This window comes from Sander lucioperca, chromosome 7 (assembly GCF_008315115.2).
Source record: "Sander lucioperca isolate FBNREF2018 chromosome 7, SLUC_FBN_1.2, whole genome shotgun sequence".
Classification (NCBI taxonomy): Eukaryota; Metazoa; Chordata; class Actinopteri; order Perciformes; family Percidae; genus Sander; species Sander lucioperca.
In genome coordinates, this window is record NC_050179.1 from 491857 (window position 1) to 636035 (window position 144179).

The 144179-nt window shown below is 39.8% G+C and overlaps 4 protein-coding genes across 12 annotated transcripts; 1 reads left to right on the plus strand and 3 right to left on the minus strand.

Annotated features, from left to right (window-relative positions):
- Positions 1 to 1593: 1593 nt before the first annotated feature.
- LOC116038827 (interleukin-17F-like) lies at positions 1594 to 4859 on the minus strand. Its single transcript, XM_031283513.2, has 3 exons — positions 4747 to 4859; positions 4412 to 4638; positions 1594 to 2556 (listed from the first exon to the last, which is right to left on the minus strand). The coding sequence occupies exons 1-3, from the start codon at positions 4759 to 4761 to the stop codon at positions 2307 to 2309; spliced, it is 492 nt and encodes a 163-aa protein (XP_031139373.1). The 5' UTR covers positions 4762 to 4859; the 3' UTR covers positions 1594 to 2306.
- A 4738-nt stretch (positions 4860 to 9597) lies between these two features.
- LOC116038589 lies at positions 9598 to 17474 on the plus strand. Its single transcript, XM_036003141.1, has 3 exons — positions 9598 to 9807; positions 9938 to 10497; positions 17345 to 17474. Exons 1-3 carry the CDS (start codon positions 9598 to 9600, stop codon positions 17472 to 17474), a joined length of 900 nt encoding a protein of 299 aa, XP_035859034.1.
- Positions 17475 to 20564: 3090 nt separating this feature from the next.
- LOC116038649 (interleukin-17F-like) lies at positions 20565 to 23847 on the minus strand. Its single transcript, XM_031283200.2, has 3 exons — positions 23641 to 23847; positions 23312 to 23532; positions 20565 to 21386 (listed from the first exon to the last, which is right to left on the minus strand). The coding sequence occupies exons 1-3, from the start codon at positions 23653 to 23655 to the stop codon at positions 21137 to 21139; spliced, it is 486 nt and encodes a 161-aa protein (XP_031139060.1). The 5' UTR covers positions 23656 to 23847; the 3' UTR covers positions 20565 to 21136.
- A 15830-nt stretch (positions 23848 to 39677) lies between these two features.
- zc3h18 (zinc finger CCCH-type containing 18) lies at positions 39678 to 93138 on the minus strand. 9 transcript variants are annotated; one of them, XM_036002997.1, is made up of 20 exons: positions 93038 to 93138; positions 89929 to 90926; positions 82142 to 82226; positions 79641 to 79789; positions 78966 to 79061; positions 76382 to 76524; positions 73258 to 73287; positions 72728 to 72842; positions 72072 to 72337; positions 64445 to 64627; positions 59145 to 59270; positions 56231 to 56323; positions 55603 to 55881; positions 48077 to 48181; positions 46654 to 46662; positions 46234 to 46445; positions 44774 to 44991; positions 43895 to 43994; positions 43260 to 43356; positions 39678 to 40959 (listed from the first exon to the last, which is right to left on the minus strand). In XM_036002997.1, exons 2-20 carry the CDS (start codon positions 90913 to 90915, stop codon positions 40719 to 40721), a joined length of 3534 nt encoding a protein of 1177 aa, XP_035858890.1. In that variant the 5' UTR covers positions 90916 to 90926; positions 93038 to 93138; the 3' UTR covers positions 39678 to 40718. The 9 variants fall into 9 exon arrangements, with proteins under 9 accessions (XP_035858890.1, XP_035858892.1, XP_035858893.1 ...); XM_036002999.1 differs by having other exon boundaries at positions 64445 to 64624; positions 92873 to 93082; XM_036003000.1 differs by having other exon boundaries at positions 43895 to 43991; positions 44774 to 44988; positions 92873 to 93082.
- Between the last annotated feature and the right edge of the window lie 51041 nt (positions 93139 to 144179).

The window sequence follows — 144179 nt, forward strand, 5'->3', positions numbered from 1 at the left end:
CTTTGATTGTTGATTTAAACCACCTCGTGACAACCCTTGGTTTGCGTTTCTTTTCTATACTACAAGACAGACCCCCCAACACAAGCCAACAATGCAGGACCTGTCTGAAAAGGAGCGGGATGAAGCCGAAGGTTGTTATTTTTCCCACCACTCATTCCACTTTAAATAGTTCCTATATATTTTAAATAATTTGTACATGTATGTATCATATATTTTGTATTATATATTCATAGCAAGACAACAAATATACAGTATCCAGTATAATCAGTATAATAACCCACCCTCACAGTCATCTCTCTTCATCCTCATATGCTTTCAATAAGGTGTTATTTTTTTTAAACTTTTTTATCAGTAGCGGACACACACAGATCGCGATGCACATACTTTTTGGAGTTGTTCTTATTTTGAGCTTTTTAAACTTAAGTTTTTCTCTCAGATAACACCCACTCTGCCTTTCCATAAAAACATTTAGTTCTTGCTTTGAACATGGTTTGTGCTGTCTTAAACTTAACCAGATCAATGAACTTCAGAATATGTGACTTTAAGAATAATGGGTATGTCTGTTCCAGGTATCCAACTTTATTGATGATTCTGATTGCTCTCTTTTGTAATGTGCATGACGATGCAGTGATTTATTTTCTAAAAATATAGATCTTGATTTATTCAATATTGCTATGGCCTTGACATGGTTTATGTGAAGCTTCAAACACTGTTTCTATTTTTCACAGCTAGTGTTATTTAGAGGGGTGGTATCTTTATAAGCCGTTTCTTGGCTCCTAACCTCCCCTGCACAATGTTTTACAAGCCATATTGCTTTTTTAATAATGTGTGAATAAACTGAACAAGATGCCTCTTCTCAGGAGCAGGCTTGCTTTTGCAAAAAAAGACTTGTATTTAGTGAGCTATTGGCTGACTAATGCTGTTACTGTACCTGCAGAGTTTGTTATTCTTGAAGATGATTAATCGTGATTAGTATATTATATATTATAGTCTCTACTTTATCGTGTATTTACAGTGTGACTTACACATTGTGGTTGTAAAATAACAAGTACCCACCACAAATTAAAATAAGGTCAAATTATAATTTATGGGGAAATTTAGGGATGTAAACTGTATGTTTTTTTTTTTTTTGTATGTTTTTTTTTATGGATTTTTGACTTTGATTTTATTGAGGAAAACATACTGTAGGATGGTGTCTGCTAGCCACCTAGACTTCTACATCTTTGGAAGCTTTACTGTAAGTCAAGGACCACAATAGAAATGTCTTGGACTTTGTTATGTAATCTGTCATTTTCATGGTGTGTGACTAGATGATGTCCTTTTTGTAATGTTAAACTACAACTTAACTAAAATGTAGTGTATGAGGTTACTGGACAATTCTACCTGGAACCTACAAATCCTGAATACATATGTCTCACCCCACAGAGAAAGTCATGCTTCCCTAATCAGCTCCCAACCTAAGATAATTTTAAATAATCAAATTACCAAAACTCACTGACCATCAGTAAACCTGTCTTTTGGACCTTTGTCCAGTTGGAAGTGCAGCCTTGCATGTTCCAATATCAAGCTTTGAATATAAAAAACAGAAGAATCTTTCTTTCAAATATTTTTCTTTATTTTGCTTCAAAGAAGCTGAACATTTAGTCTTCATTAGACTTATTAAGTCCCACTGGGACAAAAACCTGCAAGATATCCAACATAAATAAATACAAGGTGTTCCTCATTTACTCATAAGCATTCTAAAGCATTAAAATGTCCAAACATTTCACACACAAAACAAACCAACCAAATAAATAGATAATTATTCAAATATTATTAGTGGTTAAATTATTTTACAAAACTATACAATAGCTATTGACCTCGATGGCAAGGCCATCAACATGAAAAGTAGTAAAATGCCTAGTTTACATAATAGCTGCACTTGGCAGAGCTGTAAACCTGTCAGAGTTAAGAGCAGGCAGCCTATAAAGACCTACAAAACACACATTATAGATCTATCGATTATGATGTCATCCATTATGACAATAAATAAGCCTACAAAAACAGGCTCATGTACCTTTTGACTTTTGAAGCCTCGTAAATTATCCCAGGGGTGTCGGCTGTGTATTAAGGTGTGGCACTGTCATGAGTCCAAGTTAAACTCAGAGAATCAGAGAGCATGCTGGACCATTGTTCCCTCTGCACCGATATATGTAGGACCTGACACCCCCTGAGTTAGACTTTCTAAAGAACTTGATGCATTTTAAAACAAACACAACATGAATTGTAGTGTGCCAATGTGACAGCAGGTCTGGATTGGATCCCTTCTAGGAGAAGGTATTTGCTCTGACACATGTACAGCCCACAGCTACCTTAACAGTAACTGGCTTCAAATGGTATTTCTTCCCACCGTCACAGGGCTCCTTCTTGAGAAACACCCTGGTCTGTTTTACGGGGACTGAGTTGTAGTCGTGGCTCTCCATCGGGGGGCTGTTGTTCTGGATCAGGATGCATCCTGAACACAGGCACTGAGCCTCGGCATAGGTGGAAGGAAAGTGATCCTTCTTTGTTACAAGTCTGAAAAGGAACAGGATGAGGCAGTGAGCAGCTTATCCAAACACAGTGAGGAGATGTGACATCCAATAAGATTTTGCAGCGTTTTCCCCGAGGTTTGTGGAAGACTTAGTATTTAGCGGGGGGTATAGGGGCCTTCTCTCAAGAAAATGTTACATTTTTCAAAGAATTTTAAACCATTATTATTAACATATCTGAGTAAATATGCAATGTTTACATAATTTTGGACCAATATTATTACCATATATGGGTCTAAAACGTTGGAAAAGCTAGAGCAGCTAATAAATAAATGACATTCAGAAAAGTTTTAAGACAAAACTTGCTTAAGAAGTTCACCAACTACAATCAGATCTGAGAAAAGTCTTTTAGTTAGTATTGATGCTCACATTGATTTTACATTATTTTGGCTTAGGTGGTGCCTAACAGCTTGGGTGCTGCGCCTAAGCCTTATAATGGTAGGGAAAACACTGATACGCTTTCATGAAAATGCAACGAATTTTAATGTGAAAATAATTATTTTTCTACACCAAAAAAATAAAAAATAAAAAATAAAACTGAATGTGTTTTTTGGAGATATCGGGTTTTCACAACTGCACGTTGTTTGTTGACACATTTAAAAAGCAGCTGAAGACTCACCTAGTTAAACATGGCTTTTGTCTCGTGTTTGTAATTTTGTTTGTTTTTAATTTTTTTTTAATTTGAATTTTCATTATTTTATCTCTTTTTTTGCTTGTTCATTTTACTCTTATTGGGTCTCATTTTAAAAAAAATTTTCTCTTGTGAAGCACTTTGTGACATTGTATGTAAAAGGCGCTATATTAAATAAATGTATTATTATTATTATTTAATCGAGAGTCCTGCATAAATAGTAGGGGAGACCAGGGACGGTTGTAACACTTTTAGCAATTTCCCCAATAAATCAAGACCATTTACACTGTAATAGCCACTTTGATATTATACACTTCACTGTGTCACCTACTGAAAAAAATGCATTTAAGTTGTTTTATGAAACAACAAACAATATACAGGATGCAAAATTGATTTGAATACAGTTACTCCACTGAGTCACTTGCGCCCCCCTAAAAAGTGTATTAAAATCGCCAATGTTTAATCACAAACTTTGCTAACCTTTATGGTTTCTCATTCAAACAGACAAATCAAACAGTGAGCTCCTAAACGTAAAAAAAATAGAGCTATAGGAGGAGGACTTTACTAGACTATTGGAAACTCTCCAGTCAACTTCAAACAGGCAATTCATAAAGTGCAACAGTGAAGCAATTCACGGTATTCCCAGTGGATAGGCTATGTGGCAACACAGCTGCAGTCATTGGATATAAACGTAGCTACAGGGGACTTTCCCTTTTTCTTTTCTTTTTTTTTAAAGACGGGGTGTGGCGCATATTAGCGAGTCATCAGCGCTCAGAGCCTAGTGACCAAGTGCACCTCATCTTAAAGCCTAATTAATAAGGTGAAAATGATGCATAGACGCAAATATTGTGCAAATATTCATTTTCCCGAGTTACTTCATCATTTCAAAGAAGCTTACGATGCTGAGTGATACCTGATCTGTGGCTGCACCATTCCATCACATGCACTCTTGCTTGAGCCTATCTTCTTAGAAAGGTTTTCTCCTAACCTGACATGATATTTTGGGAGGCCTATGAAAACTTTACGAACGTTTAGGAAATTTCCCAAGACAATCGACTCCTTGTGATAGAGTTTTTTTTTTTTTTTTTTTTTTAGCTTATTCTGAGCGAGTTAAAGTTCTTATCCAGGAAGCAAAATCACGGCAGCATCCAAGGCGATGCCTCGGATTTTTAAATCAAATAACTGTGGAATGCGACAGGATGCTACTTACACGTATCTCCAGGGGGACAGGGACCTGGCGTGGAGGTGCGGAGGCACCTGCTTAGGGAAATGCTCCACGGGGCAAGAGGCAGGTGAGTCAGGGGCCGCGGTAGTCTGAGGCTCCTCAGGCTGCGTGTAGCTGGTCATCAGCTTCCTCTCTGCTGCATCTTGCAGCTCCTGGTCGTCTTCATAGCACCTCGTCCACACGGGCACGAGCAAAAGCCCAAATATGAGAATCTGTGGATGGGGCGGACAGAAAGTCAGAAGGCAGCTATAGTGATGGAGAGATCAAATGAGAAAGCAGCTGGTATCAGCAGCTGTCCTGTCTCTCTGTGTGTCACTTACCTGCTTCATGTCCATCCTCAGTTTCTTCTTTGCGTCTGACTGACTGTTTACGAGGGAATCTCTTGTTGTATTGACTTGTAATCATCCTCACCGGTCTACTATTTATTGAGTCGATGCACCTGGGGAAACCCGTGGCATGAGGAAATGGAAGAGTAAAAGTACAGTAGGTGTGAGGGATACTGCATGTAGGAAGGCATCAGACTGAGGGCAGGCCTGGAATTTTCTGCAGACACGCGCACACACACACACACACACACACACACACACACACACACACACGCACACACACACACACACGCACACGCACACGCACACACACAGAATCAGAGAGTGCAGAGAGGCTGACGTCATACAGGAAATATGCTGTGAAACACACTGTGATGAAACCAGAGACTGTTGCTCACAGTCTACTTTAAGAATGCCCTCTTGACCTGAGAACCAACATGAGGCAATAATCATCATAACATCTCTACAAGTCTTTCATTGGCTGTATCGTATCGTGTATTTCATAAATATAAAAACCAAAATCACTTAATGAAACAATATAGCCTACTTGTGTATACCCGCGTGCCATCAAACTGACTTCAGATCAGCAGTAATTTATTTTATATATACAAACATTTCCACAGAAGATATTGTAGTTACTGTGTGTGATTACCATATTTACTTGAGTGATACAGATCTGAGAATTCTTCAGAAGGACACACATACAGACACAGCAATCTACTTTTAAAAGGACAGTATGGGGCCTTTAAGAGCAGCTTAATCCCTTATGTGAAAAATAAAGATGTGATTTCTTGTAATTTTATGTAGATTCAAACTTTGGAGCTTATGGCTTTAACAAGGTCTGATTCTCTGTTGTTGAGATGTACATGATTCCTAAAAAAACATCCAGAAATGTGATGTTTTGATATGTAGAAAGTCTTAAACTATACAGGAAATAATTAATAAAATGGTTAAATAATAATAATTTCCTTTACATAAATAAAGACATTTGCAGCATACATTGATGCGGAAAGGATTTGTTGCATAAAAATACGCCAGAATGCAGTAAATGAAGTGTTTGACGCAGACCTCCCTGGTTATAACGGCTATGCCATTGATTGTAACGCTCGCAATTCCACCACACGGCTTGCTAGCTAGCTGGATGGACACAGTGGCTGAAGTTTAACTGGCAAACCGTTTTTTATAGTGCGTTCTATTTACCTCGGAACTTGGAAGCCGGAGCTGGGAATGATGTGACCCCCGAGTTGACCGCGTTCCATTAAAACAAGTCGGATTTAATAGTGGGGTTTGCTCTATCCAGGTTAGCCATTGTTAGCAATACCAGTTGATAACAACGCATTAGGCTGTTTTTTGTGCATACAAACAGCGTAACATGGCCACAGAAGATGGACAGTACTGTGTTTAAGACTGATTTAATGATGAAAGAAGTGCTAATAAACTATATATTACTACAGCTTGCACTACTGTTGATGCATCGAGCAGCCATGTTGGATTTTGAGGTCGGTTTGCTCGGGGTACTGTGAGGCTACATTTACATTACTACGTTTTGTTTTTTAAGCGGAGTTTTGAGCCAAAAGCGATCTTTGTGCACACAAGTTTTTTTTAGCTCCAGTAGAAGAACTTATCTGCGTTTAAACTAACACGCCCAAACCGCATATGTCATCAGGCAGCATGTATACTCCCCCCCCTTTGCTGGTAGTTGCCATGGTAACGTTAGTAGCTTTAGTCTCAGAGGACGAGACGTCATGACCAAATCAGGCGGTGAAACATTGGCGTCAGTGTTGGTGTTGCTAAAGGTCTCCGTTTGCGGCCACTGAGACTGCAAGACAAACCAAGAGATTATAAACCAAATTTTCTCCGGTTTAGGGGCTCTGAAATGCCAGAGCAGTGTGAATGCGAAGTGTAAACGTAGCAAAAGATATTCATTTTTAAACCAAATAGTAGCAATATAAATGTAGCCTGAGGTTCAACAACTTCCCAACTCGGAAGTTCAGGGGGCGTGTTTCTGTGTACAATTGGAACACACCATTGTTACCCTAACATACAGGCTAATAAGAGTTGAAAGTGTGCCCAAAACAACAAAAGACTGGTAGCTAAAACTAGCTAGTTAGCTTTTAACTGGGGGTAACATTAACGCCGGGGGTGCCTCTACTCAGTCTTTCCTTTCTCCTACTTTATTCTTTTAACTCTTAATCGCTTCTCTGCCCCTCCCATTCTCTGAACCTGACCTATAAACTGAACTACGGGCAACATATTCCTCCCATGAACTCCCCAAGAGTCTCTCCCATGTTAGTTCTGCAGGGTTGCAATATTATTTATGTGTAGTGCCTGTGTTTTGTATGATATAGGCCCTAGCTGTCGGGTGTATAGTCTCCTCAATTACTGAAGATAGACACAAAGGTTGATGATGTTGTGTGAATCTTTTCAACGTCCTATTTCCAACACTTTCATGTTTCATAAGGTAAAATCATATCTATAGATTGTTTTTTCCATCCACAACAAAGAAGAAATGAACTGACATATTTTGTTTCAGTTCAATTACAAATCATGGAGTCAACATGAACCCTCAAATAGAAGTGGAAGTGAAAAGGATGTCAGTCATCCCACCAGTTTAAAAAATCTTTTGTCAAAACATTTCCCATTGCTGTAACTTTAGCTCAGGATGACAGATTTGTAATACCTGTTTGCAATAATCTAATTTTGTTCATAAGCGAAGGACTGCTTTACAAAAACACGGATGCAAATGAGCATCAGCGCATACTGTGGTTTCATTTTGTTTTGCTAACCTTTTCAAACATGAGTAACTTGTTGGCTATCACATGCCCATGTCCTTATTACCATTAAAAACCTCTACATTGAGGATGTTTCCTGTGGTTGTAAGACAATTTCTTTTACTATTTGTGTATATGTGTGTGTGTGTGTGTGTGTGTGTGTGTGTGTGTGTGTGTGTGTGTGTGTGTGTGTATGCGCGTATGGTGTTTATTTTCAGAACTTTCAGAAATACTCAAAGAAATACAAGAAATACATTTTTAACTTTAGAGGACATGAGTAATTGAAAACACACATACACACACACACGTGCGCACACACACACACACACACACACACACGCACACACACACACACACACACACACACACACACACACACACACACACACGCACACACACACACACACACACACACACACACACACACACACACACAAAACAGCTCCCGGCTGTGTCAGACTATGCCAGTTTTAATGATGTAATACATCTTGTTTAAAATACAGGTTTGTAAATCCCACAGACTGAGATCCAAAAATAGCAGGATTTCTTCATCTTCTTCTTCTTCTTCTTCTTCTTCTTATTATTATTATTATTCATCCTCTCATGGTTTTAGTGCCAGCAGAATTTCCAGCAGAGGTTTGTATAGCTGGCCCCGTAACATTGCCGAGCATCCTTTGTAAGTGATTAGGTGTCAGTTATTATTAGCAAACCTTTGTGGTTATGTCAATGGCACTGAAAGCTTAAGAAAGTCTTTGTTGTCGTCTTTGTATATATTCTGCTGTGACGCGCTTAGTGGTCTCATTGTTTGAGAAGATTGATTAGATTAGATTGTTGACTGTCACCTCACCCATGTGACGACTCCAACAGGATAACAACTCTCTCTCTCTCTCTCTCTCTCTCTCTCTCTTACAGCCACTTGACCTGGATTTGGGTTTCACAATCCTTATTTTATTTTACTTTATTTTATGTAATTCCTTTGATTTTCTCTTTATTTACTTACATGTAATTATTTCAATTTTCCTCCCAGGTCCATTGTCAAGGAATGTTCTGTTGCTTAAAAAAGAAAGAAAAATAAACAGCTAAAAAAAATAAAAAATAAATGTATATAAATGTAAATAGTTATTTGGTCTGGATCAACGGATGTACATTTCCAGGATAATTGTCGGATGTTCCCCACCGTCCACTCTGTCTCTCTGTGTGTTGCCGTTCTCAAACTCTGTTGGCTTCAGGAAACAACAACCTATCAAGCTAGCAAGCTATGTGCTGAAAATGGCAAGTTTTTGAAAAACAAATTGGCTCATGCAACAAGGTAGGCCTGCTTGGTTCTGGAAATGATTGTAAAGATTTACAAAGAATATATTTATGGCATTTACGGCTACACGCCGACCTGTCAATCATGTCATGTCTGCAGGACAGAGGCTTAGCATCGCTAACCATGGCACTGTGTACATTACAGTTTTTCTCAATTGCTTAAACACTATAACCAGGCTTTTGAACTAAAATTTCAAAAACATAGCGCCATTTTTCAAAAAGCACACCCATTTCACTAAACTATAAACACTATTCCCTGGTTTTGACACATGATTTGTTGAACTGTTACTGCAAAACTCTACACACAAATCCCTTAATTGCTCATTGCCTACACCATGTTGTCATTTAGAAAGTACAGCATTCAATATTGCTCACTCAAGTCAGCACAGCTGAAGCTCAATTAGCACACAATTACCCAGGGGGAAACACTATGAGTCAAAATTGATCACACACCAATCAGAACTTTCAATAGATAGATAAAATGGCCAGAGTCAGTTCATTGAGTTATGGAACAATGGATCCACAGAGAAATGACGGTCGAGGAGGGAGAGGGAGAGGGAGAGGGAGAGGGAGAGGAAGAGGAAGGGGGAAAACAGGTAGGTGTACTTACAGTACGACTGCTCTGTACAGTAACTTTTGAGTGCTGTACTCTGTGCTTTGACATCACATGCACTGTTGTACTATGCTTCTGTAATACTATAATAATAATAACTGTAATAATAATAGGCTTTTGTCAGAGGAGCAAGAGAGGAAGCTTGTAAACATGGTCATTGCCAATAATGTAATCCGCCTGCGAGAGATTCAAAGGAGAGTGATTGAGGATAATAATCATTTTCAAGGAATAAATTCCATCAGCCTTTCCACAATTGATCGCATCCTCCGAAAGCATCGGTTCCGGATGAAACCGGTGTACCGCGTCCCTTTTGAACGAAACTCTGACAGGGTAAAAGACCAACGAGTGGAATATGTTCAGGTATGACTTTTGATATTGTATGAAGTATTGTGCACCATCACAGTATAGCAGTTTATGCTGCCATTTGTGCCCTCCTGAACTGTGCTTCAGGGTAGCGATATACTCTATTGTATTTTGATGTGTTTTGCAGAGAATCTTTGAGATTGAAGGCTGGCCTGTTCCACCTGAAATTATCTTTGTGGATGAGGCTGGTTTCAACCTCACCAAAAGAAGGAGAAGGGGGAGGAATATAATCGGCCATCGGGCTATTGTAAATGTCCCTGGTCAGCGTGGAGGGAATGTCACGATGTGCGCAGCCATCAGCCAACGAGGGGTACTCCACCGCCATGCCAGTCTAGGACCCTATAATACTATGCTCCTTCTTGCATTCCTTGACGGTCTAAGAGAGCATATGTTCCAGCTGGACCACAGGGAACCAGCACAACCAGAGCACCCTCACTATGTTGTTGTTTGGGATAACGTCAGCTTCCATCGCGCTGCTCTGGTTCGTGACTGGTTTACCGATAACCCAATATTTTCCAACCTCTTTCTGCCTGCATACTCTCCATATCTTAACCCAATAGAGGAGTTTTTTTCGGCATGGCGGTGGAAAGTGTATGACCGAGAACCTTATATGCGTGTTTACCTCCTTCAGGCCATGGAAGAAGCCTGCCTAGACATATCAGTAGATGCGTGCCAGGGGTGGATCAGGCATGCAAGAGGATTTTACCCCCGCTGCCTGGCTAGGGCCAATATAGCCTGTTATGTGGACGAGATTCTCTGGCCTGACCCAGAGCAAAGACGGGATGCTGATGCAGAATTTTTTTTTTTTTCTTTTTTTACTGTGTAGTACTGTAATACAGTAATGAATAAAATGTGCCAATGTAACCATTGGTTGTGTCTTGTGTTCATCTGAAAAGGTTTGTGGCAACATAATTTAACAGTTTTGGAAATGTTGTTTTGAAGTTATTACACCAGTGTGTAAAACTAAGTTTTAGTGTGTATGTTGTGACGGCTTGTGTGTCCCGTCTGGGGTCAAAGTTTGGTTTTTCAGCAAGAGTTAATGGTTTTGATATAGTGCTTCATTTTGACCTGAAAATAGGATGTTTGGTGAATTGGGTGAGACGTTATGGATTTGTCTTTACTGTTTTGAGAATACGAGGCATAGTTTCAAGAAATGTGTTTAAGCAATCGAGGAAAAAATGTAAAATAGCCATGAACTTGTTTTTGGGTGTTGTCCATGTTTTCGTTTTAAACTTTGACCCTCTCACTACTGTGTGTTTTCAAAAAGGGAAAAATATCCAGTATCCAATCACCTCAACTTCCCCCTGTGGACTCTGTGGCTCTATAACAATGTCCCACTACTTCCTCTTTTGCTTTCGATGGGCAAGAGTCATAAGTCCTAATGTTGCTAGAGGGCTTTGTCATTTGAACATAAATAAATGTCATTTTTGGGCATTTGATGAAGCGACTGATGCTGCCATTTTCTCTGAGAGGACAGTCTTGAACCTTTTTCCTCCTCCTTTCTGAAGCCACATTTTAGCTAATATGCCTAACTCCTCATGTGAAAGCCTTACAAGATTGATTTATTATCATTATTATTTCCAATGGTTTAGTTCTTTTTTTTTCTAACTACAGGTAGTTATAGTTTTTCTGCTTAAATATCCCCCAGTATTAGATGCAATGACACTGTGTGCATGGACACATTTACAATTACTGAAAGCAGCTTCTCCAATCATTAACGGTAATTTCTAATTTAAACGCTCATACATTAATACAATACATAATTTAAAAGGCAACGTAGCCTACAAGGACTGGTAGAGAGGTAGAGGTAGAAATGTCCATGTGGGTCTCTAAATCAGAGAAAGAGAGTGTGTGTGTGTGTGTGTGTGTGTGTGTGTGTGTGTGTGTGTGTGTGTGTGTGTGTGTCTGTCTCACTCACTCACTCACTGTATAAGGGTTTTTACTCCGAATTAATTGAATGTGGAAACATGGTTAAACATAATGGATAACAAAATAACACCAGGAACCGCACACATACATGATACTTGTGTACCTGAATTTATTGCCCCATTCATGCTGGGATGCTTTCCAACACTCATACGCAATCATAACAACTGCCAGTCCTGAATAGTTTCGTCCCTTTGACATTCACTAAATATTTCTACAACTATACCAACAAACTGTGAAATGAAAACTAAACTTAACTTGAATCTCTGTTTGAAATTCATGTGGTCACACATTTAAAAATGTGCATGGGTGTCTTTTCAAAGACTCAAAATAAGTGATCGATAAGTGCAATTTAAATCTTTGAAATTATTTCTGAACATTATTTCACAAGCTGAAAACCATCCGCACCCTTTTGATTACAGTCAGTAGCAGCCCTCTGTGTCTGACACAACTGTGGTTTCCATTTATCTCTGCTACAGCTGCTGTTAAGACAACAGAGAGCACTGTTGAGTCTAATACCATTTCATACCAATCAATCAATCAGACTTGGATATGTGGCTAGTAGAGCTTTTCAGCAGGTGGTGGAGATTGTTGTTACAGTTTTTCTTAATTGCTAAGACACATTACTTGAAACCCTCACCCATTTTCTCAAAACTGTAAACTGAAAACCAAATTCTCAAACTATATTCACAAAACACCTGACTCTGCTGGCAAAATCAAACAATGCTTTCAGATCATACACATAGCCAGTCAATAACTAAACACTACAGGGCATTCATAAGATATTACCTCAAAAATTCTCGAACAGTGGCCAGGGCATGTAGTTACAGAAACATTTTTTAAAATTTCATACAGTAAATACATTTTGCAATGAAAACAATTATAAGTTATTGTTAGTATAACTTGTACAGTGAATATCTTTTACACTGCAAGTACTACAGTTTTGAATGTCTGTATATTTGGCACTTGTAGAACAATACAGTAGCTCAACTGCAAAAGTCCAAAAAACAAAGAAAACGAAATGAAAAGCACATGACACTACACTAAAAAATATTGTGAAACCACAAAATCAGACAACATTAAATGCTCCTGTGCCACCTGTGCACTCTGAACTGGCTTATATTCTCAACATATGGTTTGATCACCTCAGTAGTAACGTGTGTACAATTTTGAGTCGTCGTGTGTAGACAATGACAATTGTGCTGTGGTTGTGTTTAAATTTTGCTGCCCGTGTTGCAACACAAGTGCATCACAGTGTGAAATGTGTTTTAGCGAGTGAGACTGGCCCTCATTTATCAACCTAATGTAGAAACCAGCGCAGATATGAGCGCAGAAATCCTCTTACGACAGGCTTCACGTGTGATTCATGAAACGTTCGTATCACACCAATCAGAGCGTAAGAATGGTCGTACATTGATAAACGCAGCGGCTGGAAACGATCGTAATTTAAATATCACGCCCCAATATATTCTCGGTTTTGAGATTGAAACCCTGATATGTCAGGTTAATTTGCACCAACGTGTGTAGCCTATTTGGCAGCCTGAAAACTGTTATTAAAGGCTGTAGAAAGAATGCGGAATGGAAAGAGATCACTGATGCAGTGTTGCCGTAGTAAATCGGACTCCAGCTGAAGTTTATTTAATTTATATATCCTTGACATATGTATGCTACAGTCCTAATAGTAATATACAGGCTTATATTGCAATATCTTAGGCCTACAGCTACCTATATTTAAATAAACACACAGTAGCGGAGTTTATGCAGTGTCTTTTATTTTACTCGTGTGTTTTTCTTGAGTCAGAGCCAGGCAACAGCTGTGAGGGAGAGCGCGTGTCCTCCGCCCCCCGTGCTGGACCAACACCCCGACCCTGTCTCCTGACAGCAGAGGGGCTGGAAAAACAAGCCGAAATATGTCAATGGCAGAAATAAATGTTGTGCATCGTCGTGTTTCCTGTATTGAATATCATTGCCAAACATAACACTATACCTTTTAAAAGCGAGGAATAATATCCTGTCTCATTCATATACAGTGTTGGGCAAGTTACTTCCAAAATGTAATACATTATAGATTACTAGTTACTGTCATTTGAGAGTAATTAGTTATATTACAATATTACTGTCTCTGAATTGTAATGCGTTACACTACTTTTGCATTACTTTTGAGTTACTTTCACCAAAATAACAGGGGAAGTTTGATTTGGCAGCTAGCTTGTGAATTTCACCACCGGATCAATAAAGTCTCCTCTTTATCCACTTTAATACATCATACATTATTCATATTTTGTATAATTAATATAAATATGCAAAGTAACTAAAGCTATACAAAATAGATAAGTAAAACGTATAATAGGCAAGTAGGAGAAAATGAAAATACTCAATTAAAAGTACGGCATTGTTGTAAAATGTTTGTTTATAGCACTTCAATAAGAAATTCATGTTGTTTAGGTTAAAACACTCTAAAGGAAATGTTCAATTATAGTGTGATTAAAACTCACTATTAACATTATTTACAGTACTTGATTTACAGCTGATTTGTGAAAAGGTAGCCTACACAACCTTATTTAACAGTAATTTAGTTTTACTGCGAACCGTCACAGGAAGTGCTTTTATTTTGAAGTAGGCTACACGGAAGTTGTCTGTTGTGTAGCCTACTCTTGCTAGCTTACTGAGAAGCAACATGTCCATCAGGCTCAAGTTGTTCACTTTCTTGTTTGTAAAACTGCAACATATTGAACAGTAAATGGTCACAGTAAAAGACAAGCGTTTTTGGTCGTCATTCGAAGCCATTCCACTAGGCAAAGTTACTCTCCACGGCTGATAAAAATGCAATGATATTTACGTGTAGCAAGCCTCAACATTAATTCCCGACATGTTTATATCTGTCAGTCGCTGACGTACCGTCACCTGTTGGGACATACATGCTGTCCGTACCGTCTCTGGTTCTGACCACGGGAACAGAAACGGGACAGCTCACTTCAACGCAGCGTAATAACTCCTGAAAATAATATCCATCTCGCAAATGTATTTGTCTCTGCAGTCATCTCAACCATCGAATACAGCGACAGGAAAACAATACGGCTTTTTTTTTTTCCTGTGAAGAAATGTGTAAAAAAACCAATGCACCACTAAATGTTGCGTTAAAATGCGTTGTAACTCGCGTTACTGAGATTGTAACGAGTATATTACCGAAATTTAATTAGTAATGCGTTATATTACTGCGTTACAGCAAAAAGGAATACATTACTGTAATTGCGTTACTTTTGTAACGCGTTACTCCCAACACTGTTCATATAGCCCCCAGTTGGGGCTGTGCTGGACACTGCTCTCTGGGCATCGGGTCATCTGGCTCCACCTCTACATTTATGGCACCCTGTTTTCCTGCTCGATGTGCAGAATCTCACAGGCTGCAAGATAGAGCCATCTGCCCTTAATCAGTCCGATGGAGCGCTCCACAATGGCCCGTGCGCGTACGTGTGCACTGTTGTACCGGCGCATAGAGGTCCTCTAAAAGAGCCAGATCTGGCATTGCTGATAAGTGATCAACTGATGACTTCTCCTTCTTCTGTTAAACTGATTAAATGCTGCACCGCAAGTCCACACTGACTCGAAAACTTGCGTACACGAGTTCAGACCAAACATGAGATTTTATCGCAGCCTATGCTGCCAGAATCGGCGTACGCCCGTCATAAGGTCGTACGCACGTTTCATAAATGAGGGCCAGTGTGTTTTGCAAGAAGAGTGATTGATTCGACAAATGGGTTTAGGTCACTGAGCATTTGGTTCAGAGAATGGGGTTTAGTATTTTAGCAATACAGAAAAACTGTTAAGTAAAATTTGAGTATAACTTTAAGCAGCTTTACAAAGCTTTACACTAACTGACTACCTAACCTGCACTCCATTATTCAATTCAATTTTATTTATAGTATCAAATCATAACAAGAGTAATCTCAAGACACTTTACAGATAGAGTAGGTCTAGACCACACTATAATTTACAAAGACCCAACAATTCCAATAATTCCTGCAAGAGCAAGCATTTAGTGCAACAGTGGCGAGGAAAAACTTCCGACAGACCCAGGCTCTGGTGGGCTGTTGTCTGATGGTGCCGGTTGGGGGGTACGATGAACAGTGGCAGTTATAGTTACAATAAAGATAATGGATCTATGACTAGAAGTAGTAGTTGTAGTAGTTCATGGTGTAGCAGGGCACTGCAGGGCGTAGCAGGGTGTAGCAGGTTGCGGAGCAGGACCACAGTGGCAGCTGCAACCATGATTTCGGTGCCACCCCAATCCAAGGAAAACTGCAAGGCGAAAAAACGGGGAATAAAGGGGAATAAGCTCCCCAGAGCTAAGTTAATAATATATAAAGACTAAACTGAAAAGTCCTAACTATTTGAGTTTTGTCAAGGCTGCTTTGGCTGATTCTGTATTCAAAATTGTTTAAGACCCTTTTTGCAGTGCGTAAGTGTATCAGCCATGTTCAAACAATTTATAAATTAAAAGAAAAAAACTTAATTTATGAGTAGAGAAACGTATGATATATCACTGAATGTTCTGAGTATGAAAATGATGTGAAGTATATGCTATGGCCTTTGCAGTTGCCAGATCTGAACAGCTATGGGGGATTTTGGAGTGACGTGTTAGACAGCGATCTCCACCACCATCATCAAAATACTAACGGAGGAAATATCTTTTGAAAGAATTTGGGAACCCGCATTAACCCTAGCCTGGCTCCGCCCTCCTATGTACTTCCGCTCAATTTTAATTCCCCTTCAGTACTCCGTCTGGGTTTGCGGTATATTCTTGGATTTTCTCCGGCCAAATATTTGGTGGTCCAATCAGCGAACAGAGGGAGTGGCTGAGAACATTGACGTTGAGGATGTGCGCTAGAAAGATGCAAGCGAAGCCATTCGGTCCATTGTGGCAATGCTGCCAAATATCCAGACGTTAAAGCCCGAGCAAGAACAATATTCTGAGTTTTGTTGGTGGCCATGATGTTGTGGCCCTCCTCCCCACGGGGGAAAAGTTAGATTTTCCAGCTCGCTCCGTTAGTGGTGAAGGAGTTGGCTAAGGCTAACGCTAGCGATGCTAATGCTAAACATAAGCCGATAGTTGTCGGTCTCTTGTTGCACATGCGCATGACATACGTCACGACCAAATGTTAGCGATTGGTTATGGCAGATCCAGAGTGGCTCTGGGCAGATCCAGTAGTTTTAAACCGGGTCCGAAACCAGTCAGTAAACAAAAAAAAAAGAAGTTGCTGGATATTGGCAGGACCTGGAACACGCTGTTGTATACGCTGATCCAGATCATCACAAACATGCTCAATGGGTGCATTATCATGCTGCAACATGAGGTGATAGTCGTGGATGAATGACACAACAATGGGCCTCAGGATCTCGCCATGGTATTTCGGCATTCAAAATGCCATCAATAAAATGCACCTGTGTTCGTTGTCCATAACATACGCCTGCCCATACCATAACCCCACCGCCACCATGGGCCACTCGATCCACAACATTGACATCAGCAAACCTCTCACCCACATGAAGCCATACACGCTGTCTGCCATCTGCCCTGTACAGTGTAAACCAGGATTCATCCGTGAAGAGAACACCTCTCCAAAGTGCCAGACGCCATCGAATGTGAGCATTTGCCCACTCAAGTAAGTTACGACGACGAACTGCAGTCAGGTCGAGACCCCGATGAGGACGACGAGCATGCAGATGAGCTTCCCTGAGATGGTTTCTTACAGTTTGTGCAGAAATTCTTTGGTTATGCAAACCGATTGTTGCAGCAGCTGTCCGGGTGGCTGGTCTCAGACGATCTTGGAGGTGAAGATGCTGGATATTGAGGTCCTGGGCTGGTGCGGTTACACGTGGTCTGCGGTTGTGAGGCCAGTTGGATGTACTGCCAAATTCTCTGAAAAGCCTTTGGAGATGGCCTATGGTAGAGAAATGAACATTCAATTCACAGGCAACAGCTCTGGTGGACATTCCTGCAGTCAGCATGCCAATTGCACGCTTCCTCAAAACTTACGACATCTGTGTCATTGTGCTGTGTGATAAAACTGTACATTTTAGAGAGGCCTGCAACTTTTTTTTTTTTTTTTTTTTTTTTTTTTACTGACTGGTTTCGGACCCCCCTGGATCCCCCCAAATACAGTAAAACTGCACATTTCAGAGTGGCCTTTTATTGTGACCAGCCTAAGGCACACCTGTGCAATAATCATGCTGTCTAATCAGCATCTTGATATGCCACACCTGTGAGGTGGATGGATTTTCTCGGCAAAGGAGAAGTGCTCACTAACACAGATTTAGACAGATTTGTGAACAATATTTGAGACAAATAGTTATTTTGTGTACATAGAAAAGTCTTAGATCTTTGAGTTCAGCTCATAAAAAATGGGGGCAAAAACAAAAGTGTTGCGTTTATAATTTTGTTGAGTGTATATATAGAAACTACGCACAGAAAGTAAGGAAATTTGTGTTTGGTAGATTATTTCTTTGTTGTAACAATGATTCTTGCCAATACATCTTATACCATTGAAAAGCCTGATTATTTCCTTTTTAAATGGTGCCACATTTGTAAGGAACATGCATTTGTGGGATGAGCGCCCATGAAAAATTTGCCAAATCATCTCTGTCAATGCCAAACAGCTTTTCTTTGCTGTTGCTATTTACTCTTGTTTTGAGCTTCTGGTACCCCCAGGTGCTGACAATCAGGTGCCTGATTCTGCAACCAGTGGCAATCCCATATCTCCACAGTCTGGGACCAAACTCTATCCTCCAAGATGACAACGCTCGTCCCCACAGAGCGGGGTTTATCAGAGACTACCTCTAGAATTTGGGAGTGGAGAGGATGGAATGGCCTGCCAGCAGTCCTGACCTCAACCCCATTGAACACTTGTGGGATCAGCTTCGGCATGCTGTTCATGCCAGAGTGACCAACACAACCACGTTGGCTGACTTGCGACAAATGCTGGTTGAGGAATGGGATGCCATCCCACAGCAGTGTGTGACCAGGCTGGTGACCAGCATGAGGAGGAGGTGCCAGGCTGTTGTGGCTGTGTATGGTTCTTCCACACGCTACTGAGGCTCCTGTTTGTTAAATGAATAAATTGTGAAATTGCCAATATGTCTTATAGTATCTGTGGATGTGTCTGCCTTTGATTGTTGATTTAAAGCACCTGATGACAACCCTTGATTTGCGTTTCTTTTCTATACTACAAGACAGACCCCCCAACACAAGCCAACAATGCAGGACCTGTCTGAAAAGGAGCGGGATGAAGCCGAAGGTTGTTATTTTTCCCACCCCTCATTCCACTTTAAATAGTTCCTGTATGTATTTTATATTTTGTAATGTATGTATCATATATTTTATAATATATATTTATAGCAAGACAACAAATATACATAAAAAATAGATATCATTTTAAACACCTACCAAACATTTTATTATATTTTGCACCAAACAAACCATTACCCTAACCACACACCCCAGTACAATCAGTATAATAACCCACCCTCACAATCATCTCTCTTCATCCTCATATCCTTTAAATAAAGTGTTTTTATACAAATTCTTTAACTTTTTATGTTTGTACAATGTTCTAGCCCCCCCCACAGATCGTGATGCACATACTTTTTAGAGTTGTTCTTATTTTGAGCTTTTTAAAGTGTAGTTCTTCTCTCAGATAACACCCACCCTGCCTTTCCATAACAACAGTTTGTAAACGTTCCAGAAGTAAATTAGTTATTGCTTTTTACATGGTTTGTGCTGTCTTAAACTTAACCAGATCAATGAACTTCAGAATATGTGACTTTAAGAATAATGGGTATGTCTGTTCCAGGTATCCAACTTTATTGATGATTCTGAATGCTCTCTTTTGTAATGTGCATGATGATGCAGTGATTTATTTTCTAAAAATATAGATCAGTATAGCTATGGCCTTGACATGGTTTATGTGAGGCTTCAAACACTTTTTTTCAAATTTTCACAGCTAGTGTTATTTAGAGGGGTGGTATCTTTATAAGCCATTTCTTGGCTCCTAACCTCCCCTGCACAATGTTTTACAAGCCATATTGCTTTTTTAATAATGTGTGAATAAACTGAACAAGATGCCTCATCCTCAGGAGCAGGCTTGCTTTTGCAAAAAAAAGACTTGTATTTAGTGAGCTATTGGCTGACTAATGCTGTTACTGTACCTGCAGAGTTTGTTATTCTTGAAGATGATTAATCGTGATTAGTATATTATATATTATAGTCTCTACTTTATCGTGTATTTACAGTGTGACTTACACATTGTGGTTGTAAAAAAAATAATTAACTCAGTAATTTTCATAGTGATATGTAAAGGTTAAGATTTTTACCCTATTCATGTGAGGAAAATAATGAATAGGCGTATGAATAGACTATATTTGGGTCTTTTTCGAAACTTTCCCCTAATGGGATTCTTTGGGGCTTTTTTTCCCCTTACTCAGGACATTGAGGATACAAAATCAGTTGAGTTTGCTTCTGTTGCAATTTGGCCTAGGTTTACCCCGATTTTGTCTTAAAACGACTGGACTATAATGCAGCCTTGCATGTTCCAATATCAAGCTTTGAATATAAAAAAACACAAGAATTAGTTTTCTTTCAAATATTTTTCTTTATTTTGCTTCAAAGAAGCTGAACATTTAGTCTTCATCAGACTTATTAAGTCCCACTGGGACAAAACCTGCAAGATATCCAACATAAATAAATAGTTAATTGGAAGTCGCTTTGGATAAAAATTACATGTAATGCAATGTAATGTAAATACAAAGTTTTCCTCATTTACTCATAAGCATTCTAAAACATTCAAATGTCCAAACATTTCACACACAAAATAAACCAACCAAATAAATAGATAATTATTAAAATATTATAAGCGGTTAAATTATTATTTTACAAAACTATACAATAGCTATTGACCTCGATGGCAAGGCCATCAATATGAAAAGTAGTAAAATGCCCAGTTTACATAATAGCTGCACATGGCAGAGCTGTAAACCTGTCAGAATTAAGAGCAGGCGGCCTATAAAGACCTACAAAACACACATTATAGATCTATCGATTATGATGTCATCCATTATGACAATAAATAAGCCTACAAAAACAGGCTCATGTACCTTTTGACTTTTGAAGCCTCGTAAATTATCCCAGGGGTGTCGGCTGTGTATTAAGGTGTGGCACTGTCATGAGTCCAAGTTAAACTCAGAGAATCAGAGAGCATGCTGGACCATTGTTCCCTCTGCACCGATATATGTAGGACCTGACACCCCCTGAGTTAGACTTTCTAAAGAACTTGATGCATTTTAAAACAAACACAACATGAATTGTAGTGTGCCAATGTGACAGCAGGTCTGGATTGGATCCCTTCTAGGAGAAGGTATTGGGTCTGAGACAGGTACAGCCCACAGCTACCTTAACAGTAACTGGCTTCAAATGGTATTTCTTCCCACCGTCACAGGGCTCCTTCTTGAGAAACACCCTGGTCTGTTTTACGGGGACTGAGTTGTAGTCGTGGCTCTCCATCGGGGGGCTGTTGTTCTGGATCAGGATGCATCCTGAACACAGGCACTGAGCCTCGGCATAGGTGGAAGGAAAGTGATCCTTCTTTGTTACAAGTCTGAAAAGGAACAGGATGAGGCAGTGAGCAGCTTATCCAAACACAGTGAGGAGATGTGACATCCAATAAGATTTTGCAGCGTTTTCCCCGAGGTTTGTGGAAGACTTAGTATTTGGTGGGGGTATAGGGGCCTTCTCTCAAGAAAATGTTACATTTGTAACTGTTTGTTTGTTTTCAATTTTTTTATTTTAATTTTCATTATTTTACCTCTTTTTTTGCTTGTTCATTTTACTGTTGTTGGGTCTTATTTTAAACCATTTTTTCTCTTGTGAAGCACTTTGTGACATTGTATGTAAAAGGCGCTATATTAAATAAATGTATTATTATTATTATTATTATTATTATTATTATTATTATTATTATTATTATTATGTTCAAACCTAAAATAAAACCGGCACATTAAATCCCAATGACTCATGGCAATATTCTGAGTATAGCAAGTGACTAGGGTGTCATTAGGAGTTCATTTAAGTTATATTGTACATATTTGTTGATTTATGTGTTTCTTTTACATTTATTGTTTATTTATGTACAGTATGCACTATTACTTACTTGGCAATAAATCCTTTTCTGAATCTGATTCTAATTTCTCTTTAGCATGGCCGTAATCCAGATTAGTGCTGCAACTAACAATTATTTTCATTGTTGAATAATCTGTAGAAGATTTTCTCGATTAAACGATTAGTTGTTTGGTTTTATAAAATGGTGAAAAATGTAGATCAGTGTTTCCCAAAAGCCCAAGACGTCCTCAAATGTCTTGTCACAGAGGAGAGAATAAACTAGAAAATAGTCACATTTAACAAGCTGGAATCACAGAATTTCTAATTCTTTTTTTTTCCATAAGAGAATAGCTCAAACTCAACAAAATATTTGGCGATTAATTTAATAGATGATAACTTGCCCCAGGACCCCAGACCATTAGGGGCCCCAGCTCACTGCGTGTTAACGGGATGGTCCTGCATTAATAGTAGGGGAGACCAGGGACGGTTGTAACACTTTTAGCAATTTCCCCAATAAATCAAGAACCATTTACACTGTAATAGCCACTTTGATATTATACACTTCACTGTGTCACCTACTGAAAAAAATGCATTTAAGTTGTTTTATGAAATATTTACAGGATGCAAAACTGATTTGAATACAGTTACTCCACTGAGTCACTTGCGCCCCCCTAAAAAGGGTATTAAAATCGCCAATGGTTGCGGCCCTACAAAGTTTAATCACAAACTTTGCTAATCATTATGGTTTCTCATTCAAACAGACAAATCAAACAGTGAGCTCCTGAAACTTAAAAAATAGAGCTATAGGAGGAGGACTTTACTAGACTATTGGACTTTAGAAAGCTTAGGGCCGCTGCAAGTAGACAGGAAACAAACTCTCCAGTCAACTACAAACAGGCAATTAATAAAGTGCAACAGTGAAGCAATTCACGGTATTCCCAGTGGATAGGCTATGTGGCAACACAGCTGCAGTCATTGGATATACACAGGGGACTTTCCCTTTTTTTCTTTTTTTTTAAAGACGGGGTGTGGCGCATATTAGCGCGTCATCAGCGCTCAGAGCCTAGTGACCAAGTACACCTCACCTTTAGAGTTACTTCATCATTTCAACGAAGCTTACGATGCTGAGTGATACCTGATCTGTGGCTGCACCATTCCATCACATGCAAACTCTTGTTTGAGCCTATCTTCTTAGAAAGGTTTTCTCCTAACCTGACATGATATTTTGGGAGGCCTATGAAAACTTTACGAACGTTTAGGAAATTTCCCAAGACAATCGACTCCTTGTGATAGAGTTGTTTTTTTTTTAGCTTATTCTGAGCGAGTTAAAGTTCTTATTCAGGAAGCAAAATCACGGCAGCATCCAAGGCGATGCCTCGGATTTTTAAATCAAATAACTGTGGAATGCGACAGGATGCTACTTACACGTATCTCCAGGGGGACAGGGACCTGGCGTGGTCAGCCGACTGCTTAGGGAAATGCTCCACGGGGCAAGAGGCAGGTGAGTCAGGGGCCGCGGTAGTCTGAGGCTCCTCAGGCTGCGTGTAGCTGGTCATCAGCTTCCTCTCTGCTGCATCTTGCAGCTCCTGGTCGTCTTCATAGCACCTCGTCCACACGGGCACGAGCAAAAGCCCAAATATGAGAATCTGTGGATGGGGCGGACAGAAAGTCAGAAGGCAGCTATAGTGATGGAGAGATCAAATGAGAAAGCAGCTGGTATCAGCAGCTGTCCTGTCTCTCTGTGTGTCACTCACCTGCTTCATGTCCATCCTCAGTTTCTTCTTTGCGTCTGACTGACTGTTTACGAGGGAATCTCTTGTTGTATTGACTTGCAATCATCCTCACCGGTCTACTATTTATTGAGTCGGTGCACCTGGGGAAACCCGTGGCATGAGGAAATGGAAACGTTTTTTTAGTTCCTCACTTCCTCTTTCTAAGTAAAAATACTGTAGGTGTGAGGGATACTGCATGTAGGAAGGCATCAGACCGAGGGCAGGCCAGGAATTTTCTGCAGACACGCGCGCGCGCGCGCGCACACACACACACACACACACACACACACACACAGACTCAGAGAGTGCAGCGAGGCTGACGTCATACAGGAAATATGCTGTGAAACACACTGTGATGAAACCAGAGACTGTTGCTCACAGTCTACTTTAAGAATGCCCTCTTGACCTGAGAACCAACATGAGGCAATAATCATCATAACATCTCTACAAGTCTTTCATTGGCTGTATCGTATGTAACCTCTGTATTGTAGCCATAGGCGTAGATTTCAGTGGGGATGATTTTTTTTTTTTTGACCGCAGGTTGGGTAAAATTGTGCAAATAATTTTCATAAAATAAAAAAAAAAAAAAAAAAATCACTTAATGAAACAATATAGCCTACTTGTGTATACCCGCGTGCCACCAAACTGACTTCAGATCAGCAGTAATTTATTTTATATATACAAACATTTCCACAGAAGATATTGTAGTTACTGTGTGTGATTACCATATTTACTTGAGTGATACAGATCTGAGAATTCTTCAGAAGGACACACATACAGACACAACAATCTACTTTTAAAAGGACAATATGTGGCCTGTAAGAGCAGCTTAATCCCTTATGTGAAAAATAAAGATGTGATTTCTTGTAATTTTATGTAGATTCAAACTTTGGAGCTTATGGCTTTAACAAGGTCTGATTCTCTGTTGTTGAAATGTACATGATTCCTTAAAAAACATCCAGAAATGTGATGTTTTGATATGTAGAAAGTCTTAAACTTTACAGGAGAATAATTAATAAAATGGTTAAATAATAATAATTTCCTTTACATAAATAAAGACATTTGCAGCATAAATTGATGCGGAAAGGATTTGTTGCATAAAAATACACCAGAATGCAGGAAATAAAGTGTTTGACGCTCAAAATGTTCTGCGGGTGGAGCCCCAGACCCCCCCGGTTATAATGCCCCCCCCCAATGTTGAAACAAAACCTATGCCATTGATTGTAACGCTCGCGATTCCACCGCACAGCTTGCTAGCTAGCTGGATGGACACAGTGGCTGAAGTTTAACTGGCAAACCGTTTTTTATAGTGCGTTCTATTTACCTCGGAACTTGGAAGCCGGAGCTGGGAATGATGTGACCCCCGAGTTGACCGCGTTCCATTAAAACAAGTCGGATTTAATAGTGGGATTTGCTCTATCCAGGTTAGCCATTGTTAGCAATACCAGTTGATAACAACGCATTAGGCTGTTTTTTGTGCATACAAACAGCGTAACATGGCCACAGAAGATGGACAGTACTGTGTTTAAGACTGATTTAATGATGAAAGAAGTGCTAATAAACTATATATTACTACAGCTTGCACTACTGTTGATGCATCGAGCAGCCATGTTGGATTTTGAGGTCGGCTTGCTCGGGGTACTGTGAGGCTACATTTACATTGCTACGTTTTGAGAGTTTTGAGTTTTGAGCCAAAAGCGATCTTTGTCCACACAAGTTTTTAGCTCCAGTAGAATAACTTATCTGCGTTTAAACTAACACGCCCAAACAGCATATGTCATCAACATTCTCGTATACTGGGCATAAACAGAAGGCAGCATGTATACTCCCCCCGTTGCTGGTAGTTGCCATGGTAACGTTAGTAGCTTTAGTCTCAGAGGACGAGACGTCATGACCAAATCAGGCGGTGAAACATTGGCGTCAGTGTTGGTGTTGCTAAAGGTCTCCGTTTGCGGCCACTGAGACTGCAAGACAAACCAAGAGATTATAAACCAAAACGGGTCAGAAGTGTTTTCAAATTTCTCCGGTTTAGGGGCTCTGAAATGCCAGAGCAGTGTGAATGCGAGGTGTAAACGTAGCAAAAGATATTCATTTTTGAACCAAATAGTAGCAATATAAATGTAGCCTGAGGTTCAACGACTTCCCAACTCGGAAGTTCAGGGGGCGTGTTTCTGAATCAGAACTCGGAAAATTCCGACTTCCTAGTACAATTGGAACACACCATTGTTACCCTAACATACAGGCTAATAAGAGTTGAAAGTGTGCCCAAAACAACAAAAGACTGGTAGCTAAAACTAGCTAGTTAGCTTTTAACTGGGGGTAACATTAACGCCGGGGGTGTCTCTACTCAGTCTTTCCTTTCTCCTACTTTATTCTTTTAACTCTTAATCGCTTCTCTGCCCCTCCCATTCTCTGAACCTGACCTATAAACTGAACTACGGGCAACATATTCCTCTCATGAACTCCCCAAGAGTCTCTCCCATGTTAGTTCTGCAGGGTTGCAATATTATTTATGTGTAAGTGCCTGTGTTTTGTATGATATAGGCCCTAGCTGTCGGGTGTATAGTCTCCTCAATTACTGAAGATAGACACAAAGGTTGATGATGTTGTGTGAATCTTTTCAACGTCCTATTTCCAACACTTTCATGTTTCATAAGGTAAAATCATATCTATAGATTGTTTTTTCCATCCACAACAAAGAAGAAATGAACTGACATATTTTGTTTCAGTTCAATTACAAATCATGGAGTCAACATGAACCCTCAAATAGAAGTGGAAGTGAAAAGGATGTCAGTCATCCCACCAGTTTAAAAAATCTTTTGTCAAAACAAATCCCATTGCTGTAACTTTAGCTCAGGATGACAGATTTGTAATACCTGTTTGCAATAATCTAATTTTGTTCATAAGCGAAGGACTGCTTTACAAAAACACGGATGCAAATGAGCATCAGCGCATACTGTGGTTTCATTTTGTTTTGCTAACCTTTTCAAACATGAGTAACTTGTTGGCTATCACATGCCCATGTCCTTGTTACCATTAAAAACCTCTACATTGAGGATGTTTCCTGTGGTTGTAAGACAATTTCTTTTACTATTTGTGTATATGTGTGTGTGTGTGTGTGTGTGTGTGTGTGTGTGTGTGTGTGTGTGTGTGTGTGTGTGTATGCGTGTATGGTGTTTATTTTCAGAACATAAGAAATACTCATAAAGAAATACAAGAAATAGAGTATATAATAGAGTTTTAACTTTAGAGGACATAAGTAATTGAAAACACACACACACACACACACACACACACACACACAAAACAGCTCCCGGCTGTGTCAGACTATGCCAGTTTTGATGATGTAATACATCTTGTTTAAAATACAGGTTTGTAAATCCCACGGACTGAGATCCAAAAATAGCAGGATTTCTTCATCTTCTTTTTCTCTCTCTCTCTCTCTCTCTCTCTCTCTCTCTCTCTCTCTCTCTCTCTCTCTCTTTCTCTCTCTCTTTCTCTCTCTCTTACATCAACTTGACGTAACAAAAAACAAATAACATGTGCATATATGTATAAACATGTTTCACAATCCTTATTTTATTTTAGTTTATTTTATTTTATGTAATTTCTTCGATTTTCTCTTCATTTACTTTTTTACATGTAATTATTTCAATTTTCAAGAAAGAAAAATAAACAGTTCAAAAAAATTAGAATAAATGTATATAAATGTAAATAGTTATTTGGTCTGGATCAACGGATGTACATTTCCAGGATAATTGTCGGATGTTCCCCACCGTCCGCTCTGTCTCTCTGTGTGTTGCCGTTCTCAAACTCTGTTGGCTTCAGGAAACAACAACCTATCAAGCTAGCAAGCTACTTGCTGAAAATGGCAAGTTTTTGAAAAAAAAATTGGATCATGCAACAGGTAGGCCTGCTTGGTTCTGGAAATGATTGTAAAGATTTACAAAGAATATTTTTATTACGGCTACACGCCGACCTGTCAATCATGTCATGTCTGCAGGACAGAGGCTTAGCATTGCTAACCATGGCACTGTGTACATTAAAATAGCCATGAACTTGTTTTTGGGTGTTGTCCATGTTTTCGTTTTAAACTTTGACCCTCTCACTACTGTGTGTTTTCAAAAAGGGAAAAAATATCCAATATCCAATCACCTCAACTTCCCCCTGTGGACTTTGTGGCTCTATAATAATGTCCTACTACTTCCTCTTTTGCTTTCGATGGGCAAGAGTCATAAGTCCTAATGTTGCTAGAGGGCTTTGTCATTTGAACATAAATAAATGTCATTTTTGGGCATCTGTATTGGTTTTTCTCACCTTTCAAGACCCTTACTCTTACTGCCCTTTCCTTTCTTGCCATGGCTCTTTTCTGGAACCATATTTTAGCTAATATGCCTAACTCAAATATAGCATTATCAAAGTCAAACTTTTGCACCAAATGGCACATTCATATTACCAGATTTTTGTCTAACCAACTACACACTGTCGGGCATAATGAAAAGCACTCTCATCTTTAGTATGCTTTGCCATAATACTAAAATAGTTCAAATTGTAGAAAATTCTTCAGATTGTTCACATGCACATAAATATTTGCAGATACACACACATGCTGTTGAAACATTTATTTTTTTTTATTTTTCACCAAACAAGTCAGTGCAACATATGCACAGCAGATATTTTTACATTGGACTGAACAAAAATATGCTCACAAAAAACAGTAAACTGAAAAAGAAAATTGCAGAAAAAATGTGCAGAAAAAATACATAGAAAAAAGGCAAGAAAAAAAAAGGTGCTCACCTGTGGTCTTTTCATAGTGCTTACTTCCTGATTGAAGTGGTAACAATTAACCATTGAGGTGTTTGGCCATGTAGCACATATATTGGCCAATTAGCTCATGTAGTGTCATTTTGAATGGCATTGTTTTGAAATGGCAAACATGTGACTTTATGTCAGATTGTTGTGTCTTATGCCAAGAACCATGTTCAGTGCATTTAAAAAATGCCATTTTGGAGACTTGAGAAGAAGTTTTTCTCTCTGTGTGTCAGTTTAAATAATTGTGCTATGCATGTCATTTTAGTGTGTTAGCAATTGGAAAAAAAATTGTAATACAATACATAATTTAAAAGGCAACATAGCCTACAAGGACTGGTAGAGGGGCAGTGAAATGTCCATGTGGGTCTCTAAATCAGAGAAAGTGCCTGTGTGTGTGTGTGTGTGTGTGTGTGTATCACGCCTGCAGCTTGTCCAGAATGCGCTGCTAGTTGTTGATTGGTACCAGAAGGAGAGACCATATTTCCCTGATATTGGCTTCTCTTCACTGGTTACCAGTCAAATATAGAATTGATTTTAATATAATGTTACTTGTTTTTAAGGCATTACATGGATTGGCCCCTTTATATATTGCTGATCTCCTTACCTTACATCACTCCCCTTAGATTGTCTAATCAGTTCTTTTTAGCTATTCCACAGTCTCGGATGAAAAGAAAGGTTGATTGTGCCTTTTCAGTTGTGGCCCCAAGACTGTGGAATGAACTTCCCATTCACATCAGGTCCTCCCCCACTGCCGAGATTTTTAAGTCTCGTCTTAAAACACATTTTTATTCTTTGGCGTTCGACTTAGTTTAGGGACATTTGTACTAAAGTGTGTTGTTTGAATCATGTTCATTGTGTCTATGTTTTTTATTGTATTCTTTTGTTTTTATAATATAATAAAACTTTGTACTGCACTTTGTTCAGCTTAGGTTAGTTTTAAATGTGCTTTATAAATAAATTGACTGTGTTGAATTGTGTGTGTGTGTGTGTGTGTGTGTGTGTGTGTCAAAAACAAAAAACTAAAATGAATGACATTCGTACATTCTTGTCACATTATGTCACATTAGTATTAGTAAATATAGAAGTTGTCATCTGCTCATCGCGCTGCAAATACACACAAAACAAGCAAATACACAAATGCGCTGTAAATACACAAACGATGCAAAAAAGAAAAGCACACAACCCAAAAAACAGAAACGATGCAAAAGAAAAGCACACAATCCCCGAAAACAAATGCAACAAAAAAACGCTGCATATTACACAACAGAAGTTCTCCAGGCCTCTAGGGGGAGCACTAATTGGAACAGCTTGATTTTCGACCCCACGGGGAGAGAGCGCTCTGCCTTTTTATTACCACAAGTTTACAGACACGCCTCTGCTGAGTATCACCTGTGATCTGAGCCAATAAACTAGAGACACACCCACCAAAGGAGAGAAAACATATCTCAAACATGGGCTTAATATTTACAGTCTATGATCTCAAAGCAGTTGCACACCGTTTCACAACGGTGCACACTGTTCTGAGCTTGAACGTGCTCTCTCTCTCTCTCTCTCTCTCTCTCTCTCTCTCTCTCTCTCTCTCTCTCTCTCTCTCTCTCTCTCTCTCTCTCTCTTTCTATCTCTCTCTCTGGGGTCGAAAATCATGCTGTTCCAATTAGTACTCCCCCTAGAGGCCTGGAGAACTTCTGTTGTGTAATCTGGATGCAGCGTTTGTTTTCGGGGATTGTGTGCTTTTCTTTTTGCATCGTTTCTGTTTTCGGAGTTTGCGTGCTTTTCTTTTTGCATTGGTTCTTTATTTGCAGCACGTTTGTGTATTTGGTTGTGTGTATTTGCAGAGCGTTTGCTAAATACTGCGCATGTGTTGTCAAATTAATGAAGATGTTTTCTTAATTTGCTTGTGTTTTGTCTATTTGCGTGTGTTTCATTAAGTTGCAGTGCGTTTGCCCCCTGTCGGCCACCGTATGACAGGGATCATAAAACACAGTGAATGTATGTATTGTATGCAAACAATGGACAGCTAATGCAGTTCTGTCGCATGTCATATTTAAATGACATCGCTTTAAAATGACAGGTCCAAGCATGGTGAAATGCCTGTTGCCTCAACTCTTCTCTCCTCACACCTCTTCCTCGATTCCTCCGTATGAAACCTGTTTAAGACGCCAGGAGAGGAGGTGAGGAGAGGAATCGGGATGCATAAACTGGGAATTGGGAAAGGCTCCATGTCTACATGACTAAATGCAGTTAGTTGTTGCCACGTAATTGGCTGATTAGATATTGGCATTAACGACAAGTCCTCCAAACCATACGATGATATCAGTCGTTTATTCCTACTCTCTAATATGACCCACAGGAGCATTTAAAAATAATAGCGGCCCTAGCTGTGGCAGGAAATACAACTTTATATCTAAACAAGGTGACCACGGTCTGAAACATGTCATTAAGGTTTTGAAACAGTCACAGTTTGGGTTAGGTTTAGGCACAAAAACTACCTAGTTATGTTTAGGCACCAACACTAATCGGTTAAGTTTAGAAACGCACGGGACGCAGAATGTTACTTAGCTCCGTTTATTCCATAAAGTTAAAAATAATCTTGCTGTTTGGGCGGCCTCTAGCTCACCCAGTAAGACTGTTCGCCCCACATTGGCTGAGTCCTGCAGCAGTGCGGGTTTGAATCCGACCTGCTTCCCTTTGCTGTGTGTCATCCCCAATCTCTCTTCCCCTTTCTAGCCTGTCCACTGTCACTGTATAATAAAGGGAAAAGCCCCCAAAACATAATCAATACAAATAATCTTGCTATTTACTTTTATTTTATTAACAGGACTCAAACCCTGGTCTCCTGGGTGAAAGTGAAAGCTAAAGCTTTATTTATACAACTACACAGCGTAGCAGTGGACAGCCCCCTGGCCATCACAGTGTACGTGTGTTTGTGTGCAGTGGGATATTTTGTCAATACGAAGGTCCATCTATCCAGAGAGGGGAATATCCTGTTATCGACACGAGTGTGTTAGGGGCATTCATGGCTAACTTTCCACTGGTCAGTCCCTTTGGAGTGTACTGAACAGTGTGAAGCCTCTGCAGACATGATTGTCTTTTTGTATGCAGAGCAGGGACTTCTGGGAAACTGCTGGCAGCTAACGACAGGTAAGCCAATGAGACGTTACCAATCAAAGGAGTAAAAGAGCACTGATATGTTTCAGTTTGCTCCATATATTGAAGCTAATGTGACTACTGCCTTGGACTGGCTGAAATGTTGTTCAGAAACAAACTGTTAAAAGACAACCTGCCTCCAAAATGTGACTATAGTCATGAATATTATGAAAATACAACTTCTGGTTTATCAAACTTTGAAAACCACCTTTAGGGATCATGTCAGCAAATATTTTATACCAGTCCGTATATTTTAGTTGTGTTGCCAGATTTTCCTCTTTTCACAAAGTTTGTCTTGAGAAATATAATAAAATAGAATTGAATTAAATTGACAGACTATACAGACAAGAGGCAAGACACAAGGATACCGTTCACACAAGAAGGAGAGATGGTCAAAAATCACATCAAGATTACGCAGACTAGACCGAGAACGTGAGGATAAGGCACCAATGTTCTGCCTGATCGCTGACTGAAGGTTATCAGGGGCAAAAATCAAGACTTCAGTTTCGTCTGCATTTAACTGCAGAAAATTGTTTGCCATCCAGTTCCTAATTGCATTTAAACAGTTGTTCAGTACAGAACGGTAATGTGCCTCATCAGGTTTAAATAAAAAATACAACTGGATGTCATCAGCATACAAATGATATTGTTATCTAAAACTACTGATAATCTGTCCTTGTGGCATCATGTGGAGAATAAAATGGGTCCCAAAATCAATCCCTCGGAGACACCACATGCCAAACAGCAGTGTCCGACACAAACTCACCTACAAAGAAAAAGTCCTATCTGTGAGATAGGAGGTGAACCACTCCAATGCAGTCCCTGAAATGCCCAGATGATTTAGCATGTGCATTAGAATGTGGTGGTCAACACTATGCTGCACTAAGGGCCAAAAGACCAAGACTGAACAATCTCCAGCATCTGCTTAAGGAGAGCTGTTTCAGTGGAATTCAGTTTACGGTAACAAAATTGAAATTGAACACCCTGTATTAAACAAGTTGATTTTCAACAACCTTTTCTAAACTTTTTTGAAAAGAAAGTGAGTTTAGAAATAGGCCTGTAGTTCTCCCAGGGTGGGTCCAGGTTGGGTTTCAACAGAGGATGAACAATGGCCTGCTTAAAATAACACACCCTTATAAAAGAGAGTGGTTTAAAATATTGATTGTGCATGTTTAGCAAGGCGTTAATATCATCTATGGACACAGTACAAAAGGAGTTTAAAATGGATGGATTTTCTTGCTGGAAGATATAAGATTAGAGAAGTAAAAAGATCTCTCAGCCTTCACCATGACATTAAGGGTACTCATATATTCTCTGAGATGCAGTCCGTGTAGCTTTCTACAAGTGTTCAGTCATTCGATATTTGCGCTTTAAACACCGGATAGTTTCATTTATCCATGCAGATTTTTGGAGGGGATCTTTCAATGTTAAAGAGCAGCTACTTTATCCAGTACTGAAGAGCACTGATTGTTACATGATTGGACTACAGTGTCAACGTTTTCATCATTTGAAACAATACTGCTGTCAAACAACATAAAAGAAAAATTGAGAGCCACAGCCTCGTTTATGAAACGGTCAATTTAATTTACATTTAAACAGATACATAAATCCTTAGAGCCAACAGATTCAATAACTACAACTCCCTGTGTACAAACAAGGTCCAGAGTGTGCCTACCCACATATGTAGAGTCAAATATATAGTTTATATATATAAACTATCAAAATCATATGCTTCCGTAGCTAGCCAGCACTCCGTAGCCTGTGCGGGCCAACATACTGTAGCTTCTGTTAGCAGTCCCCCGGCAGGTCCCGAGCAGCCGGGCGAGTGGGTGACATAGCGTAGCGCTAGCTCTAAACCGGGGAGCATACATGGCAGCGGTCGCTCTAAACCGGAGCCTATGGCTAACCACCAACATCTCTGCCTTTCTAACAGTTTCTCCCCACTCAGTGACACACCCGCTGAGAAGCCAACTCTGGTTATTGGGAGCTCTATACTGTGGAACGTGAAGTTGGCGGCGGCCGCGGTCGTGTGTGTCCCTGGGGCCAGAGTGGGCGATGCGGAATCCTATCTAAAGCTGCTGGCTAAAGATAACCGTAAATACAGTAAGATCATACTTCACGTAGGTGGTAATGATACCCGATTACACAAATCGGAGATTACTAAAATTAATGTTAAGTCACTTTGAGCATATGCAAAGACAATGTCGGACTCAGTAGTTTTCTCTGGACCCCTGCCAAACCTGATCAGCAATGACGTGTACAGCCGCATGTCATCCTTCTACTACTGGTTGTCGGGGTGGTGAAGTTATATCAAGAAATCTGACTGAGTCTATTATCGGTCATAAACGATGACAACCCAAGGTTGAAATCAGTAATATATATATATATACCGTATTTCCTCAAATAAAAACCGGTAGTCAATTAAAAGCCGGGCCTCTGATAGTGGCCGGGGGCGTGGTCAACACGGACAAATAAAGGCCGGTCTCAAATTAAGGCCGGGGAAAAAATAGTGTGGATAATCTCCTAAATGCCTTTCATATAATATTAAGTCTAAATAAAATTCAAGTTCATTGTAATGTACATTTCTACCAATTTCATTTAACAGATTCAACAATATATTCATGCTTTTTTCCACACTTTGTTTTTCTGGATTATTGTCCTACCGGTATTTTAGTCAATGCGGCTGTATGTGTTACTCAGCCAAGTGTAGTTTGCAGTAACGTACAGGTGCCAATAGATGACAGTAGCTACATTGGATGTAACACGGGTCTCATTTAGTGCTAGCAGAGAAAGACGGACTCTGGTGCTATTGACGGACTTTTCAACAACAAAACGAAAAGAGTTTTAAAGTATGCTGAGGAAAACTCGGGTGAAAAAGCTTTCGACATTGACCCCAGGAGAATCCGATACTGGAAGAAACAGAAGGATGAGCTGACAAGATTAGCCGACAAAAGCAGAGCACAGCTAGCTAGCTGGAGGTGGGAGGAAAGAAGTTAGCCTGGAGCTAGAAACAAAGCTAGCTAGCTACCGTCTGTAACGTTAATCAGATACTGGTGTGCTGCAAACCAGCAACTACCGTATGCTCTTATTGTAATATACCAGCAATACTGTAGTACCTGTATTTGAAATAAATACCCGGTACATTTACAGGGTTCAAACTGATTCATTCTGACCCAAATTGTTTTGTTGCCCTTCTGGCTGTTGTTGTATATGGTGATATTTTTGCAAATGTTTTTAAAAAAATGAATGATCTCTATCCACTGGAACGCTATGTTTTTTTCATTTAAAACAGTTTATTTAAAATAGTTATACTTATCAAACAGATGAAATTAAGAATAAAGGCCTGCCTCTAATAAAAGCCTGCTTCAAATACAAGCCTGGTACCTTCTGCAGTTCAGGTAAATAAAGGCCCCGGCTTTTATTTGAGGAAATACGGTATATATATATATATATATATATATATATATATATATATATATATATATATATAATAACAAACTAACTAGTACTGTACAAGAAATAAATAACTAAGTACATAGAGATTAGTCCAAACACAGTGAAGTCAGAGTCTCTGCAGGAAGGAATGCAGTGGTCTCCAAAGTCTCCAGAATCTGTCAGAATTATGATTGAGGTCATAAGTCAGTTTCTCTAACGGGAGAAGAGACGATATCTGTGACAGCCACATACCGACCGTTGGGACTTGCGGGGCAGACTACCTCAGTAAAATACATTTTTTAGCTAGAAATAAAAGAATTATCAACAGATATTTGGTGTCTGTGTCAAAAAGATTTTCCAAAGTATGGTTTAACAGATAAAATGATGGGGATAATGTAAAATATTTGCCGATAACTTCCTGGACCACAGAATGAACCTTTCCCCAAAATGTCTGAATGCGATCACATGCCCAGAACAGGTGAATAAATGTACCCTTGTGTGTTTTACATTTATAACAACGATTTGAACTGTGGAGAAACATTTTTCTGGAGGCGAACAGGTGTAAAATAAGTTCTATGGAAAAACTTAAAATTATGTTGTCCTGCTTTCAGTCTCTGGGTGAGCTGTTCAAAATTGGCACGGCTTGACGTCACAAGCCGAAACGAGCAGGCTAACCGCAACCATTAGCTCGTAGCGTTAGCATGCTAACGCTATGGCTAACGCTAGCATGCTAATGCTAGCATGCTAACGCGAGCATGCTACCTCATTCTCAATAGCAAAGCACTGCTACAACACACACAAGTTCACCATAATCTACAAAAGAACTACTTAAATGTGCGCCCTCATTTTGAAGTCTCCCAGCTAATCCTGCCTTGTAACTGACCAAAGTTGTAGAAACAGCCTTTCTTTTACTGTCTATGGAGCTAGCTAGCTGACATGATCTACATCTGAGCTACTGGGCATGTGCAGTGCAATCAAAGATAGTACAGAAGAAGAAGAAGAAAAGAGGTCTCACTCTGTAGCTAAAACAGAGACCAGGTGAAAAGAGGATCTGCAGCAGTGAGATAGAGCACTGCAGTACAACACAAATATGGTGTTTTTTGAAAATTAAACCATGTAAACCTATTCTGGTACAACCTTAAAATACAATTATGAACCTGAAAATGAGCATAATATGGCTGCTTTAAGGAAGATATTCCAACAGCATTTAACTCAATATCGTGCCTTAATATGACAGAGGACTCTGTAACTCTGTTAACTATGTTAACTTTAGTCCCTCCCAAATTGATAATTTTGTAGACGGTGCTACCTGATTGATCTCAATTTGTTAATGTTAACGATGTATCCTCCAGGCACGCTAAAGTTAGCCACAAGGCTCAGTGCTTGGACCAATTCTATTCACCTTATATATGCTTCCTCTAGGCAATATTATTAGGAAACACTCAATTAACTTTCACTGTTATGCGGATGACACTCAATTATACCTATCAATTAAGCCAGATGAAACCAGGCAGTTAGCTAAACTTCAAGCATGCATTAAAGGTATAAAATCATGGATGACCTACAATTTTCTGATGTTAAACTCAGACAAAACTGAAGTTATTGTGCTGGGCCCTAAATACCTGGATGGTATTGTCCTGGCCTCCAGCACTACTGTCAGAAATCTAGGAGTTATTTTTGATCAGGATATATCCTTTAACGTCCACTTAAAACAAACTTCAAGAACAGCCTTTTTTCACCTTTGTAACATTGCCAAAATTAGGCACATCCTGTCTCAAAATGATGCTGAAAAATTAGTCCATGCATTTGTTACTTCTAGGCTGGAATACTGTAATTCCTTACTATCAGGTTGCTCAAATGAGTCCCTTAAGACTCTCCAGCTGATCCAGAATGCTGCAGCGCGTGTTCTGACAAGAACTAAGAAAAGAGATCATATTTCTCCTGTATTAGCTTCTCTGCATTTGCTTCCTGTAAAATCCAGGATTGAATTTAAAATCCTTCTCCTGACCTACAAAGCTCTAAATGGTCAAGCACCACCATATCTTGAAGAGCTCATAGTACCTTATTGTCCCACTAGAGCACTGTGCTCCCAGAATGCACAGTTACTTGTGGTTCCTAGAGTCTCTAAAAGTAGAATGGGAGCCAGAGCCTTCAGCTATCAGGCTCCTCTCCTGTGGAACCAGCTCCTAGTCTAGGTTCGAGAGGCAGACACCGTCACCACATTTAAGAGTAAACTTAAAACTCTCCTCTTTGATAAAGCTTATAGTTAGGGAGTGAGGAGTTGCAGCGGCGGAGGGAGGGTGTATAGCTTCAGACACGGCACCTCTTCTCTTCTCTGCTTCTCTTCATAGTCGTCAGATTCATCTACCAACCATTATAGAACTGGCTCGGGTTTGCCTTGCACCAGCTCTTAATTATGCTGTTATAGTTTTAGACTGCCGGGGGACTTGGTTTGACACACTGAGCTCCTCTCTCCTCTCCATGTCCAAGAAATGCTTGTTACTGACTTAGCTCTGGGGAGCTTATTCCCCGGAGTCCTTATGTTTTTTTTCGCCCAGCAGTTTTCCTTGGATTAGGGTGGCACCTGAATCATGGTTGCAGCTGTCGCTGTGGTCCTGCTCCGCGCCTTGCTATGCCCTGTTACATCCTGGGTCTGAGCCTGAGGTCTGTCCGAGGTTTCTCCCTAAAAGGAAGTTTTCCTCACCACCCCATTAGCCTGGGTGTACTGATAAAAGAACAGCATGCAGGACAAAGCTTGATCAGGTCAGAATAATTCATATAATATATAATAATCCAGAAGTGCAGAATAGTTTTTTTTCTCAGACCACTTGAAGTACAATATGCTGAAAGATTATTGTGTATTTTTTGCTCAATGACACCAAAAATAAAGTGACAATGACTTTTACTTATGATGGAGCATGTTTACATTGTTGTATTAGTACATATTAAAATGTAAAAACTACAATTCAGGACCCAAAACACATTTACAATTCACAAAAAAAAGATTCTAATACATACAAGGCTCATTTATTTGTCATAATAATTATACTCTAGTATCGCAGGATTTTGTAAAATGATAGCCTCCTCCACATTGGACACTAGGTCTCTATTCCTTCAAATGTCAGGACCAGGGCCTGAAATTAACACCCGACCACGCACCAAATGCAGATGAATTCTTCCATTGGCGGGTGAAACTGTCAATCTACCTGCCCTGTTGGTAGCCAATGAGAATTGAGTGATTCATTGTTTTTTTTTTGCCACTGTTCTTTCACATTTCAACCAAGTCCTCCATTTCCTTAGATTTGAGCTAAAAACTGTAATTATATTGATTTCATTAAAGGCACTTAAATGTGTATTCTTAGCAAGTTCAAGAACAATGCTCGTGCATGTCCTGTATTTCACCTTCATGAGGCAAAATAATTGGCTTGTAAAAAGCCTGTGTGGTTAGTGGTTTTTAAAATCCACTTTCCATAGTGGCTGGTGGCCAAAAAGTTACTTTTAATTACAGACCCTGTCCAGGGCCCTCAAAATGGTCAACAGTGCATATTTGCATGTCATAGTTACCAAAAGTGAACTCCACACAGAAACACTGCATGGATCTAAGTCTACGTCAGAGACTCCAGTTTGGGGAGATTCCATTAAATAGATTTTTGTACAGAATTTGTTGATTTCTTTACACACACAGGCTGACTATAGCATTGTATCCTACCGTAGTCATTTTGAAAGGGCTATTTAAATTTTAATTAATATATAGTTAATAGAAAATGTGGTTGAACTGGTTACAGCTGGCTGACACCTTCATAGTGTGATGCACAACATGACTAATATACATTTCTGTATCACTGAAAATGTTTCCAGACACTTTGACTCAAAACTTGGAACGGTTCACAATTCTTACATTTCAGTGTGCAATAAATGTAATACAGCTTTCTGCTAGTAATGGTGTGCTCTTACAGGGATGTTTATACAGTCATGTCCAACTTATGGAAAAATAAGCAAATTTGTGGCTTAGATAAAGGTCACAGGGAACAATTCCTACATGCAAAATGGGATGAGGATGTGTATCAAATGAGGTGGGCATGTTTGTTTATCAAATTCATGACATTTTTACTCTAAACCCCGAATGTGAACCTTTTGGTGATGCTAGAGGAAAGGTTAAGGAATCACAAATGTCATTAGGATTCTTCGCCTGGAGATATTCCACTAAAAAACTGTGTGAGTGTGAGATATTTTAGTCTGACCAAAGTGGTGATAGACCTAGAGACAGACTAATTGACCAACCAGCAAACTGACATTGCCATCTCTGGAGTTATGCTGCTACCATGTTAAAAAATTGCAAGATCAGGATGCCCGGGTAGCTCACCTGGTAGAGCGTGCACCCATTTACTGAGGCTCCAACCCTTTGCTGCATGTCATTCCCCCTCAATCACACTTTCATGTCTAAGCTGTCGTGTCAACAATAAAGGCCTAAACATGCCAAAATAATAATAATAATATTTTTCACATTCTTTATGCTGAATGCTTTATCTACATGTGTCCAGAAACATGTTCAACAGTACATCTTTTTAAAAACAACCACTCCCTTTTGTCTTGCACAACAGCAGAGAAAAACCAGGCAACAGACCTTCGCTTTATCAAAATAGTTTATTTAGAAGGCTTTTGTCACAAAAGCAAGACATATCTTGTCTCTAAATGTCCCGTTCCACCTCTCACACTCCAACTAAAAATGTGACACAAATAAAACATCAGTTTATCACTTAAGAGCTAATAAGAAAACAAAATGCTGTAGATAAAAAAAGAGCAATACTTCACATCACTGTTGTCTATAATCATATGCTTGAAACAAGTTGATGACTTGCTATTATTGTACAAGGTGTGACAGTAAACACTGCCCTAAAACGGAGAACGCAACAAGTCAATGGTTGGTGTACATTGGCCCACTTTGAACAAAGCTTGGGCTCGTGATTGCTTACAGGGGCCGAATACAAATGCTCAAGAATTTGTAGATTTATACAAAGAAGCGTTGTGAAGCGCTGTATGGCTGTCAGTACACTGTAGAGCAGACCCAACAGTCACACCACTCCACAAGAAAATATGTGACTACAAGACAATAAAGGGGAGCAGAGAAAGAAAGACAGAAGTAGTAGATTCAATGTGTATAAATCTGTTATCACACCAGATGAGGAAGATGCTTCCTTTTGACTGAAGGAACAGAGTGAGCAGCAAGTTATCAAGTGCTCCTTACTACCTTTCTGTTTCTATACTGTAAAGTCTACACAAAGTACACTCCATTCCTGAGATGTCCCTACCTCACCAAATGCCCAAATGTTTTCTAATGTTTTTCATTGATGAGGCAAACTGTGGACATTCAAATACTTTTAAGGGGAGCTAAAGTCGGGCATATGGGAGTTAACAACACTCTAGAATGGAGCAGAGCCAAACCTCTCTGAGGGCAAACAATCAGAAGATGGTTTTCGTGGCGGCCACTTCCTGTTTACTTACACAATAGCCTTTATACATGAACCATACAACATTTTTACATGTCCATTGAAGGCAGGGGAAAAACGCTCAATCCCATGGCCCTCACTGTTGCCCCGGCGCACAAGGCCACACAGGCAGGCAGGCAGACTGGCAGGCAGGCGAACAGGCGAGGAGCGGGCTTCCGTTTATTTTGCAGGGATCTTTGCTCGTTTTCGGGCAATGGCGTCCTCCACAGCCTTCAGCTGTTTCAGCAGCTCTTCGCGGCGGGACAGTGTGTTGCTGGGTTTGTTGGAGCCCGAGCCTGAGCCTGAGCCTGAGCTGGAGCCTGAGCCAGCAGCCGAAGTGGAGCCCGGGGCGGCTGGCTTGCCTGATGGCGCAACAGGGCCTTTTCCAGATGTCTTGGGTGGTGGTGACAGAGGACGTTTTCTGTGGAAGAGAAGCAAGAGTTAGGATCACATTTTTACTCATGTCAATTCATACAGGCAGATAGCATGACTCGATTTAGGACTAAAAAAGGAAATAACCAATTATAACCATTATAACTGTGGAACCAGCTCCCAGTCTAAGTTTGGGAGGCAGACACCGTCACCATATTTAAGAGTAAACTTAAAACTCTCCTCTTTGATAAAGCTAGATAATAGTTAGGGAGTGAGGAGTTGCAGCGTTCGCCTAGACCAGCGGGGGAGGGTGTATAGCTTCTTAATTATGCGGTTATAGTTTTAGACTGCCGGGGGACTTCGTTTGACACACTGAGCTCCTCTCTCCTTCCCTCTGTGTGCATCCATGTCCCAGAAATGCTTGTTCCTAACCTAGCTCTGGGGAGCTTATTCCCCGGAGTCCTTATGTTTTTTTTCGCCCAGCAGTTTTCCTTGGATTAAGGTGGCACCTAAATCATGGTTGCAGCTATGCCCTGCTACACCCTGTAACGCCCTGCAGTGCCCTGCTACACCATGAACTAATACAACTACTATTTCTAGTCATAGTTCCATTATCTTTATTGTGACTATTATTGCCACTGTTCATCACACCCCCAACGGGCACCGTCAGACACCGCCTACCAAGAGCCTGGGTCTGTCCGAGGTTTCTCCTTTTCTCCCTAAAAGGAAGTTTTTCCTTGCCACTTTCGCACTGAAACAATCATTTACATCAGTTCAGTATCTAGCAAGACCGCTGCTGTCGAAATTTTACAATGTAGTTATTCTGCAATTGAGCACATTCAATTTACGTTCAGAAAAGTGCTTGTTTTGCCACTGAAAGGCTCATAATATTATTCTAAGTGTCTGACAACATTATGGAAAGGATTTCTGAGGAGGTCGACCTTTCTTTTTTTAAACATAAAAACATCCGCGAAATTGTGTTCGCTAAAGCCACCAGACTCAATGTAAATAAACGTCGTTTTAGCAATGTAAAATACACTTCATTCAAAGTCAACAAACAAAATAAAACTATGAAAAGCCGTTTTGGGTTGTCTTTCCACTTTTCCAACAATAACAACTCTAGTTTTGGTTGAAAAAGACAGTTTACAGATTTACATGTTAAAATATGTGGGCCGTATACACACTAAAAGTATTGTTTTTTAAATGGAGTTTGTTGGGTTTAGCTTTACCTTAGTGTTTATGTATGTGTACCAATACCTGAGTATGAGCGCTTGTGGTTGTATATATGCTAGGAATGCATAATGTTTTATGTTTTGCATGGCCGAGTTCTTGTAACCAATAACAATCTACCAAGCTGTCCTCACTAATTTTTTATTTCTTGTCCTTTTTCCTTTTTGTTAGATGTTTGTATTTGTGATGCTTTGCTTTCCCAAGTATGTATAGTGTGCTTTGCTGTATATTGATTGTCTAAATGAATATGTTGCACTTTTGCGTCTTTATTTGGAAAAAAAATATTTACAAAAAAAAAAAAAAAAGAGACTTCAAACTAGCAATTAACTCATTATGAAAATGTTTACTGATGTAATAAATCAAGGGAGAAGTAGGCTCATTTTCTTATATAAGCTTCTAAACAATCGGACTTTTGCAACCAGTGGAGTCGCCCCCTGCTGGACATTAGATAGAATGCATTAACTTTTAAGACCCGGAAGCTAGGTCCAGTATTTTCCCACACAACTGAGAATGCATCTGACACAGACAGTCTCCTGTTGTGTGCTACACGTGTGAAAGGGAAACTCCGGACTATATCGGAACTTGATTCCCCTTTTTTTCGGAGTTCATATGCGAAAATGGCTTTATTAACAAGATGACAAATGCTGCCAACTACCATGGAACCTAATATGACTCAAAATTATGACAATAGTCTGTCTGCCCTCCATCCCCGGGATCTTAACGGAACCCATTTTCAGTGAAGGCCTATTACAAAGCACCTCTTTCATACTGGGAAATTTGTGAAAGAGCCAGTGAGTACGCAGAACTGGTGTAATATTTCTGTGCTTCAGCGTATGTGCCTTGTTCCTCATTTGGGCCAAACACTTAGTTGTCAAGCAAACTTCATGCTCTGAAAACTCTGCTGTGTTTGGCCCAAGTTAACATGATCACTGCTGACGATATGGATGATGTGTCAGAAATAAAAGTCAACTTGAGAATTTCCCCACTTCAAGCTTAAACACCTTTTTTAAATTTGTTTTTTGTTGTTGCTACTTTTGACTTCTGATGTTGTATAATAAAATGTTCAAAATAAATGACAGTCCTACAGCAATAACATGCTAAGGTTAAGGTTGCACAAACCTGTCTCCTTGGGGGGGCATGGGTCGGGGCCCTTGGCCTCTGGGCCGATCCATTCGAGGAGAGAGTGGGGGTCGGCCAGGAATCCTCTTATCACGGCCTGAAAAACACCAGTTTCAGGGTTATGAGGCTGTTAATACTAAAGTATATTGGTATGTGGATATGTGTAAACATGAAGTAATGAAATCATGGAGACTTCTGTGACTTTTTTTATTTATTGGTGGAGCTCCCTGTAACCCCTTATGAGCCACTTAATGTACTGTATATTGGGAAATGGTGTACCAGCAAGTATAGCTAAAACAATTAGTCAATTATTTAAACGGCCAAAAATGAATCAGCAACATTAAGCAAAAATGCAGAAATACAATGGTTTCAGCTTCCAGCTTAGCTTTAAATGTAGTATATTAAATATCTTTGGGTTTTAGACGGTTGGTTAGACCAAACAAGCTATTCTTTAGGATTTGGCCACCTTTTGAAACTATTTTCTCCGTGACTTAACCGGGAGACTAATTGATCTTGAAATATTTGTTAGTTAGTGCTATCTCCATTATGTCATTAATCAACATGAAATGCATTGGTTGCAGTGTTGAATGTTAACATTTGCATGAGAATGAACAGTTGTGGATGCTGTTTCTCACCTCTGTCTGGAGACATGGCCATTCTCTTGCTGGCGGGGGAACCTGGCCTGTCTTTGTCTGAAGGCAGGTACCTCTTCCTGTTGCCCCTATCGCCCTGCTGCTGGAAAACGACAGGGCATAATGGAGTCAAGCAATGATAATAAGGAGTGAAATTTAAGGAATTCAAGAAGCAAGGTCTGAGTCCAACTGATTTTTTTCACATCCGAGTACAAAAAAATCCAATTACAATTTCAAGTAATTTGCAAGTAGAATTACCTGGTGCTTTTCAGAGAAAATATGTTTTATCTTGTTTGTGTAATCCATACAAAAACCAAAGTGTAAAACCAGGGTTTCTACAGGTTTCACCAAGTCAAATTTAAGACTTTTTAAGACCATTATGAATGAAATTTAAGTCATGTCAGAGTCCGGAAACATTGTCTGAAACAATTCCCCAATTTCTTCATCAGAATTATAGGACTGGTGTCTAGATTGGCTGTAATATAAGTTGCATGTTGGTCTCATTTGTAGTCATAATACAGCGAATTATATTTGGACTAGCGACAGCAAGAACTACAACACCACAGAACAAAAAAAAAAAAAAAAAACATTCTTAAGTGCTGTGGGAACATTTCAATAAGCATTAAAGGTAGCGTTACATTGACGTAGGAAAATTAAGACCTGTTGAACATTATTTAAGACCTAGAACACAATATCTAAGCGAATTTAAGACTTTTTAAGGCCTGAAATTTTGACTTTTTTTATTTGTTTAGACTTTTTAGTTATTCAGTGGGTTATGTGCTTTACTATTTCTTGCCTAGGAGTAGTGGCTTCCTATATAGGACTAACTCTTGGCAAGACAGAAACAGACCCTTTAAAAATGGAAAGAGAAGCAATAGAAACCTTATTGAGGAGGGTGAGTTTGATGTCTTTATGGGAACCTGAACCCCCGTAGCTTCCTGGGGGCCCCATGTTGCCAGGTGGGGGATGTACAGGGTGGCCACCCCTGCTACCAGGTCCTGATCTGGGCATGGGGTTTCCTCCTCTAGGTGGGGCACCAGATGGGTCGATCTTCCTACGATCCTCCCTGAAGGGTTCATCTTTCTTTGAAGGTCTCTCTGCTATGAGGACAGAAGACATAAGAACTGACCAAACATGCAATGCTAATCATCTAACTATAAAGCAAGGAATCTGTTTCGCATATTTAAAGAACTGTTAATCTGATCTACTTCATACTCAGTGGGTGTATTGTTTGTGACATTGCGCTACCACAAAAATCCCTTTTGGGTAGACTTCTGGCCGTTATTTAAATTGCGGAGATAAGCGCAATCTGGAAACTTGTTTGTTTCTGCTGTGCTTATTTTCTGTACTATGTTGCAGCAGAGTGGTGACGAGTATGACAAGACACCGTTTTAATTAAATTAGTGCTATGGAAATGTATATTATGCTGAATTAACCACAAGGACAGAAACATGGCCCATGCAGTTACACAAACCCAGACTCTTCGAGCTACACAAGATCTCTTAACACTTTTTTTTGCATCCTGTAGTGCAGGGGTCTTAAGCCAAGGACCCCTTAACTGAAAGCGAGACGGATCAAGGACCCCCTATTACATATATTGTATAAAGTTGCATATTAATCTGGTACAACAATACTACTACAATAACTTTTAGGGCAGCCTAAAGCATTTATAGATACATGTTTTGCATAGAATACTAAGTTATTCAAATAGCCTAATAATTGTTGGCATGATTTTATAAATCATGTTTTAATGTTAACCCTTAAATGTGAAACAAATGTGAAACGGTCAATCCTTTGGGATGAACTGTATCTGTGAATGACTACCTTAGTGACTACATTACCTATTATAATAATTTGGAGGCCCCCCTGGAGTGACTCTGAGGACCCCCTGGGGGTCCCGGACCCCCTGTTGATCCCTGCTGTAGTGTATTACTTGAAAATCGTAATGCAACGTGAGCTGCAGTTGGAGCGTTGCCGCTAGGGGTGCTATAGCATGAAGCAACCCTTCTGTTTGGGTTAACTTCTGCTCAAAACTACCATCGCTGACCAGTTTACAAAAAAAATTCATTCAGACAAATCCTTCTTAATCCCATCGTATGTTTTCTTTTTTTCTAGGTTGTGTGTTTGTGCCAGGTGTTGTCATTTGCGTTTGCGTTCTTGCGTGGACCATGTTTCTGCCCTAGTAGCCAATGCGGTACAGGTAATTCCAGCCACCTCCATGTTTTGTATCCCAGCCTTTATTTGTTTGTGGTGGCTATTATTTGAGACTTATCCTTGAATACTGGTTTATTTGAGAATGTATGATTTGTGCTGCTGTGTAGCAGCCTGCTGCCCACACTAACCCCTGTTCTTGTCTCTGTCTCTGCCATGTGGAGGCCGGTCCCGCACAGCCCCTCGCTCCTTGCGAGGGTGATTTGGTGTGGGCGAGCGGGAGCTGGCAGAGGACACCGGACTGGCCAGGTCAGCATACATGTCATCTGAGTCGGCGCTACGCACTGAGCTGCTGCTGGACGATGCCGATGACACCGATGACACGCTGCTCACACTCAGCGACCTGCAGCAGGAGACAACAGGTTGACCGTGAGCTGCTGATTCTCAGTCACACAGGGAAGATAACTGAGGTACTGCTGACTGGGCGCTGTCAGCACAGTTCTATGTACACTGCACAACACGCCCACGTCTGCACTCACACCACGCACGCACGCACGCACGCACGCACGCACGCACGCACGCACGCACGCCCTTCAGAACAACTAGCATACCTGGATTTCCTGGAGGGTTGCCCAGAAGAGACAGCACGTGAAAGCAAAGAACACAGAATGAAAAATATTAGGCTGTGTAATCTCAATAACCCATTATACGGTACATACATTTAAAATACCTTTATATTTTATATTTAGCTTGCAGACTTACACAGTGACTTCCGATGAATGCAACAGATCATAAGGTACAATCCGAAAACTCAGAAACTCGTATGAGCAGCTTGTTACTAAAATAACTGGTCAACCTTAAAGGTCTGTCCACTTTAAGTGAGATAGACATAGGAACTTGACTTCTTTCTTGAGGAGTTGGAGCATTTAATCACCGACAAACAGCCTAAACTGTCTAAAACTAAAACACACTGCCTTGCCATGTTTACAGCTATAGCGTTGCTACTAACTTCATGCTCATCGCCACTCTCTCTCTTTCTCTCACACACCACTGACCAAGGATTCTTCTTTTCTTCTTCTGTGTGTGGCAGACACATGGACTGTTACTCTGTTACACAGACAAAGTAGTCAAAGCTACGGCTGTTGAAGATGTTTACTACAGTCTACCCCCTATGCGACTATAGAACATATGTTCTGGAAATGTCCAAGACTGTAATTATTGGGTCAATATTTTCCAAACTCTGTTTAAAGTTATTAAAATACAACTCAAAAACATTTACAATTGGAAAAAAGTTCAATTCTCACCCTTTTTGATTTGTTTTTCTGCCAAAACAATCACAAGCCACAGACCACCACTTATCAAACATTACAATACAAAGTACAACAGACCGATTAATTTATATGTCCAGTTTTTCAAGTAGAGTCTTATAAAGATCCAGGGTCCTTTATCTCCACGGTCCTATTTATAGAGGGCTGATACAGCCCGTTCCATTGACAGTATATCCATGAAGTCCTTTAACCAATTGTCAGTGCTAAAGCAATTGGGTTTATGAATTTTCCAATTCATCATAATTATTCGCTTAACTGACAAAGCGATGATGCGTTGAAATTAGTGTTGACTATATATTTTCTACCCTACTGCCTAGAAGGCAGATTAGTGGGCAGAGTGGTATTTTCACATTCAGAATCGAAGACAATCTAGAGAAAACCTCTTTCCAAAAACCCTTCACTGAGAGCCACATTATGTGTATCAGTGGTCCTGCCTCACCACAACCATGCCAACATAAATGTAAGCCAGAGTTGTCCATTTTCGTTGCTGCTTAGGGTTATATAAGCACTATGTAAACATTTAATTTGAAGAATTTTGTATCTTACTTATTTAGATAAAGCTGAGTCTTAATGTTGATACCAAGATATCTCATACCTTGTTTCCTCCACCCCCCCAAATGCAATATATGGTCAACAACATCTCTTTAAAAGGAAGTTCTTGGCAAACTGCAGTGCTGTTGACAATGAGGATGTTCACAGCAAGTACCTGGATTTTCTGGATCCGGAGCGTGAGTTGGAAGAGGATCTGGATCTGGAGCTAGAACCAGTAAAACTGCTACCACTTCCACTAACACTGCCACTCACAGTTCGCCTGGAAGACACAGACACATAAGTGAGAACACAGCAAGTAGTTTTTTATGAAAACTATAAAAAATCAAGTTGTCCTACTAGTTCCACCAGCCCTTTGCAGTAGCCCTGACCAATCACTAATACCACTTTCACACCGATGGGTCAATCAGGGTTGTACCCAGGTCGGCTGTGTGTTTGATTGGGTTAACCCTCCTCGATCTACTCAGCTTCGCGACCCAGGTAGCAAGGTGGGTTTGATCAGGGTAGACTAGGGTGGATTTCAATGTTCACAACCTGGGTCGCCAACAGCCGGGTCGGGACAAATTATGTGATTGGTTGGAAATGACAGTGGGGCAGTCGTCACAGGTCGCCGCCTATGTTCGACATACACTTTGAAAAAAAAAACATTTTGTCTCACTGTGCTTTATGCTGGGTTTTGACTGTATAAAACTAAGATGTTCACAGGCAGCTTCAACAACAGCAGAGAGGTTCAATTCATTTCCGAACAGTCCGCTGGCAGTGGGTGCCCGGATAGTCACTAGTCTGCCTTTTGCAGAGTAGTAGCAGAGTTTTACAGGCAAAACTGCCTGTAGAGACAATCTAAAACCTACATTGAGCTCTTGAACAGAAAAAACACACAGCAAGTGTTTTTAAAGGGTAACTTTGGTATTTTTCAACCTGGATCCCATTTTCCAAGCTTCCAAAGAACAACAAGCTGCAATGTAACATTAATGGGCAATTGCACACCTTCAATTTACGTCCACAAAAAGTGCTTGTTTTGTCACTGGCATGGTCAGATTATTATTCTATGTGTCTGACAACATTATGGAAAGGATCCCTACAGAGGTCAACCTTTTTGTTAAAGAGTAAGATCTAGGCCTGTCGCGATAGTCAAGTAATGGCATGATAAATAAAAATGTGCACTGCCGCTCCTTCAGCTGTTTATGAAAAGTCATAAAGTCGTAATTACACGACTCTGCAGAGCTATCTGCTCTACTGAACTCAAGCGAACGGTCATCCGCTCTCTCTCCCCTTAGGGTGAGCAACTGGAACAGTGACAGGACGTCATCACTCGCAAAGTCACGGCAACCAAATAAACAACAGGGCGAGTACTACTTGTCACCCAATCTTTGGCAAGTGACAAACACCAACGAAAGCCACAACATGAAATCCGCACTCACGTGGGTCCCGTGAAATATGACAGCTACAGTTTATTGGAAAATAGCATTATGGGACACTGAATTTGATGAATTTACTGTTTATCAGACCCCAGATGAGACAAGAAGCTAACGTTAGCGAGCGCTGCGGTGACGGTCCCTCTGCCTCGGACTCCCCGCTGCAGGAGACGCGGTATTCCTCCGACACGCTGTATTAACGTTACTGTTTTAAAACAGTTTTCCAGGTTAGTGGGGGTGCATAACGCTCAAAACTGTACATAGCTAGTAATGTTCACTCAGCGTTTTGTTTTGTTGTTAAACTGTGTGTAAAATGAGCGGTGACGTTAAATCACCGGTTTCAGGTAACGGCACCCTACGGTACCGTCTATTTGCTGGATGGTTTCAAACGGTCGGTAGCTAACACAGCATATAAGCAGATAAGCCCGTTGACAGCGACGTTATTGTTCATATTTTGGCACAATTTTTCTGACTGTAGTAGTGGTCATAGTGACTGAAAGTGTGATGTGAGATGCTAAAAAAAACCTACACACTGTTTTCAGGTAACGTTAACGTTTTGATTGGGTTTGGTTTTTATTCCAGTGCATTTTTTATTAACAGAGACTGAGAGTCCATTTTATTTATTGTTTTTGGTTGTTTTGTTCATTTATTGTGGATATTTAAAATGTCTTCCAGTTCCAGTGTTAAATGTTCTTTAGAAATAAAAGTTTATTGAGCTTTGAAAAGGTGTACCTGCATTATTATGCCATTATCATTATATTAGATGAAGGCGGTCTCTCAACGACAATATTATCGTTTATCGCAATAATTTCTGGGACAATTTATCGTCCAGCAAAATTTGTTATCGTGACAGGCCTAGTAAGAACCTTTTTATTTAATACGAAACAGCCCGAAATCTTCTATTGCCAAACCCACCAGACTCTACTTAAATAAATATGAAATAGTAATAATAATAATAATAATAATAATAATAATAATAATAATAAAAATAGATGAAAGATGTCAGAAAGATGAAAAAAAAAAAACAGCTGCTTAACAAAGAACACAATTCAAATCTTTATCACATTGCTGAAAAATTGGTGTGTGTTAAAACTTCTGCCTAAAGTATACTAAACTATACAACACACACACACACACACACACACACACACACACACACACACACACAGTAAAGTTTAGTATACTTTAGGCAGAAGAAATTATTAAAGCAGCCATATTATGCTCATTTTCAGGTTCATAATTGTATTTTAAGGTTGTACCAGAATAGGTTTACATGGTTTAATTTTCAAAAAACACCATATTTTTGTTGTACTGCACCGCTCTCTCTCACTGCTGCAGATCCTCTTTTCACCTGGTCTCTGTTTCAGCTACAGAGTGAGACCTCTTTTCTTCTTCTGTACTATCTTTGATTGCACTTGCACATGCCCAGTAGCTCAGATGTAGATCATGTCAGCTAGCTAGCTCCATAGACAGTAAAAGAAAGGCTGTTTCTACAACTTCGGTCAGTTACAAGGCAGGATTAGCTGGGAGACTTCTAAATGAGGGTGCACATGTAAGTAGTTCTTTTGTAGATTATGGTGAACTTGTGTGTGTTGTAGCAGTGCTTTGCTATTGAGAATGAGGTAGCATGCTAGCGTTAGCATTAGCGTTAGCATGCTAACGCTAACGCTACGAGCTAATGGCTCATTGCCGATTTTGAACAGCTCACCCAGAGACTGAAGGCAGGACACATTCAGAAACCGTATCTCACTCTAAACAGCATGGATGGATTTTGTTCAAAGTTTGTATGTGTGTGGAAGCACCAGAGACACAACATAACACCCCAAATCCCAGAAAAGTGTTTTTTTCATAATATGGGCACTTTAAAGACTGCACTACAAAACATCAATGTAAAATCCAAAAACAAAAGAACAGGATCTTCAAATTGTCAACAGATGGCTGACAAATCGGTACCTGTTGAAAGTTTTCCCTTAAATATTTTACTACTGGATAACAATCCAAAATACAGCCACAAACCACAGGTATTGCTGCACCTGTGGGTGGGGAAGCCCGTATAGTATTCGGGATGTCAATCCGGGGAGCAAATGTGATGAAATTACTGCTCTTCTATGACACGTGACGATACTGGGGAAATAGGTCAGTGGTATATGATGCGCATCGAAACGCCGCTAGTGTGTGGCCACACAGGAAAAAATGGGTGCAGGTGCATTGACATGTGCTGCCAATGTGTTGCACTTAAATCACAGTGGATCTTAAAACATACATGTCTGTAACTGAGTTATGACTCAGAGAAGGAATTACATTTTTGACAAACTTGCAGCAATTGGGGGGCCTGTTTAAGTACCTTAACTGGCTCCATGCTGCGTTTCAAAGCCACTGCTGCAGCTGCCTGTTGGTGAGCAGACCAAATCAGCGGGCCCAACTGCAATAACTTTCTGGCGTGCACCTTTCATCTCACACAGTATCTTTGCTTCATGTCTCTACCTCCACACGGAACAAATTCAATGCTGGATCAGGGAGGTTGGAGTTAAGACGCTAGACAGCCCTGGTGACAAAGGTTGCCCTTCTCCTCTATGTACTGCATCCTGGGCAGCATAGTCTGCTTCCAAAGCGACCAAGCTGAACCTAATTAAATTCATCACATTGCAGGGCTTTTTACTAGTAGCACTGTAGCCCCCTAACTGTAAATTTTAGGGGCTCATGGAGAAAAGTTAGGGCCGCACACCTTAAATCGACATGCAACGCAATTTCACTTTTTCCCCATTTTAACTGTATTACTGATAAATGCTTTAATAATAAATACAGAAACTACAATCTGCTGTCTTATTTTAGTTCACAGTCACATTTTAATTGTTTAAAAGCCCTTCTAGGGACGGGCATTGGAAATAAGCAATAGCAATAAATGCTGTGATGCTGTATATTGGAGATTTATTGCACAAATGTCTATGTCTAAGCATCTGTCCCTATTCAAATAAACATGACATTACATTAATTGAATGGTGCTTAACAAATGCACATTCAGAAATATAAATAAAGAATTATTATTGTCAACATACTGTATTTTTGCCTCTGCCTCATACAGGCGTTCCCTCCCTCCTCTCTGTCTTTTTTTGTTAACACTGAAATAGCAATCATATCTAAAGTGATTAAACTTCCACATGAGTGTAAATCACATCCATGCGTTACCCACGCAGTTGACTAATCACTCACGGACCCGCCCCCCCGCCGACTTTAGAGTCGTACTCGCTCCGAAGCTAATCGCCGTCACTCTCTCACTCGCTCAACCACACACTCCTGACACGCACACACACATGCCGGCCCTGCTATTCTCTTAAAGAGATCAACGCACACACCAACGCCCAAGTATAGATTTCAGGCCACTTACGTAGGCTACGGCGAAAGCTCTGCGTGGAACCTACACAGAACCATAAATCACACTTAAAGCAACAATGGAGATGTAATGCTCATTGTGGTAGTATGTCCCCATTATTTTCTAAGTAGGGTGTCTCTACCCCGTGAGGACGATGCTCTGGCATACGACTGGCAAACTGCACGTTTTATGTCATATTCACTATCTCCCGATCAATACAGTGTAGAGACTTATTGGAAAATGAAAAAAATTATGTAACTTAATTGTGCATTGCAGGGTTGAGGTTATACAAGCATTATTACACAAGCAACCCAAATATTGGGGGAAAAATGGCTTAGACATCAGAGGGTTAAAAGATAAGACTGACAAAATATTCATAGAATAACTAGTAATGTTTTGTGACTTTAAATTATACTGAGAGACTGATGAATGTCAAAACTGTTTTATTTGTATTTGGATATGTTGTATCATAATCTGTTACACTACTAGGACATTACTACTAGGGTTGGGTATCGTTTGGGTTTTTTTCCGATATCGGTGCTAAAACGATACTTAAAAAAATAGGGGAACAGGGTATTTTACAATAACTTTGAATGCACCACTTAGCACTTACTAGTTTCAAGTGAACGCACCGTCTGTGTTGTTTTTCTGACAACGGCAGCTGCAGATTGCTTAACGTCTCGCTGTTGGAATCCTCTACAGTGAAATACAGTCACACTTTACACCGTTTAGCTGTCAGCATTTTAACCGTGTTTATTCCAGCTGCTAGCTAACGGTAGGCTAACACTTGCTGTCAAGTGAAGCGTTAACTAGCGTCATGTGCAGCGATGCTCCTGTTGCCTCTAAGGTCTGTTTTGGAGCATCAGAGAGCAGCGGAGAAGGCATTTAATTGGCACCGAAATGAGGCACCGAAATCTGCGTTGCAATTCGGTCGGGTAGATACCGGTCGTTTAGGCACCGGTGCCGTATTAGCACCGGGTTACGGCACCCAACCCTAATTACTACAGACAATCACCATCTGGTTTATGGTAAAGCCCCCATTTTTTATTGAAATCCAAAGAAGGAGTTGTCATGTGTATCCTGGCATGTGTGTCCTTTTTTGTATACATAGTGTTGTTTCAACTGACAATAGTGATTTAAATTTTATATTTGTAGTGTACCACTGTATGTTACAGCTGCACGTTTTGGGAAAATATGCATTAATGTTGTTAAACGTTGCAATAACGATAATACTTGTGATAAATAAACAGATATTAGAATGTTCTCAGTTCTGCCTTTCTGCTGCTTTCAGTATTCTGCTAAAATACAGCACATTGTTTGTTGAATTAAAAAAAACGAAAGAAAATACTTTCCATCAATATTTATAGAACAAATTGAACTGAACATAGTAAGTAACATAAGTGCAGCACTAAAAAAAGAATGACAGTTACAGTTTAAAGTGTAGCTTTCTACTGATATTCTATAAGTGTCTTTTGCGTTCCGCAGTCTGTCGTGTGTTTATTGCGCAAGTTGATATCACAATAATGATAAAAAAAACATATATTGTGCAGCCCTACTGTAGGGAAGCAGTCCTTAAAAGACGGCTACACACTACAGTTGTCTCCTCAAACATATTATATATTTTCATCCCACTGCCCCAGCCAGTATCATAAACCTATGATGACCTGTCAATCGGAGGAAAGTAGTTACATAAAACATATTTATATATAACAGAATAAACATGCTGGAACTAGTTTTCCAGGATGGTTTCCACAGTGTGACCCACGCTAACACCCACGCGCAGAGATTAAAAAAGTATCACACCCTTAAAGTTCTTCCCTGCCCTTTTAACGGTTGTTCCTCTCTGGCGACACACAAAACACACACACGCATAAACACGTTTTTCCTCGAGCCCTCCACCCACTCCCTCACCGATACCCACCCACCCACGCACCCACCCTCCCCCCCCCCACACACACACACACACACACACACACGTTTTTTCTCGAGCCATCCACCCACTCCCTCACCGATACCCAATCTCTATGGTCTTCCCCTGTGGGATACACCTGCAGTATAACTTTTTGCTGCACACAAATACAGACACAAATATGCAAATGTAAATGTGTTGGGCAATACAGTTCTGCTTATTGCAAATTAAACTGTTTAACAATAGTATCCACTGTTGACATACTTCCGTGCAAATGCGAGTCTGTCAAGCAAACATGCAGGAAGGCCAACATTCTTGCACCGACACGCACGCAACTGAAACAAATAACACAGCACCCAGACAGTTTACCTGCATGCCATCCCACGCTGTGCTGACATTAGACTTTTTTGAACCTAGCCAGGCTTTCAGTTCAGTGTGACTAAAAACTCATTACATGTCTGTAACATCTGTGACAAGATCTAGGGATTCATTAATTTCCCTGAAAACGAAGAGATTGTCTCCACCACTAAACTGTAGCCGTTTAAAAAGAGTTCAGCAATGCTGTGGCAATCCATTTTTCAAGTCTACCATAATCCCATTTTGGGCTGATTAAAAAAAAAAAAAAAAAAAAAAAAAATGTTCGGTGTAGGTGTCCACAGTAGAGGTCAGCAGACTAATTGGTGCGGCAGATCAATCTGCGTTGCTTCCGCCAGTCAAACGGTGCGCAACATCAACTGAAATGTGACAATGTCACAACTTTAGAGTAAGTTTCTAGTAACAGACTCAAGTTTGCATAGCCTAACTGGAACAGAACTTTGCCTTTTCCTGATTCCTGCCATAAATCAAATTCCTTTTGCAATGTAATGTAATTCAAACAATTTTGAGTCATATCTGACTCCATAGAGGTTAATGTACAATGTATGTATTTTAACAGCGTGGTTGTACTGATGCGTCAAAATGGGCAGAGAGCTTGTAGGTGAGGCACCTACCTCCGTGGAGGATGCTGCTGCCGCTCTTTCCGCCTGCCTTCCCTTGGGTTGGAAGGTTTTCCAGGTTCCCTTGGAGGCAGGGGCCTACCCGCTCCACCACTGCCTGCCCCGCCACCTGCACCTCCAGCTTCCCGGTGATTGGGGGGAGGCTTCCCTCCTTCCGGCAGGGGTTTAGAGGGCCTGCCCTGCGGTCCAAGAGGTGGAGGAGGACTGGGAGCTTTCTTCATGGTAGGCTTGTCCCTGCGAGGAGGGGGCATGGCACCCGGCTTCAGCGGCATGCTTAGGGATGGAAAAGGCACTTTTTCAAGCATGCAGACAGTGATGGGCAGGCATGGGCTAGCAACTAGCATGTCAGCAGAGCACATCCAATGCTTTAGCTAATGATCAATAAATAATCAATAAACAGGCATGATGCAATGTGATGCCTGAGTAAGCCCAAACTACGGACTTCATTGTGCCTTGTTATGACAATTTATGACTTACATTATATACTACCACGCGAAAAGAAAAGAGTGGACACTTATGATACTAATGAGAGAATATGTATTTAAGGAAAAACAAGGATAGAAGCAGATAATATAAACATGGCTTAATATGGATTCAATGGATATAAGTGCTTAAGATTTACCATTTAGGTAACACAGGGGGAAGATCTGGTTTGTTCTTTGCATTCCTCTGTGCTGCTGGACTCGGTGAGGGGGATGTGGAGAACGATCGTGACCTATAAATCAACAGTAAAGTGGTCATAAAAATGACACAATATCACAAATCACATTACACAAGAATACAATGGTTTTATAATGCTGCATTATGTCATTCATAATAAAGCATAACTGAAAGACTTGCGCTTCGATGTGCTTTAATTTTCAAGTGTGAGCTGAACTGAGCAATTGAGGAAATAAAACTCATGTGTGAAGTCAACAAACATGCTGAGTTTACTGTTTTTGCAGTGTGACGTTATCTACAACTGCTTAAAGCTACACTAGAGAACTTTTCCCGCTTTGGTCCCCCTACAGGTTGGAAGCGGAATTGTCCATTACATTACATTGTCCAGTTCATTCGAAATACAGATCCGCTACCCTATCTGGCAAACTTGCATAATGTAATGTAATGGACAATTCTGTGCTATGAGCGGTGAGAGTGAATCAAAACAGTTAAGTTGTGGGCTGGACAGCTAAACAATGAGCTGAAACAGTTTCACATCGCAGCCTGGCCTACCTGACTATAATTACATTTGTGCTTTCCATAAACTGTCGTTGCTTTAGGCTATTATTTCAGTTGCAACCCTGGCAGTGGGAAGCGATCGTGAGCGCAAATAAAAAATATAAAAACATAATGAAACTGATGTGCGCATTGGCAACACACGGCTCAACACGCCGATAAATAGCCAAATAACCGTAATTCCTTCCCTTTAAAATCTATAAATTTCATAAAAATACCCATCAGGGAATAATGGGGTTGTTGGTCTCTAAATGTTTTAACTTTTATGAGCGCACCCCTCTCTCCCTCTCTCTCTCTCTGCGCACGAGTTCCACCTGATCTTCAAAGAATGGTGACGCCGTTATCAATCGAGTATTGATTGGTCAGTAGGCACCGGTTGATCTCTAATCTCCAACATAACCTGCTCCCGACCAGGTTAGGTGTTCAGCATAAGTTACCACGGCAAGTGGTAACAAGTGATCCACCGTCGTGATACAAAAAACCCTGGGTTGAACCTGAAGTTACCTCGTTAACGCCAAATCTTGCTAGTACAGGCCTCAGATCTGAGCCAGTGCCTTGATCAAGGGCACTGACTGGAGAACCTAGTACATGTTTTTTGATGTTAGGGGAAACCAGAGCACCCGGAGGAAACCAACGCAAACATGGGGAGAACATACAAACTCCACACAGAAAGGCCCGGAACGACCTGGATTGGAACCCAGAACCTTCTTGCTGTGAGGCCACAGTGCTAACCATTGGGCCACCATGCTGCAGTGTCTTTTTCCCTTTTTGCAAAGCTGTTTGCAGGAAAGATTCCCTCTTTCTCTCTAACAAAAGATACCATTACAATTAGAAGTTATCTTACAACTAACTAACTTATATAGTAAGAAATAAATAAATAAGAAAATAATTTGCCGTTGCAGAAACAAGCGTTTTGACAGTTGCTGTATTTACCACAACCACACATTTCATACATGGTTTCTTATTAAGGACATGACATAGGAGTATAAGCATTGTTGATTTTCATATTTATAATATTTTTGCCTCTTCTACTCAACTCAAAAACTTGAATTTGGATGACCACCCTCCCACATTACATTCCAATTAAATCACACTTTTGAAATATATAAACCTCCAATTGTGTCTACAGGTGTTGTCAGTGCCAGTCAGACACTAAGAGCCTGATATCCAGCTTTGTAGATTTGTTTTCAGAAGAAACTGCAAGGCTCCAGGACATTTCAGTTTTTGTACGGATTGAAAAACAAGATATAAAATAAAATGTCTAAATATTCCTTAAACTACGCTAAACAAACTATAGAGTAGCAGAACAGTGAGTATGAATACTTTTATTGTCATACTGATGGAATTGGTGCTATAGAAATGTATTATACTGAATTTGTCGAGATAAATTGACACAGGGACAGATCAGAAAAAACCTGGGCTTCTTCTAAAATATGTTAAAATACACTTGTCTCTCATATCAGCCTGTTTCAAAGAAAGGGGGCAAATAAGCAAATATTCCAGACTATTCCTCTAAGTGCTTACTCACCTATTACCTATCTATATTAACCTTTACATTAGGGCTGAATGATTAATCATTTTCAAATCAAAATCGAGATTTGAAAGAATGCAAATAGCTAATCGTGAAGACCGCGGTTAATCGAATGTATATGTGCAATATTTAGTTGATAACATATATTTATGTTTGGTGTAACATTTGGTTTCACATTTTTTATTCCTCTTTTTATTATTATATTTATAGTTTTTTCATAAGATAAATGCTGAAATAATGTCATATCACAGATTGTTTCCAGAAATTTCCAATTTTCAGTGGATGTTTCATTTAATTTTTTATTACTTTATTTAACATGATCGTAGAAAGTGCAATATGTAGATGCTGCTATTGAACTGAGGCATATCAGAAAGTTCTGTTTACAGGAAAGTACTGACATTTTTTATTTGAATTGTTTTTTTTTGTTTTTTTAATTTAACTTTAGTTTTTGTGATAAATGTTCTGTGTTTGACTATTCAATGTTTCACGCTTATTAAAAGAAAAACACTTACTGCTGGCAAGTCATATGTATGTTCTCATCCTTGTATAAGAATATAGAGCCATTTTGATGGTGTTTCATGTTATAATTTTCCGTGACATGTTTTATCTGTTACACAGTGAATATTGAACTTTAGCCAAACTTAAATAAATAAAAAAAATAACTCTGCATAAACATGTCTGCAGGTTGTACAGAAGTAGAGGAATGACTGTGACTGTGTTAGTGCAAATTCAACAGCTAGGTATAGTGAGATCCACAAATAGATATACACAGACAAAAACATTTGTGTACCTAGAGCGGCTGCCACTGAAGGAGCTGTGCTGGGAGGAGTGGCTGGAGTAGGAGCTGAATGAGGAAGAGCGGCTGCGGGAACGAGATGACCCAGAGCCTGTATAGGATGAAGAGCGAGACGAAGACCTGCAACATACATATACACACAGCACATGTAGTTAGGATTAATGAACAGCTTCTTAAACAGACCTCTCTAGAGTAGTGAAAATGGTGACAAGATGAAACTAAAACTAGAAAATGCATTTCCTGCAGAAAATGCGTGTGAATGCTGAAAAGCTAAATTGCTAAAGCTAAACTGGATTAATAGCTTAAATCGATAAGAATAAGTTGAAGTAGTGAGAATAGATGTAAAAGTGGGAATTGTTTTAAAAATATTAAAAATATGTGGAATGTTTTTTGTAGCTGAACGTATGCAGAAATTAGAGGCGACCAAAGAAAGTTGAAGAATAAAGAATCGGATAACAATACTGTGAATGCTGCTGAATCAGCATTCACACAATCAGGTACGGGGTTCCTGGGGCGTTCTACCCCCATAAGATAATTTCAGTGATTTCATTATGCAAATTAGGCCTTTTTTAGATTAGAATACTACGAGAAAAGAACAACATGTATTGATAAACAAATGATGTAGAGATGCACCGATTGACCGGCTGGTGACCGGAATTGGCCGATTTTCACGCGATTGGCCATGCCTGGCGACCGGGCGGTCAGTCTGACATATGCCGATTTTATGCCGGTCAAATGCACTTGGGTGCCGCATGATTAACATTGCGCAACATCAGCGCACCGCCGCTCAATCAGCTGTTTATGAAATGTCATAAAGTCTTAATTATACATGGCTCTGTGTCAGCCGCTCTCTCTCTCCCCTCTGAGGCTGAACAACTGGAACATGAAAAACGCACTCACGCGGGTCCCGTGAAATATGACAGCTACAGTTTATCGGAAAATAGCGTTGGGCACACTGACTTTGATAAATTTACTGTTTATCAGACCCCAGATGAGACAAGAAGCTAACGTTAGCGAACGCTGCGGTGACGGTCCCTCTGCCTCTGAGGCCCCGCTGCAGGAGACACAATACACATACAGTGCTGCTCATAAGTATTCATACCCATGCTAAAGTTGACTAAAAAGAGGAATAAAAAAAATCATCTTTTGGAAATTGATCTTAACGCCTTAATTAAAAAAATGAGGAAAAATCCAATCTTTTAAGGACACCATTTTTTTTTGTGAATGAATAATGTATTGTAAATAAATAAATGTTCTTCCTTAAAATACAGGGGCCATAGTTATACATACCCCTATGTTAAATTCCCATAGAGGAAGGCAGATTTTTATTTTTAAAGGCCAGTTATTTCATGGATCCAGGATACTATGCATCCTGATAAAGTTCCCTTGGCCTTTGGAATTAAAATAGCCCCACATCATCACATACCCTTCACCATACCTAGAGATTGGCATGGTTTTATTTCAGTTACCCACAAACTGACCTACTGCCACCCCATTTCAATCACCATGTTAGTATGTAATTGGGATTGTAGCTTAGATGTAAATGTAATGGAATAAGGAGAAGAGGAGGTGTTTTTGCAGACATTCATGTCAGCTAGCGCCATCATGGTATTGATTTTTTTTCCCTACTGCACTCATTTAAACCGCCGCGATTAGCACCATAAGAAAATATTTTCTGTTATAAAATTGTTCCTGATGTCAGTTGGCATTCACTGGCATTTAAAATATTAAATATTACATATCAAGATACCATGACATACAATTCAACCCTCACTTTTGTTGCATTGGAGCCACCCTTTTACTAGACCTGAATAACCCGATTACAATTAGACAAATGAATGGCAGTACTAACGGCAGTATTCACGTGGATAATTGCATTCAACTGACCTTTAAATCAAATTCTATTAGAGATGTTCCGATACCGATACCAGTATCAGTATCGGCTCCGATACTGCCTAAAACGCTGGTATCGGTATCAGGAAGTACTGGAGTTTATGCACCGATCCGATACCACATAATAAAGCCCTAAATCTAAAAATCTACGTTAAAGTAGTTTATTTATGTTCTTTTTCCGTTATAACTGACTGTCAAACTGCATAATAAAAGAACGTTCTGTGGCATTCATGTTTCACAAAGAGTTTAACCTGAGCCAGACCGACAACAAAGATAGAAATCATATCACATCCATACAGGGATAGTAGTATACAGTAGTTAAAACATAATAAAATATATGACACACTGGTATCGGATCGGTACTCGGTATCGGCCGATACGCAAGTTCAGGTATCGGAATCGGTATCGGGAAGCAAAAAATGGTATCGGACCATCTCTAAATTCTATACATTGAATATTCGTATTATTCAAAAAGCAGTGCAATTATGTGTCTGTATCCTGTGAAAGGGCTTGTTACTCAAGTGTTTCACAAGTGGTACTGTGTATGTTTACAAACCAGACTACAAATCTTAAGGCGCCTTTGATGAGACTGCCAGTCTGTAGTACTGTACTGTACTGTAAGTGACACAGAGATGTGAAGTTCTTATCAGCAGAGAATGGTGTATCAATCAGCTGTCTTTCTTTAGAGTTTACAAAAAGGCTCTGGAATGAGGGGAAAAAAAAACCTGTTGGATGTCAAAGCATGTAAAGCACCATTAGTACTGGCATCCAGTAGCAAGGCTGCGGCTCTTTGTACTGTACAAACAACACTATATATACACTGTCTGAGGAAATGCTCTCAGAATCTTCTTCTGATATACCACATGTATGTTATAAAAACATTTCAGACAACGACAGCTCAGCTCAAGGGACTACTCAGCAATTTGTGAAGAGTATTTTTATTGCCAATTTATTTCCAAAGGGTTAAACCATATCAGCCCCGATAATCAGCCAGGCCGATAATTGGTCGATCCCTAAACAGGTTTTATTTAGTGCTCAACCACACATCACATAGTCCTGTGAGATAAAATTACCCCAAGTCTGCCTTGCACATTAGTAAAGTTACAAAATCAACAGAATGTCCAAATGTTTCCACACTTGCAGGCTTAACTTGCAAGCTTGCGCTCCTAAATGTTGTGCGAGTCAAAAACAAGCATATAGTTACAATAAAGAGTGAGCAAACTAGACTTCTTCAGTTTAATTGACTTCACTTAAATCCATCGGCACAGGATTATGAAATTTTAGCTATGGTGATGATTTTTTTAATAGACATCATGGTTAATTAGTGAACAAGTGATTTATCTTTTACTTCCTCATAACATTTTAAGTAGGCATACCTCATACCTAACTTTGCGTGCAGTGCAAGATAACTTATTACAGGTATTCACCCCGCCTTGGACATGTTTTATTGTTTTACGACCTTGTGTCACGGTCGATGCCATTAGGCTTTTGACATTAATTAACAGAAATGAAACAACTATCTTAATTAATGACTAATACAATACAACTGTTTTGCATTCCAGTTCTTCCATTTTTAAAAGCAAATTGAAAACATGTTTGCAGCTCATTTATGACTGATGTGGCAACAAATAGTTTGTAGCTGTACTTTACACATTTTTTCAACTGTGAGCAACACTATTTTCTTTACTTTTGCTGGATCTAGGTAAAGCCAGTAAAGGAAAAGCCTCATAAAAGTACATTGTATGTTACTGTCATCAAATATACATCATACCTGCAAACTCTGAAGAGGTGTTAAAGGTGACAAACAACCGAACCCTCTACAAGATTTTTTTGAAATATCAGCTTAAAAGTTTAGCACTCTGGTGTACTCTGAGAAGACAATTAAAGAGGAGGACAATATTTACTTCAGGCAAAAAAATGTATCATTCAGTGTTTATTCCAGTGTTTCCGCTCTTAAGTCACCTTTTTGTTTTAAACAATTTTATCAGGATTTTGTTTTAACATAATGAGCTGCAAACATGACAACATTTTTCCCATTGCTTGCTATAAACTGTGCAAAACAACAGATGCGTAACCTTATCAAAAGTGCCACTGAAATATTAATTTATCTTGCTAAATATGTGCTAATTTGCATACATTTCCAGAAAAAGAAATCGGAACATTGGATTAAGCCAGATTCAAACTTCTTGAAGTCAAGAGTGGCCAGAGCTTTGTGAACGAAAGAAAGTTGGTAAAGACTTGCAGTTAATTGTCATGCAGTTTATGGACGAGTGTATGGCTACTCTGTGAAGAAAATAACATGAAGTTGGGGTTTAATTAACGTGGCTTTATTTCATTTTCCGGAGCCAGCCATTACAGGCTTTGTAACCGTTTTTATCATCATAATCCAATTCTCGTAATTTATAAAACGGACATCAACATTGCACATAGTTCTGATGCAGTGGACGCTAGTATTAACCCAGCCACATTATTCTGAGTCTGAACTGTAACGTTACACAGGGTGCGATTTGTGAATTCACAACAAAACATAACATGCAAGAATTAAATCCCCCCTTTCAATACCATGGATATAGTGCCACTCGGCCAGCCATGCCAAAACACTTATTTATGCACTCCAATTTAAAAAATATTCTCAAAATGAAATAGCACAACGTGGTGTCAACATAAAACACAGCGCTCTCAAGCCAGAGAGCGGAGTTCAGTTTGTGGCGAAAATACATTCACCCTCATTCGTTCCTCAAGAGTGTTTAAATCCAAACCACAATCTTTTTTTCTAACCTTAATAAGTCTCGCCTCATGACGCTCACTTTTTCCTGGCACAACTCAACTAATGTTACCATGGCCCCTGTAAGGACTGTAATCTGGCGGTGTCTGTACACTGGTGAGTGGCCGCGCCCCATCTTAGTTTGAAAGTGCCAGCATCCAGGCAGTCTGGCGGTGCGTCTGTTGCGCAGGGCATGTGTGATTAAAGGCGGCGATCACTACAAGCTGATGTGAATGATCGGAGGAACGTAGTCAGTGTAAATGCCGACCCCCGATCAGTTAAAAAAATGCCAAAATCAGCTCCGATCCAACACTGTGATCGGGACATCCCTAGCCGCAATGCAACACAGCCAAGTTTGTTGGGGCCACACACACACACACACACACACACACACCTCATCATCATTGCGCAGCTAATTAGTATAAGTATAATAAGTTTTTAAAAGTTACGTGATTAGTTGAATGTAAATAACTTGGTCACACAAGAATGAATTGGATAACTTTAAAACACAGCATTTGTTCCTCCATTCGAGGTAAATAAACTTTGAAATTGTCCAAATAAAGGTGGGTCATGGCATTCACATATAATATTAATCATAAAAAAAGACAACAGTTGAAACTGTCTATATATCTCCTACCTGGAGGAGTGGGACAGAGAGACGGAGGAGCCTGAGGGCCGATGTCGCCGGCGGCCTCGTGGTGGGGAGCCCAGCCCAGGGCGTCTCCTGGGGGATTTGGACCGACGCCATGGGTCCTTCCACTCATCTGGTCGTCTCATGACTGGAACAACCTCCTTCTTTGAGGGAGGCTCCATCGGCCTGCTGAGTAGATTGAAAATCAAAACCAATGTCTGATAAGAGACAAGTGGCAGTCTAAAAACATTTTTTTTTCTTTTTTCATCATTCTAACATCTGCTTGTCTGAGATATACTAGATGTACCTGAGCATTTTTGTTTAAAAGAGTTGATTTGTTCAAGCCGACTGAGTTAAAAATGGAAACTGACGGATACCAATCGAAATTGAAATACCATTCAAATCAGGATGGCCGAAAGCCTACGCATCTTCCGCCGAAGGCTAAAAACATCTCTTCCTACTACACCTCGGATAAACACACACACAAAATAAATAAATATATATATATATATGTTTTCACATTGTACCACTCTGCACAGTCCAGTCAACGATATTGCCAATTCTTCATTTGTTGAGGTGAAGAGTCATGTGACTGGTTGAGAAAGTAATTGCCACACAGTTTGATCTATACTGATCTTCACCAAACCTTTTTGCACTTTGCACTGCTGCAAATACATGAACCAAAATAGCAGGTGCAATTGAAGACACCCACACATTCTGTGCCCTTGTTTCGTAAGATAGGGACCTTTGTGTTAATTAGTTACCCTAGATGAAACAACCAATTATTCCTCCAGTACTTCCTGCACAATTACACTTACAGTGAGGAAAATAAGTATTTGAACACCCTGCTATTTTGCAAGTTCTCCCACTTAGAAATCATGGAGGGGTCTGAAATTGTCATCGTAGGTGCATGTCCACTGTGAGAGACATAATCTAAAAAAAAAAAACAGAAATCACAATGTATGATTTTTTTTAACTATTTATTTGTATGATACAGCTGCAAATAAGTATTTGAACACCTGAGAAAATCAATGTTAATATTTGGTACAGTAGCCTTTGTTTGCAATTACAGAGGTCAAACGTTTCCTGTAGTTTTTCACCAGGTTTGCACACACTGCAGGAGGGATTTTGGCCCACTCCTCCACACAGATCTTCTCTAGATCAGTCAGGTTTCTGGGCTGTCGCTGAGAAACACGGAGTTTGAGCTCCCTCCAAAGATTCTTTATTGGGTTTAGGTCTGGAGACTGGCTAGGCCACGCCAGAACCTTGATATGCTTCTTACAGAGCCACTCCTTGGTTATCCTGGCTGTGTGCTTCGGGTCATTGTCATGTTCTTCAATGCTCTAACTGAGGGAAGGAGGTTGTTCCCCAAAATCTCGCAATACATGGCCCCGGTCATCCTCTCCTTAATACAGTGCAGTCGCCCTGTCCCATGTGCAGAAAAACACCCCCAAAGCATGATGCTACCACCCCCATGCTTCACAGTAGGGATGGTGTTCTTGGGATGGTACTCATCATTCTTCTTCCTCCAAACACGGTTAGTGGAATTATGACCAAAAAGTAGATATTTTGGTCTCATCTGACCACATGACTTTCTCCCATGACTCCTCTGGATCATCCAAATGGTCATTGGTGACCAGCTCTTTTCAGGTCATTGACCAGCCCGTGTAGTTCTGGGCTGATTTCTCACCTTTCTTATGATCATTGAGACCCCACGAGGTGAGATCTTGCATGGAGCCCCAGTCTGAGGGAGATTGACAGTCATGTTTAGCTTCTTCCATTTTCTAATGATTGCTCCAACAGTGGACCTTTTTTCACCAAGCTGCTTGGCAATTTCCCCGTAGCCCTTTCCAGCCTTGTGGAGGTGTACAATTTTGTCTCTAGTGTCTTTGGACAGCTCTTTGGTCTTGGCCATGTTAGTAGTTGGATTCTTACTGATTGTATGGGGTGGACAGGTGTCTTTATGCAGCTAACGACCTCAAACAGGTGCATCTAATTTAGGATAATAAATGGAGTGGAGGTGGACATTTTAAAGGCAGACTAACAGGTCTTTGAGGGTCAGAATTCTAGCTGATAGACAGGTGTTCAAATACTTATTTGCAGCTGTATCATACAAATAAATAGTTAAAAAATCATATATTGTGATTTCTGGATTTTTTTTTTTTAGATTATGTCTCTCACAGTGGACATGCACCTACGATGACAATTTCAGACCCCTCCATGATTTCTAAGTGGGAGAACTTGCAAAATAGCAGGGTGTTCAAATACTTATTTTCCTCACTGTACAATGTCAATGACAAACTCTCTGACGGTGGACACATTCATATCATCTGGGGCTGCCACAAACAATTATTTGTATAATCAATGAATCAGCCACATATCTTCTTAAACTGTTTGGTTTAGAGCTGCAAAGACTGTTTGCTTAGTTGTAAACTATTAAATGAATCGCCAACTATTTTGATAATCGATTAATCAGTTTGAGTAATCTTTTTAAAATATAAATGTCAAATGTTAATGTCTTTGATTCCAGCTTCTTAAATGTGAATATTATCTAGTTTCTTCACTCCTCTGTGACAGTAAAGTGAATATCTTTGAGTTGTGGAGAAAACGAGACCCTTGAGGACGTCATTTTGGGCTTTGGTTCTTGGATTTTACACCATTTTCTGACATTTTGTAGCCCAAACAACTAATCAATTTATCGAGAACATAATCTACAGATTAATTAACAATGAATATAATAGTTAGTTGCAGCCCTAGTTTGATTTATAAAATGTCAGAATATAAGGAAAAATGGCCAAAATAGTTTTCCAAAGCCCAAGGTGATTATTTCAAATTTACATCAACTACAGTTCAAAAATCAGAACTACAAATTCATTTTCTGTTGATTGATTAGCAGACTCATTGCTTTAACTCTAATAATCTTAATTTATGCATCATCATGTCATCCAATCCTAGAGCAAAGGATTAATAGTAATAACCTGCTTACAGGATACATCACGTTTACACACATATAGGAGCTGATTTGCAATGAACCTTTCGGATAATTCACAGCAATGACGTTTACAATCAACGTGTATGGGATTTTCCATAGTAGACAGGCCATTGTTTGTATTTGTGAAAAAGTCAGCAAGATTAAAATGTTTATGTTGGCGTATTTAAATATTTGTTGGAGGAAATTAACAAGATGAGTGGATATTCCCACTGTGAAAGAAACTGTGCTTTATTACAGAAACCTTTAATGAATGCCTAAAGGAGTTCTGTCTCTGTTGCTGCCTGATATAGGCATTATAACTCATTTACAAGCAATAATTAAACTAACACCAAAATGGAACAGGGATACATACTTGGAATTACATAATCACCTGCTCAACCACAATGTGTCCTTTAGTGTGAACATAAGTCTCATACGCCCCAGTGAATGAGAAATTCCACAGGTGTGATGCAAGAGCAAACACGTTACCCAAGGCAAAGCTCATATAGTTTAAAATAGAATCACAACACAGGAGCTATTTTTAGCTCTCAAACATGTTCCTATCAACAGTTTTCTTTGAGGAAATAAAAAAGGAAGTGGGGGCAAACCCATAAGGCCCATTACAACAGCAAAAAATAAGGAGCAGCAGCAGTAACAACATCCACCTTGTATTAAGGAAGTTAATGAACTGATTGATGGGCGAAAGCGGAGGAAACACCTGTGTTGCGCCAATACAGTTTAAAGGGCAATAGTCAATGGGGAAACACAAACACTGATGTAATCACATTCATTCCAACAATGGTGGAACTTCATATTTTTGTTACAGAAGGGAAACTCTGAGCAACAGAGTAGTATATATGTCTTGATCATATTGTTGTAGTGATAAAGTGAGTGACTGAGTTTGCATTAACTGGGGAAATTAGGAATAGGCCCATTTCCATATTAGGAATAGGCGCGTCTCCATACAAGTATGCTCCAAATAAAGGCCATGCCTCTCCAGTTTGGCTATGGTAAAGTCATTTAACATTTATGGGTAACTTGTAGATTAGTATTGAGGTCAGCTATTGTGTATCACTATCATGTACTATACACAGTACATTTCTTAAATCTTTAATTTAAATTTTTATTTTTCACTGTGGGCATTCACTCAGAATGTAATTGTACATTTTCCAAGTAGTAAGTGCAGACAGGTCCAACCAGTTGTTCTTCAGCAATGACCAAAAGTAGATCACAGGGAACTGAGCACATCCCTAGAAGCTGAAAGGATTTACACATAGCCTCTTGTAGGTACCATGTGATTACCATGTTCTCTCACAAGGACCCTGCCCTTGGCAAACAGCTCATGGTACCCCCTGGTATCTATGTATTCTAGAAGGCGCGACCTCTCCAGTCACCTCTTCATGAGCTCTTCAAAATCTATGCTGAATTGTCTATTTTACAAATACAATTAGTTTTGCTTTATGTGGTTGACATTGGGTGGTGATGGCATGAGTGCCTCAAAAGTGCCTTGTCATTCAATACCAAATTTCAATACCTAAGGAGTTAATATCATTAGCATCAGTGAGCCAATACAATCTAATAATGCTGGTGACTGGCTGTCTACATGTTGTAGAGGTATGCAGGAAAACACTATGTTATGCACAGAGCCGGGTCTCACGTGCGTTTCTCTTATTGTATTTTGAGAGGCTTGTTCAGGAACCGGTAATCAAACTTACGGTATCAGCACCGGTATCACATTTTTTTTAAAGATACCCAACCCTAGTAAACAAGAAAAGGTGGAGGAGATCAGCTCAGGCTAGCAAGACCATTTCTCTGGCCATCTAATGACTACAAGTTGCTCATCAGGACAGGGATATCAACTCACCAGTCTTCTGCTGACCCTGCTGGCCTAGCTGGTCAAGGTTATTCAAATGTAAATGTCAGAGTAAACATAGAGGAAAAGGTGAAGATGGCTATCAGCTACGACCTATGGCTACGATTCCGATGTGAACAAGCAAGACCATCTCTGTGTCCATCTCCATTGCTACATCAGAGGGGGCACCGAGGCAAGCCTGGAGGAATTGAACACCTGAACATTGACTGCGACTTCTCTGCTGGGCATCCTGCTGGCCAGTGTGCAGGCGTTGGATGGTAAGCTGGGTTGCCTCCGTGCCTGCATTGGTTTCCAGCCAGATGTCTGGAGCTGTGGTGTCTTTTCACAGAAACTAGGCCAGATCCTGGAGTCCCGGCAGCATTCAACCTGGTAACTCTTTCTCTGTGTGCCGATCTGACGGCCACGTTCAACTTTTTGATGAGTCATGCACAATTTGAAGGAGCTAAGGGATAACATTTCACTGGAATTGTACCTTGTACGATTTCATATAAGGAAAATTGATTGACTGATTGATAATATTGCCGAAGTGCTTTACGTCAATCAACATAACAGTTAAATATGGGTGTTAGCTTGGATTAGTTAACATTAAAGTGACAGGAACATTATTGTTGTTGCCTCCAAGTCTGTTGAGAAAAACCTAGTCAAGTTCCACACTTTCCAAACCAGAGACCATGGATGTGGTCAAAACAATGGCAATGTGTGACACCACTGGCTTTCTTTATTGTATGTCATAAACTAGAGAAGGTTTTCAAATAAAGACTACTGCTTTTCCATAGACTAGCTTTATAGATAACTTGAAAACATGCAGACAGAGTTGTGGAATTGTATGGTGCATTGAGAGGACTACTTTTTAGCATTAATAAGAATTTCTAATTACAAATTCCCATGCCTTTTGTGACAGTGAAAAGTGAGCACTTAAAACAAAACCAACCCAAAGGATTTACACACCGAAAATAAGTGTTCCTTGGGAGTGTTTTAATCCAAACCCCAACCTTTTCCCTAAATTTAACTAGTCGTTTTGGTGCCTAAACTAAACATAACGCTCACTTTTTGTCACCTAAAACAAAAATGACCAATAGCTCGCAGTGCCCTGTACCCGGCTCAAAGCCCGCTATTCTCAGGTAAGTCAACTGCCAACGAAACGACAAAGCTCTATAGCCGGCGTCACAGCTTTTTAAGTTCTTCCTCCAGTAGCCATTACCATCTCTATCACCTGCTTTTAACACGCTCCGTTCACGTAAACAGAAAATTGCGTTGCCTGTATCTTTTCACGGTAACCCTCCATAGAGATGTATCAGCCTACTTTAAGTAACAGCGACAGTAAACATTTATTTTAAACTATTATTGTTATTATTATACTAAATTAATCGGTTCACATGCATTCCAAATCGTGAGTGTTGATCCGTACAGACCACGGTTATACACCACTAATTACTATTACAACATAAATTTACATATACCGTGATAAGAGAATTGTATACATTATCATCCTTTTTTTAACATCTTGACCTGCACTTATAAAGCCAGACTAAAATATGAGATTCATACAGCTCAAATTTCCGTAGTTTTAAGTTAAAACGGGGAAAAAAGGGGGAGTTGCTACATCCCTAGAAGGCTCATTGATTGCGGTTCACTGGCTACCGGTATCATGCAAAAAATATTCCGCCCAAAACCGATTGCTGTCTAACTACATGCAAATGATGAAATTAATCGTACACAAACACGTTAGATGAACGCTCAGGCTCTTGGGTTACGGTTAACCCTCTCCAGCACGTTGTTATGTTGCTGCCGGTTGTGCACATTTCTCTCTTTCTCTGCACAGTAGCAGCTTCCCCAGCAATCTGGGCTGGGCTCCCTGCTTCCCCCACCAGGGCCAAGTGGAATGAGGAATGAACAGGACATGGGACACCTATGTCATCTTTGCTGTAGTTTAAGACTTCAACCATTACCCTTTTTAATTTAACTTCAAAGTCGTCAAACTTTGCCAATAAGCAGACTTCTTTTCATGTATTGATCTTGAGAATGGCATGACTGAAAATGCATTGTTTCGGCGGTGTAGTTCCCTTCAACTCTCCCTGGCACACGTAAGGTTGGTAGATGCCTGAAGGTTTTGGGGGCGGTAGCTTTCATTTCATGTTGCTGCTCTTACCGGAAAGTAGCACACCTAGCTTGAATAATAACGGTTGTGCTACCACGGAAAATTAAACTTTGAACAGACAGAGAGTTTTACCATGTATAATTAAGATTCTGTTGTTGCTGTTGAAGATGACCCAACAATAACAAATCCAACAGGACCAACAGGATAGTTAACTTTTGTGTCACTTCCCATCACTGTTAGGGAAGACATTTACACAGGGTTGACAATGCTTTTCATTTCTTTTTTTCATCTTGATTCCTGCAAAGCTTTCTACACATGTACAACACAGGCTTTCCTCAATCGCCTTCGTTACTTCGAAATGCTGATGCTGGGATTATAATCAATTCAAGAAAACAAGATCATATAACTCCAATTTTGGCTTCCCTGCATTAATGGGGAGCCATCCCCATTAATTACCATATTGAGTGTATGTTATGTTTGACCTTAAAGACTTTAAATAACCAGACCCTGATGCATGTCTGTCTGCGTCAACCCCACACCTAATAATTACAAAGATATAACTGTGTCAAATAAAACAAAAAATCATAATGACTGGGATTTACTGTACTGGCTCCTTACTGGTGTATCAAAACATGACATCAAAAAATTCTGCAAAATAAATCAACCTAAAGCCAACTGAAATTTCACTTACTTGGGTGGCAAGCTGAGGGGCGAGCGTGGTTTCAGTTTCTCCTCGTCCTTCTTTTCCCTGGCGTCCCTAGGAGGACGCATCCTCGGTCTCTCCTTATCATCCCGCTTCATCCGGTCCCTCTCCCACTCTTCTTTCCGCCGCATCCTCTCCTTCTCGCGCTCCCGCTCTCTCTCCCTCTCCCTCTGCCGGCGCTCCCTCTCACGGTGATCTCTCTCCCTCTCTCGGTCCCGGTGCCGCTCCCGAGGGTCGCGGTCACGTTCACGTTCCTGTCGGAATGGATATGTTCAGTTTTATAGCAAAAACTTTTTGGCTTCCCTACCCTGTCAGTGGCACTTGGCCCCAGACCCATTTTTTAACACTGAACTCTTACGACTCACAAATACTCTAATTCTAAGGAAAAGGTCTCCGTAATATTCGGGGAAAAGCTGGCGACCAACAGGAGTAAATAGTGAATTTATTGTGGACTATTGTCGTCTGTATAACTGTTATCTTTCTTCTCATATCTTTGTGCTATCCACTGTACCATTCACATGTTGTCCTCTGCTTGGACTTTATGATTAGGCATGTTTTGCTTAATACTGTGCTGTTGTTGATGTTGTAGTACTCACTTTAGAAGTTAGAGAGAACATATTGAGCAGATTGTGGAGGATACTCACATTGTAGTGGTAAGGAAGAGGAGCTTCTGTGTACTGCACTCGGAAGTTTTCATACTGGCCTCCACGCCATAGGGCCTCCATTTCATAGTCATAGTATGGATCAGCATATGGGTCACTATTGAGAGAAACACTGTTTATTGTGCACATAAGGCAAAACCATTTTTTTGCTGGTTAATTTTCAAACTGACGTTAGACATATTTTACAGAATGATACAGAATTGTGAACATATTCCTGAAAAGAGATATTTCAGTTCAGTATTTTCAGTTGTTCAAATTTCAATTCATTGAATGGCAATCTGTGAGTCAAACAGAGACCCTATACACCACTATTTTGTGAATGATCTCACTTGGATAAGCAATATTTCCATCTCTGACAAGAGACATGGACCAAAAAGCTGTGCGTAAATCATTAATGGTCTTTTCAATCATGACAAACATTGAGCAGTGTTACAGCACGTTACATTTACATCTGTCTACACCATGGTCTAGTGAAGAGTTTATTAAGGCTATTTAAGTTAGTCTACACTTACCCGTATATAGGATCTCTGAAGTCCATTTCACTGAAAGAGGAAAACAGAATAGTTTCAATGACATAATCTCGTATTATATTTGGTACATTTACGACACACTAATAGCGTGTATGCTACACTATGTTATAGTGTATCTGTTGGTGGCCGCAGGGGTAAACACATACAGCAGCCTGCAGTACTGAGAAACCATCAGAAAATGAGTTGTATTTCTTTTTTTTTAAAGCACCCTTGTGTTTTCTTTCTCACCCGCCCGAGACACACGTCTACAGCCTGTGGTTCAATGTGGGTGCTGGCTCGCCCAATCTCTTATCTTTTTCTCTCTTTATTAAAATAAGTTGGAAAGCCAACAAGCAAAGCCTAACTTAACTTTTAATGTTATCAAACAAAAGAGAAATGTTCTCATTTCTCACCTCTTGCATACCTCCAGCTGAGAAACCATTAGCACAGGGGGTCCGGGACCCCTAGGGGGTTCTCAGAGTCAATGCAGGGGGGCCTCCAAATTATTGTTGATTTTTGAAAGTTTTTTCAATTAATCCAACATATTATCAGCAAATATAAATCCCCACTGAAGATAGGCTTACTGGCCTATAGGTAAGGTATAGTCACTAAGGTAGCCATCCAAAGATAGTTCATCCTAAAGATTTACTGTGCCACATGTATGGTTTAAAATGAAAACATGACTTACAAAATCATGGCAACAATTATAAGGCTATTTTAATAGCTTAGTATTCTATGCAAAAATGGTATGTACAGCATAAAGGCTTTAGGCCGCCCTACGTGCAACCCCTATGTTATTGTAGGCCCAGTTTAATATGCAACTTCATTTTATACAATATGTGTCGTATGGGGTCCCTGCTCCATCTCTCTTTCAGTTAAGGGGTCCTTGGCTTAAAAAAAGTTGAAGACCCCTGCATTAGAAAATAACTTGTTCTCTCATTCAAAGCAACGCTGTGCTCTCTTTTTCTGGCTCGCCCGAGACACACGTCTGCAGGTGGCAGCTCGGTGTGGCGTTTGCTCGCCCGATTCTCTCTTTTTTCTTTTTTGTCAACATTTTTTGGGGGGCTTTTACGGCAATTTACAATTGACAGGATAGCTTGAAGACAGTAAAGGGGAGAGAGAGGGGGGACAACATGCAGCAAAGGGCCGCGGGTCGGTTTTGAACCCAGGCGCTGCTAGGACTCAGGCTACATGGGGCGCACGATCTACTGGGTGAGCTAGAGGTCGCCCACGTCTTTTTTAAAATGACCCAAGAAGGCAACAGCAAAGCCTAACTTTACTTCTAACGTTATCAAACAAAGACAAATGTTTGCCCCTCGTCCTAAAATGGTCATAAATCGATATGTGAGTACTTCCTTGTTTTACGATTGAAGCGGTTGGCGAGTTGAAACAGCTATGCTGTGTTTGACCAATCATCAACGGTCATCTCTGTAAACCCCACCCCGAAGGCTCCTGTTCTTTCAAAAAGTTTTGAGGGAGAAATAAAGCCCCCAGAACTTAATTTACACCCTGGTCACTGCGATCGAAACGTTCCTCAGAAGGTTCCTAGTTCCGGGGGGGGGAATTTCGATGATCATAAAGCACTTTTAGGGGGAGGAAAGCCAGAGTTTATAAGGAGATTTCATTACAGAACACCAGCATTTACAGATGGACTGGTGTGATTTAACTAGTACGGGGGGGTTAATTAAACTAGTGCAGTGCCCATTTGAAGTGAAGTGAATTTGAAGTGTCCCTTTTTCGGAATGGGGCGATTGCTTGGTTCCCCGTATGGATTTCTTTTTTTTTTTGCACTGTTGAAATCATGATTTGATAACCGCAACATCCTCTGACAAAATGACCAAAGACATACGTTTAAGACAACACCTGTGCTGTGAGTTCGGCTGCATTTACTTGTAAAATCAGTGATCACACAGAGAGAAAGTTAGAAGTAATAGAATGTATTTCTTACTTTTCCTCCTGCACAGTGCACAGACCATATCTGCAGTACTACACGACACGGCCACTACATGACGCGCCCTTCGGCTCGCTCTGCACCTCAGTCAGTGACAGAGAAAGGTGATAGTAGAGCCCCTAGATTTGTCACTAGTCGGGGTTTTTTTTTTTAACCCGCCCCTGCTGCTGTTGGCAGCAGAGCCATGAACCGCAATCAGCCATCTAGGGATGTAGCAACTGCCCGCCCCCGCTGCTGTACTGCATATGTGGGAGACACACACACTCAGAGAGATTCCCCAATTTATAGTTAGATATAAAAACGTAACTAATGACAAAGGCATAAGGTAAAGGCATCAGAGATGTTCGTTGGCTTATTCCTGTGAGAGGTGTAGCGAAATAAAGATGTTATGTAACACAAGAATGAATGTAGAATGTTGTGAAATGAAGATGAAACACAACAGCGTCTCTTAATAGACTTAAAGCACAAAAAGTCTGGACTATATTAAAAAGGTCTTGGGAGTTATGTTGGACTTTAACTACAACCCTGTCATGTATGGTCTACTGAAAGAAAGAAGCCATTTAAACAAAAAAAAAAAGATCTGTTCCAACTGATAATCAGTATTGTAGGTGAAAAATCTGAAGGGCCTATACATGTTCACAGAGGTTTTTACTGACTGGCCATTAAGGACACAGACTTCTCTATGTACTTCATTACTTTGCCCTGTATAGTATCACTTATTAATTGTATCTTGGTTTATGTATTGTCAATGTGTTTCACTTCTGTAAATTATAACCTTGTTTAACTCATAGATTTGTTAAAAAAAAAAAAAAGAAGTTTTCTCTCTACTTCCTTAAAACAGAAATTGGGTCGGCTACCAGCATCCTCATAGTGATCTGGCTGACTGAAAGTTGTAACTGGTGGTTCAAATATCAGAAGTGAGTGTTTCCTCCCTCTTGTTTCCTATTATTGTATGTATATTTGTTTGAATTACTCTGTAGTGTGTCATCTCTCCAAGCTTTGCTTAAATTACGCAAGTCTGACGTGATTGTTTGACTAAGGATTTAAATCATTTAAAAAGGTAACGGAGAAAGAAGCTTTTCGCAAAGCACGTACTTCAGGACTGGAGGTGCAGCCAACTGCAAGATAAACATGGAATCAGAAAAATGTTTGATGTTTAATTTAAGAAGGTAATACTCTCTGATGATGCGGTAGCTGCGTTCTCTGAGGAAATCATTCTCTTTGTCAAATTCTCTCTCGTCTTCTCCGATGGTCACATTGAAACGCTTCTCCTCAAAGTCTGGCTCCTGCTCCTTACGGATGGTGGCCTTCTTCAGCACCTATGAGACAGAGCCAGATATAGAATGTAAGGCACAGCACCGGTTTTATACCATGATCTGGTTGAATACTTGAGTCTGACTGGCTGCAGGGTGTCCAATGAAAAGGGATATAGGACACCTACTAAGTAGTTCCAGTGAAACTGTCTGTTTACCGATCTAAATTAATGCGCTACTTTAAATGGAAAAAATCTGAACATCTTTCACGCTGAGTTTAGTCCTTCCGTGCCTCGTCCTCTTGGTCACCATAGGACGGCGCTAACACACAAAGATGCAGGAAGTAAGTTACACTGCCCTCTGAAGTTACTTTGTATCACATTTAGCGATCATCTCATATCTCGTTTGCTGTTCAGCGCTCTACTTCAGGCAGTGGCTGATAGTACACATGGCGCAGTATTTGTTCGTAAAAGTCTTGATATTGATTTGGGGACAATGACATGGCTGGATAGCTAGCTTGTGTTGTTGTTAAATATACTGTCGGATTATATTTACCGTTTGTCAACGGTAAGTAATATTATTGACTTTGAATTTTGCTAGCATAGCGTTTGCTTTCTGGCTCGTAGCTCACTAGAAATATCTCAAGTTGCCAAGTCGTATCTAAGGTTCGTCCTATTTACTGGAGCAGTGAACTTTAAGAACCTTAAATGGGATAGGAATGACTGTTAGAGGTATTAGTCAAACCCTCAGGTGTTATCAGGGAAACAGAGTTATTGTTTGAAAAAACTTAACTGAAAATATAAATGAATGGCCTTGAAAAAAATTTTGTTGGCAAGTGACTATGGTATAAGCAGGTTGATGCCCTTCAAGCAGTCTCTTATCAGGAAATAATGGGCTGCGGAGGAGGCAACTGTTCTGGAGGGTTTGGCCTCCCCGTCATCCATTCATTTCTGATAATGGACACCTTGTCGGCATTAAACCTTTAACAGCCAATCAACTCATAGCGTAGTCAGCTGGTCAAGTCAGTTACAAACTGTCAACTGGTCGAAATGACTACATTTTGGACGGAGGCTCAACGAGCGCCCGCGAGCGAGAAAGAGCAGCGGTGGTTGAGTGAGCTAGAGAGTGAATGAAAAGAGGGAGCGACGTTAGAACAAAGCAGTGAATCAGAGAAATGAAACATTGTTTTCACTACTAGAAATGCAACTGTAGCGAGAATGTCACTATTCTCATTCATACTTTAAGACACCAAACATTTAATCCAGCTACAATAAAGCCTAAAAAGTCGTAAGTTAGAACCTACGTACAGAGGGTCGTTGCAATTGAGATGATATACTGTCTCGTCGCATTGGTGTGATCTGGCAGGTTTCAAAAAAGTAAGTAGTTGCAAGTTTCAACTGGTCTCGTCGCAAATCTTTGGTCTGTTCTGGACTTAAAGGGTAACTACCGCTTTTTTCAACCTGGACCCTATTTTCCTATGTTTTTGTGTGCAAGTGACTGACCGGAACAACAATCTTTGAATGGTCCAGTATTAAGCATGAACGCTGTAACCCTATGTGGGCAAATGTGCATCGTCAATTTGGTCCGCTAAAAGTGCTTGTTTTGCCACTGAAAGCCTTAGATTATTAATATCAGTGTCTGGCAACATTATGGAAAGGATCCATACAGAGATGGGCCTTTTTGAAACCTGTTTAAGAGCTTTCTGTTTAACCAGAAACAGCGCTGAGGTCGCTAGCGCTAAATCCATAAAAAAAAGCAATACTTTATATATAGAGCCAACATATTTTCACATGTAAATCAGTAAACTAAGTGTTTATTTCAACCAAAACTAGAGTGGTGACAGTTGGAAAAGTGGAAAGACGACCCAAAATGGCTCTTCATAGTTTTATTTTGTTTCTGTCGACGAATTAAGTGTATTTTACGATGCTAGAATATGTGTTAATTTACATGCAGTCTGGTGGGTTTAGCGAATGCAATTTCGTGGATGTTTTTATGTTTAAAAAAAGGATCCTACTCTTTAACAGAAAGGTCGACCTCCTTAGAAATCCTTTCCATAATGTTGTCAGACACTTAGAATATTAATCTGAGCCTGTCAGTGGCAAAACTTTTGTGAAGGTAAATACAAGTTGCACAATTGCCCTATTAACTTACATTGTAGCTTGTTTCGCCGCTGCCGACTGCAGCGATCTTGCTTAATACTGGACCAATTTCAAAGACTGTTGTTCCCATCAGTCACTTAGACACAAAAACATTTCATCCAGGTTTTTAAAAAAAACAGTAGTTACCCTTTAATGTAATGCTGGTCCTATTTTTTTACATGAAAAAAAACTTTTTATATAAACTTTTTATATATAATATATAAAACATATTTAAGTTAACATCACGGAGAATCATTACACTAACAGGTCTACGGTCCAAGTTAGTTTACACACTCCCAGCAGCATGACAGTCGTTTCATTTGGCACAAGCTCAGTTTGGTTCCCTACAGAAGCAGTTAAGTGGTTTACCTCTTTGGCATGCCTTAGGCCTCGCTCCCAGGCACTCTCAACAGGAGGCTCCACTGGAGGAGGTGGTGGAGGGAGCTCCTCCACTGCAGGTCCAGCCTAAAACAATGACAAATTGATTCAGTAGTTTCTCTTACTCACAGAGAGATGTAGCTATTTGGTAGAATTGCAGATGACATAGATCTAGTTCATGCGCATTTGTACTAGGGCTAAACAATTTTTTGGGTTTTGTTTTTTAAATCGCCATTGCGACACTCAGAGATTTTTTGGTGTTAGTTGAAAGAAAATATCAGTAGAAAACTGCACTTTAAAATGTAATTTTTTTTAGTTTTTTTAGTGGTGTCTTTCATTTTCAATTCAATGTTCAATTTGTTCAATAAAAGAATGTTATAAACAAGCGACAAGCATTTCGTTGTTTTAGCAGAATACTGTAAGCAGCAGAAATGCAGAACTGAGTACACTTTAATTTCTGTTAATCGCAAACAATATCATTAACGCGATATTCAACAACAATATCACATACTGCACATTTTCCTCATATCGTGCCCTAAATTGTGCTTTTTATCTTTATGATTTATCTGTATTTATGTACTGTAACAACGTAACAGCAGTCTGTACACTTCAAAATTACAGATATTATACACCGTTTGAACTGTTTCAGAAAAGTAAAAGACGTACCCAGGGATTATTGGGTATGAGTGGGTGTGGTCCTCCAGGAGGCGCTCCATTGGGTGAGAAGAGGTCTGGTTTACTGATCAGGGAATAATTTCCCTTGTCATTGACGCCAGGGTGGATGAACCTACAGTTCATACCCCAAGTGCAATTTCCTGGAGGAAACAAAATGTACCAGTATGGTTTAAATCATTTACAGTGAAATATGTATTGGACCCATACAGACATTTATAGTAGTGCTGTATCACCATTGTCTATTCTTTACCTAAAGATCAGTACAACAATGGTGAACCTTTACATTTGTTGCTAAAGGACCATTAAACTACTTTTTAAAACTACTCTGTCTATATGGGGTTTTATCGAGTACATGAACTGAAATCTATATTAAGTACAACAGCTCCCCCTGCTGTAGAACAACTCGCATAAAGCTGACAAACTAACATTCCTCACATGTTCTTCATCAAGGTAATAAAACAGATATTATTACAATGTTAGATTGTTATATATCTCTAATTATACAGATACCAGTTATATAGTTATCATTAAATATTCAAGAAGTTGGAGAATTGTAGTCATTGTTCTAAGTGAAATCACTAATTATGTCTGGTCACTGTGTCTAATCTAAAAGATCCAACAGCATAATTTTGCTTTCCTGTGTTTAAAAAGTTAACAGAAGTCAAAGCCTGTTATGTTAACTTTTGTTACTTTGTCAAGGCTATCATCAGACCTGTGCCATAATCCTCCTTTAAAACACACCACTACAACTTTGATTGTAAAAAAAAAAAAAAAAAAAAGGTCTAAAAATGAGGAAACTCACAAATTCCCAGAGTCCAAGGTGTTGTAAACAAGTTAAAGAATAATATCTGAATAGACCAAAGTTGGCAGCAGTGTGAACACACACTTCCAATCCATATTTACAAAATCTACTATGAAATCAGTAGGGATCATAGACTGTATAAAATATGGACGTAGTCTTCGTGACGTCACCCATAGGCTTCTGAAGAGCCACATTGAAGCTAAAGCCGTTTTTTTTTGTACCAGGCTGTAAACATGTACAGCATAATTATGCTGTAAAGTTGGGCATTTTAACATGGGGGGCTATGGGATTGACTCCCTTTTGGAGCTAGCCACATGTGGCCACGCGACGAACCGCTGTTTTTGGCACTTCCGCACAGGCTTCATTTTCAGCACCGGAGGGTGCCGCTTGGTATGGATGTTAAGAATTTTGACCGATTATTACTATTAGTTAATCCGTTTTTAAGTAACTAAAAAAAAAAAAAAAAAAAAGTCTGTTGCATGGTAAAAGAAAAATTGCAATTTATTTCTTAACTGCTGGATAAAAGTTGCAAAGTTTGAACTAGCAAGTTGCGTTTTAAGCTCCTTTTTTTCTGGACAGCAGCCACACACGTTGATGAGTGAGGACTGACGGGTTAAATCGGCAGTCCTACACACAGAGCACACTTGGCAGACACAGAGATGACTAGGGCTGGGTATCCGTGACTAATACCGTAACTCTTTCGGTACCAATTTGATAAAACAAAAAGAAATTACAACATTACACATTACGTTTGTAATTGAAATTGGGTATTGAATGACGAGGCATTTTTTGATACTCAATACAATTCGGTCAGTGCCTAAAAAGTATTGAATTCGGTACACAGCTACAGATGACACTGACAACCTCGCAGGTGGAGGCTGTGGAGACAGGCTCGAACATACGCTCCGCAGACAGCTGCATACTTGTGTCGGTCGCTGGGACGCTCAAGCTGTTCCAGGAAAACGGCTGCATGTGGCCACGACAATGCATGCAACATCTGGTTGCGCGACTTGTACGAGTGTCCGTGAGCATGTCCGAGCCTCCAGGACAGGTAAACTGTGACTCAGTTGCCTGCTTGTCGGTTCATGATCAGTTAACAAGGGTCGGCTTTCGGTCAGTAAAAAATAAATCAAAATTAACACCCCTACACATAAGTAAAACTATTTTATGAATATACAACAGCATCAGTTGTAAAAGCTTTTATTCTAGTGATGTCCCACTGTAAATATCGGGAATAGAGTGGTTATTAAAGAATTCTGACTGAGATATGTACTGAGCGAGACATTTTACTGTTGAAAAATTAACTCATCAGTGCTCTCTGGTGGTCAGTGTGGCACTGCAATTACTGGTTACTTACTGGCTTACATACACATACTGATGTATCTGTCATAAGTTAAATTTGGCAGATAATATCAGCCATGCTGATAGATAGATAGATAGATAGAGATAGATAGATAGATAGATAGATAGATAGATAGAGATATATATATAGATATATATATAGATAGATAGATAGATAGATAGATAGATAGATAGAGATATATAGATAGATAGATAGATAGATAGATAGATAGATAGATAGATATATATATAGATATATATATATATATATATTTATTTGTGTGTGTGTGTGTGTGTGTGTGTGTGTGTGTGTTAAGCTCTGGGATGAGACCTGCTCAAGACCACCTACCTTTGATGAAGAACCTGCAGATGGGCCGTGGTCTGATCTTCCTGTCCGAGGGATCTTTGACCTCACCCTCCTCCAGGTCATCATCCTGCCCACACACACACAAGAGGCAAGTCATGACACCTTAGATCGTCTAATTGTATCGTAAAAAATAAGGTATCTGGAGAGCAGGGTATATACAGTAATCCTGGAGGTAAATTCAATACCTTTTAATACAATTTTTAATACCTTCTCAATATTTTTTAAAACCAACATGTCATTGAGTTGCAGGTTTATACGGCTACACATTTCAGACCATTAAACAGAGTTTGAGATTTGTAAAACTACGCCCTCTAAGCCAATACAACAATGCAGATAGGGAAAGTCAACAGAATAGATTGAGACTCACTGACTTTGGAAACATCTTGCAACCCTAACCCATCATGCATTTATTTCACCTTTAGAATAAAATGAATAGATGAAATAAGATGATAAATTAAAGCAGTTCAAAGAAACAAGCATTCACTGATGCCATTATAACCACTTAGAACTAAGTTTAACCTTCTTCTGTATGTACAGACATGAGTACACAGAAAATAGTCCATGAGGCAAGTCAAATACAAGAAAACAGACAACCTACATACAGACAAGCAAACGAGCATTCACCGTTTGAACTTGTGATGCCATTATTTCCATTTGAAACTAAGTGAACCTGTGATATCATAGTAAGTGCTTCAATTGAATTGCTTTTTCTTCGGTGCATACCGCTCAAAACCAACATGAAAAACGTAGCTAGTAATGTTCACTCAGCGTTTTGTTTTGTTGTTAAACTGTGTGTAAAATGAGCGGTGACGTTAATCACCGGTTTCAGGTAACGGCACCGTCTATTTGCTGGATGCTTTTAAGCTAACGGTCGGTAGCTAACATTAGCAGATAAGCCTGTTGACAGCAAAGTTATTGTTCATATTTTGGAACAATCAATGTTTCTGACCGTAGTAGTAGTTGTCATAGTGACTGAAAGTGTGATGTGAGCTTCTTATATACAGTCTATGGATGTGAGATGCTAAAAAGAATCTACACGCTGTTTTCAGGTAATGTAACTTTTTGACGTTCAAGACCCCCACCCCCGCTGCTGAAATCAATTCTAGAGGAAACACTGTGGAGTTAAGCTTTTCTTTGAGAAAAGAACAAAGAACAGCACTGAAGTCATTCTTAAAAAAGGAAGATGTGTTCGGAGTTTTGCCGACCCGATACGGCAAAAGTTTAATCTATCAACTAGCTCCGCTATCTTCTTCGTTGCTCTGCTTGGTTGTAGCGTGCAGAGGGAATTTGAAAGACAACCGTTTATCCCGCCCCTCGGATTGAGCACGGCCAATGGTGAGTTCCCAGACCCGACATCTTGATGTGGGTCTGGCTCATACAGTCTATGGTCTGGCTTGGCAGGCTAAAATAGGCTATCACCCGATGCGGGATAGGATATAATATCACACAAACTTCACAAGATCAACTTAAATAGGCATAATAAAACAAATTGACAACTCTAATTCAATGATGAAAAATGATTCAAAAAATGAATACCTCGTAAATTAATATTTTTTAATACCTTTTAATGGCCTTAATTTTTACTAATTTGATTTACTACCTTTTAATACTTTTAAAAACCCCGTGGACACCCTGGGAGACTGTGTTATTTGTATTTAAATAGTGCTGTGCCCGGTCAAAACGTGCCTGTTGGAACAGACAGATTGCTTGGCCTTCTGTATTGCTGCTTGCAGCTTCTCCAGAACCATTGTACCCCCAAATAACTTACAGAAGGCCCCCAAAGCACTTAATATAAAGTAATATGCATCCCAACTGTATACTACTGACTTGCTATGTACTTCTTCCTCAGAGGAAAACATTGTACCACTACATTTTCCTGACAGAGAAATATTACTGCCTACGTAGATTCAGATTTTACTCACAAAATATAACAATTAAAATATGGCGCATTATTATTTATTAAACTTTCCAGCATTATATTAGAATTTAAAGCTCCAACTTGAACGACATTTTAAATTAACTAGTACAGTTCCCGTTCAAAGTACGCCTGTTTGGAATGGGCCGATTGCTTGGCCTGTGGTATTGCTGCTTGAAGCATTCGCTAGAACCATTGTAGGCCTACCCCAAAGTTCCTTACAGAAGGACGCTAAAGCGTCAAAGAAAAGAGAGGAGCGAGAAATAGCGAGTGTTTTGTTGTTGCTGTTACACAAACTCCTGGGCAGTTCAGTGCTTGTGTATCTTTTTTTACCCTCAGTGTTTTAAAACCTTGTGACAGTGATAAATTAGTGACGTTTCTCGTTTACTGAACGGGATTATCACACCGCCCTCAAAACACACTGACAAGTCTGATCGCCGGTTCCATGGTTGGCCACCGCAGCGTGACGTGGGGTTGTGTTTCTCCAAAAGTTAAGTCGGTCTCAATTTTTCACCGCAGGCCCGCTGAGTTTTTTTGAGTGTCCCCTCTGCGGCAAACTCCACCGCAGCCTAATTGCACTACCCCCATTTAAAATGAATAGAAAGACCTGGCAGGCTGTGTGAATGAGACCTTAAGCCGCTAGCTGCTGGCTAATTTATGCAGCGCTAGGTTGTCCATCTCAGCCAAGAATGAGAAATGTTGAGTTACAAGCAAGCAGTCTGATGTGTAGAGGTCTGTATCCGTTTTCAGGCGATTTGATAAAGGTAAAGATAGTACGACCGTTCATAACGCTAATGCTCTAATGAAACACTGGCTGGCTGAGCATTCATTCACAGACACTGCGTCGGTCTTCACTCGTCAGACAGTCCGGCAAAAACGCAGGTCTTTACATTTATTTTGAATGCCTGCAGCAAAAAGTTAAGACCGATTTAACTTTTGGAGAAAAGCAACCGGACGTCCCCCTGCGGTAGACAATCATGTAACCGGAGATCAGACTCGTCAGTCCGTATCGCGGCATGAGAGACCCGTTAACGTTACAGTAAACAGGAAACATCACTGCCACAAAAAAGTTGCAAACACTATGACGGTAAAAAAAACTAAACACAAGCACTGAACTGCAGAGGAGTTTGTGTAACAACTGGTGACTGTGTCCTGCAACAACAAAGCAAAGTCGCTTCAACTCTCGCTTTATCTCTTTACTTTTTCTTCGATGACTTCACGTGCGCTCGGAAATTTTTACACCCCTCCCCTCCCTGTCAAACTTTGAATATTTGCTGTTGATAAGTACTGAAGCTTCGAAGCTCAAAAAATGGTATAGGTGGCACAGACCTACTTAATATGCAACCACACTTTATAACCTAGTACTGACTTAATGTGTACTTGTAATTCAGAGAAAAACATTGTACTGCATTTACCTGACAGAGAACATTGTAGATGCAGAATTTACTCGCAAAATATCACAATTAAAATGTGGCGTAATCACAGACATTTGCCTCATGGATTCATGGCGCGGTTGCAAATAACTGCGTTAATCAAGCACCAGAACCGGACCGAGTAGCCTACAGAAACAAACTCACACTCACAAAGGAGGAGTGTGAGTGTGTTGCTTAAGAGAGAGGTGGGAGAGAAAAGGTGGAAGGTAATGCAAATAAAGTGAGTTTCTGTTTAACTACATTTTAGTGTCATCTTTTTCGTCAACGATATTGCACGTAAGACAGTCAGTGTTTAATGACAGCGTTGCTGTCTCGTCATATATCGTTAATGAATTTAACACTTCAGCAGAGGTGTTCATTTCCAAACAGACTTAGTGGCTTGACGGTTAACGTTGAAGTATGGATTTGGTTTGCGGGGTATTTTGCCGACGGTAATGTTATTAGTGTTATAAGTTAGCAGCACACTTAAACAACAGGATCCAGGGTGAGACAGCTCTCTTTGCCCGTCAGTTCCGAGATGACGTTATGACGCTGTGTGCCTATAAGTGGTGAATTTACAGATCACGGCAATAATAATACTATCATATTAATACTATATAGTGTCTGGCTTTTTTTTTTTTATATATATATATATATATATATATATATATATATATATATATATATATATATATATATATATATATATATATAGTGTCGGCAAAATTTTATCAAGTTTCCTCTTCGCGAAATAGTTAAGCTTGGCTTTTATTGTGAAGGGTAGAAATGCCTTTTTATTGAGTTTCCCCTTAGCGAAATAGTCTGAGTTAAAGGAGAATTCCGGTCGATTTCAACACGTAGCTCTATTGTTTGTAAATTTGGAGTGCTGTCAGTAGCAAGAAAAACGAAAACAATCGATCTTGCCTACACCGTGTTATCCCCCTGCTAGAGTTAGCACCCAAGAGGCTTAAACAGGGCAAGTTTAAAACGTGTTTGTAGCCTCTAAACATGTTCAAAATGTCATTACAAGTGCCTACCCATGTGCAGTGATTCCTTCCAAGGGAACACAGCGAATCTGACTGCAGTAGATGTGGAAAAAAAGGCATAAAAGTTGTGTTTCCGGTGAAGTCCACACTAATCAATTGTCGAACTCATACAATCCAATATTCCAAAATGTATTTTTTCCACAAAAAAACAATTTGCCGTTATGTCATGTCCTTAGTAATGACTATGTAGCATGAGGCTGTAACCTGACACCACAGCTGAGCCAGCACAGCAGAGCTGGCCGGCTGCAGCAGGTCAAAAGTTCAAGAGCCCACTGTTGCTTAGTTACCTATGCACATGCGCGATAGCTCTTGAACTCTTGAACTGCAGCTCTGCTGGCTCCAAAAAATGTAGCCACTGAGTCAGGTCCATAAATGCAGGAGCAGGTGCACGTACACACATTTTACACACATGCACACACTCTGTTGTCCCTGTTGTAATGTATTGTCTGTGCTAGATGCCTGGCTATTTATGCATGGCTGCCAAGGTTCACCCTGCGGGGCGGGGTCTGGGAGCTTAACATGTAGGGCTGGGACGATTCGTCGACGTAATCGATTACGTAAATGTGTCGACACAAATAATTTGCGTCGACACGTAGAAATCTAAAAAAAAACATAGCTACCTCCAGCAACAGCGCAAGTATGGATTCCAGCATTTTGATTTCTCAACAGTTCAGCAACACGTTGAGAAAAAGGCTCGCATACGGTCTTCTAAAGTGTGGGAGTATTTTACTCTTAATTGATTTTTTGTGCCCGATCTAAGCTTTACTCCCAAGCATGTGCGATTATCAACATAGTGACACGGAATGTGTTCCCAGTAGTAGCCCAACGGTACGTTAGTCCGTTGATTCGTTTTAATGCCCCGCTATGACTTAACATTAAGCATCATTAAACGCTGTTAGTCGGCAGTGTTATTCTTTTGGTTTACCATCATCATGAGTGACCCAATCGATTACAGACTGATATATTAGACACTCTGCAACTTGCCTTATGTTGGATTTATTTTATACATCTGATTTCATATGTTATACTGGTTTTACTGTAAGATTAAAGGGAGAAGAGCTTGGATGTTAAAAAAGAGCTTATTCATTATTTTACCTACTACTGTTAAAAAAAGCAAATACAGGCTACTCTTTTTGCACTTGCTCGGTTTACTTTAAGTTTTTATTTTTGTATTCCTCCTGAAAGTGACTTTATTTTGTGGTTGGATTGATAGCCTACATCTGGCTTCAGGTTGCACTGCAAATTCATTTTACTTGAACAGTGCAGTGTTAAACAATTTTAATAAATAGAGATTTGAACCGTACTAAAATTTGTTTTGTGTAAATTGTTAATAATTGAGCAATGGGAAAATAATCGCTAATTGAAAAAATAATCTTTAAGATGAATCGAAAAATGTACCGTTAGATTAGTCGATTAATCGAAAAAATAATCGCTAGATTAATCGTTTAAAAAATAATCGTTTGGGACAGCCCTATTAACATGTAGCGGCCCAGGCCCCTCACTATCGGGGTGGGTGTAGGTGAGCGGGTGCGAGCGGCTGGGTGCTTGGGGTTTGTGTTACGCTATGTGCTGTTTTTTATGTAAAAAAAAAAGAAAAAAAGAATGCATATTCTGCATGATTGTGTAACTCACACTATGTAGTTCTTTAAAAAAAAAAATTATATTTGGATTATCTTTTTAGAAAGGCCTGACCAGGGACTGGGGTACAAATTAGCCTATTGGCTAGAAACCTTTTATGCAGTACATCTACACATATTGTTATGGCTTTGACTGTGATAATTATGTATGTAATAATGTGTGCTGCATTGTCACTGACAAATAAACTAATAAATAAATAAAAAAGTATTATGACGACAGCACAAAAATAATTCTGAGCTCTACCCAGTCTGCAAGTGAGCATTTAAGAGTGCAAGGGCATAGATTCATAGGAGCAAAATCCGATTTCCGTATGCAATCCCAATAGTGCGCATGTTCGTTTCTGAGTCTGCTCTCTCAAGTTTCTTCTGCTGTTTTTTGCAGCTTCTGGGTCCTTGAGATCGCAAGAATTTGCTTACAGAATGTGCAACTTTTACAATCTGTGACAAGCCACCCTCGCATCCTGAGATCAGTGTCATGTCTTTTTCACGTTTTTTTATATGCAGTGCCTGTTATCTGTTTTTGAGATTTAGATATTAAAAATATTGAATTATGTTGCTATTTTAACACAATGTAGCCAAAAATAACTCACAAACAGGGCTGGGCGATATGGAGAAAATCAAATATCACAATATTTTTGACCAAATACCTCGATATCGATACCGCAACGATATTGTAGTGTTGACTATTTGTGCTTTCACAAAATATTTACACAATGAGATTTTTGATAAATAATCATCAGTAATGTGGATATAATGACTAAGTGGGTAAAGGCAAATTATAGAACAGTTACAACAGTCTGGTAAATTCAGAAAATGACATCACTTTACTGTAATGCAGCCTTTAAAACCAGGAAAAGACAACACTTATGCCATATTACGATATTCAAAATCTAAGATGATATCTAGTCTCATATCACGATATCGATATAATATCGATATATTGCCCAGCTCTACTCACAAAAGGCCTCCAAATCACTTATTCACACTTATTAATTTGCAACTTAACTGTATACTACTTACTATGTACTTTTACTTCCGCCTGACAGAGAAATGTTGCAGATTCAAAAAGATAGCCTAATTAAAACATGATGCACTATAATTCATTAAGCTATCCAACATTATGATGTTAATATTTAAAGCTCCACCTTGAACAGACATGGAGTACATTTCACTCTGCAAGACTACCCACTAATACCCTTTCTCCACCCAAATTTGTGTAAACTTCAAAACGCGTGATATGTTGCTTCTTCACCGATTATTCGAATATTAAAATAGTAGTTAGTTGCAGCCCTAGTTTTGTGCACTGCACGGGGAAAGAGAGATCTAGAGTAGAATGTTAACAAATCATAACGTTTTTTTTTTTGACAAACTGGACGTCAAAATTCGGAGTCACTCGCACCAGTGTGCCCAAATGATTTTTCACATTACCGGTACTTTCATTTCCACTGCCCTTTAAGAGCGACATGCACTGTTGGCTGCAAAGCAGGAGAGCAGTGTGCAACACCAGCGGGCTAAGTTGGACAAAACACAGTAAAGTGCAGTAAAGAAAGTAGAGCCGATGCCAACACATTTAAATGTGCCGGGATCGGCCCCGATACGAATCCTTTGGACCGGTCTCTATTGTCCCGTCATAACTGCAGTCTATACATTTAAGAGCTACTATTTTACAAAGTTTTATATTGATGAATTTACCTGCACCCAGCCAATCCCCTCACACTGATTAACATATAACAATTATGTAATAACTATGATCGCTTACATCAATCTCTCCTTCATCAATCTCTCCATCATCCTCATCCTTCTTCTTGTCTCTGAAGGAATCTCTGCGCATCCTCTCAGGCCCTTTGGAGTCACCTGTCCTCTTGAAATCATTGTCTTTAGGAGATGGGGGGAGGATTGGTTTCTTCTCTTTCTTCTTACTGCTCTTGTCCTCAATCTGCTCCCGTTCTTCTCCCTCCACTTTTGTGTCTTCCTCATCTTCCTCTTCCTCGTGTGCAGGGATGCTGGGCTCCTCTGGGACCTCCTCGTCATAATCCAGTTCGTGCTCGTCCAGCTCCCGGGAAACGGATGCCGAGTCATCCTTCATCTCCCTCACCGCGACAGCTCTCCTCCTCTCCTCAGCTCTCATCCTTTCGTCGTCCTCCTCGGCCTTGCTTTTGTCTTCTTCTTCCTCGTCCTCCTCCTCATCATCATCATCCACCTCAGCAATCTCAGGATCTGCCGAGTCGTCCTGTCTGTATTCACCGTATCCTCCCTCCCCATCTTCTCCATCCTCTTCAGCTATGAAGCTCTTGCTCTGTTCTGGCTCCGAGTCTGGAGACTGTGGGGTGTCAAAGATTCTATGCTCTTGCTCCTCTCCTTCCTTCTCGTCCTCTCCATCAAACTGATCCCCCTGTGGACCGTCTTCATCCCCCTCCATCAGCAAAATGGCCCCATCCTCCTGTCCCATCCCTTCTGTTTCTCCTACAGGCTCATCATCTTCTGTGTCAGAAACAAAGTCAGGGACTACCTCATCGTCTTCTTCCCTCTCTTCCTCCAATTCTGAACCTCGTCCTCGGCTTTCCACCATGTCCTCCTCCTCCTCATCAACAAGCCCCCCATTCTCCTCTTCATGGACTATCTCACTGTCTGAGATGACCCTGCCCTCCTCTTCATCAGGTGAATCCAGCAGCTCACTGTCAGAAAGGCCCTTCTCCTCTTCCTCAGGAGACTGAGGGGACTGGGTAGGGCTTTCAGGAGTATCCATAAGAGAATATTCTGGTGTAAAAAGAAAAACAGTAGTCTGTAAGAAACATGAATGAGAGCCTTAAGAATTGTAAATAAAATCACGTATAGAGCACCAACTAATTCACTTTTCATCAAACTAAAAGCACTAAAATGCAAAGATATTGATGACTTTAAAACTGCACAAATCATGTACAAAGTAAATATTCAACAGCTAATAAATTTCAAATGAGAGAGAGCAAACATCACTTAAGAGGAACTTTTGTATTTCAAAAGAAACTTATAAGAACAAATGCTAAATATCACTGCATCACAACCAAAGGAGTTCATTTATGGAACAGCTGCAGTGAAGGGATGAAATAATGTACAACAATGAGCAATTTTAAGAGACTATTACTACTACTGAATGGATACAAAAAGGACTCGAGGGGTTAGTATTGTATACTGACTGTATGGTTCCTGGGCTTATATACCAAGTCTAGTTTGGATGGCTTATTATTCGGTTTGATGTAGATAGATGAAAAAGAAAGAAATGTGTTAGAGTGTGTGTGTGTGTGTGTGTGTGTAGGTATGTAGATATACAGTACATGTATGTGTATGTAAACATGTACAAATAAGTGAAGCATCAAATTGTTTTGTAATTAACTAAAGTATAAAAATAGAAAAAAAAGGGGGTAGGACCAGAAACGTTTTTTTTTTTTTTTTTTACTTCTTCCTACTCCTTTTTGAACATGGGAATTTCTTATTTGAGTCACTTACAAACATTTTGGAAGATTGTGCTGAGATTTTTTTTTTTTTAAACATGTTCAAAATAAACTAAACTAAGTACAAAATGTCAACATGTTATATCCTTACTGAGCATATACACTATGATAATACATGTTTGCTTCCCTGTATCATGAAAAGAACATCATGTTATTCTAAAAACATGTCAATTTAACATATTTACATGTCCGCCAGGTTACATACCAGAACATTAATTTACCATTAAAGTTGTTAAAATATAAACACACCCAGAGAAAATATATATAAAATGATTTTCCAACCACAATAATACTTGGGAAATGTACGGTATTCCGTATTCAAGAGTATTTAACTTGCACATAAGCAACCTAATACTGTATATATCTTAACTTTAAATACGTTTGGCATATGAAAATCTTCATTAGACAGTAGAGCATATAGTAGAGCATGTATTGGACTAAATAACACACACAATCTAAATGTTGTTTTGGGGGTGATTTAGACTTTGCCTGAGCAAAGACAAACTAGCTAGCTTTCTAACAATCTGGCTATCTCAATGGTGAAGACAAAAATTGTAACTCTAAAATCACTTTATATGGAGAATTAGACAACAATATGTTTATAATTGACAACAGGATTTACTCCATGAAAGTTAACGATAGCTTCCGGCGCTGCAAAATCAACAGCAAAGAAAAACCCTAGCAATAGCAGACTAGCTAGCTAACAACTAGCTAACGTTAACCCATAGAAATAAATGAACTACCTTATCTGCCAATGGTAGGAGCTAAAACCTCATATACTTTAAGTGTCTCGTAAGAGTTAGCTACATGGTTTAAGCTACCTACTAATGTGATGATAATGTGACAACATGTCCAGTTTTGTACATAATAAAGTTCACCTGCAGCTTAACATGACTGGTAACCAACACTTCTAACAGCTAGGTCGTGCTAGTTGGCAACAAGGCCCATGACTACAACGTCAACGCGAAGAGAGCCGGCTAACCAACGAGCACACTGCCCCCACCGAACAGCAAATCTTCCTTTAAGAATATAAACAAGTAAACAGGTTGTCTTAACGTCATAACTAACCGAACATAGCCGCTTCAGCAATGAGCGGACATTAATAGCACACCCGTCTGTCTTTCAATTAACAATGCAGCCTCCGCTGAAGCTAACTTTAAGCTAAAAGCGCAGCTACACTTTGCTAACTGCTAACAACCACACATTTATATTCACCTTGCCGACCCGGAGCTCTTCAAAGACAGCACTACTGCGGTAAGAACCTCCCTCTCCTGCTGATGTTGTTTTTTACAGTCTACAGTAACTATTATACGGTTTAATTTAACAGCTATGGTGGAGAAAATAAAACACTCCTCACGGCACAGCGAGAGCGGCCATTACCTTAACGTCATCAACATACGACAGTCGAGGGGGGCGGGGGAAGCGAAAAAGCGGGGTTCTCCATACTGTCTATGGTTGAAGCAGGAGGGGCAGATCAATATGGAATGCCGTTTAATTCAATAAAAACATAAATGAATAAATATGCCTATAAAATACATCCTGAAATAATTAAATGAGGCAATATATATATACATAAATATATGAGTCAATATAATTAAATAAATATACATATACATGGATTTCTCGGCAACGTCATCACTGCTTGCGCACGCAACCGGGGGGCAGAAAGAAGACGTGTTTCGTGTAGCTAGAAATAGCAGCAGCATAGCGTAAGTCAAAATGCCAAGGAGTTGTTGCGTGGTAAATAGTACAAACAGAGCCAGTGATGGGTGCCTGATGTTTAACATACCTAGGGGGAAGCATGGTTATGGCAAAAACCGGCAGAGGTTATGGCTTCAAGCCATAAGAAGGGCAGATTGGGGTCATATGCAAGAGGCTCCCATTGTATCAATCAGAAAAGTTGCAGCTTGTTCAATTGTTCAGCTAAGTGATATCTACCTGTCAGGGATGTAGTATTCGAGTCCGGACCATAGACAGTTAAAGGTCCGGACTCGAGACAAGTTTAGCTAGCTAAAGCTACGCCGATGTTTTGCTAACGTTAGCGCAACAACGTTAGCCTAGCCTGCTAGCTAGGTAAATATTACGACTGCCTTCGTAGTTTCTTATATCTGCGTCCACGTTGTCAACATAAGACCTGTGGCGTTAGTGCTCCTTTTGTACCATAATGTTATTGAATAAAATATTAAGCTTCGCTCCTACGAGATGGGTAGGTTTTTATTACGTTACACACAAAGCTAACTGGCTATAGTTAGCCTATATGCTAGCGGACATTAGCTAACGTTGCCAAGACAGCGGCAGTAGAGTTTCGGCGAGCTAACCACGACAGTGTTGTCGCCCTCTCGCCCACAATCAACCTCTGCTGCTAAAAACAGTCAACCTGCAGTGATGTTTTGAAATGGAGACACATATCGTACCTTTTCCTGGAAATCCTGGCATAAACCAACAATAGGGGTACACTCAAAATGATAATTATAGCCATACATCACAGTAACACTGCAAAATTAAAGACAGACAAACAGATCCAACTAAAATCACGTTTTATTGAGTCAGCAGTTAGCTATATACAAACAATAAGGAAAGCTTAAGGTTGTTGCAGTAGTGGACCAGCTCACCAATCTGGCTTTCTGCCCCTGGTATGCGCACGCACCCTGTAATGTTTGTAAACAGGAAACCCATCTATTTATCTATTTATATGCATTGCCTCATTTATTAATTTCAGGATGTATGGCTGACAAGCACTATTTTCTGAAAATGGCTCAGAATTTTATTCTGAATGATTTCGGCATCTAGATTCTGGGTTTAAGTTTCATGATGCTGGGACATTCCCAGAGCAGAATTCCTTAGTTCACAATAGATTAACATTTTTTTTTTTAAATACTTATTTTTTAGGGGTGCCAGGATCAAGCCCTCAAAAAGGGCTAAAATCGCACCTGGTGGGACATGCCTTCGCCATCCTAGGAAATGCAAATTTGCACCCGATCACTACTGCGCAGACTCTGTCTCCATTCTTACAAGATGGCAGCACCCATATCCGGGATCTTTTTGGCTTCACTTTTGTACAGTGGGAGGAAGTGGAGATGCATTGTCTATCTTTTTTTACAGTCTATGGTCTACAGTGGTAACTCTAGATTTGTGAAAACTCTCACAAGACTCACTGCCCGACGTCTTATCCTTACCTTAATTATTGGAGGTCAGTGCCTAACCTTAACCATCTAACATTAACCATTGAAGGGTAATGTCCTTGTTATCCCTCATGCAGCTGTTTCAGCACGTCAGCTCATAGTGCAGCAGAAATTACAAGCCTGTCTTGGTGTAACACACTAACCCATCAGTCTCTGAGAGGTGTGGCCTTGCAGAGTTATAACCCTGCAGAGATGGGAACAGTGTTGTCTTGATGGCTATCCATTCCTGATGAAACCCAATGACTGGATGCAGCTTTGTGGAGAGGTCAGGCAGGAACCTCCCTACATTGTTTAAGAGGCCAAGGACCTTATACAGCTCTTTAACTTTGGTAATGTCAAGGTTTCAGCAGGAGGACCCAAATGCAAGACTCTTTCAGGCAGATGTGCAGAACAAACACGCTTTATTTTGACTCTACAACTTACAAACTCTACAATCTACAAAACTACAATCCTACAAACAGTGTTGGGCAAGTTACTTCCAAAATGTAATACATTATAGATTACTAGTTACTGTCATTTGAGAGTAATTAGTTATATTACAATATTACTGTCTCTGAATTGTAATGCGTTACACTACTTTTGCATTACTTTTGAGTTACTTTCACCAAAATAACAGGGGAAGTTTGATTTGGCAGCTAGCTTGTGAATTTCACCACCGGATCAATAAAGTCTCCTCTTTATCCACTTTAATACATCATAGATTATTCATATTTTGTATAATTAATATAAATATGCAAAGTAACTAAAGCTATACAAAATAGATAAGTAAAACGTATAATAGGCAAGTAGGAGAAAATGAAAATACTCAATTAAAAGTACGGCATTGTTGTAAAATGTTTGTTTATAGCACTTCAATAAGAAATTCATGTTGTTTAGGTTAAAACACTAAAGGAAATGTTCAATTATAGTGTGATTAAAACTCACTATTAACATTATTTACAGTACTTGATTTACAGCTGATTTGTGAAAAGGTAGCCTACACAACCTTATTTAACAGTAATTTAGTTTTACTGCGAACCTTCACAGGAAGTGCTTTTATTTTGAAGTTGTGTAGCCTACTCTTGCTAGCTTACTGAGATGCAACATGTCCGTCAGGCTCAAGTTGTTCACTTTCTTGTTTGTAAAACTGCAACATACTGAACAGTAAATGGTCACAGTAAAAGACAAGCGTTTTTGGTCGTCATTCGAAGCCATTCCACTACAGGCAGAGTTACTCTCTACGGTTGATAAAAATGCAACAATATTTACGTGTAGCAAGCCTCAACATTAATTCCCGACATGTTTATATCTGTCAGCCGCTGACGTACCGTCACCTGTTGGGACATACATGCTGTCCGTACTGTCTCTGGTTCTGACCACGGGAACAGAAACAGGACAGCTCACTTCAATGCAGCGTAATAACTCCTGAAAATAATATCCATCTTGCAAATGTATCTGTCTCTGCAGTCATCTCAACCATCGAATACAGCGACAGGAAAATAATACGGCTTTTTTTTTTGCCTGTGAAGAAATGTGTGTTGGTGAATTCTTAAAGAAACCAATGCACCACTAAATGTTGCGTTAAAATGTGTTGTAACTCGCGTTACTGAGATTGTAACGAGTATAATATTACCGAAATTTAATTAGTAATGCGTTATATTACTGCGTTACAGCAAAAAGGAATACATTACTGTAACGCGTTACTCCCAACACTGCCTACAAACGAACAGGACTCTCACAGGAACAAACAGAGAGAGACAAACCGATAAGAGACAAAGGAACAGAGGGGTGTAGAAATACACAGACCAATCAACAGAAAGACAGAGGATTGGACAAGACAGTACAGGTGAGGAACAGGTGAGAGCAGAAACAGAGGGAAACTAACAAGACAGGAAGTGCAGACCAAATAAGGGGATGGGCGGAGACAAAAACACATGACAGACAGGTAACCACAGAACACATGGAACACAGTAACAAGCACAAATCACAACACAATACACAAAATGGCCACAAGAGTGGCACAAAGGCAGTCAGTCACAGCCGGACCCTTACAGTACCCCCCCCCCCCCCCCAAAAGACCAACCCGGGTGGGCGGAGGGGGTCTGAAAGGCGGGACTGGAAAAGACAGGCAGAAACAGACAGGCAGACTCTGGCAGGGCACAAGCAGACGGAGACTGGGCAGACGGACTCTGGGCAGACACGGACAGGGCACAAGCAGATGGAGACTGGGCAGACACAGACACAGACACGAGCTTAGAGACAGACAGAGACAGAGGTTGAGGGACCCGACTCAGGCAGAGGCGGGAGGAGAGGCTGGGCTGCAGCCGTGGCGTCGGGCGACAGGGCTGCAGGCGTGGCGTCGGGCAACTGGGCTGCAGGTGTGATGTCAGGCGACTGGGCCGCAGGTGTGGCGTCGGGTGACTGGGCCGCAGGCGTGGCGTCGGGCCACTGGGCCGCAGGCGTGGTGTCGGGCACAGGAGCGGACTCTGCTGCGGGCACAGGAACGGACTCAGCTGCAGGCACGGAAGTGGACACCTCAGGTCTGGGCACAAGATTCAACAGAGGACTTCGCCGTTTCTTAGACCTTCACCTCTTTCCGACTGGTTTGAAAGCCAACCGTGTTCTCCGGAATGGAAACTCCTGTGATTGCTGGATAGTGGTAGGACCAGGAGACAGAAACTCAGCAGGCTGGGGTTCTGGACTTGGAATGGCTGGCTGGAGGTGAAGCAGACCCACCCTAAGCCCCTGGCACACAGGCCTGAAGCCAGTAGATGCAGGGACAGGGTCAGTCTGGAGGCTAGCAGCCTCACAAACAGAGTCACTGGAGGGGACAAGGAGGGACTGCAGATTTCTGTCTTATTAGAGAGCTCACCGGCTAACGCAGCAATTTCCGGCACCTCCATCGTCCAGGGCTTTGACGAAATGGCCCGTTTCATAAGGGAACAAACGGCAGGCCGGCGCTCCCAATCTGTGGATCTCACGAGTTCTGCATAAAGCCTGCTGAGGGTGTACTCCACCTGGCGTCGCTCCTCCATGTGGAAATCAGAGTCTGCTGGATCCATTCTTTGGTCGGTTCGTTCTGTCAAAGTTTCAGCAGATGCAAGACGGAAACTAACGAGACAATTGGGAACAGGTGAGAGCAGAACTAGAGGGAAACTAACAATACAGGAAGTGCAGACCAAATAAGGGGATGGGCGGAGACAAAGACACATGACAGACAGGTAACCACAGAACACATGGAACACAGCAACAAGCACAAATCACAACACAATACACAAAATGGCCACAAGAGTGGCACAAAGGCAGTCAGTCACAGCCGGATCCTGACAGGTAGGACATGGCAGTTGTGTGACAGCTTTCACTTTGTTAGGGTCAGGTATCATGCTAAAGTACTAGCTTTATTATATTTATTTGTATACTACCTTTTATAGAGTGACTTAAGATGTTGATTTCTATTAGATTGGGATTTCCTCTCCCTCTATGTACTGTATACACCCACACCGAACACGGTTTGTGTTTCTAAAGTTATCACTGGAAAACAAAGCACAAACTGTGATTAAGGTACTTCAAATGGATTGCCACAGCATTGTTGAACTCTTTTTGAACTGCTACAGTTTAGTGGTGGAGAAAATCTCTTCATTTTCAGGGAAATTAATCAACCCCTGGGTCCTGTCACATATGTCTTAGACATATAATGAGTTTTTATTCACACTGGCTAGGTTCCTTAAAGTGTAATGGAAACAAGGAAAACTGTCTGGATGCTGTGTTATTTGTTTCAGGCGCGTGCGTGTGGGTGCGAGAATGTTGGCCTTCCTGCATGCTTTTTTACCAGACTCGCATTTGCAAGGAAGTATGTTAACAGTGGATGACATTGTTAAACAAATACATTTGCAATAAGCAGAACTGTACGTTGGATATTTGTGTCTGTGTCTGGCAAAAAGTTATACTGCAGGTGTATTCCACAACTGAACATTTTTGGGTAAGACCATAGACATAGGCTATAGTTGAGGGTGTGGGTGGATGGCTCGAGGAAAAACTGCACTTGTGTGTGTGTGTGTGTGTGTGTGTCTGTGTGTGTTTCCCTCCAGGCTCGTCAAAAAGCTCAAGGACTTGAGATTAAACACCTCACTGTGCATGTGGATGCTTGACTTCCTGACAGACCCCGGGTGGAGAGGGTAAGCGGACACACATCTTTCACCCTCATCCTTAACACCAGAGCACCCCGGCAGTGTGTGCACATAGGGCTTAATATAACAGTCAACAAACTCAGACAGAGGTGCCAACAGGGAATCAATCTGGGCCACTATTGGACGACCTGGGGGGTCAGTCAAAGATTTATGCACTTTTGGAAGTGTATAAAATACAGGGCGTATTGGGTGCTGGCAATAAAGGAAATCAAACTGAGCTTTAGATATCCAATTATTTTCTCTGGCTTTTTCCAGGTAATTCCGCACTTCCTTTTGATAAGTATTAGTCGGATCCGATTTTAGTTGCTTATAATTTTTTTTATTGGAAAGCTGTGTAAGAATTTCTGCCTCATATTTCGTTGTATCCTGAACACAAAGCCCTATGTGGACACACTGCCGGCTTACATAAAAGACACTACGGACTTCATTAATAAAATCTCGAGTGTAACTGATTTACCTAATGAAGTCATTCTAGTCACACTAGATATTGCTAGCCTTTATACAAACATACCGCACGATTGTGGCCTTGAAGCTTTGGACTTTTACTTAAAAGACCGGGATAACACTGCTATTCCACCTAGTGAGTTTTTAATCGATCTAACTGCTTTTGTGATGAAGAAAAACTATTTTATGTTCAATGGGGACTTTTATCTACAGGAGTCTGGTACAAGCATGGGGTCTATTTGTGCTCCTAATTATGCAAATTTGTTTGTGGGTTACTTCGAAAGAAACTTTGTCATGAATGTCGAAAAAAACACACATTTGTCCAGAATTTGGAAATGGTACAGATACATTGATGACGTATTTTGTCTATATCAAGGCACTATCGACGAACTACATGAATTTATTGTCCTGCTGAACAGTTTTGATGACAATTTGAAGTTCACAGTAGACTATAGCCAGGAGAGGGTCCATTTTCTGGACATGTGGGTTTTTAAAAAGAATGGTTCACTGTCTACCACATTATATCGAAAAGAGACTCTTCTTTTGGCGAGTAGTTTTCACCCCACCCCACTAAAAAGAGGTCTACCCAAAAGCCAATTTTTTAGACTCAGAAGAATATGTGAGACCACTGAGGATTATATGGAAAAAGCAAATGACATGAAAGACAGATTTGTACAGCGAGGTTATCCAATAGAATGGCTTGACAAATCATCCAAAACAGCCCTGAATAAACCTCGGTCAGACTTGCTAAAGAAAAGCAAGAAAAAAACAAAACTGTTTTCTGTGACTTTATCACTACTTACTCTCCTCTCACATACCATACGTCTAGTTTTTAAAAAATATTAGCACATTCTAAAATCAGATCCTGAACTCTCACATGTTGTGAATGACTTGCCGCTCTTCGTATACAAACGTAAGAATCTCAGAGATCTTCTAGTTCACGCTGACTTTGCGAGATACAAGCCAAGGAGAGCTTCGCAAAGATTATTAAGCCCATTACCTCCTGGCAACTACCGTTGTGGAGGATGTGCACAGTGCAACAACACCTATAAGACACAGAACGTCTGCCATCCCCACAATAACAAGATTTTTCCAATTAAGAGTGTCATCACTTGTGCCTCCACTCATGTAGTGTACATTTTAACGTGTCCATGTGGTCTGGTGTATGTAGGTAAGACCATAAGGCAGTTAAAACAACGCATTAGCGAACATAAGAGCTCTATTCACAGAAACGACCGGGATTACCCGGTCGCGGTACACTTTAATGATCATAAGCATGACATCTCATCATTGCGCTTTTGTGGCATTGAACAAGTCAGTCTTCCAAAAAGGGGGGGCAACCATGACTTGCTGCTAAAAAGATGCAAGGCATATTGGATATTTACTTTGCAGACCCTATCGCCAAAAGGCCTTAATGATGAATTTAATCTCAATATCATGTTATGCTAATTTGATGTTTTTTCCTTATTTGTTGTTGTTTTTTCCTTCTTTCCTCCTTTTTTCCTTCCAGTTTATCCTCAGGAACTGTTCATTGTACAGGTGCATATGGACTGTTATAATGTAATTTAACCAATGTAATGATCCACTTTTGAATGGACTGTGTCCTCTCTGATTAAGAGTAGAAAAATATTGGGCTAATGACAATGCATTGATCATGAGCCTATAACAAAATTGGTTTGATTATCCATTGTTTTTAAATGTACCTGAGTGGCATTTTTTTTGCCTTTTCCTGTTCACGGTCCGTGATGGGAGTGCCACTTTGTGAATGAATGACGTCATTCAAGAGCCTGACCTGATAGGTCCTGGTTAGTCAACCAAACTATTTAAGGCTATGGTTGAGGTGAATGTGTGAATTCACCTGATGAAGGTCTGAGACCGAAACGTTGTGTATTTTTCTAAATAAATTATTGCTTGCGTAATGGTTAGTGTGCGGGACTCTTCTCTAAGCTTTTGATCTGCTACTTTTGATCATGTCCTACGCACCTGCCCGACAAAAGAGGTGTGCAAAAAAGCTTTCTTGCGTTATAGAAATCAGTCGAATTACCATTTTACATTATTGTTGTGCTGCAGAGATGTCCTGCCCACATATACTATTCTGCAGACTCAAAACATTTTTGTTTGGTATAAATCCTTTCAAAAATCATAATTTTAATATTATACAACAGCATCCTGAAAATAATAAATTGGCAACATAAAAATAAATGATCAAATGAAATATGAAGCCACCAAAAACTACTGTGTCTTGTATGGGACGATTTTTCTTTTGAAAGTCATTGCAACAGAGACAACTAGTGGCCTAGGTCTGTGACACCATCCTGGGACACACTAGGGAGCGTTTCTCCTTCACAGACCACCTTATCTGCGCCACCTTGTTGCAGGGGGACAGGTTTGAGGAGTACAAGGATACCTTTCCTGAAGATGCATTGAGCAACACCATGAAAGCGTACCCGATGCTCAGTGGAAGCAAGCTGAAGACAAAGCTCAGTCTCATCTATAGCAAGGAAGAGTTCAAAGCCTGCCAGCCTTGGTGTTGTGGAACTATTCCAGCTGTTTATGGAGAATAATCTCGAAGAAGTCTTTTCCGAAACTGTGACTCTGCTAAAAGTTAGGCTGAATGCACTGGCCATGCTGTCCATGGAAAAAAGACTTGTTACTGAGATGATTGACTTTAATCAGAGAGTCATTGAGAAATTTGCTGGCCACATGAAAGTAGAGGAACATTTATGTTCAAGTAGTTAACATGCTTTTTGGTACTGCTTTGTATTTATTTGCTTGTTTTTTCCGCAGATATGACCAGCTTTAGCCAACAGCGACTTACCTCATAAACCACCCTCCTCTTGTCTCCGTCAAGGCCTCTTTTCCCCTGGCTTTCTTGGAATGATTTCTGTCAATCTAAGACCAAGGTCCATCCTTCCTGGGCTTCTGTGTGGGAAATGACCAATCACAAGAGGGCCAGCGTTTGTTCCCTCCCACAACCTGTCAAAATTGGAAGTTGACTACCGCGAGCGAACAAACCACCATTCCGAGCGAGCAGAATAAAAGCACAGGAGCAGAACTCACTTTCGAGAGCGAGTATGCCCCCCAGTGGTTGTTTTGTGCACTCGCAGCTCCTGCTCGCAGCTGTTTTTCGTGCTCGCTGCTGTTTTTTCCTCGCTCTCGGTCTGCGCGTGTGAAATAATATTATTTGCTCGTGAAGATGTTTCACCTTAGCTCTCGACATTTAAATTAATTAAATTAAATTAATAAATTATATTTTTATACAAATAATAAATACATTTTTATATACAGTATAATTGTGCTTCAAATAAAAAAGTATTTACCTACACCTTATTCTTGTTTGAAATCATTTACATAATATATATGAATGTATATGGAGCGTGATAAAAAGGTGACCTTGAAATTGTGGCGTTAAAGGCGAGGAAAAATTTGGGTGCACCTAAATTTTGTGCTGGTGCACCTAAATGAAAAAGTTAGGTGCACCAGTGCAACCAAGGCAAAAAGTTAGTCTGGAGCCCTGTTTATAGTGGAAGTATTCCATTCTAATGAATATTTCCTACCTGTCAGAATGCACTACCTTTCTTTTAACTGTATTTAAAGAGAAAGTAGTCCATTCTGATAGATATTCACTACCTGTCAGGATGAACTACCCTAATTTTAATTGCATTCATAGAGAAAGTACTCATTCTAATTGATATGTCCTACCTGTCTAAATGAGCTACCCTACTTTTAAATACATTTCTAGAGGTAGAAGTCTAATTTAATGAATATTTCCAACCTGACAGAATGAGACACCCTACTTTAAACTATAATCATAGTGGAAATAGTCCATTCTGATGATTTTTTTTCTTCCTGACAGAATGATCTACCATACTTTAAACTTCATTTATAGAGGAAGTAGTCCATTCTGATAAATATTCACTGCATATCAGGATGAACTACTTTACTTTTAATTGCATTCATAGAGAAAGTACTCCATTCTGATTTATATTTCCTACCTGTTAAATGAGCTACCCTACTTTTAAATACATTAATAGTGGTAGAAGTCTAATTTAATGAATATTTCCAACCTGACAGAATGAGCTACCCTACTTTTAACTATATTTATAGTGGAAGTAGTCCATTCTGATGAATATTTTCTACCTCACAGAATAAGCTACTTTAATTTTAACTACATTAATAGTTGAAGTAGTTCATTCTGATGAATATTTTCTAATGTCAGAATGCGCTACCCTTCTTTTAACTGTATTTAAAGGTGCTCTAAGCAATGTTGGGTGATGTCACTTCTTGTTGACGTTCGAAGTATTGTCAAACAAAACAGAGGCTAGCTCGCCCCCCACCCCCCTCCTCCTCATCCCGTACCCTCCCCCTCCCTTCCGCGCACCAACTCCCACCCTCAAATCCTTCTTGTCGGTTATTTGCTGGAACACTGTTTGTTATGTTTCGTGGTGCAGGTTGGCACAGTTTGTTTTTGTTGCCGTTTATGGAGCCTGGGCTGTCTACAGAGACCGCATTTTTTTTACAGTGTGTTCAGGGGGCAGGCAGCTGGCGGATAGTGAGGAGATGTTTGCTGTATGTGACAAAAAATGCTGTAGCCTAAAAAAACACGTGACATCGCTTAGAGCATCTTTAATGGTGTAAAATCTGGAGCTCAAGCACTTTAATTTAATATGGCATTGAGGATAGGCTTCAGGTTACAATGTTGGGTAGATGAAAAAGAGAACAGATGGACGGGGGGGAGGAACTCATATGAATGGAGACAGACAGAGAGCTAGCCTGTCATGCAGGAATTCAGACCGCTTTGTCTGGAGTAAAGTTGTTATGACCAGCTTATGGTGTTCATCATTAGTGAGATAAAGAAAACGGGAGGGAAGTTTTAAAACTCACTTTAAAAAAATCCATTAATTGTCTAAGCCGGAGTCAATTACCCAACTGCCAACTCTTCGCTCGTGGCCATCCTCTTGTTTATGTCAGGCTCAACAAGTTCAACAAGATGATGATATTTTAATAGACGTCTGCAGGATCAAATAACCCACACAGGTCAGTCATAATGTTGAGATAAAGATCTCTATTTATCTAAGTTTAATAAGGCCAGTAAGGGTTTGCAATATTTATCAGGATTGAGTACTCCAATTCTCAGTCATACAGATGAAATACATGATATATCTGACCAAAGACATTTTTATACATTTTAATTAAATGGAATCTGATTGTGTTCATTGAAATGCATTGCAGTGTGTCTATCTTTGGGAGAACATTGGATGAGCCAGACTGTAATCACACACTGATACTGATGGCCCGTATTCTGTGAATGTAAGTGGCGTTTGCAAAAAGTATGAGCTCTCCGTGCTTAGATCACATGTAGGGAACAGTCAAATGCTTGGCAGCTCCAGCTGGCAGCGAGAGGCAATTGTTTGGAAAACTTGGACAAACCCAAACAATCACACATCAGTCAACTGCACAAAGAAGTCAAATGTTTACCAGCTGAGTTCCTTCTCAAATGGATGACAGATGCCCTACAGGTGACTTCAGCCATTTATGACGAAGTGCTTTTTACTGCTGTTTGGATTTCATTCTTAAATTTTGACTTCCTGTCAATGGAAAATTGTCCATAGCCAAAAGCAGAAAATTCAACCATCAGAATTGTTGTACCGCAGCTATCAGTGCGTCATAACCCTCCGTTGATGTTTTTACTGAATGATAGAACCAAGAAACCACAAAATCAGACAAAAGGAATTCCCTGAGCAGAGCTGGTCTGAATATCTCAGCAGTATGCTTTTCATTCCTTGAGGAATATGAGTTTCACTTTTGGAACCTCCCATTGTTTTCCTATTAAAAACAGGTGCACATGGTGTCTGATTCTTGTGGCTGGATAAGAGTAAAAGTGAAATGTAAAAGAAAACTTGAAAGACACAGTATTTAACCTACAAAAGTGTATCATATGGCAATTATTTTCTATTGCATTTTCCAAACTGTGCTGTATTGTATTTTGCTCTGTTAAATTTAAAGGTGTTACTCTTGGTATTGCTTTGAAAAAGTAGATGCCTTCCTCAAGACAGTTTTCATGCAGGGAGGAGGATGGCTTCAGCTCTGCTGAGTGAAATGTTTGAGATAAATGTTCATGTCCAATAACATAAAACATAATGTCATCCATGTTACAAAACGGCTTGTACAATATTTTTTGTTAATTTGTTTTCATTAAAAACTAAAACGATAAGGGATCAGTGTTTTTATCATTTAATATAACAGTACAGCTAAACCAAGGAGCACACTGTATAGCCAAGACAAATTCAATCACTGTTCAATGAAAGGGTTTTAGATTTTGTCAAGATGTGTCGCGTTTGTGCTCTGTGTATTTCTGCCGTAGTTTTGGTTTTCCACCTCCGATGTAGAGCAGCGTTCAGCCACTTCCCTAAACATTGTCTCATTCAGAGACCAGAGTCTCAAACGGGGCTCTATGTCTGTCAGACGGTCTGAGATCTACCGTATCAGCAGAGCAATCACGTATTGCACAGCAGACTTTATCTAAAATATAGTGACTTCATTCTAAAACTTCTAAACTTTATTTTTCTCAAAATATCACAACCTCCAAATCTCAGAGAACACAGATGGGATGAGTTATATTTTGAATGTGCACAAAGTTTTGGACATGAGCAGAAATCTTGCTCAAACTATTACAGTCCAGGGGCTTATTAATAAATTAAAATGAATTAATGTATCATTGAGGTGAATAATTGTCATGTGCACATTTAAGGAGGTTACTTCCCCAACAAAAGATGCAAAAGAGAAGGTTAGAGTAAATTATGCCTAGGCTACATGTGTGCTGACTCAGATATAATTAGAAAAGTCGATCCAAAGGAGAATAAATAGTTGAAAGCAATACAGAATGCCTGAGAGCCTTACTGCAATATATTCCATTATGTTTTTATATCCGGATTGTAATCTATGTTTCCCTTTACATAAAGATATTTCCTGCGTATTGATTCAGAAAAAGGTAGTAATAGGTGCATTCAAATTCACCAGAATGCAGGAAATGAAGTGTTTAATGCTCAGTGCTCACCCCCCGCATCGTAAGTCACCAGACAAATCTGGAAACAAAACCTTGGCCTTTGGGTTGCCAGGCCAGTTATGATTAGGCCAAATGTTGGGGCCATCTAACTTACATCTACAAACTGGAAGCTAAAATGAACATACTGGCTATTAAAAAGCTGGGCAAGCCAATTGCAGTTTTGCATAGCATTCAATTTATTTAAATGGGTCCGGGCTAAGCCCCGAACCTCTTCAAGTCCTAGAAACGCCCCTGGTCCCGTCACTGTCCCGTGGTCAGAGCCAGAACCAGAGACGGTACGGACAACATCTGTGTCTCCAGAGGCGCAACTACCCAGTGTGTCGGACATCATCATGTATGGGCTTTAAATAATAAAGGTTTATTTTAAAGTATATCAGCCACTGTAGGCCTACCATATATATATACTACCATATATATATATATATATTTGTGTGGTCTAATAGAACTCCTACCTGATGTCATCACTGGTCTCATCTCTACTTGATGCCATCGCCGACCTCATGTCTGTCTCAATCACTCCTTGCCTGTGTTCTTCTCCACTAAGACATATTGTCAAATAAACATTATGTAATAGATTTTCCATATTAGTTTTTCCATTTTAATAATATTAAGAAATTAATCTGTTGGTATCAAGTGGCTCCCCCTACACCTAATGTTAGACCTAAGCTAACATGAACAGCTAATGGTAAAACAAAAATATATTAATGATTCCATGGTAAACCAGAGTTATTGCATAAGTTATGCTTTCCAGCTTCTTGTCATTTATTGCGCATGCTACCTTATATTTACGTCATGCATGGGATTGGTACCATAGGGTTTAACCAAAATCTAAATGTAGCTATCAGCAACATTGGTTTGCATTAAGCTAGCCGTAAACCCCACTTTAGCTGCTAGTGTTAGCAAATACTAGCTAGTCTGAGTACAGTCTGCTAACACGAATATTTGCAAGCCTCCAAGTTTGGTGGCAAATCTATGCATGATTCCATGGTAAACCAGAGTTATTGCATTAGTTATGTTTTCCAGATTCTTGTCATTTATTGTACATGCTACCTTATATTTTCCAGTTTTCAGCTCAGCAACCTTGGTTTTGCATATTCTGAGCTAGCCGTAAACCCCCATTTGGCTGCTACATTCCCAGTGTTAGCAAACGCTAGCTAGTCTGTTAACATGAATATGTGCAAGCCTCCAAGCACAGACGTCACACTTTAAATCCTACCTGTTGCCTTTCACCATCCACTTATTTAACTGCTGTGACATCCCTTGACATGCCATCTCCTTTTCCCTCTTTCTTTTTCTATTTTTAGCTCCCGACAGCTTTTTTGCTTTATCCATCTTTTTCCATAGACGACAACTCACTACTCGTACCTCGGCGCTCACTGCGCCCCCCGCCCCCTTCTATGTCAAATTTTATGATGGAATCTTATGAGATAGGGCGCCTACTCTAGCCTGTTAGTCCTCTAAAATGTTATATAACATTGAGGGAATGCAGAAATAATTTAGAAACGCACAACAGCAGCTACATAGAAAATACCCAAAAAATATTTTTTTATTTTTTATTTATTTTTTTACCATCACCAAAGAATTTCTAATATGGGAAGAAGTTCCACTCTCTCGTTACTTCCGGCTTCTGAACTGGTTGCAGTTCCACTCTTGATCCATATAGGGGGCGCTCACAGGCCAGTGCAGAATGAATGGGACTCTATGGAGCTATACCCCTCAAAATCCACTTTTCTCAGGATATAATTTTTTGTCTAGTAATTTGAATGTTGCATTTGAAAGGGGAGGCTAAGAAAATACACACTGCTGGGTGTTAGATTTTTTTAAAGTGGCTTTTTGTTCTAAAAAGCCTTTTAAAATGTCAAAGATGTCATACAAATATATGGCCAGAGATACTGCTTTACGGCAAGCTTTGAGTCGCTTCCTTTGTTCTCTCGAGGCATCGACAACACAGCTGACAGGTAAGGCTCTCCCTGTTAATACACGTGCTAGAAAGAGGTTTGCTAATGTTTTAAAGACCACGCTGAAATATTCACTCTGACATTCTGGTTCTGCTTCGGAAGCCGTCAAGGGGGATCTGCGATCGTAATCAGTCCTTCACTGACCAATCAGCATTCATTAGCAGAATGCTAGCATGTTATGGCGTAACGACTCAACCTGTAACAAATCGAAAGGGCATAAGTACTCGTTCATTCAACTTTTGACCTATAATCCATGTTGAACTTGCAAAAACTACAATCAAATCTGAGATTTCTCAACGACAATCAGGTGAAAGAGACAAATTTTGCCGTCTAGCTCCATAGAGTCCCATTCATTTTACACTGGACCGTGATCACCCCCAGTGGAACTCTGGTGGAACTGCAACCAAAGTAGGTACAATGGGGCTGAATAGGGAGTGGAACGGCTTTCCGTAGACGGGCTTTGCCATCGCTTTGGTGTCCCCATGATGCCAAGTGCATCTCGCTGCAGCATCCAAGTCGGCCAATTTTCTTTGCTTACGTCACTCCCCATACGCTCAAACGGACCAAGACAGCCTGGTAGCATTTACTATGAAGGAAATTATTTGGATAAATGCCATGTTTTCATTTTGAATCTTTTAATTTTATTTGGAAAAGACAGCCTGGTAGCATTTTTTACTATGAAGGAAATTATTTGGATAAATGCCATGTTTTCATTTTAATTTTATTTGGAAAATTTTATATCCATAAATGTAAATGGTCTGAAAGAAAATATTCACCAATTTAAAAATGACATGAAATTATATTTTGAAACTTTAAAAGGACTGACAAATAAGAAAGCCATCCGGACTCTGAACATTTACAATGCCTTACAACCTCTTTAATGTAAATTTCATGCGCCCTTTTTTCGTGTATGTATGTATGCATTTAATGTTTTCAATGTGTTTATGTATCTGTACTTGAATAATAAAGTTTTTTGAAGACAAAAAAAAAAAAAAAAAAAGACAGCTGATATAGCCTCTTCTTTCACATTAGATGATAGAAACTGATGATGTAGGCTAAACACAAATGACATTTCATGCAACAACAGTGAAGTTTTCATGTAGTTACTGTAATTGGGCCGGTGTACTTTTTCGTTCATTTGATTTCTGATTTTGAACATGATATCCAAATTTGAAAAATGGGTCATTTTAAAGCTTGATGACAATGTGTTCAAACGTAGCCCTCAAAAGTAGAATGGTGTGTTGTTTCGTTATGGAATGTCATATTAACAGCAATAATTCAATCTCCATTACAACCAAATGTACAAAGGGGCAATTTTGCTTTATTAACCAGAAGCATACGGTGAAACTCAAAAAATTTGAATATCGTGCAAAAGTTCATTTATTTCAGTAATTCAATTTAAAAGATAAAACTAATATATTATATAGACTTATTACATGCAAAGCGAGATATTTCAAGCCTGTATTTGTTATAATTTTGATGATTATGGCTTACAGTTTATGAAAACCCTCAGAAAATTAGAATATTGTGAAAAGGTTCAATATTGTAGGCTCAAAGTGTCACACTCCAATCAGCAAATTAATCCAAAACACCTGCAAAGGGTTCCTGAGCCTTTAAATGGTCTCTCAGTCTGGTTCAGTAGAATTCACAATCATGCGAGATGCTCCTCGGATATTCGGCTTCATTCAATGACCTGCACAGTAACACACCTAATATAATCTAAGTATTTCAAAAGGTTGAACACACATACAGATGTCTATACAGTAAAATCGCTACGTGATTACCGTTATATCCGAGGGTTGAAGTTGCATTTTAACGGGGCAGTGCAAGTTGCGGCTGTGGTTTAGCTGAAGCTAACGCCGCTTGAGCTTTCACGTTACAATATAAAAGGTGTTGACCATTGACTTAGCTAGCACGCAAACAGTACTTTCATACTTTTTAGCACTGGCTAATTAGCAACCTGCCTGCCATTAGATGTTAGCTTCCAAGCTAGTTAGCAGCTAGCTCATGAAAACAAGGCTTTCACCGAACCACTCTTTTCGTTTCAAAATCGGAAATCAAATGAACGAAAAAGTACACGGGCTCAATTACAGTTCACTGTTGTTGCATGAAATGTCGTTTGTGTTTAGCCTACATCAGTTTCTATCATCTAATGTGAAACAAGAGGCTATATCAGCTTCGCTACCAGGCTGTCTTGGTCCGTTCGAGCGTATGGGGAGTGACGTATGCAAAAAAATAATGGCTTACTTGGATGTGGGCGGGGCTTGATGTCAAGCCTTGCCTTCCCGCAGGCTGCAGCGAGAGGCTCCTCCATGATGCGGCACCGCATATAGTGCATACCCACTTTTTGCGCCACTGTGTGTCCCAAAAGGTGACGGTATGTCAGCGCAGACAGCAGTGTGTCCGAGCTGCTGACAGATGACACATATTGGGAATTAATGTTTAGGCTTGCTGCACGTAAATATCATTGCATTATCAGCCGTGGAGAGTAACTATGCCTGTAGTGGAATGGCTTCGAAGGACGACCAAAAACGCTTGTCTTTTACTGTGACCATTTACTGTTCAATATGTTGCAGTTTTACAAACAAGAAAGTGAACATCTTAAGCTTGACGGACATAAATAAGACATAAGCTAGCAAGAGTACACAACAGACAACTTCCGTGTAGGCTACTTCAAAATAAAAGCACTTCCTGTGACAGTTCGCAGTAAAACTAAATTACTGTTAAACAAGAAGGTTGTGTACCTTTTTAACTTATCAGCTGTAAATCAAGTACTGTAAATACTTGACCATTCCTTTAGACTATTTTAAACTAAACAACATGAATTTCTTATTCAAGTGCTTTAAACAAACATTTTACAACAATGCCGTACTTCAATACAACTGTAAGGTACTTTTAATTGAGTATTTTCATTTTCTCCTACTTGCCTATTGTACATTTTACTTACCTATTTTTATAGCTTTAGTTACTTTGCATATTCATATTAATTATACAAAATATTATTAATAATCTATGATGTATTAAAGTGGATAAAGAGGAGACTTTATCGATCCGTAAGGTGAAATTCACAAGCTAGCTGCCAAGTCAAACTTCCGCTGTTATTTTGGTGAAAGTAACTCAAAAGTAATGCAAAAGGAGGATCACGTGACCGACCACGCAATGGTTGCTCAGAACTGAGGCTTCGCACCTACCTCCGCATTTTCATTAAAAACCAGGTCTATTCTTTCTTATTCGACGTCAATCATTTTGTTTGTAACCACAGTGACTTAGTGGAATGCCTGCACCTCGCTGCAGCACATCAGGACAGAGCTATAGAGGCAGGGAGTTACGGTACGGGACCTGGTACAACGATTAGACAAGATGCAGGGAGACAACAGGCAGATGAGAAATACGGTGAGAGCCTGAATTGATGACCAGAAGAAATTTGATGAATGGAGGACAGATCGAGATACAACAATGTGCGCATCGTTGGACTGAAAGAGGGCAGCGAAAAAGATGACCCAGTTGGATTCCTGCAAAAACAGTTACCGGTGTGGGTCCCCTTATTACAGAACAGGGCTACCATCGAAATTGACAGAGCACACAGAATTTACAGCAAGGGTACAACCACACGTACGCTGATTTTCAGGTGTTTGAGATAAGCAATCCTTCAGGGAAGATAGCCTTTGTTTCGGTATATGTACCGTCTACATATGATGAAAGCTTTTTCCCACGCCTAACCAATGAATTGCTTTCTCTCAATGAATATTCGCTAATTATAGGGGGAGACATGAATGCAGTACTAGATTTAAATCAGGATAGATCGTGGGTCAATCACACGAAAGCCCAAAAACATATATTGGACATGTTTAAAGCATGCGGAATCCCACCGTCTTACAGATATATGGAGGATGCACAATCCTACTAGCAAGGATTACACCTTCTTTTCCACACGTCACCTCACCCACTCCCGCATTGATTATATTTTGTGCGCCAATGAGCTTAAGGCAATGTTCCACATGATAGCAATAGAAACAGCAATTCTGTCTGATCACAATGCACTGATAACCACATTCCATTGTGATATGTTAGGAGAAATATCTAGAAGGTGGCAATTCAATAACTCCCTTCTCCAGAACACAGCTTTTTATGCAGAGTTTAGAGCCAAACTGGCTGAGTTTATATCAATCAATACAGACTCAGTTTCGGATCTGGCGTACATTTGGCAAGCAACTAAAGGATTTATTAGAGATTTCACATCTTCCTTTGCGGTCAATTTGAAGAGAAAAAGAGAGGCAAGGATTGTGGAGTTGGAAGAACGTTGTAAATCTCTGGAGCAGTCTCTAAAGACGTGTTTTTCTTAATCTACCCATGCTCTTCTAGTCACAAGTCGAGTAGAGCTGAATGATCTGCTAAGAAGGAGAGCTGAGTTCATAATGCACAGAGTGAGACAAAATTATTGTAAACCAAACAAATTGTTGGCTCTGAAATTAAAACAAAGCACAAAGAACTGGGTCAACCCATAACATTAGAGGATCTTAAATCAGCATTAAAAACAGTTAAAAAAGGGAAAACACTGGGGTTGGATGGAATTCCATCAGAACTTCTTCTACAGTACTTTGACATATTAGGACCTATCATTTTACAAACTTTAACCTTGGCCATAGAGATGTTCATCAACAAACCAACACTGCAATTTCTGTCATACCCAAAAAGGGCAAAGATCTTACGGAGTGCTCAAACTACAGGCCCATCAGCCTCATTGGGACTGATATTAAGCTCTATTCCAAAGTCTTGGCACTCCGCCTAGAACGCTTTATTGAGAAACTAGTCCACCCCAACCAATCAGGTTTTATACCAAAGCGTCATGCTGCAGACAGATGTACGCAGATTATTCCATGTAATAGAAGGAGCCAAAAACCTCCCAACAACGGCAACAGTTTTATCAGTGGACGCGGAAAAGGCTTTTGACCGCCTAGAGTGGAACTACTTGTGGCAAGTAATAGAGAGGCTTGGTTTGGGGGCCAACTTCATTGACATGGTACGTACTTTATATGCGAATCCCACGGCCTTAGTCTCAACCAATAGCTTGCATTCTCAGCCATTCCCCATCGGACGGGGCTCACGACAGGGATGCCCGCTTTCTCCCATGCTATTGCAATCTCTCTTGAACCGTTAGCCCAAGCCATAAGGAAAAATAAAATATGTAATATCCAGATTAAATCCAATAACAGCTCAATATGATTATTTGCAGATGATATTTTGCTGTACATCTCTGACCTTGAGGACTCTGTTCCAAAACTTCTTAAGATCTTCAACGAATTTGGTTCAATTTCCGGCTATAAAATTAATTGGAATAAATATAATCTGCTTCTATTGAAAGACAGGTGACATCAGCTATTAGTGGTACAATACCAACTCAAAGCAAAATTACATATTTGGGCATTACCATACACGTGAGTTGTTGTGACACGTGAGGTGTCCAGGACAACTATGAAACTATTTTAAGTTGTGTTCAAAGGGATCTGGCCAATTGGTCTGTGCTGCCGGCATCGCTACGGTCCAGGAATGCTGTTGAACATGAAAATGAACATAGTTTCTCGTGTGAATTTCTTAAGTACAATGATACCCTTACCCCCACCAATACATTTCTGGAAGAAACTTGATACCGTAATCCACCAGTATATTTGGAACAATAAACAACCTAGGCTAAAATACTCTACCCTGCAACGTACCACAAACACGGGAGGCCTGGCCCTCCCTAACCTTAAAGTGTATCACAGAGCCTTTCAACTACGGGCCCTCAGAGTATGGATGGACCCCTCATCTACAGTTCCATAGAGAGAAATAGAGCAAAACCTCACTGTAAGTCTAAGACTGCAAGACCTTGCCTTTGCAGGTGTGTGTCCAAAAAAGTATATGTTAGCATATGGCCCTATTATCACCAACACATTGACCAACTGTAAACAGGTAGAGGAGAAACTACGCTATACCAATACATGGCATTTGAATACCCCACTATGGCACAATGCACACTTAATGTCTAGGAACAAACCCTTTGCTTGTAACCAGTGGAGTGACAGAGGTATTTATACTTTAGACCAGCTATTCAATGAGAAAGGTATGTTGAGTTTTGAAGACCTGAGAGCTAGTTTTGAGGTCCCCAGGACATCTTTCTACCTTTATCTTCGCCTAAGATCAGCCCTAAAATGCTATGGAGTGCCATGGGGAAACAATCTTGAGGCACACCCAGTTATTAAATGGTTTGTTAATTTTCCTGTGAGAGGATTGGTGTCCAGGATTTATACGAAATTGATGCAAGTATCTATAGGAGAACTCCCAATAGTAAAGAAATGGGAGCGAGAGCTGAGCCCTGAGGGGAACGCAATTAATTGGGAGACAGTTTGGGACAACATTTTCCACTGTTCCAAGAACCCAAATCACCAGTATATCCACTTCATCATATGCCATAGGACATATTGGACTCCCCAAAAGAGATACGTCTCTAAAGTCACTCCCACTCCCTATTGCACGTTCTGTCAACCTGAACAAACTGGAACTTTCCTGCATATGGTCTGGGAGTGTGGACAGGTGCATGAGTTCTGGAATAAAACAACATCAATAATATCTGATGTGATAGGATATCGAATTCCTACTGACCCGATTGTTTTGTTACTTAATGACGACTCTAAATTACACATGCTTGGGAGGCAGAGGAAAATTTGGCTGCAACCAAGAAAATGATGGCTCAACGCTGGCTCCCCCCTCATTCACTTTTTATAAAACAGTGGTTGGTGTACTTTCTAGACATAGTTATGCTTGAGCTCTCTACAGCAAGGATTAACAAAGCCAAATCAGCGACTATCAACCTGTGGAAGAATACAGCAGAGCAAGTGTCGGACCTAATGACCTCAGCGCCACAAGAACTAGAGGAGAGTGATTAGGCAAGGTGTGATTGCTGTTGGTTTGTTGTTGTGTTTTTTTTTTACTCGAGACTGCAGAGGGTGGGGGTGGGAGAGGGTTTTTGGTTCCTGTTCAATTTGTGTTTCTTTGTTCTGTATGTTTAAAGGAAAAAAGCAATAAAAAATTGATCTTAAAAAAAGTAATGCAAAAGTAGTGTAACGCATTACAATTCAGAGACAGTAATATTGTAATATAACTAATTACCCTCAAATGACAGTAACAAGTAATCTATAATGTATTACATTTTGGAAGTAACTTGCCCAACACTGCTGACTATACACCTTCATCCCTGCTGTTCTCTCACTCCGTCTGTCCTCAGGACTGTGTTTTTTCTCCCCCTTCCATCCACATCTGATCTCTCTCTCTCTTTTCCTTTCTCTGCCCCTCATAAGCCGACTCTCTTTTAATGCTTTCAGCTGGTTGTCATCAGGTTCACTGCAGACACACTTGTTTTTAAATCCTTCAGCTCTCACCTATTAGCATGTTTTAGTAGCAGCATTCCTCTTTGTGGTTTATATATCTTCTATTCATTGTCTCGGAAAGGTTTTCCTCTTTATCATCTGAGTACTTTATACAATAATACCTTTTTGTGCCCCTGGCTTGTCTTTTAGTCAAAACTACTGTTTTTTAATGCAACTCATACATTTATGCAGTCATACTCCTTTTAAATATGATTATCTGGTTATATAGTTCATTTGCAACCAGCAAACCATGTAATCACGTCCAGCATACATAGTCATTATTTTCTGCCTCATTTGAGTTATCTGCCACTGTCGTTTACAGTCTGATCAGCCTCGGAAGAAGCTTACATTTTGTTGTCTGTTGAACATAAAAACAACGTTGGAGTACAAAGGGTGAATTTGGTTGGCTTCTATTTGTGGGCTGAATAACTGATTGGGTGAGAGAGCGTGTTTATTGTCTCCTTGGAACTGTTTTTTGTGTATCTGTATTCTGTTTTTACCAACAGTGTAGTCACTCAGCGGGTTGGAGCGTATGTGATGGTGCCAGGATGACCACGGGAAACCAGCTGGGTTTGTGTTCTTCAGGAGGACAAATGTGGAAAGTTTACACTCCTACGTGATTATTTCTAATTATACAATACACACACCCTGAGTACTGGACAGAAAACATATGCAGAAAACACAAAGAAAGACTTTGTTCACTGCTTGGCACAGTTCACCTCCTCCACACACCTTAGGAACAGTTACCAGAACCTACAACCTTATAAAATAACTTTTATTTGTTTTAACACTATTTTAACATCAATTTAGTTCATCTGGGCGTGCACACTGACGCCAACATGTATGCACACAGTTCCATTTTGTAGAGGTCATTTCGATACATCTGGCCGGCCTCAGGAACTCATATGTGCTTCTGTGAAAGTCAGAGCCGGACAAAGCTGTGTCTCAGCCTGAGATATAGCAGTCGTGCTGCTGCTGCTGCTGCTGCTGCTGCTGCTGCAGAGGAATGCAGACACGGACTGAAACTGGCAAGAGACCTGTGGCCTCTGTGAAACCTCCAAGAATTACAAGAACAAGCATATTATTCTTTCAATGGGCAAATTCAATGAAAATGTTATTTTAGGCTGTACCCCAAATCATTTCCTTTTTTAAATTGACTTGAATTACTGAGTGACTCAGAGGTAGAAAGAGTCCTGTGTTAGGACTGGGTTTATATTTTTGATTATATCAAATAAGATAGACAATGGATAATCTCCTGGTGGTAAGTGATAATGAGTCAGTAATTGTAATCACTAAGGCTTGATGTGTATAAAGTCACACTTCAACTCCTTCCTTAACAAAAAGCAAGTTGGCAATGCTGACGAGAATAAAAGTTAAAGACAGGGAACAGGACATGCCTGTTTTTACAACAGCAGAGAAAAGCGTCCACATAGTGCTGGCCGTCATATCCTGCTGAATGTTTGCACTTGGTGACTCCGCTTATCTTGATGTTGATTCAATAGTATCTGAAATCTCCATTTGTACTGTAACTCACTACAATGTAAACTATTTATAAGTAACATTAATAGTAAACTAGTCTATATCCACGGCGTTTCACTTCCGGGATTGCTCCGGTGCCGCAGGAAATTCCGCCGGATGCATGTCTTTTCGCCGATGTCCCTTACCTTCCGCTTTCTTTGTGCTGGAATTTTAAACTCCGGTGGATTTATGAGGACTATGGTTAACTGCTCCTCAGATCTGTGCAGGGTAAATCCAGACAGCTAGCTAGACTATCCGTCCAATCAGAGTTTTCTCTCGCACGACTAAAACAACCTTTGAACGCTCATGACGCCCATGACAATTGTGATTGGTTTAAAGAAATGCCAATAAACCACAACCAATTTTTTTCCCATCCTGGAATGCTGTGTGGACTAGCCAGACCCTCCGCCGCAGCTCAGCGTTGTGGAGGAAGGTCTGGCATAGCGAGACTAATAGTAAACTACTACACTATGCACGTCTGTGTGTGGGTCGGAGCCCCGAGGGCAGGAGGAATGGTTAGACGGAGCCCAGGGGAAAAGCAACTTTCAAATCTTGCTAGCTTTTTAACTTTTTAACCACCCTGCCTTTAAGTAAAGGATCTGAATCAAGGGTGCCAAACATAGGGCCCTTGGCCTGCCAAAGTGTCTAATCCTGCCCACTGACTGAATTTGCAAAGTGTGAAATTTACCGAAAAGCAAAGAAGCAAAGCTTTATTTCCAAATGTTCAATATTCCTATTTGTACACTGAGGCTTGCGCTGTCCTAATAAGAGTAGCAGTCCCTATGCTGGATACGCTATTACAGATCCAACGTGCTTATGTACGTACAGTACAGGCTACACACTGTCAAGCACAGGCTACTGTTCATGCATGAGCCGCTGGTGGTCAAAAAGGGAAAAAAGGAGACACAATGTCGGGTTTTCCAAAAAAACATTTACCAGTTCCTATTTCCAGTGGCCAGTGTGCCTGGTGTGTTTACAACACCTTTCAGTATTCAAGGAATATTCAGCGCCACAAACAAATTCCCTTTTCTCTTTTTTATGACCTATAATTTTATTTTTCAGGTACTTTCTTTCTATTATGAACTATTGAACACATGATGATGAAGACATAATGATTATGTGAGCAACTGTTTTGACTGGTATTGGGCTTGTGTTGAGTGTTGTGTGCTGATGTATTGTGTTTATTTTTTGTTAAGTTGTGAGTATGAATGTTATGTATAGAAGTTTATGTTTTGTTGTACCTTTGGTGTATGTTTTGTTGTTCTTTTGATGTACTGTGAGCAGGAATGTTATGGATGTATGTATTTCAGCTTATGTAATCTAATGAAATAATAAATACCCCAGGAAGAGTAGCTTATGTGTAAGATAGACAGAACAACAAATAGACAAACACACTTCCTTTTCTATCTTGACCATAATACAGCTGAAAACTGAGACATTGTTGAAATTGCACTAATTTTTCTAAAGATATCTCAGGCTGTTCATCATCATCTATTAACATGTTTTGTAAATACTGTGGATGGTTCATTATGTAGGTTACTTGTACCCCTCTACACTAAAAGAAAGGGACATATTTTGAGTTGTTAATAATTGGTTATTATACAACATAGTTGTATATCTACAGCCCCCATTTGAGATCAAATTGGGCTGTATGTGGCCCATGATTGACACCCTGATCTAAATACTTCTTCCACCACTGAGAGGGAATGAGCGAGGGATTCTGGACATGGCACAGACCCTTCTCATGGTAGGCACTTGAACATGTCACACACAGGTGAAACTAATAATGTAAATTATGGCTGCATTGGGCGCCTGGCTAGCTCAGTTGGTGGAGCGGGTGCCCATATGTAGGGGATTACTCCTTGACGCAGCGGGCCTGGGTTTAACTCCGGCCTGCGGCCCTCTGCTGCATGTTGTTCCCCCTCTCTCTCCCCTTTCATTTCTTCAGCTGTCCTGTCAATAAAGGCCTAAAAATGCCCAAAATATAATCTTCCATTTGGTGTGCCACCACTGTCAGGTCCATATATTATGCATGCTGGCTTCCCTACATGGCGTAGTACACTTCTGTGGAACATAAACATTATTCATGTTATTAGTAACACCTGTGCTTTTCCTGCTATGACAGGTCAAAATGTCTGCTGTGAGAGAGAGTAGAAAACACCAAACATTTAAAACAACTAAAACAGAATTTTTGCAATGATTATCCAAGGATTTAAGTAGCCTACTTTATTCTCTGTAAATACTACAGATAGTGAAATGCACAACATAGTTGTATATCTCAAGGCATGACTTTTCCTCTATTTACCACATTAAAGTTTGAGTCTGCCATTCTGGTTATGTGATTGCATACTTATTCTTTTTACTTTTAGTACTTACTGCAACTGCCCTTACAAAGTACGTACTGTTGCATGCAGTATGCATACAGTACAATTGGGACTTCGGCGCCTTGAACTTTGACACTCTTGCTCATATATCCGTTGCAGTAATGAGCCGTGAGATCTGTCATCAGGCTGTTTGTGCTTTCTCAGTCGATGTGACGTATCTTCTGCTGTGCAGAGGATTGTGGGTCAGAATAGCCAGAAAAGAATGCAGGAGGACATCTTCTGGTATTTTTGGCATACTGCATTTGACATACTAGGTATTAGGATATGCTAAATATTTTTTTATTTTGTCTTCTTTGGCTGTGTAGGACCTTTGATCTTTGACCTTACTGTGAGAAAATCCCTCTGATGATGTCATCTCAGTTTCGGCTAGATATTGTACATTTATAATAACAACAACGTTACAAACTGGAGTTTACAAGATGTGAGCGTTTATCAGGTAGGAAGGTTATGAAAGACAATTGCATCATGGGAAATGTAGGATCCAGGGTTTTAGACGCAAATCCCATAGGGGCTAGAAGTCAGACTATCTTGGCCTCTGTTGCTGCGATTTTGACCACGTTTAAAAAAAAGAATCTGTTTTTCAGAAGCCCCCCTAACTCATGGAAGTGCAATACTAATTCCCTAGAGTCCCCCTGTAAGGATAGCCCCAGTACATGAATATATTTCACTCCATAGGGAAACATTATATAATGCATAGTTTGCAGTATAACAAATATTTACTACAAAAAAATGGACTAAAAACCCATAATGCCAGGTGTAGAATAGAAGGATATGCCTTTACCATTTCCATAAAGCTCCTAAAATCTGTAATAGCTTAACTCATCCACTAGATGGCAGTATATTTCTGTATTTACTTTAATCTACTGTGGCCTGCCTTACAGTGATGGACAACCCAAATCAATATTTGATTTGGATTTGAAAATTTGATTGAGATTCTTCTACTTCATAAGTACTTATATGATAAACGTGAAAATGCATAACTGATGTGAACATGCATCACAATTCTGTAACATATATTAGATTTGGGGTCTAAAATTGCACTTAACTCAGGAAAGCACTGAACTTTGAATACCTCTCTAAACACACAATCTTGGCAAGCTGTTGTATACCTTTTATAACAACACATCAGCATTTCCTCAGCCAGTGTTTGGAGATACTGTATACAGTATCCACACACCCTGGGCAGTTGCCACTTCACAGCCTGGTACTGCAGACACCCCATATTTTTCACAGACCATCTGTCATCACTATGCAGTTGTATTGTATGCTGCTGTCTTCGGGCCAAACCCAGTTTATGATCTGCTCAGCCACCCTCCTGCTTTTGAAATGATACTAACTTCTCATATTTTCTGACTTCTGGGACGTGGTCCCCGACCAGATCTTTTGCTGGCGCAGTAATGTGTCACAGAGTCAGACTGTCAAACCCTTTGTCCATCTGTTCCTCATAGACACAGAGCATAAGAGCATAGCCATGACTGTAATTAGCTGCATGGGGAAGTTCAAAATCCCCACAGACTGCAGTCGAAACGTGACTTTCTGGGACAGTCTGCATCTAAATAGCAACCAAAAATAGCATTGTGGGAACACAACAGACTTTGGATTTTGGACCAAACACAGTTTCCGTACTTTGACAAATGAGCTGCGTTTTTGCATTTTGGGTTTAAGTTGCAACAAATATCCAGTCCTATCAGAACGTCAAAACAGCAGCTGCATTGTTTTAGAGCGATGGGAATAAAGTGCTTGGATGGTATTCTTTTTCTCTGCGGTTTTAAGAAGACACAAAGGCAGACTGAGCAAGAAAGAAAAAAAATAGGTTAAACAGCTCGTTGAGTGGAAATAAATTACAGATGGTGGAAATCTGTAGAGTATTTATATATAAAGTATTGTTCTGCTTAAAGGAAGAGTTGTTGTTTTTGAATGCTATGCACATCTATATGTGTGGCTGATATTTGACATACAGTACATTCTGTACATTTGCAATTCCAGTTTTAATTTTTATGTTTAAAAATAAACCATGATTGCCAACATTAAAATGCAATTAAAACGCTGGCTATTAATTACTCCAACAACAAAGTGTCTTTATTTGTGCATATAAAATTAAAAAGAAGAAAAAATATACAATAAGATAATAAAATGCACACACATTTGCCTCTGAATCTTGACTCTGAATTTGAATTAGCTCTTTAAATGTAATATTCTATTTTAATATATATAGTATATTTTTTATTTTAATAAAAGTGAATTTTTCCCTAATGTTTGTTGTAGTTCAGGAAGCATATTACTGTACATACTGTAATAAAATGTGCCCCATTTTACAATTAGTTTCATGGAAACAATAAAAGGATTATACATAGGATACTAAAATGTATCATTGGAGTTTTAGTTTGGCAATACACATGCATTTTAAAACATGAAAATGCTAACTTTTATTTTAATTTAGTCATTTACTATACCATGCACACAAATAATTGACAAAAATATTGTTCTGAACTTCCACACCTTTCAGTTTATGGAAAATGACTGCAAGCAAATCCTTGAAAACACTTTGTGTTATTGCTTCTTGTTTCATTCAAGGAAGGTATTGAAAGATTTTAATCTTCAATGCTCAGCCTGCAGACAGAGACACAGTGTGCTTCCCATTCTGGACCCATCCCGCCTGAATCCTCCTCTTATCTCTTAGGACGACAGATGAGCTGTCTGCAGTGGCAAGGCCTTGAACGTGCCCCTCATCACTCAAATTCAGTTCTCACTCAGAGTCTTCGTTTGAGGCTGTGTGTGCATGTGTGTGCACTTTTATTAGAATATGCTATGCATGTTTGCAAATCCTCAGCCAGATCCAGAGTAGTCGCTTATGTAAATCCAAGGTCTTTTGCTCCTTTCTTTACATGTCCCTCTTCCTCCACATCCTCTTCAGCTATTTGTGCCGTCTCCTCTCATCTGCCTCAACCTTGACATCTGCCATCTACCTTCAACTGTCTTCCTTAGAGATCAGAGGGAAAACGTAGAAATGCATCGACAATGATGCAAAATCACACGCGAAAACCATTATTTTTCTTTCAGTACTACACAGGCAATACTTCAGTTTACAACCAGCTCACTTCCATTCCTTTGAAGAGAGGTTGGTTCCATTTCCTTCCCCTAGTTAAGCGGTAGTAATGGCTCAATAATCTGGGCAAGTGACCATAGGGCTCTGTTTCAGGCTGCAAACTCTTGCAGTTCAAGGCCATTACCCCAGTTTTAACTGCAGCCCCTGCTGAGAGCTGGGAGGTTGGTCTGCGTCTCACCCTACTGGCCACAAAGAAAATCATTTATTTAATCATGAAGCAAAATATTACAAAGAAAAGGAAAGGAAATGGTGAGCAAGGTCTGTAAAACTGGTGTGTAAACACTGAAATACTTTCAATGTCACACTCAATCCATTCAGTCTTCTTTTCCTTATGCTGAACAACTATTTTGTATATATTTGTTTCTGTTATTATTGTTTATTTCATATTAGTATGTGTTTGTTTATGTATGCACCAATCACCATGGCAAATTTGCCGTAAGTGTAACTTACTGTGGCAATAAACCTTTTCTGATTCTGATTTCAAACAGTTTGCCTATGCAGGCATGTGCTCAAACATCAATATGAACTCATTAGACTGATGTTTATGTTGCCTCAGTTTCTTTGACATGGCGATCAATATCCTAATGGACCCAAGTATCATTGAAGTTGCAAATTTAGGCTACTGACTTTCTATACAAGCTCTTTAACAGGCTAATGGAGATGACACTAGTCCCCTTTAGCTCCTATTGTCTCCTTCACTCTGTCTGTGCGTGTAATCCACTTGATCTGAGCTCTCCCTTTCTTTCTTTTTCTACTTTCCTCCTCCTCTTTAGCCATAGTGGTATGACATAGGGATGATGATATCTGTCTCTGTCAGTCCACCACTTTGGGCCAGACTGAAATATCTCAACAACTACTGGATGGATTGCCATGTCATTTTGCACAGGAATTGACAGTCCCCAGAGGATCAACGCAGCTGACTTCAGTGATCCCCTGAGTTTACTCTAGTGCAGAGGTTTTCAAAGTGGGAGGTGGGTCTCCCCAGGGGGGCTCCAAACTGTTTCATGGGAAGCTCAGTGAATGGAAGTGAAAAATATTATATTGGTTATCAAATGAAGATCACATAGAATAACCTAAATATGTGTGATTTGGTTAAAGAAATAGTTTAGAGATAGTTTTGGGGGAATTTTACTGAGTTATAAACCAATACATGGCTAAGGACATACCTTCATTTAAATATATTTGGTGGTGGTGGTGGTGCTTACTTATAGTACCATCAATTTATTTATTTTGTTTCCAATTTTAGTTTTATAACCAAATACCTCCAAAACTAACAGCATTCCCATCAGTCTCGGTCGTACTTTGTGTTATATGCTGATTAGCAAATGTTAGAATGCAAACAAGCGAAACTAAGATGGCGAGCAAACATTATACCTTTAAACCTGCTATGCGACATCAACATGATGTCAATGTGAGGCTGTTAGCATGCTGACGTTAGCATTTAGCTCAAGTACAGCCTCACAGAACCCATAGTAGAGTTTGGATTCTCGGCCCGAGCCCGGCCCGGCTGTTATTTTCCGCCGCTATCCTCGGGCTGGGCCGGGCCAGGCCCTTGATCAAGCATTTGTGTTTTTTTTTATCATTACTTTATTAGCCTAATTGGGTGGGGAGAAAGCTATAATCAGAAATATTATCTATATAGGCTATATTTAGGCCAAAGTAACAAATGTGTCCAAAAAGTTACATGGACTACAGTTACAAAATGCAACACGTGTCATGCGCGGAGTCTCCTCCTCTCGCACACATCACACCGGGGCTGCTGGGCTGTATGGTGTAGCTTAAGTGCAACATGGAGCTTGAGGATGTAAAGAAAAAAAGAAAAACAGGAGAATTACCTTTGAGCAAGTTTGGAGGAAAGTCGGAGGTATGGAACCATTTTAAACAAGTCGTGGGCAGTGACAACATATGTGTAGGCTTTGTCGAGTGCATTAAGCTAAGTGCGGCACGCTGCTCGCCTATGACAGCAAATAAAACGGGGACTTGGATGATGAACAGACACATGAAGCAGGCTCGCCGTGGCAGAAAAGATGATAGTCAGCCTTCAACGTCCTCTTTTGTTACTTCTCCAAGCATGAGGGCGAAGCAAGCTCTCACAGAGAAATGCGTTGAGTTCAAACAACTCTGAATTGTAGTTGAGAACGTCAGTTATAACGGCCCACGTATTAAAAAAGTGTCGGGTTGAAATCGGGCTCGGGCTCATAATTCCAGTTAATGTGTCAGGCCGGGCCGGTCTCGGACACAGTGTGCACGGGCTCGGGTTGGGTCGGGCTTGATTTTTTGGGCCAGATCTAAGCTCTAACCCATAGCAGGACAGCGGACTCTTGCTCACGTTTCTGTAGCTATACATCTTCTTCGACTGTATGAGTGGAACTGAACAACTCTGTTTCTGTGTGACAGGTATAGTGTGACCTAATCTTGTCAATCTCATGGCTTTCTTTCTCAGTAACCCAGCAGAACACATAAGAAGACAACTCACTCTAAACCTGCTTCAACATTTATTGTGTGACTATACAGGTACAAGCAAAAGAGCCAAGCACAAAATGATTTTAAGCGAGTAGAATTGGGATACAAATGTGAAATGATAGTTTTTACAGCTGTTAACTTGGCACTGATGCTTCAGGCTGGAGTGAGTGGTATGTACAATATCAGGCAAGCTGAGCTCAAAAGGGGGGAAAGGGACTGGGAGTGTGCTGTAACAGTGAACAGGACAGGTTTTGCTGCGACGTACAGGGGAGATGAGGGTTTGTTGCAGGTGATTGATGATGTTGCCTGCAGCGCTGTCATTGAGTAATTGACCTGAAGACATCTGAGTTGTTAGTATTGAATCAAGCATCGGTAATGAAATCATAGACCCAGGCAGTGCTAAACGCAGGGATCTGGCTCTAATGCAGCAAGCGTGATGAGGTTACTGCTGCACTCATGTTTCATGTCCCTGTGTGCGGGTATCCTGGTTGGACTTCAGTGGGAGACACAGAGGTAGTAATATTCTCTAATGATTCATCAATTGTTACATATAACATGCTGATTTACTTTCTTTTTTTTTCAAAATGATTTACAAAATAATAGATTTGTGTAATCTCTGTATAAAGAAGTACAAAGTATGTAGACAGTTTTATGGCATAGAATTATGCATTATTTGTAGTTTACAGTGCTGGAATAAAAACTCACAATAAAAGTCACAATACCACAGTGTAGAATTATGTTACAAGTTAAAGCCATTCATTCAAATTTGTATTGGGTAAAAGTACAAAAGTATTAGCATCAAAATATAAAGTAAAGTGAAAGTACTTATTATGCTGAATGGCACATTTCAGAATATTGCATGTTATTGGATTGTAATTATCGATGCATTAATATGAAGATCACTTTAATGTTGCAGCTGGTGAAAGTGGGGCTAATTTTGATGACTTTATATACTGCTGGGTGAATTTCCCCTGGTAATCAGTAAAGTCTTATCATTACCTATAATTATACATCATAATGTATTTGTTGATTATACTTTGTATTATAAATCTCAATCTGCAAAGTAACTGAAGGTATCAAATAAATGTAATGCCTCTGAATTGTAGTGGAGTAGAAGCATAGAATAGCAGAAAATAAAAAAAAGTACAAGTACACATACAGTATGACATACAGAACAATAGCAACCATTTAAATGCATGTACACGTTTCTGTTTTGAAGTCATTATAGCAGAAATATTGTTGACTTATGAAGTTACAATGTATCAAACATAGTACACTGTAAACCCAGATTTAGTTGTAATTAAACATTTTAGTGGTCACTACTTATTCTTTCATGTTTTGTTAAAAAACATTCATTACTAAATCACATCAGTTGTTTGTAATAATCATCTTAAAGGAGAATTCCGGTCAATTTCAACACGTAGCTCTGTTGTTTGGAAATTTGGAGTGCTGGCAGTAGCAAAAAAAACGAAAACAATCGGTGCTGTCTACACCGTGTTATCCCCCTGCTAGCGTTAGCACCCAACAGGCTTAAACAGGGCAAGTTTTAAACGTGTTTTAAGCCTCTAAACATGCTCGAAATGTCATTACAAGTGCCTACCCATATGCAGTGATTCCTTCCGAGGGAACACAGCGAATCTGACTGCAGCAGATGTGACAGAAAGGCATAAAAGTTTTGTTAATCCAGCCAGTGCATATACCTGTTTATATCCTGTTTTCTGGTCAAGTCCACACTAGTCAATTGTCAAACTCATACAATCCAATATTCCAGTCAAATTTGCTGTGTTCCCTCGGAAGGAATCACTGCACATGGTTAGGCACTTGTAATATCATTTCGAGCATGTTTAGAGGCTAAAAACACATTTAAAACTTGTTTGCCCTGTTTAAGCCTGTTGGGTGCTAATGCTAGCAGGGGGATAACACAGTGTAGGCAGCACCGATTGTTTTAGTTTTTCTTGCTGCTGACAGCACTCCAAATTTCCAAACAACAGAGCTATGTGTTGAAATCGACCGGAATTCTCCTTTAAGTATGCAATGCACAGATCAAGGGCACGGGAAGGAGGGTGGTGAGGGTGCTGCAGCACCCCCTGTTGGCAGGAGCTGGATTTTATATTTTTTAAATAATTACTAATTCGCTGTCTGACATTATTTATATTTTTGTATATCAGATAATGAGGCAAATAGCAAAAAAGGGTTATGGATAGGTTTGAATATAGCCTACTAAAAATTAACTGTTATAGCTGCTATAGAGGTCAAAGTGAAAGTGAGTCATATGACGTGACTCGCTGAGAAGCGAGCAGGCTGAGGCTAGTTGACTGGAACGTTAGTTGTAGAGAAGAATATGTCGCAGAAAAGGATATAAGATTTTTTTCTTCCAGCATAGTAATGCGGCTAAAATTAGCAAGATTTCATCTGTAGATGTTACAGTTGATGTTTCCTTGTCCACCGCCAAGGCAAACTCTGTTGGGGCAGCTGAAAAGCCTGAGTCTGAAATAACATTAGCAAGCAACTCGGCTAACGTTAGCAGCACCATCATAGCAGCTAACGATAACTTTGCAGAAGGATTCGAAAAGCCCTGTCAACCAAGCAGCTTCAGTTATCCTGGAAGGAGGTTTGGGACAGAAACTTTTCAACGGTCTTTTCAGCTGAGATGAGAATGAATGATAAGCCGTTTCTTGTCTTGTGTCATTTGTTGTGTTAGAGTGCCATCTACTGGGCACAATTGGTAATTATCCTGAAATATGTGAATATGTTCAACTTACTTCCTGTTCATGTGTGGAAAAGAACTACGGTTTATACGCTGGTTCAGTGTCTCCTGAAACTTTGGTTATTCTGAAAAAAGAATAAGTTGCGTGGTTAGGACACATTTGCTGTGGAGAAGGCACAAGTTAGGAAATTGTTGGCGAGGTAATTGCAGCCTGATTATTAGCATATATTTTCAAGCCAAACATCTCTGGTGTGGTTGTGACGATCAGAAAAGTAATTTACCTTAGCTATATACTGAAACAGACTAATGATGTCAAGTGTGCTTCTGTGATGTTAGGTTGCGCGCAGTGGAGTCGGAGTGGCGAGTGCTGTCGCATAACTGTGGAAAAGTGGAATTTGTGGCTGCCCAGGACTTTTCTAAAACTTCTCACTGTCACTCATACACTGCTCTAAAATTATGTATTTAGCTGTCAAAATCTGAAATATTTCCTGGGGGGAGAAATCGTCAGACATCCATTATTTTGTTATTCAGCACCCCTGGTCAAAAATAGGTTCCCGCACGCCTGGCACAGATCTTATTAAGTAGAGATAACTATGGATGTTAAGTTTCTGTATGGGAGGAGCGGGGTCATTGGAACTGTTCTGTGCTGAAGCGATGCAAAGCCTCATGGGAAAAAACAAATGTTCTGAACAGTTTCTGTCCTAGTTAGAGTGTGTTTTAATAATTTTCCGTTAATGTTTTGAGTGTGCATTTATGTTATTTGATGTTAGTTTTGTATGGTTGATTTAGTGTTCATGTTTATATACATTTATTGTTGCACCATGACCGAGACCAGGGGGGGACTAATGAGGTTTGGGCAGTGAAGGAGTGATTGGTCACATAGATAGGAAATCTGTAACATCTCGTAAATGAGATAATCCATGCAGAATACACTGCATCAATTTACCGCTCTGTGGTAATACGACTTAACCTGTTACGTTTATACAGTAAAGTAATAAGTAATACAACTTAACCTGTTAAGTTTCACCATGTATAAAAACTTAAACAGTTTAAGGCAACGGGTTTCCACGCAAATTTCTACTTATTTCTAAAACTAATTTTAAAAAAATTCTAAACTAATTCGGGAATACAGTGTACATAGAAAAATGGAACTTGAAGAAAAACTTAGAAGTGACAGCAGTGAATACAGTACATATTAGTCTGCAAACGGTAGTCTGCAAGCAGCATTTTGTGCATTTTCTATTTCTGTTGATTCTCCATAATGTATTAAACACTAGCTACAGTCCAAAGTTTTTCAAGGTAGATGACTAATATTGAAAATGCTGCACTTGGATGACTACACTGGCCTCGTGGCAGGTTGCACTGTTTTACTGGAATCAGTGCAGTCTCAGGGATAATTCCCCCGTCACATGCGATACAGTTTCAATCAAAAAAACTTTTCCCGTCTATGGGAATGTTGGGTGAGTGGCTCACTCCTCCTGCGGTCTGACCACTAACCGTATCACGCACTAAAAGGAGGATTTGGTTCTGTTTGTAAGCAGGTATTTAGTTCTTCATGATACTTACCTAAAGGAGTAACCCGCTAAATTTCATGGCCTCAGGGAGCAAATTGCTGCACATTCACTATTTCACAAGCACTTTCAGTCCTTTTCTCACTCAGCAATTCTCATATGCTATTTTTTGTTTTTGTATGCATATTTTTTATTTTTTTTTTTACATATATGTAAGAACTCATACAAGGGACACAAGGCGAGCAATATAATATACAAATTAACGAGTATATATTAATTTAGTAGGGCAGCAACAGTGTATCATAAAATAATAACAGATAGACACCATGGACAATACGTCTGCCAGTGGATATAAAAACCACATGGTCAACAATGACTAATGGTTTGTCAAAGGTAGAAAACAAGGAGATGAGCAATACACTGATCGTAAGAACAGGATCTCTGACCTGTGGTTGCACCATCTATGCTGGCAGGAAACAGATCAATGCTGACTCAACAGAAAAAGACAGCCACAGACATTTATAATACAAAAACACTATTATATCGAAATATAAATATTTTCATCCGGCTTCGTATTGAAATAAGGGGATTTGTATCGCAGATATTGATAGATACAAAGAGGTTGTAAGCTTTAAGATAAAGAAGAGCTGGTCTGACCACTAACCTTGTCACGCACTAAAAGGAGGGTTTGGTTCTGTTTGTAAGCAGGTATTTAGTTCTTCGTGATACTTACCTAAAGGAGTAACCCGCTAAATTTCATGGCCTCAGGGAGCAAATTGCTGCACATTCGCCATTTCACAAGCACTTTCAGTCCTTTTCTCACTCAGCAATTCTCATATGCTACTGTATGCATATTTTTATTTTTTTTTTACGTATATGTAAGAACTCATACAAGGGACACAAGGCGAGCAATATAATATACAAATTAACGAGTATATATTAATTTAGTAGGGCAGCAACAGTGTATCATAAAATAATAACAGATAGACACCATGGACAATACGTCTGCCAGTGGATATAAAAACCACATGGTCAACAATGACTAATGGTTTGTCAAAGGTAGAAAACAAAGATATGAGCAATACACTGATCGTAAGAACAGGATCTCTGACCTGTGGTTACACCATCTATGCTGGCAGGAAACAGATCAATGCTGACTCAATAGAAAAAGACAGCCACAGACATTTATAATACAAAAACACAATTATAGCAAAATATAAATATTTTCATCCGGCTTCGTATTGAAATAAGGGGATTTGTATCACAGATATTGATAGATACAAAGAGGTTGTAAGCTTTAAGATAAAGAAGAGCTGCAGTTCGCTAATAACTGATTCCTAATCTTTTTTTACATGGTATACAGTACATACCACGTAAAAGATTATGTTGTGTGTGTGTATAATTAATAGAGATGAAGCAACATATCCTCTTTGCACTCTGTCATTCTTCAAACATCGCAAACTACATAACTGAAACTTTATTGCCTGGTAAAAAAATAAATACAAGGCAGTTATTTCTTTGTGTAATGACCTCATCTGCTGCACAATCACATTAATCAACTTGGACAGGTTGTTAGTTACACTTTGTGTAAGTGGGTGGAATTAAAAGTGGGTGGAATACTTGGGATAATGATTTCAAAATATAATACAATATAAAAATGAAGGCCAGACTGCTAGGTTGCAGTCATCATGAAAATGATATGTAATGTATATAATATAAGAATGTATTGCATATGTGGATCAAAATTAACAAGCCAATGATTCTGTGTCATTCTCTTCCAGAACAAATTAATTACACAATGCAATAACTTTCATTTCATTAATGTACAATCCTTTTGTAATTTAAAAGGAGGGAGTAGTGCCTCACTACAGTATAATTAAAGGATTCCTGTGTGTTGTTCTGGCTCTAAAGGCATTTGTTTTGGTAGCTTAATTAACATTCTGTGGGGAACCGTGACATTTCCTCTCTGACTGTATCTGCATGGACATTAGCAGGCCCAGAGAGCTACTCTTTTTGTGGTGTAGTGAAAGGTGATATGTGAGAGCAGCTGTTTGGTCTCCACATCTGGCCTGGGCTGCCTTCCAACAGCTGATGTGTGTGTGTGTGTGTGTGTGTGTGTGTGTGTGTGTGTGTGTGTGTGTGTGTGTGTGTGTGTGCGTGCGTGCATGCATGTGTGTGTGTGTATACACACGTGTAGATATGTGTTACAGAACGCAGTTATCACATAAATCAACGACTCTGCTGAGGATCCCCTTGTTGTCAAACCTGAACCATGCTTTTGTAACTTTACATTTTCCATTTTATTTGCGTTGTAACTCTGTGTGTGTTAGGATCTGGGGGAATTTGAAAGAGGTAAAGAAAACATACATTACTCACACATGTACATGTGTGTGTAAAACATAGTGGATTGGATAACCATTTACATGATTTAAAAGGACAGTGCCTGTTTATCCATTATTAAATTACTGTAGAACTTCTAGAACGTCTCTGAAGAAGTCTGAAGGAAGTAGTTATGCAAGTTTCACTGTGTGTTTAGACAAAGACTGCAATAAAATCCTGACCTCATACTGCTTAAATCAAATTTTTCCACAACCTCACTTCCGACCAAGTGCATTCTGGGACTGAGTCCAGATCCCTGTGACCATGAAATTAAGTTGGTAAGTGGGTAAAAAAAGAACAAATAAAGGAAATACATTTTGCCACTTTTGTAAACTGACTTTGGGTTTTCTCCTGTCCGTGTGCTAAAACCTCCACACGTTGCAGACGGTGCTGGTCAGATCCACTACAGGAGAAAACTGAGAACTTGAATAAATTATTGTCATAAATAGTTCTCCGCAGGCTTAAAACTGTGACCTGAACCCGGCCCGTACGACAATCTTTTTTTCCTACGATGGCAAAGTCATGACCCGCCCTACTCTGCCTCTGATTGGCTAATACTCGTTGCCTTCATTGGTTGGGTTGGTTAGGTTGCTTAGGTTTAGCCAAGAGGAATGAGATTAGGGTATGAATATCAGGGTAAGCAGAAGCAGACTAGGATAGATCATGCCTTCGCTCCCATGGCTATGGGAGTCACCATCCTAAAAAGAATGTCTTGGCCTGTACCCATACCTTTAAGATTCAACCCGGCTAGACTGGGCCCGTCTGGTACTGCTGACTTTGAGACCTTAACCCAACCTGAGACCGAGACAACATTTTTGTATATCTTTTTTAAAGACAAAGCCCAAACAGAGTCTGAGATGTACAGAAAAAATGGGTTAGATTGCTAAACTCTACTTATAAAGTTATTAGTTATTAGGACTTATCCTCTGAGAACCATGAATATCTGTACATAATTTCATGGCAATCCACCTATAATCAAAAGTCCCACATCAGATGAATTAAAATGAGGAATTGAAAAATCAGCAATCAATGAAACCGCTTTTTCTTTTTTTAGTTTACTTCACAGATATTAATAAATATGAAAGTTATTTCTATATAGGTCAGAAATCTCATACACAGACAGAATCGATTGAGAATTGAGATTAGCATTCTGTCCATTTAAAACAAACAAGAGATGTCTACACATATTTATACATATCGTACTACAATACAAGAAAAAAAAAGTATATGTAAAGTGTGCAAAATTAACTTCTCCAGGTTCAGTATACTGTTATCATTTTTCTGTGTATTTCCACAGCAGTTGATCACTATGAGAATGTTCCTGTTGGAAAGTCTCTTTGTAAATGATTTTTTACAGAGATTTTGACTTTGGTATTTGTTGGCTTCACTTGTAGCCAAAGGTTGATGATAAAATGTTGTGTGTATCCATTAAAATGTGAAGTCATTATATCATTATAACAATTGCCACAAGTTTAATAGAAATGCAGTCTCGCCCTTTCACCCTGACCCGTTCTACTAAGTTTGGGAATCCAACAGCTGCAGTTACAGTATAGAAGAAGAAAAAAACATCACATATCATGTTTCTGTATCACTAAGTACAGACCCAATGACTCAAATATGTTATTAGTTTAACGAAAGAAAGAAATGCCTTTAGATCTCAAATGCACTGCATTTTGTAGTACATGTATTGTTGAAAATGACTTTGTGCTCTCAAATACTGAATTGTCCTCCAATATAGCTTCTGACCTTCCCTTCCTGCTGGATGTGGCAAAACATGATCAACGCTGCAGGTATCAAACACTTCATCACATTAGGCCCTGCTTCATCTGTTATGAAACTCTACAGCAATGCTCTCTTGCTGTGCCGAGCTCTCCATACCAGTCCTTCCTAAACATGATTACTCTTACCCAACGCACATTAGTCTTAATTAAACTAAAGTGTTTTCTTTCTCTAGACTGCATCCTCCCTCCTTCCCTCTCTTCACTCCTTCACTACTCCAACCCTCCCTTTTCTGTCCCTTCCTCATTTTTTCCTCTCGGGCCTTCCAGCAAAGATTCATCACATTTAATGACTTGGTTGTCTGTTCTCATGGGAGGTACAACCAGTTTACATTCATTTATTCACAACTGTAGGCAATAAAAACAGACATTCAGTTCACAAACCAATGGGATGTTTCTAAGGCATTTGCAATGACTCTCTACTGTAAATCACTGTGTGTAACGCGTAGTACAGATCTTCAGGCTCTTTGTATAGAACCACAAGTGAGCACGACAAACATTGTTTTGTTCTGAGCTGATATCATTTTATACATGAACATACTGTATTTGACTTTACACTAATTTGACTTGAATCTCACGCATATGGTGTATGTGTATAGAGAGTGTACTGCAATTTAAACTGCACTTTAAACAGTAGTAGTCCCCAGACTTTTTCTGTCATGCACCACTTTGGAAGCTAAAAAAACTGAATAGATACATTTGGCAATTATGAGCTCCACTGTTGTTCAAAAAATAAAAATACATCAAGTAAGCCACATGGTAGTCTCGTTTTGCCAGACCCTCCTCCAAAACGCGCTGAAGGAGGGTCTGGCTACTCCCCATAGCATTCGGGGATGGGAGGAAAATGTGCTCTGGTTTAATGGCATTTCTTTAAACCAATCAGAATCGTCAAGGGCAGTGCTAAGCTCCGCACAGAGCCGCTGCAAAATAGTCGTGCGAGAGAAATCTCAGATTGGACAGATAGTCTAGCTAGCTGTTTCAATTTACCATGCAGAGATCTGAGGAGCAGTCAACAATAGTCCTCATTAATCCACCGAATTTAAAATTCCAACACAAAGAAAGCGGAGGGAAACTTTGGTTTTGGTCTTTTCATTGACAATAAGAGAAATATGGAATAACACCATGCAGACTTAAACTTTAAGTTTTTTTTTTCATGCATGTTTATCTTTAGTTTATGTTGTGCAAATGAAAAATGCAAGTTAAACTTGCCCCAACCTGTTTAAAACACAAAGGACACAAGGCACATATATTGACAGTGAACTTGTTTGATCGCGGAGCATCACTTGTATTTCTTGTCTTCTCTGTCAAAACTCTGTCCATCTTGTACTTTATATGTCATTTGCTTTCTAAATGAATTCTGCTAGCATGAATCTGTCAGTCTCAGAGAAGTCTTGTTTGTTTGAAATGATTCAGTCAACTACATATTCCCTGTAGAGGCTTCCCACATTGCAGCCAGCAGTGCTAGGAGTGTGACCTATTTTATATATACCACATAATAACATTTTGTGGAATTCTTGCATAGTTTCTCAAAATAGATAAATAACCTGAATATAAACACAGATTTGTAATAATAAAGTATGAAGAGATGTTCAGAGATAACTTTATCCTTCTTATTCCTTTGAAAAACAATAAATGTCGTTATCGGTGGCTGGTTTAAAAACAGAAAAATACCTCTGTTCCAGTTTGGCGCTGTGTCCGCCGGCTTCCTTCCTGTCCCTGACCTCAGAGGTCATGGCAGCATAATGAGCGCACTCTCCGGTTTCTCCCTCTCCTCTGCGATGTCCTGTCAGTGTGCCTTTTGCAAAATATCACCGTTTCAAAGTTGTCCCGCTTATGCTGCTTCAATATGACCCCCTGAGTTGAGTTTTTCCACTTGTGTATATTCAGGGACAAACGGCCAACACGTATGACAGTGACTTATGGCGAAGGGGAAACAGGACTGGCTGCAGAAATATCACTGATTGTGATCAACGTAAACACACACCTCAGCCTTTAGCTGAAGCTCTGCTGTAAAACAGCAGTCATATATCAATGTCTCACTGGCTAATGTACAGTTCACCGCATCAGAATGTTTGTTGTCTTGTGGCTGATGCCATCTACCCCAGACACCATTACCCTATCCATATATACTCCCCATAAGATTTAAATAATCACATAAACTTGAGTATTAGAGAGTATCTTAGCCGTACGTCAGACCACAATACCTTTGGGTAGCAGAGTTTGGTAAACCTCATTAACGTTGCCCAGAGAGAAAAACCCTTCTTAAAGCCTCCAAGTGGACTGTAAAAGGGACTGGGTCAATTAAGTCTTTATTTGTCTATACACAGCCTGTCAGCAGGTTCTCTCTGTTGTTTTCCTGAGAGTCACTTTTGATTTAACATATAATCCATTCTAATACAGAGCAGCAAATGCAGAGCACTGAAGCTTAAATTCTAACTTGAAAGAAAACCATTTGCCAAGGAAATGCATGGAGTGACTCCATTTCAAATGTCAGTGCACACAGTGAAGGTAAGATTAGATTTGGCAGTGCTTACTCATACCTACTACTGTTACTATGTTTAAATCACAGCCAAACAAGCATCATAAAGTAATTTGAAGTTATAATCCTTAAGGTTTTCATGAAATCAAATTCCATTTTTATTTTATTCTGTGGTTAGCATTTTTTATTGGTACAAGCGAAGTCCACCATTCTCACAATGGATTTAGATTGCACACACAGGAAATGACACATGCATGCAATCTAGCACAGTTTTATGACATTGATATCAGTCTTACTGTTCACTCTCTTGACACCGTGTCAGAGCTACAGTACATTAAGTTACTGTGCAAACGGAAAATCATACTGGTGCTTTAAATCAAAACCATTCAACTGGCAAAAGATGTATTGGCTTTTTTTTTCGTGAAGAAGCCAAAGGAAACGCAATGCATTTGTCATCAAAATGCATCTACAAAACAAGGCAACACTTTTTTATTTTTTTTATTTATTTTTTTTTTACTGTTGACCAGTTTTCCATATTGCAGGAAGTTTATGTGGCTACACTGTAAATACATATAACAGTTGCTCTTCTGTTGTATTTCTGACAAGTAGCTACTCAATTAGGTGCTTGTGGTAGTATTAAACTGCACTTGCTGTTGCAACACATTCACACTCCCGACTCGTCAACATACTGACGCTGTTACCATCGCAACAACAGGTGGTAACTAAAACTGAAATCTTAAGGATTACAACTTTAAATCACTTTACAGATAGTAATGCAATATTGCAAATTTCTTAAGTTAGGTTTGAGCTGTCATACAGTCACTGCTCATGTTGAGAAAGATGAAAACTGAGGGAAGAGAGGTTGACGGTTTCCGTAGCAATGCCTGTGCACGTCTGGAATGTCTCTATATGTGCTTGAAGCTCTCTCTGTCCCACTGTGCTGTGGCTCCCCATGGTGGAGAAACCACTCAGCCTCTCAGCGGCCAAGCAGACTTGCTTTTGCCTATAGCACAATTTTATTCTCTTTTTTGGCAGTGTATAAAAGTGCTGGCCGCGGCTGCACAACTCATCACAGGCTGCCAACAAAGGTTGTGGCTAGGTGGAGGAGGGCAGTAGCCTGCTGATGGATGTATAGCTGCAGTGTGCCACTGTAAATTAAACATCAGATAAACCTCTATCTACCTTCGAGGCTGTGGGAGTGGAGGTGCAGAAACCTTTGTGGATCTCTGTGAATAGCAAGGCAGCTGAAGTCAAAGAGGTGCAACACACGCTGAGATGTGAAGAGGAATAAGCTGCTGATGAAGAATTGGCGTTAATTCTAGAGGAGGTTTTAGGAAAGGGAGGGTGGGCAGTTGAATAAATAACTTGTTTGTGTTTTTTTTCAAATAAAGAGGACTAGTGTTCTTTCTTTAACCCCTGCTGGTGGAGGAACCATGGAACGCTTAATCCAAAGCAGACCTCACTACAAGAGCTGGCATTTTCCCCTCATCTTAAAATGATCAACTGCTACTTTCAGTTTTTTGTCTGCACTTTGTATCTCATCTCTCACCTCAGCTGGATCAAGCTGGAGGTCTGGCACCAGACATCCTGATAATAAGGAGAAAATGAGAGGAGCGGAAGCCGTGAAAGGAAATATCCCTTCAAATGTGCCCCCTTTTTCTCCCCTCTGCCTCCGCTCCCTCCTCTCTGTCCCCACTCCAACCCTTCAACCTCTATTCCCAAGCTGCACACCAAGCCGGGCCCTCCATGGAGAGCAGGAAGCTGGACTGGGAACTGGCAGCCTGCTGTCTCCAAGCCAAGGCAAGCGGGTATGAGATGTCTGCCTAGGAGAAGGTGGCCACTTTCCCAACTATGAGCCAGAGTCAAATTGACAGCCATGTACAAGAGACCCAGGGGAAATAACAGAGTCTGAAAAAGCTGAGTGCACAGGGGCAAAACGTGAAAACCAGCACACAGTGGATGAGCATAATAACACACATTGTGCTCACCAGTCCTTCATATGAGGAATAATTAAGCAAAGCTCTATCTGGCACAAGGAAAGCCTGGGAAAGATTTGTTGGGCTTAAGTGTCTTTTGGGAGGCTTGGCAAACCACAATCCAAAGAAGTTTATGAATCCAAGTTTTGTCACCAAGCAAAAACCACCAAACTTTATCCCGATGATTACAGATGTACACATCATTTGTTGTTGCCTCCCACATGTTTTTTGGATGATGATGAAATATGTTGTTCATAGAAATTGTGTGAATGTAATTTCTTTTTTGTGGTACAAGATGTCAAATACTTCTAAACATCCAAAAGGCTGTCTTACTAATATAATTCACGGCTCTGCCACCACAGTGCAGTGCGATATGCAATAATACTGTAGTGCAGATTTCATAATTGTTACTGTGGCATTTTGTTTTGTCCGATCCCACAAAAATGTACATTTTGCTTGAGGGAGGGAGCCTATTTTTGTATGAAAATCCAGTAATCCACAGTCAGCTTGATCTAAAAATTAGAAACTTATGACAAGCCTCTCTGGCTATCTGATTAGCAGTGGGCGAACAAAGACATGTTTTATTTTTTAAACTATGATTCATTGAAAAGGAGTATTATGTAGACTTCAAGACAGGCAGCTAAATGAAGCAACCTATGGTCAAGCTGGTTTCATATAATTGAAAACACACTGCTCACTCACATTCTTGTGGCGAGAAAGAGACTTGTTTTCTAGAGGTTAACCTCTCTCTTTTTGTCCTGTGTGTGTCATACATGAATTATACTGTAGAAATAAGATTTAACATCTTCCACTCTGTTCTCACCCTGAGAGCTCCTTTACTGTAGGATGTTTTCAACCACATCATGGAATGTCTCAAACATTAGTAAGATGCTAAGAAATTGTTTCTTAACTGCTGCGGAAAGCTGGTTTTTCTTTTTGGTTCAAGGGGTTCCAATAAAACATGTTTTGGATTTGAGTTAACTGTTAATGTAAGCTCTGTGGGACTATTTAATTGATTTAAAAATAGCCCTCAGATGTTAATTCATGTGCAGATGATAAAAATAATTAAGAAAATAAAAAAGAGATTAAGAAAGTTACTAGATTTAACTATTTGAACCACAATGCCAATAAATGTCCCCCTTTCTTCTTCTTAAAGGGTCAGTTGACACAAATTTTCTCACTTGCTGTACCTCTTGCAATTAAGTTGTTATGCAGGTAGTTTGGGTTTTACTATATATGCAACATTTTTAATGGAACTTATGTTGTGATCTGTTGTGACATATGTGGTGATCAAATCATTGAAAAACTACATTTTAAAAATGAATCACAAACATGAAGTCAGCCTCCCAGTTACCCTAGACCATCCACAGCTCTTGCTGTGAACAATTTTTATTTCAGGGGCGAGTTCTGGGTAGACAAGATGTAGCTGACTTTTTAGCAGTGCTAGCAGCGGGGCTCTAGGGATGGCAAAGTTGCTTGTTGACGGTTGGTAAGTGGGTCCAACACTTTGGTCCTGACTAAAATATCTCAACAACTATTGGTCCCAGGCCAGATTTGACACATCATTAAACTTTCAGCTCCATGACCCTGCATTCAACCACGAATTTGAAATACCTCCCTTGTTGGAGATATTTCATTTCACCTCTAAATTGTTAGTAATATCCACAAGATTACTGTGAAAAGGCTCATAAATGAAATAGCAAGGAATGTGTGAAGCTAAATATGTGAAGTCGTATCTTGTTTGTTCTGAATGGATGGAGAGCTAATCTCAAAGGGTTCTCAAAGGATATTCTTACTACATTTATTATTATCTGTAAAGTAAACTGTTAAGGAAGAGTGAAATCACTGATTGTTGACTTTCCAATTCTTGTTTTTATTAGTCTGATCCGGCGTATTTGATTTCTGTTTTATATAGATTGTCAGCTGTTAGATCAATGTTGGTCGGTCAGTTCAGACTGAAATGTATGGTGGCCCTGAAGTGCATGACAGCAATTCACCACAACACAACAGTAAATTGCACAACACAACAGCAAGTCGCACAACACAACAGAAAATTGCACAACACAACAGCAATTCACAACACAACAGCAACTTCACCACAACACGACAGCAAATCGCACAACACAACAGCAAATTGCGAAACACAGCAGCAATTTACCACAACACAACAGCAAATCGCACAACACGACAGCAATTCACCACAACATGACAGCAAATTGAACAACACAAAAGCAATCCACCACAACACAACAACAATTAACCACCAAACAACAGCAAATCACACAAAACGACAGCAAATTACACAACACAACAGCAAATCGCACAGCACGACAGCAATTCACCCCAACACAACAGCAAATACCCACAATGCTTTCAGCACCTTCACTGAATATACAAATACATTGAGATATCCTTCAGAGACTCAAAATGGGTTAATAAAACCAAACCAAAACTGTTTGCATGGTTGGATAGGCCATGAGTAGACCGTTTACGTAAGTAGACATAACATACCTACAACAACATCCCATGTAATAATCAGTATCTGGAGAGCAAATCTGAGATGCTGTTTTTTTTTAGGGCTGCACCATCTAGATATGCTGTGCATCATTTTCTACACAATTCCATGTAATTCAGCCCAACATTTTGGGTATCTTTTGAAGCCTTTGTCGAGTTGAGAATAAAGTACTTTGGGTTTGAACAATACTTCTTTGCACAGCATGACCAAACCAAACCAAAGGGTTTGTGTGGTTAAATGGCATCACAAATTAATTATTTACTGGTTACTATTTGCAATTGCTCAGTGTTAAAAACCAAAGGTCTAGTATGTCTTATCCCCACACTTATTTGTTCCCTCTAGCATTCTGTTACACCCTCACAAAAAAAGATTGATTGTCCCAATGCCCTGTGAGAACTGACAGCTGGTCCCTCATCCCCTCGGTGGCCTTGCTAACCGGAGAGCTGTAATCATTTTTGACTGGACAATATCTATGAGAAGAAGTGCAAGCTGAAGGCAAAGTGTCCTGTTGTGTTATGACAAAGATATTAAAGGAATCCATCTTAATCTTTATCTTTAGGGAGCTTTCTTTTTAAACCACTCAAAGAAGGACGGCTGGCCCTGTGTGCTCTTCCTCTTATAGAATATTGAAGGATGAGTGCCTTGACACACTCAAAAAGCTGAGAGATGAGACAATCTTGTTATTTGTTTGAAATATTACAGTATTTCCAGAACAGATTTTGGGGTCACGTAATATGTGCCGACATAAATAGCTGAAACCTTTCCCTCTCAAAACTTGGTTTTGTATATCAAAACAGAAAAAAACTTTGCCCATTTCACATGGAGTCTAAACTTTGGAATGAATAAGTAACTGAAAAAGTTGAGATAAAAACAACGGCATGCATCAGAAAGTAACACCAGAGCTTCTGTCTCCATATTTGGAATATGTTAGCAACTACAATGATCATCTTTGTTCAATGCAAAAACTTCAGCAGTTCCATAATTCAGGAAAGAATGACTAGATCAATAATTTAAAGCATTCTGCTCTTGTCTGCCAGAGACAGCAGCAACATAACAATTGTATACATATATGTACTAATACATAATTCAATAGTTAGTGAGTTATAAAAAGTGTTATCCAGCTTTTTTATGGAGAGAGAGAGCGAGAGAGAGAGAGAGAGAGAGAGAGAGAGAGAGAGAGAGAGAGAGAGAAGGGTAAGGAGAACCAGATTACAGCATCATGAATCATTACAGATTGATGGATCGGTGCAAGTGGAAACTGGGATTAGGCCTTTCGACACGGCTTGTCATGCTAGAGTCTTCAGCTACTGTGACTGTGGGACTATCTGACTGTGCCTAATATTTCAAAGCCTCTTACTCAATGAGCGTGACGTCCACGGACGGGCACAGGCATCACGACAACTTCAGACGAGCTTACCACATTAAACATCCAGTATTAGGGATTTAGCTTGATCTGCAGTGGGACTAAAACCAAAAGTTAGATTGCTACTCCAGCACATGCACGGCTCCGAGTTTAGTTTGATTATAAAAACTTAAAATTAGCCAGTGCTTTTAATCATTAAGAGGAAAGGTTGAGGTCTGGAAAAGCAACGGTATCCTCGTCATTGCCCTGAATATCATCACTGTCTTTCAGTTTTACTGCCAAACAGATGGTTTGTTTGCTCTCTCCACGCTTTATGGTCGCATAACCTCCATGTGTATAATATATGATGACAGTGCTCCTCACTCACAGACTCAGTGCACTGTTTGAGCAAGAAGTGATAAAGTTTTGTTAGAGTGCTGCTGCTATCACAGAGGGAGGTCTCGGCTAAAATACATCTATTTGACTTTTACGGGGTCATGAAAGTAGGACAGACTTTACTATGTCATTTCATTTAAAAGAGTCTTTATACTGCATTATTACTATTTCCAGAGAAATTCTCTCAGCTTATTTACTCACTAAATGCATGCCTGCTGTCGAAGGTTGGTTAGTTATTTAGCTCTGAATGATATTTGCCTTGATTCAAAACTGCAAAAGTCTGTTTAAAATGTTCATTGAAATTAATTAAAATGTATTATTTTGATTGTATTACATTATTTTTAGCAGCAGTCAAATGTCCTTAGGATATTTGCTGTGTTTATACTCAAACATTCTGCCGTCATTATTCCCTTATCGCCCCTATACGCTGCTGAAAAGCGTAACACCAGGCACATCATGGTAAACTACTTGACCTCTGAAAATGTTGGACGTAACTTCAATATATGAGGCCCCCTTCTAACCTCCCACAAATAATGCAAAGGGATACTGAAGGCAGAGCCAAAAAGTGCAGTTTTCTGTATGGACAGCAGTTTGACCCCTTTCCAAAATTGGAAAACTGAGCAGACCAAAAGAAATGAGGATTTGATGAGGGATATAACAATCCAGTATTACTCAAAGAACATTACTGGTAAAGACAGGTATTTAATAAATTATAAATTTAATACCTCATAGCCCCAGTGGCTAATCCTTTTACCTTTGCTTTTACCTCTGCTTTAAGGAAACCTATGTGCATGCAATCAGGGTTGGGTCTGTCATACAAATCATACTGCACCATACACACGCACACACACACACACACACACACACACACACACACACACACACAGAAATCCCCCCCATCGATACAACCAGGTAAGATGAAACGTGTTGTGGTTTTTCTGAAAGACAGTTTATTTATTTTCTAAGTTGAAAATAGAAAAAAGAAAATGGCTAGTTTAAATGATTAAATGCAAAAGGCTACTGTCAGATAACGTTATTCCAGGTAATCTTTTCTTCCAAATCCAATTTTTTTTTAATTAAGAAGTGTTCAACGTGTTCACTGATGCAAATGTCCCAATTCTGACGGGACAAGGTTATATCAGCTTTACCCTCACTTTTTATTTCACAGCCTATTGCCAAAAATTGTTAAACATTAATAAGTATCACACCCACTTTTACTATTTTTTATTATGGTTTAAATTCTAACCTGAGATAAGAGAATAAGCTCTGCTGGAGCTCTTTGGCTCAACTGTTCCTATTTCAGCATTTACTTATTAAATGACTTGGAGATATTGAAGCCTTGTCCTGTCATTCGCATGAATATTATGCCTGAGAGATAAAAACAATTACATTTTTATGTAGTATGTTAATACATGAATCACCCTTTAAGGCATTATGTAAAGATAATGCAAGCTTTGTGTGCTTTCTGCATTAACATGCTGCAGAAAATGCATTAAATCCTCTGGGGTGCCCCTTACTTTCTGTCGCTGTCTCCTCAATCACAGTCTGGTCTTCTTCTTATCCGTTTAAATGTAAATGTGCAATAAAGGGCCCACATACATGTGAACTTACAGAGTGGGAGTGTGCAGCTGCAGGGAAGAGCTGCCACTGAGGTGCAATTACTCGGCTGGAGAGCTTCAGAGCATTGACTTCAGTCAGGCCTTGAGATGTTTGATGAGACATCAAACAAATTCCAGTAAAAACTTGTGA

Excerpts from the sequence above, each read along its gene's own strand:
- LOC116038649 (XM_031283200.2), bottom strand. Across the intron at positions 21,387-23,311 it reads CTGTCCCCCTGGAGATACGT|ACTTGTAACAAAGAAGGATC; the intron begins GTAAGTAGCATC and ends GTTCCTTTTCAG.
- LOC116038589 (XM_036003141.1), top strand. The coding sequence starts at position 9,598 with ATGGTCATTGCCAATAATGTAATCCGCCTGCGAGAGATTCAAAGGAGA. Across the intron at positions 9,808-9,937 it reads AACGAGTGGAATATGTTCAG|AGAATCTTTGAGATTGAAGG; the intron begins GTATGACTTTTG and ends TGTGTTTTGCAG. Across the intron at positions 10,498-17,344 it reads GCGTGCCAGGGGTGGATCAG|AGAACACCTCTCCAAAGTGC; the intron begins GCATGCAAGAGG and ends TCATCCGTGAAG.
- zc3h18 (XM_036002997.1), bottom strand. The coding sequence starts at position 90,915 with ATGGATACTCCTGAAAGCCCTACCCAGTCCCCTCAGTCTCCTGAGGAA. Across the intron at positions 76,525-78,965 it reads GCCTAAGGCATGCCAAAGAG|GTGCTGAAGAAGGCCACCAT; the intron begins GTAAACCACTTA and ends TCTGTCTCATAG. Across the intron at positions 43,357-43,894 it reads GGCCATGTCTCCAGACAGAG|GCCGTGATAAGAGGATTCCT; the intron begins GTGAGAAACAGC and ends GGTGTTTTTCAG.
- LOC116038827 (XM_031283513.2), bottom strand. Across the intron at positions 2,557-4,411 it reads CTGTCCCCCTGGAGATACGT|ACTTGTAACAAAGAAGGATC; the intron begins GTAAGTAGCATC and ends GTTCCTTTTCAG.